The 144,179-nt window shown below is 40.0% G+C and overlaps 3 protein-coding genes and 1 non-coding gene across 7 annotated transcripts in view; 2 read left to right on the top strand and 2 right to left on the bottom strand.

Moving 5' to 3' along the window:
- INTS14 (integrator complex subunit 14) overlaps positions 1-22,610 on the top strand; it is a 34,467-nt gene extending 11,857 nt beyond the window's left edge. Inside the window, exons 5-12 of the mRNA XM_047767104.1 lie at positions 272-390; positions 817-959; positions 3,949-4,041; positions 6,551-6,695; positions 8,236-8,369; positions 17,556-17,674; positions 19,779-19,844; positions 21,743-22,610. Coding sequence (XP_047623060.1) covers positions 272-390; positions 817-959; positions 3,949-4,041; positions 6,551-6,695; positions 8,236-8,369; positions 17,556-17,674; positions 19,779-19,844; positions 21,743-21,994 — 1,071 coding nt within the window. The 3' untranslated portion in view covers positions 21,995-22,610. The remainder of the gene's footprint in view (positions 1-271; positions 391-816; positions 960-3,948; positions 4,042-6,550; positions 6,696-8,235; positions 8,370-17,555; positions 17,675-19,778; positions 19,845-21,742) is intronic.
- A 1,890-nt stretch (positions 22,611-24,500) lies between these two features.
- HACD3 (3-hydroxyacyl-CoA dehydratase 3) lies at positions 24,501-64,467 on the bottom strand. The gene is made up of 11 exons (XM_047767103.1): positions 64,212-64,467; positions 48,559-48,601; positions 46,205-46,278; positions 44,997-45,161; positions 43,543-43,594; positions 41,140-41,250; positions 34,408-34,535; positions 32,889-33,001; positions 30,376-30,482; positions 28,877-29,008; positions 24,501-25,318 (listed from the first exon to the last, which is right to left on the bottom strand). Exons 1-11 carry the CDS (start codon positions 64,296-64,298, stop codon positions 25,242-25,244), a joined length of 1,089 nt encoding a protein of 362 aa, XP_047623059.1. The 5' UTR covers positions 64,299-64,467; the 3' UTR covers positions 24,501-25,241.
- Positions 55,488-55,613, bottom strand: LOC125121782 (U6atac minor spliceosomal RNA). Its single transcript, XR_007133644.1, has one exon. It is a non-coding gene; the product is annotated as a U6atac minor spliceosomal RNA (small nuclear RNA).
- A 7,517-nt stretch (positions 64,468-71,984) lies between the features above and the next one.
- DPP8 (dipeptidyl peptidase 8) lies at positions 71,985-140,375 on the top strand. Of its 4 annotated transcripts, XM_047767100.1 has the most exons (21): positions 71,985-72,193; positions 73,888-74,024; positions 76,826-77,095; positions 85,764-85,876; positions 95,211-95,384; positions 96,601-96,769; positions 103,895-104,005; positions 105,805-105,933; positions 107,860-107,921; positions 110,773-110,873; positions 111,552-111,729; positions 113,123-113,282; positions 116,763-116,842; positions 119,954-120,106; positions 120,577-120,712; positions 122,152-122,297; positions 130,236-130,382; positions 131,597-131,749; positions 133,497-133,639; positions 134,485-134,596; positions 138,277-140,375. In XM_047767100.1, the coding sequence occupies exons 2-21, from the start codon at positions 73,988-73,990 to the stop codon at positions 138,397-138,399; spliced, it is 2,697 nt and encodes an 898-aa protein (XP_047623056.1). In that variant the 5' UTR covers positions 71,985-72,193; positions 73,888-73,987; the 3' UTR covers positions 138,400-140,375. The 4 variants fall into 4 exon arrangements, 3 of the variants coding, with proteins under 3 accessions (XP_047623056.1, XP_047623057.1, XP_047623058.1); XM_047767101.1 differs by lacking the exon at positions 95,211-95,384 and having other exon boundaries at positions 71,985-74,024; XR_007133150.1 differs by lacking the exons at positions 131,597-131,749; positions 133,497-133,639; positions 134,485-134,596; positions 138,277-140,375 and adding an exon at positions 126,409-126,642 and having other exon boundaries at positions 71,985-74,024; positions 130,236-130,303.
- The last annotated feature ends 3,804 nt before the right edge of the window (positions 140,376-144,179 follow it).

Below are 144,179 nucleotides of genomic sequence, written 5' to 3'. Positions count from 1 at the left end.
AATTCCATTGGTTTCAGCTGAGACTGGTTCCTAATTATATTTGAAAAGGCTTTAGGTCTCAAATGCTCTCCGAATCTACAGAATGTTGCCCCATCTCAACAAACATAGCTGGAGTTGTTATCCATTCTACTTCCCACAAAGATTCTTCAGATGCTGATGAGTCAAAATGTTCTTTTTGGTGTTAGATATTCTCCTCACTTAGGAATTCTTATGTCCGTTACACCAGAAATGTTAACCCCACTTTAAAAGGGTTGTCTGTTTTGCCTTGTAGCTTCAAAGCACTGACTCCTTGGATTGCCTTGAACGTCTTATAGATTTAAACAATGGTGAAGGACAGATTTTTACTATTGATGGTCCCCTCTGCTTGAAAAATGTACAGTCTATGTTTGGGTGAGTATATACTTTGAACTTTGTTGGCCTTCTTACAGTCCAGCATTATAATTTGATATCAAATTGTATCTGTTTTACTATTTCTAATTATGTCATTTCATCTCCAAGTTGTACATTTTTCAGATAAAATGGTAGTAGTGATTTTTAAAATTCATTTCCTTTTAAATTAAGCATGACTATGTCTATAATGTCTATAAACATTGACTTCCTTATGGTAACTCAGCAATTTCAAAGATTACCTTGCTTCCGGGCTTTTTAGCTTGCTCACCAAAAAATAGCAGATTTTTTTTCTACTTCGCAAATGGTCAGATCATAGTTTTGTAATCATCTTGAAGGGAAAACAAACTTAGCATCTTTAAAAAATTACATGAAAAAAATATATGTATCATATTACTTTTTCTATAACAAATAATCATCATATTCTAGAAAACTGATAGATCTGGCATATACACCTTTCCATGCTGTTCTCAAGTGTGGCCACCTAACTGCTGATGTGCAAGTCTTCCCCAGGCCAGAATCTTTTGTTGTAGATGAGGAAATCGATCCTATCCCTAAAGTCATTAACACAGGTAACTTTTTTTTTTTTTTTAACTTCCACCGTAGTTTTCTATTGTACTTCCTTTTTTCTAACTTCTGACTTTTACTCTTCTCTCTCCAGGAAGATTAAAAAAGAAATGTCAGTGGATGGGACTGACTTTGGATGGGAGGATGCCTTGCCTGAGGGGTGACAGATTAGTGGTCTTTCGGGGTGAGGTCATGAGTTAATCTCCAATCCTGGATGATTATAACCACAGATGACTAGAGTCGGAAATCAGGAGCATATTCACCTGCACTGAAATCCTTGAGGCAGTTCCTTATAGAGATAGTAAGGCAAATTAGCATCATAATCAAGGTCATATGTGGAAAGCTAGCTTCTAGACGTGGCTGTGAGTCATGTGTGATTCTGGACAAGCCTCATCCTTTAGTTGTTACTGGCTAGAGGAGTGGAATCTCTAGGTGAATGGTGGTCTCTCAGGTCTCAGCTCTGATAGACTGTACGCTTCTAATCATGCTGCTTGTATTATGACTAAAAGCAAGTAATGTGCCATGGCTTTTACCTGGCTCATGTTGCTAGTGCTATGCTTAGGTTAGATTGGCAAAGCCAAGAATCAGAAGTAATAAAGGGTAGCAGAGAGGAGAGTTGTCTCATGTTGGTGAGTGGAGTGGACTTCTTAAGTGGTGGGGACAAGTTGAGTCATCTCAGTTTCAGTCACCATTGTCCACCCTCTTAGTGCCTAGCGTAGTATCTGATGCTTAGTAGATGTTCATTAAGTAATTGTTCAGTCAACAAATGATTAAAATTCAGTGCAACCAGAAATTCATTTCATTCTTGGGTGCATACATTTTTAAGGAGTTTTCGAGTGAAGGGGTGTGCACGGGCTTTTTATTTTCTGTGTCTTTAGCTCTTGGCTGTCTGGAGGTAGGGCATCCATCTCTTTTATTGTGACTAGAAGCAGTGTATTAAGCTGTTCCAAACGTTTTGTCTTCAAACCAGTTACATTCTACTTCTCTCTCATCCTTTTTTTTTTTTTTTTTTTGATGAGTAAACTGTGAATACATCTTTTCTTCCTAAACAAAATTTTAATGCAAGATTTTCATTATAGCTTATATTTAAACCTTTTAAAATGTAGGCCTTTTTCTACTGAAGTGAAAAATATCTAACTGCTCATGCTGTTTGATTTGTAACTCAACTAAAGAAGGTAATGACAACAAAGCTCCAGAGAAGTAGGTTTCCCTATGGGTTAGAAGTGCAGTGTACTCACCATGATGCTGATTTTTTAAAATTGTTTTGAGAGTACGAATGTGTTTATGCCTAGAAGAAAGACTAAAAAGCAATTCAGTAAATTTTTTTTTTTTTTGCAGGGGGGGGTTCTTTTTAGGGGCCCGCTGGTGGCATACAAAAGTTCCCTGGCTAGAGGTCAAATCTGAGATACAGCTGCCAGCCACGGCCACAGCCACAGCAACCAGGACCCAAGCGGTGTCTGCGAACTACACCACAGCTCATGGCAGTGCCAGATCCTTAACCCACTGAACGAGGCTAGGGATCGAACCTCCTTCCTTATGGATGCTAGTCAGATGCATTTGCTCTGAGCCACGACAGGAACTCCAATTCAGTAAAATATTAGTAAATGTTTCCATTCATTATGAATAATAAGTGACTTTATTTTTCTTCTTTACAATTGTTAAGTTTTTATACTTATAATAATCAGAAAAAAAACTTTTAGAGAGTACTTTAGGATACAACTTTTTTCTTATTTTAGATTTTCAACAAATACTTTGATCTTTAACAGCTTCTATAAAGCAAAGAAACCATTGTCATATGTAGACTGCTACCTTGGTTTTGTAGAGAATGTAATTCTGTCTCAAGGAAATGTGTTTAATGCTATAGCCATGCCTTCCAAGGATAGCTGCTTGCAGTTGTTGTGGAAGTATTTGACTCTGATGCCCCCTGGTGACCTGAGCATCCCTGACTATACAAGGAGACTTGACTACGAAGCTTTTGCCTTGTTTGGGGACCTAGCCTCATAAAAATAGTCCAGAACTAATTTGTCCTATAACTTAAATCCATTAAATAAAAGACAATTATCTTTACTTTCCTAGTTACTTAAAATGCAAAGTATTAGAGTCATTTAGAGAAACTTTTTTTTTTTTGTCTTTTTGCCATTTCTTGGGCCATTCCCATGGCATATGGAGGTTCCCAGGCTAGGGGTCCAATTGGAGCTGTAGTCTCCGGCCTACGCCATAGCCACAGCAACGCTAGATTGGAGTGGCGTCTATGACCTACACCACAGCTCACGGCAACGCCGGATCCTTAACCCACTGAGCAAGGCCAGGGATCGAACCCACAACCTTATGGTTCCTAGTCAGATTCGTTAACCACCGAGCCACGACAGGAACTCCAGAGAGACTTTTTTTTTTAGTGGCCACACCTGTGGCATGTGGCAGTTACCAGGCCAGGGACCAAATCCCAGCCACAGTTCCTGCAGCAACTGTGGATCCTTTAATCCACTGTGCTGGGCCAAGGATTGAGCCTACAGCTCTGCAGCAACCCGAGCTGCTGCAGTTGGATTCTTTTTTTTTTTTTTTTTGTCTTTTTGCTATTTCTTGGGCCGCTCCCGTGTCATATGGAGGTTCCCAGGCTAGGGGTCCAATTGGAGCTGTAGTCTCCGGCCTACGCCAGAGCCACAGCAACGCAGAATCCGAGCCGCGTCTGCAACCTACACCACAGCTCACGGCAACGCCAGATCGTTAACCCACTGAGCAAGGGCAGGGACCGAACCCGCAACCTCATGGTTCCTAGTTGGATTCGTTAACCACTGCGCCACGACGGGAACTCCCTGCAGTTGGATTCTTAACCCACTGTGCCACAGTGGGCACTCCAGAGAAGCTTTAAATAACCTTCCTGGTTATCATATTTGAATTCTGCACCTAAACATTGTGTTTATGAAATCTAGTATATAGAAAATAATGTACTTTTCCACAGCACAAATTAATTCTATGTTGATGCCTTCTTTTCAGATTTGGAAATAGTGGGATTTATTGATATAGCTGATATTTCAAGTCCCCCAGTTCTGTCCAGACATCTTGTCCTACCTATAGCACTTAACAAAGGTGAGTCCTGTTCCTATGCCAGTCTTACATATGAAGCCTCTTATCATCTAAAGTTGTTCTTAAGTGTTAGGTAGTAGAAGAGCCCACTTTGCATAATTTAGGGGAAAGAGTAGGTACAGGATTAGATTGGATTTTTTAAAAATGGAATGTTGCCTAATATATTAAAAAACTAATTCTGCTGCTTTATGACTATGGAGAGCATTTTCACACATATTTATTACATGCTGCTTTGTTAATTTACAGTGGAAGTCTTCTTTAGAAATGAGAATGCTTATTCCCTCACCCTGGGCTCTGCCCTTCCCTGTAGGAGCATGCAGGGAGACCACAGTAGTTCTCATAAGGTTGCCTGATAATTGTGAAATACAGCTTCATAGGGAGAAACCACACCTATTCTTTGCCAGTGCCCAGCACATAGTAGATACTCAGTAAACAGTGTTGAATGGATGAATCCAGGCCTTTGTGAGGCCTCATTACTACAGAATATACTTCTCCAAGAGCTATAGTTTTAGCTCCTAAATTCAGTATCTCTCTGGAGAGTCTCTAATACTTTTAAACATCTCTTTGTTCTATGCCGAATATCCACTTCATATCCACCACCTTTCTCCAAGTGTATATAGTCAATCAGATTTCCACTCACTGAGTTATGAACACATTTCATTTACACACAGTTATCTCAGTTGGAGTGTTGGGTATTACATAATCTTCTATTATACATTTGTAGAATCTTTGATATGTTCCCACAGATGTCTTATTGTGATCATTGGGTTTATACTTTATCTCTCTTGATATCGATATTGAAAACAACTTGGTTTCCCTTATTTCTAAGGCCCCGAGGGAATTATGCTCACCTATATAAATTGCTAAGAAAGAAAGTGGGCAAAATGAAGAGTTTGGGTAGGAGAACAGTGGGAAGGAAAGTATGGGAAGGCAGAATGGAGCCATGTTATAAGAGCTATTAAATGTCAGACTAAAATGGGCAAATTCTTCCTCTTGAAGAACAAAGTCTTTGAATGAGATTGAACACACAGATAATTCTTGAAGGAAGTTAATTGGAGGAAGATATCATTCATCTATCCGCAGAGTGTATGAGAACCTGGAGTTGGGGAATTGAGTTAAGAAGCTCATGGAATAGTGACTGTTCTTTGGAGTATCCCATCCATTACTGCCTATTGCTGTCAGTTGAGATCACTCTGACATCTCTCTCTCTCTATTTCCGTTTAGATGATGCCTGAAACCCCCAGAGAGCATCTAGCTTATGTCCTAGTAGAAACTAAGGAAAGCTGAGTTTTCTGTGTAGAAGCTTCACTGAAATATAATTCACATACCATACACTTCACCCATTTAAAGTGTACAATTCAGTAATTTTTAGTGTGTTTACAGAGTTATGTAACCATCACTACAATATTATTTATTTTATTTTATTTATGTATTTATTTATTGCTTTTTTTAGGGCCACACCCGTGGCATATGGAGGTTCCCAGGACAGGGGTCTAATTGGAGCTGTAGCTGCCAGCCTACCCGACAGCCACAGCAATGCAGGATCCAAGCCACATCTGCGACCTACACCACAGCTCACGGCAACACCGGATTCTTAACTCACTGATCGAGGATCGAACCTGAAACCTCATGGATCCTAGTCAGGTTTATTGACCACTAAGCCGAGACTGAAACGCCTATATTTTATTTTATTTTATTTTATTTTATTTATTTTTTGCTTTTTAGGACTGCACCTGTGGCATCTGGAAGTTCCCAGGCTAGAGGTTAAATCGGAGCTGCAGCTGCCAGCCTACACCACAGCCACAGCAGCATGGAATCCCAGCTGTGGCTGCAACCTACACCACAGCTCACAGCAATGCCAGATCCCCAGCCCAACTGAGTGAGGCCAAGGACCAAACCCACATCCTCATGGATATTAGATTCTTTTTTTTGCTGCTCCACAACAGGAACTCCAAACCACAATTTTAGAATCAGAATTTTAGAACTTTTACTACCTCTAAAGAAATCCTTGGAGTTTCTGCCATGGTGCAGTGGGTTAAGAATCCAACTGCAGCAGCTGCAGAAGAGCAGGTTCAATTCCTAACCCAGCTCAGTGGGTTAAAGGATCCAATATTGCTGCAGCTGTGGCTCAGATTCACTCCCTGGTCCAGGAACTTCCATGTGATATGGGTGCAGCCATTTGAAAAAAAAAAAAAAGAGAAAGAAAAAGAGATCCTTTAGCTATCAACCGCTCACCCTTCATCTTTCTCAGCCCCAGATAACTGCTAACGTCCTTTCTGTCACTATAGATTTGCCTATGCTGGATATTTCATATAAATGGAATTCATATAACATGTGAAAACTGATTTTTATGTGGACGTAGGAAAACTGGATTATGAGTTTTTCTTACTTGTTGTAATATTCCTTTATAACTCTATATACTTCCAAGGCTAGAAACAGCCAAGAGTATAATTGGGGTTGAGGTTGTTTTGTAGCTAATCTCGGTCTGACCAGTTTTCTCTTCTTTTCACAGAAGGTGATGAGGTGGGTACTGGTATAACCGATGACAACGAAGATGAAAATTCAGCCAATCAGATTGCAGGCAAAATACCCAACTTTTGTGTCCTGCTCCATGGCAGCCTAAAGGTGGAAGGAATGGTGGCAATAGTTCAGTTAGGGTAAGAAAGATTTTTACCTTTGGTTGAGTGGAAGGGAGAATCCATTTACAAAATGAATTACTTCTCAGACTTCTGAAATAGAAAGGGCCTCTTCACTTTTTTTCTCTCCCTGCCATAGCATTCCCCCCATTACCTTCTAAACTACTCTTAAAATCATCCCCTAGAATAACTACAGAGTGAGCCTTTTGATTATATTGCCTTCATATTACACCTTTTCTCAGTTTTCCTCTTTTTTATCCTATCCAGGAAATCTGGGTTCAGTTAAAGCAATGCTACCAACTTCCTATAGGATCTTATGCAGTATTCACAGGCTCCTCAACTATAAAACAAGGAAGTAGAACTAAATGAAAAAAGATGCTGATATCCTTGAACATTTTACTCTGTGCCAGGTACTCCTCTAGGCACGTTACAAATATTAACTCATTTAATACCTCGTAACAACACTAAACAGGGGGTATCAATATTATCCCCATTCTTTAGATGAGGAAACCGAGGCTTTACGAGCAAGTCAAGTCTTGCTCAGGATCACACAGCGAGTGAATGAAAGAGTCAGGATTCTTATCCATACATCCCGACTCTCATAACACTCATAGCCACTTTGCTGTATTCCATCCCTATGAGGAAAGCCCTTCTAGCTGTCACTTTGACTGTAGTCTTGAAATTTACAAAACTATCTGCTTCCCTTTCTGTAATACCTGTTGTTAGAGAAGAAGAGGTGACCGATCATCTCTGACCATTACCTGGGATTGACTGGTAGAGAAGATGAAGTCAAGTTAGGAGTACTCAGAGTAAGCATGGCTCCATTTCTGCCTGAGTTAAAATTAGCTGATTCAGGGAGTTCTCTGACGGCCTAGCAGGTTAAGCCTCCTGTGTTTTCACTGCTGTGCCTCTGGTCACTGCTGTGTGGCACAGTTTCAATTCCTGGTCCAGAAATTTTCACATGCTGCAGGTATGACAAAAGAGAGAGAACCTGAGATAAACGTTGCAACTCTCATTGAGAAAAAAAAAAAAAAGGCTGATCCAAAAAGAAGAATGCCATTCTTATTAGATATCAGTTTGCTGTATTTCTTGGTACTCAAGCTACTTGTACTAGCTCTGAACATGAGACTCACCTGGAGCCCTTTGAGAAGCGAGAGCAGAGCTGGGTGATGGCTTTTTGCCCTTTGTTAGAAGGACTTCTCTATGTGGTACTGCTGTGAATGATTTACAGGTGGCCGAAAAGACTGATAGATCAAAGCCCTTGCTCCTCACCATCCCTGCAACTACTTGCTGCCCTTGTGATTTTTATTTCTCTTTAAGACTGCTCTTGATTTCTATATTTACATAACTGAATAATAACATATGTCCCCAAGGACTGGTAATATTAAGGGGCAGCAGTATGCATTTTCAGGTTTAGAATTTGGCTTTAGTTAGTGAAAGTAATGCACCTAATTTCAAAGCTGAAAACCATGTGTCTCCGGAGAAAACACAGGCTAGAGTTATTTAATTTGACAGTCCCGGGCTTGATGTTCTTCTGATCTTCCATCTTCTCTCCATCCAGTCCTGAATGGCATGGAATGCTCTACTCCCAAGCTGACAGCAAGAAGAAATCAAACCTCATGATGTCTCTCTTTGAGCCTGGCCCAGAACCTCTCCCTTGGCTAGGGAAAATGGCACAGTTGGGTCCCATTTCAGGTATAACCCAGATCAGATTTTATTTATCCTGACTTTGTTTTCTATCTGCTGTTCTGAATGGCTCTATCTGTACAGTCAGAGAGTTGCATAATTTCCCTTAGGAGTGTCCTGTAGTTTCTGATGCTGGATATATGGACATATATGTGAAGAACCCCAAGAGAGTTTGATGTTTGGACTTTTAACTTTACAGCTCGGGGAAACCAACATTTAGGTTGCTTTCAGTAAATATAAATGCTCTAACTGCTCAGAGTGTAAAGATATTCTCTATAAGCTCTTTTTTTCTTTAGTGTATTATGTTCAACCCAAGTACCCCTAGTCATTCCTAGAGAATTTAATCCCCTTCCTTCTTGAAACTGTTTTCCCTTAGTTTGCCTAACATTGCACTCTCCTGGTTCTGTCTTTTTCCTTGGCAACTTTTTTTTGTTGTCATCTTATCTTTTCTTCCTTTTGCTTCATGATTCCCAGGGTGTTGTTCTTTCCCTTCTTCTCTTGGGTTATTATTCTGTCTTGGTTAGCCCATCAGCTCTTAGAGCTTCAGACTCTCAAAGATCTCTAATTTTGGTCCTGCTTGATCTCTCCTTGAAACTTGTTAATTTTTTTTTGCTTTTTAGGGTCACACCTGTGGCATCTGGAAGTTCCCAGGCTAAGGTTCCAATTGGAACTGTAGCTGCCAGCCTACGCCACAGCCACAGCAATGCTAGATCCAATCCACGTCTGAGACCTACACCACGGTTCATGGCAACACCAGATCCTTAAGCCCACTGAGCAAGGCCAGGGATCGAACCTGCAACCTCATGGTTACTAGTCGGATTCATTTCCTGAGCCACTAGGGGACCTCCAAAACTTGTATATCTTTTTTTTTGTCTTTTGTCTTTTTTTGTTGTTGTTGTTGTTGTTGCTATTTCTTGGGCCGCTCCCGCGGCATATGGAGGTTCCCAGGCTAGGGGTTGAATCGGAGCTGTAGCCACCGGCCTACGCCAGAGCCACAGCAACGCAGAATCCGAGCCGCGTCTGCGACCTACACCACAGCTCACGGCAACGCCAGATCGTTAACCCACTGAGCAAGGGCAGGGACCGAACCCGCAACCTCATGGTTCCTAGTCGGATTCGTTAACCACTGCGCCACGACGGGAACTCCCAAAATTTGTATCTTATTTGCAGTTCCCGGTTGAACCTTTCCACCTGGATATTCTGTCTCAGTCTCAAGCTCAACATGTTGATATACAAACTGTTGTCTCTCACCCCTTCTCCCATAAACTGTTCCTTCTTTTGACTTTCCTACTCCTTCTGATTAGGGCCTTTATACTGCTAGGTATTCAGGCTCCATATGTAGTGTCATCCTTGATTCATTTGGGCCCATCTCCATTTTAGGAACTTCTACCAAGCAGCCTATTCTGGGAACTAAACAAGTTAGCAGGAGTTACTCAAAGGCCAGTGGAGAGTGAAATAATAAACACAGACTGGGACACGATCAGAGTTGACCTCAAGGAGAGGGGACAATCAGCTCTGCCTAGAGGACTCAGGAAAACCTCAACAGAGGAGAAACCCCCCCCCCCCAGCTGAGTTTTGAAGAAAAAGAGGGATTTTCTGAGCCAGTGAAGGAAAAAAGGGGCATCTTGCACAAATGGAGCACCATAGAAAAGAGAGGCTCTGGAGCACATGTGAGGGTGGGGATAGAGAGGCCAGATGGTGGGTTAGAGATTGGCAGTGACTAGAGCAGGGCAGGCCCTGCTCTAAATGTGAAGAGCTGAGGCTTTATTCTCCAGATACTGGGAAGCCACTGAAGGGAAGTAATATGACCAGATCCTTCTGGCTGTAATGAGATCAGTGAAGATACCAGTTAGGTGACTTTGTATGCTAGGTACTGGTACCCCCTAGAGTTGTGCAGTATGGCTGAAATCCAAGTGAAAGGTAATACATTTTGCATTTAAAAAGAGAACTCTGGAGTGTGGATTTGAAAGGGTGAGGGCATCCTGTAGTTAGAAATCTACTGTAACAGTCCTAGAGATGTGAAGATGAGAGGCAGGACAGGGGCAGGGGCTGGGGAATCCATGCAAAATATATTTAGGAGGTAGAATCAACACTATTTAGATATGAGAATAAAGGAAAAGAAAAGTTGAGCATGATCCTAGGTCTTCTGACCTGGCCTGCAGGGTGAAAAATGGTACTATTAATTGACACAGAGCAGAGGAGGAAGAGTAAATTTGGTAGGAACCTCTTTCTGCTTGTTTTTTGGCCTCGTTCAAAGCATGTGGAAGTTCCTGGGCCAGAGATGGAACCCTTGCCACAGCTGTAACCAGAGCCGCGGCAGTGACAAAGCCAGATCCTCAACCCACTAAGACACAGAGAATCCTGGAAAGAACATCTTTTGTACATGTTAAGTTTATGCCTGTGAGATTTAGATAGAGGTGCCTGTAAATAATTCCTATAAAAATTTGGAGTTCAAGTGAGAGAGCAGGGTTGAAAATATAATTTTTAGTTATAAGCATATCACTGATAGTTAAAATGGTGAGAATGAGGGGGATTGCTTGGGGCAGTAATTCACATATATGAGCTTTTATGTACAAAAGTAAACCTGGGGAATGTGTTTAAAAATTCTGTTTCCTGGGCTGCACCTATGGAGATTTTGATGTAGTAGGTGTGGATTCAAACCCAGGAACTTGGAGTTTTAATATTACCCAAGTGATTACAATCCAAGTAATCAATAACCATGCGTTAAAAAGTCCTTTGGAGTTCCCTACTGTAGCTCAGTGGGTTAAAATTTGATTGCAGTGGCTCAGGTCTATGTGGTGATGTGGGTTTGATCCCTGACCCAGCACAGCAGGTTAAAGGGTCCAGCATTGCCACAGCTGTGGTTCGGATTCAGTCCCTGGCCCAGGAACTTCCACCACATGCCTCAGGTGCAGCCATGAAATTAAAAAAAAGAAGAGGAAGAAGCCTACCCTCAGGAAAGTACAGACCAACTACTGGGGGCAGTACAAACGGTACTAGTGAAGGAAAATGAGAAGGAAGATGCAGATAAAAGAGGAAGATTAGGAGAAAAGGATGTCACAGACACCAAGACAATAAAGTGATTCAAGAAGGAGGTTCTATGTCTCATGAGCACATATGTCTTATACACATGTACCTGCATTATTAGTTAAGGTCTGAAGGATGCTTTTGCCATTGAAGCCTAGAGAAGATTTTGATGGAATATAGGCCCTAGAAACTAGGCTAAGAGTCAGCAAACGTTCAATACAGGGCCAGATAGGAAATATTTTAGATTTTACAGGCCATTATAGTTTTTGTCCACTAAGCTGTGCCATTGTACCACAATACCTAAACCATTTAAAAGATATATAAAAACTATTCTTAACTCAAAAACAGGGAGTCAGCCATAGTTTGGCCACTCTTGAGATAGGATCCAGGGCCTGGGGTCTTAAAGCTCACACAGAATCAAGAGAGACAAGACAACTAAAATCCCTGAGTAAAGCTTGGAATGTGGAAGGTCTACCACCTCTGAGAGGATGACAAGAAACATTCTACCCATTATTTCTTACTTTTCTGCATATAAGAAACATAGAAGTCTCCAAGAGAAATTGAAGCCCAAATCCCACACAATGGAGATCAACACTACTCATTCCCAAACCAAACTAAAAACTGGTTCTGAAGCAATGAGACCCATAGTGCATCTTCCAGAAGCTAATGTAATGGCTCTGTAGGAATACCTCTATAAGCCAGGGCAAAAAGACTTTTTTGAAAAAAAACAAATTACCCACTGGAGATGAGTTTGTGATTTGAAAAAAAGTTTTAGGAGTTTCTTGGTGGCCTAGCCATTGAGGACTCAGCATTGTTACTACTGTGGCTCAGATTCAATCCCTGGCCTGGGAACTTCCCATGCCACAGTTGCAGCCAAAAAAAAAAAAAAAAAGTTTTAAAATCATATGAGGATTTTATCTCCTTTGAAGGAAGACCACCAATAGGACAATTTAGCACCTTGGAGACTTAATCTGAAAGAGACTGTAGAATGAGTATTTTAAATGATTGAAGAGTTTTAGGAAGGAATAGAAAGCAAGAGGAAAGAAGAGGAGACAATGAATCAAGAATCATTTGATCTGGAGTTCCCGTTGTAGCTCAGTGGTTAACGAATCTGACTAGGAACCATGAGGTTGCAGGTTCGATCCCTGGCCTTGCTCAGTGGGTTAAGGATCCGGCGTTGCCGTGAGCTGGGGTGTAGGTTGCAGATGCGGCTCAAATCCCGCTTTGCTGTGGCTCTGGTGTAGGCTGGTGGCTACAGCTGGATTCGACCTCTAGCCTGGGAACCTCCATATGACGTGGGAGTGGCCCAAGAAATGGCAAAAAGACAAAAAAAAAAAAGAATCTTTTGATCTTGACAGGAGATTCTTAGTGGGTTTTTAAGAGTAGCTTCAGGAGTTCCCATTGTAGCTCAGCAGATTATGAACCCTGCTGGTATTCACGAGGATGCAGATTCGATCCCTGGCCTCAAGTTGGTTAAGGATCTGGCTTTGTTGTGAGCCGTGGTATAGACTGGCAGCTGCAGCTCTGATTAGACCCCTAGCCTGAGAATTTCCATGTGGCCCTAAAAAGCAAAGAAAAAAAAAGTAGCTTCAGCAGATGATTAGTCAGGAGACAGGTTGAGGAATGACTTAGAGATGAGGAAATGAAATTGACAAATTTGACCATAAGAGGGAGGAAATAGGACAGTAATTGGAGGAGAACCTGGGGCAGAGGAAGTGTTCGTGTGTGTGTGTGTGTGTGTGTGTGTGTGTGTGTGTGTGTGTGTGTGTAGAGAGAGAACGATTCCTCACCTTTACTCGCGCTCTCTGTAGCATATCTGCATTCATTCTGCCTTTTCATTCTTTCTCACAGCTCTTGCCTTCTGGCTTATGTTACCTTTCACTTAGATCAGAGATCAGCTAATTATGGCCTGCAGGCCAAACTAGCCCACTGCTTGTTTTGTAAATATAGTTTTATTGTAGAGTTTTATTACAGAGTCACATTTACTCATTTGTATATGACCTGTGGCTGCTTTCCTGCTTCAAAGGCAGAGTTGAGTAGTAGAGACCAAATAACCCACAAAGTCAAAAATATTTACTCTCTGACTCTTTATCAAAAAAAACCTTGCCGACCCCTTATCTAGACTATTGTCACCACAGCTGCCTGTCCATAATCTAAGGTAGTAAATAGCATTCACATTCCTTTCTGATCTGGCTTTTTTTTTTTTTCTAGCTGTGCCTGTGGCATGAAGTTCCCAGGGTCCTTAACCTATAGGCTACCAGGGAACTCCAATGTATTCTTAATTCAGATGGAACTCCTATTTACTCTGCCCTGTATTAAGTTGTTTTTTCCTCTAATTATTCTTTTCAATGAAGATAGTAACATTTATTGAACATAACTTAGTGCCAGGCACTGTGCTAGACAAAATGAAATGTATCATGTCATTTAATTCTCACAACAATCCTTTGAGATTGGGATTGTAATTATGGTAACAAGTAATAAGCGATGATAAAACCTATCTTAGAGATTTGTGGAGAGAATTTATTGAAGAAGTGTGTATTGAGTCCCTGACACACAGTAAGCACATTTTAATGGCAGATCCTCCTATTTTTATTATGTTTTTTAATCAAAAGTGTACAAAATAGTACTGCTGTTTATACTTATCCCTCCTACTCCTAATTCTGTCCTAAAGACAACCATTTTCAATTTTTTTCTTTTAATATTTACTTACATTTCTAAATAATATAAGTATATAGCTATTTCTTGACTTTTTTCTCTTTTTTTTTCTTTCGTCTTTTTGCCTTTTAGGGCTGCACCCGCGGCATATGGAGGTTCCCAGGCTAGGGGTCAAATCGGAGCTGTAGCCACTGGCCTACACCACAGCCACAGCAACTCTAGATCTGAGCTGTGTCTGGGACCTACACTGCAGCTCACGGCAACACCGGATCCTTAACCCACTAAGCAAGGCCAGGGATCGAACCCGTGTCCTCATGGATGCTAGTCGGGTTTGCTAACCACTGAGTCATGACAGAACTCCTGACTTTTTTCTTTTTAAATGTCATTTTTTGATTTTTTAAGAGCAGGTGTTTAACTCTCTACCACCATCATCCCTATCTACCCACCCAAGAAGCACATTCTTCCCTTCCTTAATCCTTACAGTGTGGTTATGGTGTTCTTTTTGGTTAAATCAGTAGTCTGTCCTTGTAAGGTGAAGTCAGTGTTTTTTGCTACTAGTCCATGTCATGTACCAAGTTACATTTCCTTTGTTTTGCAACTCTTTGTCCCCTACCCCAGACATTACTTAAAAAAAAATAGATCTTTCTTTTTTCTAGCAAGCAAGATAAATGTATTCTAACTTCAATTAAAAGGAAAGCTCCAGGAAAGACACTGAGTTTCCCCAGTCCCCTGAGAATCCAGGAAAGAGCTGAGCAGCAGGGCTGTGGGGGAGCCAAGAGCAGAGAGTGCAGCCTTCACTCACGGCCTTCCTCCTACTTTCTTTACTTTTCCTCTTTCTCGTTTTTCTTTGCTGTTTTCAGTTAACCTATTACTAATTCCTAAGTAAAATACACTATTTTTTGTCAGTTTCTTTTTTTCTTGTAGTCATCTCCCCTTCCTCTGGTTTCATGAATGGGCTGGTGGTTCTCTAGGCCTGTTGCATGGTTGTCATCTCAAGTCTTCCCTTCACATCTCTCATGTGGGTCTCCTGTTTCATGAATTCTCCTGAGAAGAGGGTGCATGGGAAGTAAACACTGGAAATCTTGCATATTTGGAAATGTATGCATTCATCCCTTATACTCAATTGACAGTGTGGTTGGATTTGAGTTCTGGGTTGGGAATCATTTTTCCCTAGAGTTTTGAAGCATCACTCTGTTGTCTCTTCTGGTTTCCAGCGTTGTCACTGAGAGTCTAGGGCATGCTGACTCTGGTCAGGGCTTTGACCCTGGTTTCTGTTTCTTGGGCTCTCCTTGCTGTTCTTCTGGTGTCCGTAGTGTTCTAGATTTTTAGAATCATGAACCTAGTTTTTGGTCTCTTCATTCATTGTGCTAGGAACTCAGTGGGCCCTTCCGTTTGGCAACGCATGTTCTTCAGTCTTGGAAATGTGAATACGTTTTCCTACCCTATCTCTCTGTTTTCTTCCTTTCTACAGCATGTATTTATGATTTGTATGTGTGTGATTTTCTTAGCTTCTCCAGCCTATTTTTCCTTTTCCTTCTTGTTCTACCTTCTTTAACTTATCTTGAACTTTATCTTGCAGGGTTTTTTTTTTTTTAATTTCTGCTATCATATTTCTTATTTCTAAGAATCTCCTGTTGTTTTTTCCATAAATGTCTGTTAAGCCAGTAACCACTTATAGTTTTCAAACAATTAAAGACAGTACAAGATAGGCTATGATTAGATGTTGAGGTGTTCGGTACTGACACTGAATGCTGTAGGATAAAAGGGTCTAGAGAAAACACTGTCTCCCAGAAAAACCTGGAGCAGCCCCAAGGAGAAGGAAGAGTAGGCTCTGCACCTGGGACCTAATAAGTAAGTTTGGGTAGGTGAGGAATGGCAGTTGAAGTAGTGGGAAATGTATTGGCTCAGGCCCAGGTGAATCACTGTGAAATCTGAGCCTCAGTTTTTTCATCTTTAATGAGACTGATAACCCTCTAGGTTGCTGTAAGGAGCAAAGTTATATATATATGAAGTATTTTGCACATAGTTGGAATTTATTAAATATTCTTTATTCTACAGGTCCCTTGAAACCATAAAAATATCTTCTCTGGCCACACTTTTCAACACACTGCTTGCTACATAGTGAGGTCTTATTATAGATAATAAGTGACAGAAGGAAGGAATAAATGAGGAAAGGAAAACATTCCAGATAAGGGGATAACAGAAGCCACGGCAAGGAGATTAGAAATAAGCGTGTTGCATGGGAAACAACTTTTGGGATCTTGGGCTGACTGAAATGATTTATGTTTTGACAAGTATTCATGGAAATATGTCTGGAAAGCTGAGCCAGTACTTTTTGGAAGGAATGGGAGGAGAGAGGACTAGCACTGAGATAGTATGGGGCCAGTATAGACATCTAAATTAATGACTAGATGGGGGTTAGAGAGCTTCTGGCTCAGTAGAGAAACTGGGCTAATTCCAATTTTCAACATGAACTTTAGGGCAAAGAATTTACGATCCCCAGATTTGTTGAGAAAATGCTTCCTGCTCTGTCTCTCCTAGAAGATGGTAATAATAAGAACAAAATGTAAGTTTGTGGCAAAGTTTCATCGACCCAGGAAGCAGGTAGAAAAAACAGAAACCCTTATTTATCCCCGTGCCTGTAAAATCAACATGGCTTTAAATCTTTGGAAGCAATAAACTAAGAAGCTGTAAGATAGGGTATATTTCACCAAAAAAAAAGTATTTCTTCCCTTGCTCTTTGGCCATATATTTATTATTTATTTATTTATTTGTCATTTTTGGCCGCCTCACAGCATATGGAGCTCCCAGGCCAGGGATCAGATCAGAGCCACAGTCATGACCTAGCTACAACTGTGGCAATGCCAGATCCCTAGCCCACTGTGCCAGGCCAAGGATCAAACCTGCCTCCTGATGGCTCCCAAGACACCATCAATCACTTTGCCCCATAGCAGGAACTCCAGCCTCATATAATTTTACTTTAAAATTTTCTCAGTGCCTAGACATATGCTGTCTAATCCAGTAGCCGCGTGTCATGTGAGGCTATTTTAATTTAATAAAATTCAGTTCCTCTGTCATACTACCCACAATACATCAAGGGTTCAGTGGCCACATGGGCTGTGGCTATTACTCCTCATTGCAGAAAGTTCTGTTGGAGAGTGCTGGATTAGACTATATAGAATTACAGTATAAATGTATATTATACATGTATTTTTAAATATATACTTTAGTAATATTGTATGTATTAGTTTTATCCTCTCTGACCTTAATCTATAAAGCAGATAAGTGAAGCTTGTTTCTTTAAAAACATTAAGCTGTTTTTCACTTGCATGGGCCTCAGTTGATTGGTCTCCTACTTCAGTATTCCACCTGACTGAAGTTAATGGATTTTCTTAATTAGGGAAGTAACACGATATAGGAGATTGAATGATTCAGAGAGCCTCTAGCCTAATTGGAAATGTAATTGATTGTGTCTTGCCAGATGTTATTTCAAGAATGTATTTTTCTTTTAAGATGCTAAAGAAAACCCTTATGGTGAGGACGATAATAAGAGCCCATTCCCCCTACAGCCCAAAAACAAACGCAGTTATGCCCAGAATGTGACTGTCTGGATCAAACCCAGTGGCCTGCAGGTAACATTACCATTCCCGTTGCTTTCCACTGGGGACAGGAGGAGGGAGTCTGGCAGGCAGGCGGACGTTTGATTTGATTTTCCTTTCCTTTGATACTTAGTAATTCACTTACTTCTAATGTTTGTCATTATTTCCAAAAAGAATTTGAGGTGGCCTACAGTAAAACACGTACATAGTAGAATCATTTTTTACAAAATTTAGTGCAATATAAAAACCTAGAGGAAGAGGAGAGACAATTGTTCCAGGAACCCATGGCAAAAACAACAATTGTATTTGAGCAGTTTGGCCCTGAGCTTCCTGCTCTCAAGTTTAAAAAAGAAGCACACTGGTTATAGTACTTGTCTGATAAAAGGAAGCATGTCAATCAATTCTTCTAGAGAGTCACATCTTCCTGGCATTCTTTTTTTTGTTGTTTTTTTCTTGTTTTTTAGGGGCTGCAGCCTTGGCTTATGGAGGTTCCCAGGCTAGGGGTCCAATTGGAGCTGTAGCTGCTGGCCTACACCACAGCCACAGCAATGCGGGATTCGAGCCATGTCTGCGACCCACACCACAGCTTGCGGCAACACCAGATCTGTTGGCATTCAATTTTAATGTAAAAGTTTTTACATGGTGAGGCATTGAATAACATAATGGGTTTTATGATTATTAACAATTTTGAGAAGGATGTAAAAATCATCCTGTGGTTATTTCTCCCATCCACACAATAGAACATTGCCCTGTAATACCACAACAACGCTTTCATGAGAAGCTAAGATTATCCTGTTGTCAAAGTATGCTGCTTTCCACCAAGGCACTTAGTGACGTTTCTTCTTCTATTGACTAAGTCACTTGTACCTATTTTTGAAAAGCACTTTTTGAGCCTTTTTTCTCATTTGAGTGCCATTTTTTTCCCTTTGTTCCTACAATGAGTTCAACCAAAGCCAAATGAGAAGAGGCAATCAGGCCACCTGACAATAGAAGTAGCTTCTGTTGATGGCATAGTCTCTTCTAGCTCCCTTTCCAGGGAGACTAGATACATTCTGCATGACTAAGGGGCCTCCTCTCTTTGTCAGAAAATCAAGTTCTCCCTCTTTCCTGCCATCCCTGACCCCAGCATTTCCCTATCAGACAGAGAGCTGAATTTTTTCTAAAATTTTTTTTTAGGTTTTGTTTTGGTCTGGGTGTATTGTTTTATTGTGGTGAGGTGCACATAAAATTTATCATTTCAACCATTGTAATGTAAACAATTCAGTGGCATTTAGTACAAGCACAGTGTTATATGACTGTTACCACTATCTAATTCCAGAACATTTTCATCAGTCCACATCCTGTGCCCACTATAAAGTCACTACATTCATTCATGTCTTCCCCCACTCATCTGCCCTCTATCTCTAAGGATATGCTTGCTCTGGCTATTTCATGTAAATGTCATCATATGTAGCCTTTTGCATTTGGCTTCCTTCCCTTAGCCTGATGTTTTCAAGTTCATTCATATCATAGCCTATATCAGTACTTCATTCATTTTCATGGCCGAATAATCATCTATTATATAAATAAGCCACATTTGGTTTACCCATTCATTCAGTTGATGAACATTTGGATTATTTCCACCTTTTGGCTAGTGTGAATAATGCTATGAACATTTGTTAATTTTTTTTTCTTTTGTTATGCTATTGTCATGATGAGAGTTTTGTTAGGTCTCTGATCCATTTTGAGTCAATTTTTTTGTATATAATATAGAGTAAGGGTCCAGCTTCATTCTTTTGCATGTGAATGTTCTTTTGTCTCAGCACCATGTGTTAGAGAGACTATTCTTTACCCCATTGAATGGTCTTGGCACCCCTGTCAGAAAGCAGCTTGCCATAGATGTAAGTGTTTACTGGCAGTGTTTTTGTGAACCAAGTCCATTTCTGTCACTGAGGGACTTATCATCAATTATTTTCAAGGAGGGAGATGCTTTGCTAATGTAGAACAAAACATTAGTAACATTAACTCAGGAGGGATCCTCATCTTCACACAGTAACTCTGCTCATTTTCATTCCTTTAAACATTTAAAGCTATCTTTTTGTGTTCTTCCCCTTTTCCCCACAGAATGCTAACGTTGAATTCTTTTTAACTTTGATAGACAGACGTACAGAAGATTTTAAGAAATGCAAGGAAACTACCTGAAAAAACGCAAACTTTCTATAAGGTAAGACTATGAGAATTACAGTATAAGAGGATGGCTCCTGGGATGTATGCCAGAAATAAGAGGTTCACAGTGGTGTGGGTCATAGAGTGAATATGGACAGGGATTAGAGGTGTATGGTTTGTGCCTCAGTTTTTTTCATCAGTAAAGTCAGTAGTAGTGATAGGTCCATTGTTGTCCTAAAACTAAGAGTTTTAAGTGTCTAAACAGTCTGCTTCTGTGCCAGTCTTGTCTGTGTTGGTGCTGTTGCAAATGGCTGAGGAAGGAGCTGAAAGGACCTGTGGGGTCATAGCCCTTGACCCTCCTCACTGCTTCCATATGAGTATCCAATCTAACTCCAGGCAACAGTCCATGTGACTTCCAGGGATGATGCTTGCTCAGAACATTTCCACTGGGCCAGAGAAGCTGCTTCCAGGAACGACTTCTAAAATTGCACATTTATGATTGTAAAAGGATGACAGTTCATCCAGGGTCATTACCTAGCTAATCCAGCACCATTGGAATAAAATTAAAGGGGGTAGGTGGAGTTGAGGGGCATTTAAGCTCACTCCTTGCTTCTCCCCTGCTGGTGTTGGGCCGAAATTAAATTAAGTGGCAGTGTGAGGTATGCTGTGTTGTCAATTGTGTCCTAGCTTGCTAATCTTAAAATATAGTACACACAGCCAGCCCCAGGCTAGCATCTTTTCCGGAGAACATACATGCTTTGTCTGGGTGCTATCTCATTACCTTTATGTCTTCCAACCTAATTATGTAGTGATTCGGTGAAATCAAGAAGGAACAACCTTAATCGGAGTTCAACCAGAGAGCTGCTCAGCCCGCCATGCACCCGCTCACTGAATCCCATAATTCACATAGGTCCTTGATGACCACCCCTTGGCTGTAGTCCCTGTCTCCCTGCACAGCCCTCTGTTCAGGGTAACTTACTTTGGCCTTCTTCTGAACTTTTCACTTGAAAACAGGTAATAGTAGAAAAGTGGTCAAAGAGTCCATTTCTCCTTTCTGGTTTTATATAACCTACATATCAGAGCAGGAAAGGGCCTCTACCCCACAGCTGCCAGGCCCTGCAGTGGGCAAGGAAGAGGTTATCCTCATTTTCTAAATGAGACCACTGACCCCCAGATAGGCATACAACTTGCCCAGATCACACTGCTAAGTGATTGATGAGGCACTTCATATTTCTGCTTCCATTTACTGCTCGACCTTTCTTTTTGTGGCAGTCTTGGCAGTCAGACTTCCTGACTTCTCCAGAGCCTTCTCCAAACATGTTCATTGTCCTTCAGTCTAAGCCTCCAGCCAGAGAGGCACCAGAGGGTTAACAGCCCTGTGAGGCTTGGGGCAAGCCTTTTCTGTACTTGAGTAACAGAAGAAAGTAACTTAGAGTTCTGAGTACATGAAATGATAGAGGCAAAGTGCTTCCATGTTTGGCATAAGTGCTCATGAACTGTGGTGAAGATGACCTGAGTTTCAGTCACTGTCTTCCTTAACTTCTGATCACCTGTAGAGGAACCACTTTCCAGGCATAGCACCACACTTTTTTTTTTTTTTTTTGGACTTTGTCTTTTTAGGGCCGCACCCTTAGCACATGGAAGTTCCCAGGCTAGGGGTCTAATCGGAGCTGTAGCTGTCAGCCTACACCACAGCTCAGGGCAACACTGGATCCTTAGCCTACTGAGCGAGGACAGGGATCGAACCTGCATCCTCGTGGATGCTGGTCAGGTTCATTAACCTCTGAGCCACAACGGGAACTCCCACCACACTCTCTTGTTATTGGCATCTGTGTACAAGCATTTGTTCTCATATAAAAATGCTTAAGTTTGAGGATTAAGGAGAACTTACATTAAGCTGAGCACTTAGTGAGGAAAATGCATTGCAGGAACATTAGGGATTTTATTTTGTTTCAGGAGCTAAATCGTTTACGAAAGGCTGCTCTGGCCTTTGGTTTCCTGGACTTGCTCAAAGGGGTGGCTGACATGCTGGAAAGGGAGTGCACACTGCTGCCCGACACAGCCCATCCTGATGCTGCGTTCCAGCTGACCCATGCCGCCCAGCAGCTCAAGCTAGCCAGTACTGGCACCTCTGAGTATGCCGGGTATGACCACAACATTACACCTTTGCAGACAGACTTCTCTGGGAGCAGCACTGAAAGAATGTGAAGCTGACTTTGGGAGCCTTCCTTCTTTTTTTCAAGTGAAAATGATTTAAGGTAAAAACTTTTCTCGTCTGTTCACCTGTTGAAGTAGCTACTCAGAGACCTTCCTGAGGCTGCTTCAGAAGCACCACTTGTGGGTTGGACTCTGCTAGTCTGAGTGGGGCTCTGCAAAGGTGGGCAGTTGCTTGGGCTTTGACTTCAGCTTTTTGGAGCTCAGAGTCTTTAAGCCCGAAAGACAACTGTTGCTCCCACAGTGGCCACATCTCCTGAGATGCTTGAAGAACTGACCAGCACAGAACCGTCCCCACCTTCCTCAGGAAACCTAAAACCTGGGTTCTCTGCTGCCAAAAGACCTCTTCACTCCTCTCCTCTCCCAACCATGGGACATTTTCAAGCTTCTCTGCTTGGAATGAACAGCCCAGACTGTCTGGGACTTGCTAAACACAAGCCCAAAATCACAGAGTTTCAGAATTTCCTTAGAACTTGGACAAAAACTCAGTGGTAATCCTTAGTTGCTTTTGGTGTACTTGAGATACAAATTTTTAAACAGCAATCTTAAATGTATAAAATGATTCTCGTATCTTCAAATTTTTAATGATAATAAAATGTTTGATTTTTTATAAAATTATTATTCTGGGAAACTAATGGGTCTGTCCTAAATATAATTTCAACTTCCTAAGTGGCATAGATTCATGAGTCTTGAAGGTTCCTTGGATTCCACATTGACTTGATTCTGACACTGGCTAGGCTTCATTGCCTAGGCCAGGTTCCATCAAGGTGGATTCTGACAGATCAGTATAGTCAGTTATGGTTCCAATTCATCAGCTAGCTTCATGACCTTGGGCAAGTCATCTAACTTCTCCAAGCTTTATTTACATACTCCATGCTTTCAAATTGCTCTGTAAACCTCCTAAGGTATTATTAACCCCTCAGGTGTCAACCCAAGCAACCATGTCTTACTAAAGATGCTGAATTGCTATATAAGCCTATCTCAGATACTGCAGGTTTTCTTCCAGACCACTACAGTAAAAGTGACTATTGCAGTAAAGCAAGTCACACGAATTTCTTGGTTTCCCATTAAAAGTTATGTTTACACTATATTGTAGTCTGTTAAGTGTGCAGTAGCTTTATGTCTAAAATAAAATGTAGATACCTTAAAGTTTATTGCTAAAAAATGCTAATCATCATCTGACAACACAGGATCGCCGCAGATCTTCAATTTGTAAAAAATGAAAATATCTGTGAAGTGCATTAAAGTGAAGTAAAGTGAGGTATGCCTATATAATATTTTGTCTAAACAAAGGAATTTAACACAATTTGAAAACCATTAGACTAAATAGTCTTTAAGCACAAGTTAGCAGGATTTTGATTGTAAATATTTAATAGAAATACAGTCTTTTGCTTTCTCAGCAATAACAGGGTTTATAACAATCACTAAGAATACAAGATTCTGCTATAAAGATAGAGCATAATCTGCTATAAAGCTTATCTGCCCAGTTACACATAGAAAGTCAGTTGAAAGAACACCAGAAATTAATACAAACAATTGACAGAAGTTGCAGACATGCAAAACATCCTTCAGTGTGATGAACTTGTAAAAAAATCAGCCAGCTATGCTAATTAGATGCTTTGAGGTCCAACCAAGTTTCCATCTTGGGCTCAGAGAAACAGCGTAACTCAGTAGTACCCTTTCCCCCAGAAACAATGGGAATGGCAGAACAGCAGGAGCTGTCATGCCTTAAATTCTTATACGCAGACATTACTTCTAACACTTATTTTACCTGGTTTACTTGGAATGTATTAGGGGAAACCAATGTCTCCGACAATGGCCAAATCATAATGTCTAGATTTTTTTTCCATTTCCTTTGTTGGTGGATTTCCTGCCAGGCCTTGTTAAAGGCCTAGCTGGTGGTTCTCCAGCTGAAGTTCTTACTGTTTTCACCATCCTACTGCAGATAGGTGAAACAGCAGCAGAATAAAAGCAGGTGTTTCTGAGGCCTATTCAAAAAATAGATAATCCCACCAACTCACCCTGACAGGTACATAAGTAAATGGACTCAGTCTGTGCAGGGGAAGTACTGATGTTTTTGTTTGTGTACAGCCTAAGACAGCTTTGTAGGTATACTTAGTCTGGCCTACTCAGATGTTTCCAGTTTGTCACAGGCTGCATTGCCAGTGTGACCCTTCTGATCCCTATAGCGCCATTTGGGTTTGGAATGCTTATATAATCTCATTGTTTTCTAACTAATGATTTATCTTTCTTTAGTGTTGAAAATAGTTCTAAAGTTCCTGTTGTGGTGCAGTGGAAACAACCTGACTAGTATCCATGAGGACGAGAGTATGCTCCCTGGCCTCACTCAGTGGGTTATGGATCCAGTGTTGCCATGAGCTGTAGTATAGATCACAGACACGGCTTGGATCTGGCATTGCTATGGCTGTGGTGTAGCAGCAGGCTGTAGCTCCTATTAGACCCCTAGCCTGGGAACTTCCATATGCTGAGGGTGTGGCTCTAAGAAGTGGGGGGGGGGGGATATATATACAGAGAGAGAGAGTTCTGATTTAGTTAGGAATGAAGTAAGTGGTCATGGTGTTCCAAGGTTGTGATTTGGTTTCTCTCACGTCACTGCGTGCCTCTGCACTGCCCGCGCAGGTTAGATGTTGTTAGAGAGGCCAAAAGATTCAAAGGTAACATGTGACCTAGCCCCACTCAGACTCAGAAGTGTTTTATCAATGAGTCAAACTTGATTTTCAAAAAAATCAATCCCAACCCACTTAACAAGTAGTCTCCTGGGTACAGAATATATTAAGTCCTGCCTGAGTCACTTTCATAGTCTCCTATACAGCAACATAGTCTTGCTTTTTTTTTTCCACAAGCAACAGCTGAAAAGAACAAATCCCAGCTGAGAATGGCCAGTAGCTGGTAGGGACAGGGCACTGAAGAAATAGCTCTGGCCTGTAAAACAGACTGACTGGACGTGAAGTGAGTGGGAGTAGGGCCGAGTCTTTTGTGTCACTAACAGAATACACAAGAATGAACCTGTCATCAGGTGTCAGGAATCCATGTCATGCGAGTACTACACTAATACAGTAAATTCAGGAATGTTACTGGGGGAAAAGGAAAACAGCCTCACTGAGAATTTAATCATTAAAAAAAACAAAAACAAAAAACTTTTACATCAGTACAAGAAGGTAAAACTGTAAGAATTAAAGATTAGGCTCAAACTGGCAAGAAGTCATCTAAATCTTTCTTTTTAGTGGATCTTTTTCTTTTTTTGTCCAAAGCGCCGCCTGCGCTGTTTATAAAGATGACGGAAATTTACGTATAACCCTGAAAAAGAAAAGCCAATTAGAAATGAGAATCTTTGTCTCTGTTTCAAAGCAGCAGCTCTTGGGACAGGGATAATCTCTAGTTGTCTACTTCCAACATCCCACAATCCTGTCCTTATTTCACTTGCTCAAGAAGTACAACGCAGACAAATTATTAGCAGTGCACTAGAAACAACTGAATTTTTCCCCAGTGGGTCTTAACAATTTAATTTTCTCCCATGTTTTATTATGAAAAATTTCACATATACAAAAGATTAAATTATTATACAGTGGGTACTACCTAGATTTTAACTTTTTATTATATTTAAACTTTGTCACATACCCATTCCCATCTCATTTTTTATGTATTTCAATGTTAAGTTGCAAACATTGGTAAGCTTCATCCCTAAAAATCTAATTAGAGTTTAATATTCTTTTTTTTTCTTTCTTTTAAGGTAAGGTTTACATAAAATGAAATAACACAAATCTGAAATACAGTGATAACCCAATATTTAATTCAAGGCTATGCAGTAATATGTATTAAGCAATAGCCTAAAAGGTATGAGACACTTTTCTAGAAAGCACAATTAAGTGAACTAGAAAAAAATTTCAGTCCTATGTGATCACTGAGTAGTTCTGTGGCTTAGCCTCACCTCACTTTTCTCATTATACAACAGGGTTAAAGACACTTATTTTATCAAAAAAAAAGATTTTTTTAAGTTTAAAAAGCTTATTTACAGGAGTTCCCGTTGTGGCTCAGTGGAAACGAATCTGACTAGCATCCATGAGGACACAGGTTCGATCTCTGGCCTCACTCAGTGGGTTGGGTATCCGGCGTTGCCATGAGCTGTGGTGTAGGTCACAGACTCGGCTTAGATCTGGCATTGCTTTGGCTGTGGCACAGGCCAGCAGCTACAGCTGAGATTGGACCTCTAGCTAGAGAACCTCCATATTCCAAGGGTGTGGCCCTAAAATAAAAGACAAAAAAAAAAAAAAAGCTTATTTACAGACACTGTGAGAGAACATATGTTTAGAAAAGCAAACACTTTGATCTACATACAAATGTAACTGGTTGTTATATTGCTTGTAAATTATGCAAATTTAGTATTTCATTCTGAAGAATAAGAACAACTACATATCCATTTTAGGCAAACTAAATATGAGTATAGAACCTTGTAAATTAGAACATGCAATAGTATAAACAACACAAAAACCATTAGAGTTAGTGCACATTAAAATACGTCTACCCTTCATGCTTTTTTAGTAAAATATTTTAAGGGTCTTTCCAATACTTATTCCTCTTTAACACTATCCATAGGCTCACCTCATGGAGCCCAATAACAGTAATACTAGATGTAGCCAGTAAAAGAGGTAAAGTGCTCTTTTAGTGAGTGCACCTTCCAAATTGAAGCTTACATCCTTCAAGTACCAAACATTTTAACATCTTTGGTTAGAAATCTTTCTGCAATGGATTATACCCTTTCTGAAATGGAAAAGAAATGGAATAATATTGAACCTTCAGCAGGTGACCTACCCTCATAATATGTATTTTTTAACTGTGCTTTTTTGCCATGTGCTGATTCCCTGAAGGGCTTCTAAAGGGTGTAGGTCTCTTCTCCCCTACTTCTAAATTCTAAATGATCAAGATCACTGTGCTTTCCAACTTCTTGGGTTTACTTTTTGTGGTCTGTCACTGTCTGGGGTAGCAAGCCTCCAAGCTAGTCCCCAATGATCCCTACCTCCTGGGATTTCACACCCTTGTGTAGTCCCCTCCCACACTGTACAAGTTTGGTCTGTGTAACAAACAGAATACAACCAAAATGACATACTGTTGCTTCTGAGATAGTTATAAAAAGAAGTGTGGACACAATAGAAGAGCTAATTATTGCTACAATGGGAATCATACTACAATTTATAAATCTATCAAATCAACATATTATATACCCTAAAGTTACACAACATTATATGTCAAATGTACTTCTATAATGAAAATCACTTAAGGCAAACAAAGGCAGTATGGCCTTTGTTTCTCTTGGATCACCTACTTCAGGGACTAGCCATGTCATACGCATCCAAATGGAGAAATACTATGGCAAGAAAGTGAGGCCTCCTGTCTACAGCTTCATGAGTGAGCTTGGAGCAGATCCTCCAGCCCCAGTCAAGTCTGCAGAACTGACAGCTTGACTGAAACCTCATGAGGGTCCCTAAGCCAGGGCCACCCAGCTAGCCTGGAAACCAGACAGCCACATTTCAAGACTTTTGTGAAATACCACAGGGAGAAATACATATATTAAAATGTGTTAGAACTTTACATAAAATAAACAGTCCTCATAGTTAGGAAGGCTTTTAAAACTCTCATATTGCAATTGACTTAGGATTACTTCTTTTTATCTTCTTTTAGTTCTTTCTCAGTTTTTATGAGTTAAGGCAAGAATTTGTGATTATATAAAAGTAATAAATAAGGTTTTACATGAGGAGTGGGAGGGGCTTCCTTATTGTTAGGTAGAAGGCTTTCTCTTAGCTGCTCAGAGGTCTTTATTGCCTTCTTCCTTGCTACCAGCTGTATTACTACCTCTATAATAATTCCTCTGGATAAGGAATCTGCTACTGAAATTATTAAAAGTAAAATGAGGGAGTTCCCATCATGGCGCAGTGGTTAACGAATCTGACTAGGAACCATGAGGTTGCGGGTTCGATCCCTGGCCTTGCTCAGTGGGTTAAGGATCCGGTGTTGCCATGAGCTGTGGTGTAGGTCGCAGACTCGGCTCGGATCCCACGTTGCTGTGGTTCTGGCGTAGGCTGGCAGCTACAGCTCCAATTAGACCCCTAGCCTGGGAACCTCCCATATGCCGCCGGATCGGCCCAAGAAATGGAAAAAGACAAACAAACAAAAAGTAAAATGAGTTGTTTTTTTTTTTTAGGCTGTACCTGAGGCATGCAGAAGTCTCCCAGCCAGGGATCAAACCCATCCCACAGCAGTTGACAACGCTGGATCCTTAACCACTAGGCCAACAGGGATCTCCTTTTTATTCAATTTTAAAAGAGCTTCTTACATTATCTTAAGCATGAAATATCTTACGGTGTATTCCCAATGACCAAGAACATTTTAAGACGATAAGTCAACTACTGGAGATGCAGGAAGAAATACTTCCACATGTAGCATATTCTCCTAATGGGTCTGTTTTGCAAAGTAATTGTTCTCTAACTTATTGCTAGTCTTTTGAAAATAAGAATTCTGATAAGGACTTTTAAAACTCTGAATCATTGAAGAGTTCCCATCATGGCTCAGTAGTTAAGGAACCCAATTAGCATCCATGAGGACACGGGTTCGACCCCTGGCCTCAGCAGGTTAAGGATCTGGCTTGCCGTGACCTGTGGTGTATGTTACAGACACGGCTTGGATCCTGTGTTGCTGTGGCTGTGGTGTAGGCTGGCAGCTACAGCTCTGATTTGAACCCTAGCCTGGGAACCTCCATATGCCATGGGTGCAGCCCTAAAAAGACAAAAGAAAAAAAACGTGAATCATTGAACTCTACCATCCAAGAAGTAACAGGAAAATGTCTACAGAGCCATTACTTACCTAAAAATAATATTATAAGGTAAATCTGAAGAAAAAAGGAAAATCTAACTTTGATTTTCACTGGATATGGCAATGTGAAGCTGAATCTCCCTGTTTCATTAAATATTGGAATGGACTGGATCACTGCGACAGCTGAAAGCAGAAACAAGAACTTTTTAGAAGCAAATGAAAATACAGTCACACCTACTGATAGGCCCTTCGTATCTCTCAAATTTTCATTTCTGGGTTTGTTGAAAATGCTTCTTCCTCCCTTTACAAAGGGCTCATGCCCTCTTTTTTCTCCCCCTGGTTTTCCTAAGAAATAAACCTCTAAGATGACAACAAAGATAAATGAGGAAAAGTCATTTGATAGCACTGAGCTTCAGTTTCTTTTTTTTCTTTTTTTTTTGTCTTTTTAGGGCTGCACCTAAAAAGGGTCCCAGGCCAGGGGTCGAATCAGAGCTGTAGCTGGCCTACACCATAGCCACAGCAACGCCAGATCTGAGCCATGTCTGCGACAACACTTCAGCTCATGGCAACGCTGGATCCTTAACCCACTGAGCAAGGCCAGGGATCAAACCTGTGTCCTCATGGATGCTAGTCAGATTCCTTTCCGCTGAGCCACAAAGGGAACTCATGAGCTTCAGTTTCTTATTCCATAAAATGGGGAGAAAAATCCCTATCTGACTCACTGACTAGGTATTTGTCATAATAAAATGAAGTCATATGACCTTGCTTTGGAAAGTTTAAAGTACCAGATAAGTAGGAAGCATGCAAAACATGACCTCTTAGGAGTTCCCGTCGTGGCGCAGTGGTTAACAAATCCGACTAGGAACCATGAGGTTGTGGGTTCGGTCCCTGCCCTTGCTCAGTGGGTTAACGATCCGGCGTTGCCATTAGCTGTGGTGTAGGTTGCAGACGCAGCTCAGATCCCACGTTGCTGTGGCTCTGGCGTAGGCCGGCGGCTACAGCTCCAATTCAACCCCTAGCCTGGGAACTTCCATATGCCGCAGGAGCGGCCCAAGAAATAGCAACAAGAACAACAACAACAAAATGACCGCTTAGCTTCTCAACCTTAACAAAATGAGCTGCTTCCTTGGAACAGTCTGAATACCAGGAGTATTGTGGAATGAAGCCACTAGAAAGAAGTTCTTGGAAAGTCCAACACCCATATATCAAACTAAAGCTGGCAGAGGGAGGAAGAAATGTCTGGCCTATTGGCTTAGCTATCCCTTGGAGCTAAGATATAAAATTTAGAATTCCTGGAGTTCCTGTTGTGGCTCAGTGGAAGCCTACTAATATCCATGAGGATGTGGGTTAGATCCCTGGCACCACTCAGTGGGTTAAGGATCCGGCATTGCCATGAGTTGTGGTGTGGGTCGCAGATGAGGCTTGCATCCCACATGGCTGTGGCTCTGGCCCGCTGCTGTAGCTCCAATTCGACCCCTAGCCTGGGAACTTCCATATGCCACAGGTGCAGCCCTAAAAAGACAAAAAAAATCTAGAGTTCCTGAAAGTACCTTCTGTCAAACATCCCAGAGGATATAAGGGAATCCACACAGTATAACGAAGCCACGTGAGCACCTTCCAATCCATGTCAATGCAGGTAAGCATGTAGAAGGGGTACCTATGGAAAATAAGGAAATCACATGTTAAAAGCCACTGAATGCAACCCTAGAACATCATTCAAGAAGAATAATTTCACATTTAGCCACACATGGCTTCTTCAGAATTATAAACTCCCATTATACTCCTCCAATCATCAAAAGATATGAATTCTTGATAATGGCAGACTAAAGCTGAGATCTCAAAGGAACCATCTTTGAAAAAGTTCAGTAGGGGAGTTCTCTGATGGCCTAGCGGGTTGAGGCTCCTGCGTTCTCACTGCTGTGGCCCTGGTTGCTGCTGTGCGGTGTAGGTTCAATCCCTGGTCCAGGAATTCCCACATACTGCCTGTGTGGCAAAAAAGAAAAAAAATACAAAAAACCCAAGAGAGAACCTGAAATAAACGTTGCAACTCTTATTAAAAAAAAAAAAAAAAAAAAAGGAGTTCCCATCGTGGCGCAGTGGTTAACAAATCCGACTAGGAACCATGAGGTTTTGGGTTCAGTCCCTACCCTTGCTCGGTGGGTTAAGGATCCAGCGTTGCCATGAGCTGTGGTGTAGGATGTAGACGCGGCTCGGATCCCAAGTTGCTGTGGCTCTGGCGTAGGCCGATGGCTACAGCTCCGAATTGACCCCTAGCCTGGGAACTCCATATGCTGAGAGAGCAGCCCAATAAATGGCAAAAAAAAAAAAAGGAAAGAAAAAGTTCAGTAGATGGAACAGATGCTCAGAAGCTTTTTGACTTTATTCCTAGTTCTGATCTATGTTCCAAGTAGGTAAAGACGACAGATGCTTTGACAGTTTATCTCTGCGTAAACAAACATTACCAAAATTAAAGTATACAAACGACCTCTAATCTATAATCAAGCATCCTCTATTTAAAAAGAGGTAACATAAAAAATCAGTTTCTTCTGGAAACAGTGAAAGTGAATATTAAGTACCTATAATCTCTTTCACCTTTGTGTTAAGTAGACTAAAGGGTACGCTGGGTGCCATGGGATACAGACATAATCTAGGGCTGCAAATGCCTGTTCTCCCTTTTCAACTGTCAACCTTACCAAAATACCACCAAACCTAGAGCTGAGGAGTCAGTTTACAAAACTAATGCTCTATGTGACTGGGGAAAAAAAGTATGGAATATGTACGGTCTGGTAGAGAAGAAGATACCTCCTTTAACCGGATTTTTTTTTTTTTTTTTTTTGCTTCTTAAGGCTGCACTTGCAGCATATGGAAGTTCCCAGGCTACAGCCACAGCAACATGGGATCCGAGCCATGTCTGCAACCTACACCACAGCTCACAGCAATGCCAGATCCCCAAACCCACCGAGCAAAGGCAGGGATCAAACCCGCATCCTCATGGATCCTAGTCGGGTTCGTTAACTGCTTAGCCACAAAGGGAACTCCAAGCAGATCTTTAAGTGATATTTCTTCTATTGACAACTGAGAATGGAAGAATCAGAGAAGAGGTCAATTCAAACTTCAGTCGCCTTGCAGTAAAAGATTAATTTCTATCATTCCTTTTTTTTTTTTTTTTTTTAATGGTCACATCCACAACAAATGGAAGTTCCTGGGCCAGGGATTAAATCCAAGTGGCAACTGCAACATACACCACAGCTGTGACAACGCCAGATCCTTTAACCCACTGTGCTGGGTTGGGGATCAAACCCCCTACTCTGAAGTGACCCAAGCCACTGCAGTCGGATTCTTAACCCACTGCACCACAGTGGGAACTCTCCTATCATTCCTTTTTTATTATTATTTATTTATTTTTTGGTCTTTTTGCTATTTCTTAGGCCGCTCCCGAGGCATATGGAGATTCCCAGGCTAGGGGTTGATTCGGAGCTGTAGCCACCAGCCTACGCCACAGCCACAGCAATGCGGGATCCGAGCCGCGTCTGCAACCTATATCACAGCTCATGGCAACGCCGGATCCTTAACCCACTGAGCAAGGGCAGGGACCGAACCCGCAACCTCATGGTTCCTAGTTGGATTCGTTAACCACTGTGCCACGATGGGAACTCTGTTGTTGTTTTGTTTTTTTTTAATCATTCCTTCTTGAAGGCTGGTCTTCACTAGTTCCATCCAACCTGGGATTCTCCTTCAACCCCTTCAAGAATTTTTCCATGTGAATGAGTCCTCTCTTTCCAAGATAAGCTCCTGAAGGATAAGAAGGGCCTTTCATTTCTCTGGATTTCTCCCTCTGCTCCTCAGTGCTCAGGCTGGTATTATGATCCATTGACCACTTTAAAAAAAAAAAAAAAACTCTGCTTCCCCTTTGCAGAGCACATAGCTGCAGGTAGAACTCTCAACACAGGGAACCTTAATCTCAAATCAAATGAGACTCTGAGTAAGATATCAATTCTCTCAAGAAAAGAGCTGCTCCAGAGTGGGAGAAGCACTCAAACAGCATCCTGGCATTTCTACCCACCTGAAAATTTCAATTGTGCTCCATATATAAAACACAAAGAAAACCACAGCTTTGTTTTGCATTTCTTCCATGGTGCCAAAGATGATAAACAAAATGAAGTTTCTTCCAAGAAGCTATTCAAAGGACCCAAAGGAGAGAAACAAGTTCAAAAATATATTTTTAAAAAACCAACAGATAAATGAGTTATCTGAAACCTAACCCACTGAATCCAAGGTAAATAGAAAAAGACTGAGAACAACTTAGAACAAATTAAAGTGCCCAAGCCAGTCTTTCTGGACAGACGTGTAATACACACACACACATTCATACACAGTTTAAAGAATACTGCCAAGTGAACATCTGCATACAAATAACTCAAGCTGAGAAACAACATGACCAGTGTGGCACCCCCTCACCCCATAGGTATCTACTATCTTGTGTAAAATATTCTACTGCTTATCTTTATAGGTTTAGTGCTTATGTATATATTCCTCAACAACACTGTTTCGTTTTGCCTGTTTTTAAACTTTCTGAAATCTGCTCTACGTATTATACTCTGACTTGCTTCTTGCTCAACTCCCAAGATTCATCCATGTTGATTCACACAGCACTGCCCAACTCTAGAAGGCTTCATTTGCATTGTATTCCTACACGAATGGCACTCCCTGGAGCCATGTGATGTGATGACACCAAAACTGTCCCTTTTATCTTGCCCTAGAAATTCTACCCTGATGTTTTTTTGATATACCAAAAAAAACCATTATTCCCTATCAGTGGATCATTCACTATACCCTTTAATTTTTAAACTAAACAAAAACAGAAAACATAGAAATACCAAGTCTATTATAATAACAATCTTAACCACGCAATTGATACTATCAAAATGCCAGCGCTAGTAGCCAGAAAAGGGCTGAACTATAAAAACAGGATCCCGAAGAGACTAACCAACAGTCAGCTGGTTTCCCCTCAGTCTGGGTGAATGGTATTTAATAATGTGTAATTGCATAGCTAGAAAACAAGGCAAGGAGGCTGACAGGCTTTGACACCCCATTCCTAATAGCAATCTTCCAAATATTAGGAAACAATGTAGATATACTTGGGCGGCGGGGCAGGGGGGAGGGGGACGAACTCCCTACAGGAGGCAAAAGAGCCACCTTCATTCATGGAAGCAAGTCCAAAGTGAAAAGGGTTCCTAAGTATCACATCACCTTCATCAGCCCAAGGTGGGAGGAGGCCATGCACATCCCTATCTAAGAAGACTGACGGTAGAGTTTTCCACTCCTGCCTGAAAATCCTGATTTTAAAGCTCTTTTTATAATGTTGTGATTTCATGAAGACATTATAAACAATGAAACAGACCTGAAATGGCAAAACTCTGCTTTAGAAAATATCCCTGTTTCAAGTTTTCCCTCCTAATCAGAAAATTTCCTATGCAAATACATATTTTTACTAATTGAGATGTCTCAGCAAAATGTGGATACCTACTAAATAAATATTGAAATCTTTCATTTCCCCACCCTCGAACTCAACTGTTCAATACCTGGATAAGAGAAGGTATCACTGGTGACTTAGTGACTCCAATTGTTGCATTGATAGTTTCCACAACTGACAGCATCTGGCAGAAATACATCATGTCAGCCACGGTGTGGAACGTGTCATAGAAGGATTCTACAGGGCAAATACACATTGAGGGTAAATCAATTGGCAAACTCCAAGAGAATGATTTTGCAAACTAGATAACTCTGTACACAAAATAAATTTTAGGAAAAGTATAATAAACAACCAGACAGATTCAAGTTCACTAACCAACTAAGCTGGAGGGGCACAAGCTTCTGTGGACCTGAATAATAAATTCTACTGGTTACCAGACAATTCACACATAAACTCTGTATGCCCTTCTCAATTTTAAAAGGCAAGGAAAAAAAGTATACCTAGACTCCACTCAGTTACTATATGCTGAAAAATCTATCAAGCACAATAATTCTTTTCAGATCCATTATCTCATTTAATTTAAAGCTAAAACTGTGTCACGTATACTGAATACAATCTAGCCTTTTAAAAATCTCAAAAATTGGAGTTCCCACTATGGTGCAGTGGGTTAAGAATCTGACTACAGTGGCTCGGGTCGCTGTGGAGGCAGCAGTTCAATACCCAGCCCAGCACAGAGAGTTAAAAGGATTCAGCACTGCTACAACTGTGGCATAGGTCACAACTGTGGCTCAGATTCAATCCTTGGCCTGGGAACTTCTATATTTTGTGAGTGTGACAAAAAGTAAAATAAAATAATAAAATAATCTCAAAGATTATACAATCATAAATAAATTCAAAAGTGTAAAAGTACTGAATAAAATTTTCGGAAAACTTAATTGAATCTACATATTTAATCCTATTCTTATTCTGCAAACCTATCCTAACTAAAAAATCTAAAATGAGGGAATTCCCATTATGGCTCAGTGGTAATGAGCCTGCCTAGTACCCATGAGGATGGGGGTTCAATCCCTGGCCTCACTCAGTGGGTTAAGGATCTGGCATTGCCGTGAGCTGTGGTATAGGTCAGAGACCAGCTCAGATCAGCAGCTACAGCTCTGCTTCAACCCCCAGCCTAGGAATTTCCATATGCCAACAGTATAGCCTTAAAAAGCAACCAAAAAAATCTTTAGCAACAAAGTCTGTTCTGTGAAATACTACATATTTCTAAGTGCATTAAAGTAGAAACAGCCTAAACCTAAGAGTATGGAAAGTTTAAGTAAACTATAGTGTATCTACTACATGGAATATTATATAACAATTTAAACAGTTACTGCTTATATGAAGTCAACAAATGTGCATCGATTTGGAGTGGTCCATAATTTAGTATGTTTTACTTTTCATACTGATCTTCATTTGACATCCTGCATTCCTACATTCTTCTCTGCAGTGTTTCTCAATCAGGGCACCACTAACATTCTGGGCAAGACAATTCTTCATCCCATACATTGAAGAAGATTTTAGATTCTTATCTCCTGGCCTATGAAATACAATTAGTGCCTCTGAGAAGTGGCAGAGTTGGGCAAGTTACCAATAAAAATGACACTGCAGGTCGCTCAAAAGAGTACAGTTTAAATATCAAATGAATAAAAGAGGCCCTTGTGAAGACTGAAGATACCTTCTGCTATTTTTGCAAAGATGATCCACTTTAAAATCTTGCTACAAAGTTAAATGTGAAATGAAGAATGGTACACATACGTGCTACTATATAATTTTGCCAGAAAAATTCCACCAATAAGTAAGTTCAAAACTTGACTAATCCCTTTCTTTGAAGAATTAATGCAAAATTACAAGTTACATTTTTCTATATGTAAGATAAAAAATTTATTCATAATTTTAAATGTCCCTTTGTCAAGACAAAACCCCAATCAAATATTTTTGTCACCATTTACAGTGAAATTCTGGTATCCTTTTAAAGGGGATTCACTTTTTAATTCCTTGAACAAATTACCTTTGAAAAATGAGGTTCTCCGCTATACTGAACTAGAGAACTGTGACTTAAGATTTAGCATTGGAGGAGTTCCCGTCGTGGCTCAGTGGTTAACGAATCCGACTAGGAACCATGAGGTTTCGGGATTGATCCCTGGCCTCGCTTAGTGGGTTGGTGTAGGTTGCAGACGCGGCTTGGATCCCTCGTTGCTGTGGCTCTGGTGTAGGCCGGCGACTACAGCTCCAATTAGACCCCTAGCCTGGGAACATCCATATGCCGCGGGAGCGGCCCTAGAAAAGAAAAAAAAAAAAAAAAAGATTTAGCATTGGATAAATAAAAATTAAATCACATTGCTTTGCTTCTGTTTTATGGAAAATTCATCCTTGTTTCAATTCAGGAATAGAAATCTGATTTCTAAACTGATAGTTATAAAGAACATTAATAATATTAACATGCTTATAATACTGTTTTTAAAAGATGCAAAACTGTACACACAGTATAATTATAATTTTTAACTGCAGGAGGAAAAAGACTAAAAGGAAATATATGGAAATATTAACAGTGATGGACAATAGCTTACCTCCCCTTCCATCCCCCCTACACCTCTTCCCTACTAGTTTTATCCCATCTTTCAAACTTTTTAAAATCAGTCCATTTACTTTTATGATTTGAAAAAACTTTTTCAAAGTACTAAAAGGCACTCATATATTAATGGATATGGACTTAAATAGTGGTAGTATAAAACAGTATACTCTTTCTAGCAGCATACATCAATCCTTAAAAACAGTCTTTAATCTCATAATTTCATTTTAGGAACTGCTCCCAAGGAAGTTATTTGGGTTAGGAAGATATACAACAAGGTGCCATGAATTTGTTGCTCTGATAGATGGGAGTATGGTAGAGTTGTTTTGTTTTACTTAAGTTTTTCAGTAATTAACACATTTTTATAACTAGAAAAAATTTTTTATTTATTTAATAAAAAAGTAACACTTAACAGAGACAAACAAGAGTTGCTAAATAAGCCCAACGGTTTGCTATTTCCTTAGCATAAGAAGTTTAGCATATACATGTTTACATGAAAAAAACAGGTGTGTGGAATTTGCCATTAATCAACACCCTTTATTCAAAATGAGTTGCAAAGGCCCAGCTATGTCCCTGGGTACCAACCAGGCCCAAGGTCCTTACTAGAGCTTTGAGGACTGATAAAGGAAGAATTAAACCAGCAGCTCCATTCCACTAGGTAGTTGGGAAGGGGCTCAGAACCAAAACAGAAATTACAAATCCAGGCAGCTTAAACATATGACCCAAATAACTTAGAAGCTTTTGGACTGGATCACCTAACTGCCAGCAGGCTTACAGAGGAACTTATAGAATCAACCCAACTATATTAGGTTAAGTAAATTATTTATGTATTTGAATGTCCCTATTCATTCCATGGGACTTGTGATAAATCCATACTACTAAGAACTACAGGTCTGAGACCTGTCTGAGACTTCCTCTGTTTCTTTAAGTACCTCATCTGTAGATGTCTAGTTACACAAGATTATAAGATAATAGGCATTTGAGAATTCTTTTTTTTTTTTTTTTTGGCTGTCCAAGATATGGAAGACCAGGGCCAGGGATCAGATCTGAGCTGCAGTTGCCACCTAACCTGCAGCTGCAGCAATGCCAGATCCTTAACCCACTGTGCCGGGCATGGAACATGCTTCCCAGAGCTCCCAAGACACCACCAATACCATTGTGCCACAGCAAGAACTCCAAGAAGTTTTTCACTAGTCTACTACTGTGCCTTGTAGAATTCCAAGGTGTTAATTAAGCAGGCTGGAAAAACAATAGGCCCTTCTTTCAAATGATTCTGGAGCTAACTACAATTCACCTCACAAACCTCAGATGGCAAAATTTAGGATTGAAGAATAAAACAGTCTACAGGATTTCTTCCTTTTTAAATAGAGTTTATATTTTCCATTGTGCTTCTACTTTTTCTAATATTTCTCATATTTACTTTACAAAATAAAGAAAAAAATTATGTGGAGTTCCTGTCATGGCGCAATGGTTAATGAATCTGACTAGGAACCATGAGGTTGAGGGTTCGATCCCTGGCCTTGCTCAGTGGGTTAAGGATCCAGCGTTGCCGTGAGCTGTGGTGTAGGTCGCAGACGCGGCTTGGATCCCGCATTGCTGTGGCTGGCGTCAACAGCTCTGATTAGACTCCTAGCCTGGGAACCTCCATATGCCGAGGGAGCAGCCCTAGAAAAGGCAAAAAGACAAAAAAAAAAGAAAAAAAAATTATGTATCGTCCATTCAAACTATTTGAAAGCAGTGTCTTTTTTTCCAATCATTTCACATTTATTTGTTCAGTTCTTTTCTTTTTATATTAGTTTAAGAAAACTGGAAGAACAAATTTATGTTTCCTTTTTAGTCTATCATAAGTATTTTTCCATATTTTTACAAACTCTTTAAATACTCACATTTGCTTCACAACATTCTACTGAGTGAACAATCTAGAGCAATCCTTCACTGATGTACATTTAGGTAGTGTCTAATTTGTCACTAATATAAATAATGCCATTATATATATTTTTTTAAAAAGCTTTTCTTGTAGTTTCAATTCTTTCTTTCTTTTTTGCCTTTTTTTTTTTTTTTTTTTTTTGGCCACATCTGTGGCATGCATAAGTTTCCATGCTAAGGATCAAACCTACACAACAGCAGTAACTCATGTCACAGTGACAATGTCAAATCCTTAACCCACTAGGCCACCAGGAAAATCCTCAATTATTTCTTTAGAACAGATTTCTGGAAGTGAAATAACCAAGATCAAGGATATAAACAGTTAAGGTTCTTGATGGACTCTGCAAGATGATTTTCTAAAAGAGTTCCTGTACGTAGATAGCCTCCCAATAGCCACGTCGCATTTATTTTAGCATATCTTGTCTTAAATTAGGTGTCTTTTATAACTTTGCAAAATTCATAAATACTTATTTTTCATTTCTATCATCATTACTGAGTTAAAAATTTAGCTGTATGTTGAATTAGTTTTATTTCCTCTTATGAACTGCCGATACATGTCTTTTATTTATCTATCAGGTGGAGTTTCCACATTTTAATCTGTACAAGTTCTTTATATGTAAAAAAACCAACCCTTGCAGATATTTGTTGCAATTTTCCACCAACCCTCCATCCCCACTTCGCTCAATTCAGTATGCTCTTAATCTTTAATGCTGTTTTGGCTGGATGTTTTCAGGTATGTAGGAATTTATGCATTTTATGTAGTCATATATATTGACCTTTTTCTTTAAGATTTCTTCTATTACTTTTAAGTTTAGAAAGCCCTATCCCTTCACTTGTGATTTTTATAAATATTTACTTACATTTTCTATTGACTCAACTTTTTAAAATATATGACTCTTAAATCCTTTGGGGGGATTTATTTTTGTATACATTTGGAGGAGAAGAGTCAAACGGATTCTCTGCCTCCCAAAATTAACCAATTTTCTCTGGAAACATTACTTTTTTATTTTATTTTTTATTTTTTGCCTTTTCTTAGGGATGTACCTATGGCACATGGAATTTTCCAGGCTAGGGGTCAAATCGGAGCTGCAGCTGCCAACCTAGACCATAGCCACAGCAACACAGGATCCAAACCACATCCGTGACCTACATCACAGCTCAAGAAAATACCAGATCCTTAACCCAGTGAGCAAGACCAGGGATTGAGGCCACATCCTCGTGGATACCAATTGGGTTCGTTACCACTGAGCCACAACAGGAACTCCCTTTGGAAACATTATTAGATTTCCCATCCAATCAAAAAATTATTAGACTATTATTTCCCTTTCCATTCATTCACGATTCCTTTTTATTATATACAAATATGTATGTGTGTGGAGTTCCCATTGTGGCGCAGGGGAAATGAATCCAACTAGGAACCATGAGGTTGCAGACATAGCTGGGATCCTGCATTGCTGTGGCCATGGCGTAGGTCAGCAGCTGTAGCTCCAATTAGACCCCTAGCCTGAGAACCTCCATGTGCCATGGAAGCAGCCCTAAAAAGCAAAAACTAACTAACTATGTATGTGGGTGTGTGTGTGGGTGTGGGTGTGTGTGTGTGTGTGTGTGTGTGTGTGTGTGTGTGTGTAATATAAGGGCTATTTCTGAGCCACCTAATCTGCTCTATTATTATTTTAATTATCATTCTTCCATATTAGAAAAAGCCCTATCCTATTACTTTCTTCCTTCAAATTTTATTATCTATTTATTGTTCACAATAAAATTTCAGAATACTTAAGATCACATTCTCAAACATGTTCTGTTGCCATTTACTTTGGCCAGAATTCTGTTAAACATATACATTAATTTAGCAAGAGCTAATATCTTTATGATGGTCTTTTCATTCAGTTTTAGAAGAGTCTATTTAGTCTATCTAGGCTCCAAAGGGGTGAGATTCCTTTAGGACTTGTATTAACTTTGACACTGGGAGTATCACATCAATTTATTTAGTTATAAATGAACTATCAAGCAGTGAGTAAGAAAGGGATGCTAGTCCAAGATGTGCCCCTGGCTAGATGTGTAGATGTGGACCATTTCTTTGACCATGTCCAAGCCTGTTTACTCACCTTGGAAGAATGGACAGAATATCCAGCCTGCCATTTTCACAAGGCCATGGAAAGTAAGAGATGTGAAAGTACAATGAAAGACACGAAGTGCTACGTAAATACGGGGGGTTATCATTAACACCCAAGGCAGAGAGTGTTATATTTAGTGAATGGTGAGCCAAACTACTGAAAAAAGAAAACCAGCCTTGAAATTTGCACTTGCCTTTTCCCAAGATAAACAACCGCACAGTCATGTTGACAAATATCCAGGAGAATCCCAAGAACTGCACTAGATTATACATGAACAAGTATCCTTTCTTCAAGCTTGTAAGAGCTGAAAAGCAAAGCAAGGCAGTAAGCTGTTAAAAGCAGTAGTCCCAGCAGGAGAGGGCTGTGTAAGGCATACTTGGATGACTGCATCCCTTCTTCCTACTTGGGTGCCCTAAGCTCCCCCACAAATACCTGGCCCAGGTCTGCACCAGCCAGGGCTCTTGGTCCCATAGAGAAACAGAGAAGGAAAAATCATGAAGGACATTGTAGTCCAAGGTATATTTTCAGTGGTCTTTCTCCTCACAGCCTTGAAGGGTAAGTACAGAAATATAATAAATCCATGAAGGAAAAAGAAAAATTACTCCTGGCAAAGAATGACTGACTGGCCTAGGAGACATTAAAAGGAAGTAAAGCTGTACTCAGCTCTTGTTCATGTCATCTTAATATAATCTATAGTTTCCTCCTCTCTAGAGTGTTTTTTTAGGTTATGCTGGGCAAACTAGCTCAAAGAGAGAACAGTAATTAAAAAATTCTAATAGTTGGTCATATATCCAACCAAGGATTAACTGAACACCTACAATGTGAAAAATAATATGAGAAGCACTAATGAGATTCGAAGATGGTTAAGACACGATGCTGCCCTCGGAGTTCCCGTCGTGGCGCAGTGGTTAACGAATCCAACTAAGAACCATGAGGTTGCGGGTTCGGTCCCTGCCCTTGCTCAGTGGGTTAACGATCCAGCATTGCCGTGAGCTGTGGTGTAGGTTGCAGACACGGCTCAGATCCAGCGTTGCTGTGGCTCTGGTGTAGGCCGGTGGCTGCAGCTCCGATTCAACCCCTAGCCTGGGAACCTCCATATGCCGCAGGAGCGGCCCAAGAAATAGCAAAAAAAGCAAAACAAACAAACAAACAAAAAAAAAAAACAACTTTGCAGTTCTTCACAAAACAAACAAAAAAAAAAAGAAAAAAGAGAAAGAAAGCAAAAAGAAAGAAGTAAGGAAGGAAAGGAAGAATAATAAAAGAAAATGGTGGAGGGGAAGGAGCAACACAAGTAAAATAGAACATATGAACTAACCAAGAAATTAAAAGGCTAAAAAAAAAAGCAGCTTTAGGAGTTCCCGTCATGGCTGAGTGGTAACAAACTTGACTAGGATAGATGAGGACATGGGTTCAATCCCTGGTCTCACTCAATGGGTTAAGGATCCAGCGTTGCCATGAGCTATGGTGTAGGTTGCAGACATGGCTCAGAGCCTGTGTTGCTATGAATGTGGTGTAACCCAGCAGCTGTAGCTCCAATTTGACCCCTAGCCTGGGAACTTCCATATGCCGCACCTGCGGCCCTAAAAAGACAAAAGAAAAAAACCCCACTGCTCTAGAAGTTCCCACTGTGGCACAGCAGGTTAAAGAATCTGACTACAGTGGCTCAGGTCAAAGGAGAGGCACAGGTTTGATCCCCAACCTGGCTCAGTAGGTTAAAGGATTCAGCGTTGCCATAGCAGGTCAATCCCTGGCCCGGGAACTTCCACATGCCTCGGGTGCAGCCATTTAAAGAAAAAAGAAAAGAACGCTGCTCTAAAACTTTCCCCTTCCCTACTTACAGCATGACAAATAAGTAAATAAATGCCACTAAAACTTGAAAAAGTTTGATTTAGGACATATGGGGAATGCTTATTTTATTCTGCTTTTCAGCACTAGTTTTGTATAGACGTGATGGTCCTCCTACTAGAAGAGAAGTTCTCTAGGCACAGGTGCTATGATGGATTCACTGGCTCCACATCTCAAGGGCCTAGGTACAACACTCTCCATACAGATGAATTTAAGACAGCTGCTGAATTTAACCTATGAAACCCAGAAGGTAATACACTTATAGAGCTTCTGGCTTGGCCAGATAAAAACAGAACTGGACTTTTTAAAGATTAATGAACAGCAGGACTATACAGAATACTATCCATCTTTAAGGTTGACAACCACAGCCCTTAGGATCTCAGTTGGGACAAAAACACCAGGCTGGAAGAAGTATAGCTGTGGACTCATGCAGTAATTTCCACATCTGTGTAGGACCTGATGCCACCTATCACCCTATCTAGCACCCACCTATTAGTCCAGTCCAGGAGACCGAGGTTCTTCCACTGTGATACATAAACCTACTCAGAAGATGTTAGGCCTCCAACAGAAGGGAAACATTAAAAATAAGGCTGATTCTGATGTGGGTGTACACAGCTTAAGTGCTGGACATTAAGGATCTCTCATAAATTCACCTACACAAGATAAGCACTCCTGCCAGATCACATTCATCCACATCCCCATCTCTATCACAAGTTAACTGGCAACGACTATAGCAGCAGGGGCAACTTACTTTCAGGGGAGCCTTGGCTTTCAAGTCTTAGTTTATTTAGGCGTTCTTCTTCCTAGAATTTGGACAAAAGTTTTCCAAGAACATAAGTTAGAATTCCTAGATGCCTGCTGAAGTCCATATTCTGGATAAGTGATCTGATTCCCTCAAAGCCACCTCCTCCTCCAATTGTGTTCATGCTTCACCGGGGAAAATGTCCTAGCTCGTGGTGCCAAAAAGCCTGATTCTTCATTACCAGGCAGCATTGGCATGCCAGAATGCCCATCCAATGCTCACAGAATTAAACCAATCAACTAGCTTCCAAACTACAAATAGGGCAGTCTTAAAAATCTTACAGCTAGAAAACACATCCAAAAACTGTGTCATGGTTGTAGAAACAAAACAGAAAATCAAGGCAGGAAATAGATTGCTATTTTATTATTTAAGATTTCTAGAGTATAATTGCCCGGAAGTTAAAATCATGCCTCCAACATCAGTGTGAACTTATATCAGGTTCATATAGATACAGATGGATATATGTGGAAATATTTACAGACACACACATATGCATAGGGTAGTATCCACACATACATTTCTGTCAGCTGAGAGGGCTTAGAAGCAGTGACACCCAGTAGCAATGAGCATACCTAGCACCCTTGGTTTCCACTACCATTCTCCAATAAAAAGAACAGAGCAGAGAATATAGGAGATAAACCTGGAGCAGCTTAAAGTGTTGGATATCAAGGATGTGTTTTTAAAAAAAGCCCCATGATGATGGAGCTGCAGCAAAGGAATATGTGAACCAACAGCAAGAGCTGCCAATGGCCAAAGCTGAAACAAAATTTGAGCAAAAAAATAAATAACATAGTATTGGATTATAACACAAACTATAAAACAAATATTCATGAGTCTATAGTGATATAAATAAATGATTGAGTAAATAACTGAGAGAGAATAGAAAAATCTCCCATGCAGAGGAATTCCAAGTAAAGTATACAGTCCACCCTAAGGATGGGAAGTAGAACTCCTAAATCCTTAAGCGTGAACAATGAATAGTGACTTCCTTCCAAAGAGTAAAGAAAGGATAAGAGTAACATTACAGTGGAGAAACCTGCCAAAAACAACCTCAGCCAGATGATCATGATTAATATCAACAGTGAGAAGTCACGTTGCCTGTACATATATCCTTGACATGACATGATAAGAATGGCATTTTACCTCTGTGGGCTACATCCCAAAACCCATTACCTGAGTCTAATCATGAGTCTAATCATGAGAAAAAAGCCAAACAATTCCCAAGTGCAGGAAAGTCCACAAAATGCATGACCAGTAAGTACTTCTATAAAACCATATCCCCAGGTCTTTCAGTGAATTTACAACTCTGTCCTTATTTTATCAGATCCTAATGGATATCTGAGGTGGCCCCAACAACTTTGGTTCCTCATGACTTCTGTCTAGATCCTAAGGTCCTTACTGACCTTGGCTCTGAGCTCCATTTCTGCATCAGACTCGTCCAGCCAACGATCAAAGTCAGGGGCCAAAAACAGTGGGCGCTTCTCCTGCTTGGTGAGTCTATCCCACCACTGACTCACCTTCTTCTGCACTGTAATGTTTACCTGCCTCTGGGTCAGTTTGTAAACCGGCTAGGAGAGAAAGTGAAAATGTGAGAATGCCCTCTCCCATCCCCCACTCCCTCCCCTGAAACTGTACAAACCAGTGTGGCTATAGAGAAAAGCTGCAGAGTATGCTAACTTCCCTTCCTCTTCTGTTTCTAAAAGTCCTGAGGCAAAGAAAACATCTACACCAAGGGCTGATGTAAGAATAGCTGTGCCTTTCTCTGGTTCCCCCAGTGAACGACACGGGGAAAACAGGATAAGAAAGGCAGATAGTTGCTGGTTATCCTAGCAGCAACCAGCATGAACGTCCCGTCAGATCCACATCCCCCAGATCTACAGCATTCGAGGCACTATATCCAACCATCTTCTTGAGTGCACATTACCTTCCAAATTTTCCTCCCATGAAGATGACTCAATTCAAACAGTCAATGGTTTCTGGCATTATTTTTTTTTTAATTTTTAATGTTTTTTTTTATTTTTCAGCTGCCTGAGGCATACGAAAGTTCCCAGACTAAGGATCAAATCTGAAGCCACAGCTGCGACCTACACCACAGCTGCAGCAACATCAGATCCTTAACCTACCGTGCCAGAATCACGCCGGCACCATATCATTAACCCGCTGCACCACAGTGGGAACTCCTCTGGCATTGTTTTTAAAAGGCCTGCATCAAGGCCAGAACTGTATGGGATCAGTTTCAACTTTTTCACAAGGAGTCTTTCACTACAGAGTCTCTTCAACTAAACTCAGATTTTTGGAGGCTGCTCCGGGGCTTTATTCCTCTATCTGGCCTCTCCCTTTGCCTCCAAAGCCAGCCCAAGATAGGCTCTTTACCCCTTACACCACTGCTGACTATTAAGAATCTCAGAGCCAGAAAGGGCCCAGATTTATCCCAGGTTCTCCAGCTTTCCTTTTTCTCTGCAGCTAAAATCTGGACTCTATTCCAAACAAAAGAGGTATATTCTAGCTTGGTTTATCTTCTTCTTTCCCACAGTCCTTGCTCCTCATTTCACAAAACTACTAGTATTTGTTTCTTAGAATGGAAAGGAAAGTGAGGAAGAAAAGAACATACCTCTGGCTTCACAAGGTCTAAGAACTCCAGGTGAAATTCATAAACATTGTCTCCTTTGGCACCATGCCCCTGAGCTATAAAGAAAGAAATGTGGGTTATTGGAACCTGAGCAGAGCAAGGCCATCCAAATGTAAGCTTGGTGGCCGGTCATTCAGGCATATGCAAATATTAATGGTCCTGCCAAAATGGGGCCGGGGGTCGGGGGGGGGCTTGTGAGCAGAGCTCCTCAAGAGCTAGATAAGCTAAAGCCTGGACAAAAGTTTATCTTCTTATGTCTTGCTAGTGATCAGTTCCAGAGAATTTAATCTTCGAATGTGGCCTCAATGATGCCAGCAAATAATAGGCAGGAGAAAGAGTATGGAAAGACAAAGGTAACACAAAGATATAAATTTAACTTTCACATTTACTTTGGCTCTGAATCCACAGCAGAGAAAAATCAAGTGGGTATATTATCTTGACTGCAGTTAAGAAAAGTCACAGGGCACATGGAAATGTTGGACTGTTTCAAAACAAGCTCTGAATTCAACACCTTCCACCCAGGGATAAAAGGTAGAGTAGCTGACTCTTCCTTTAACACATCCCAAATGGAACAAAAGAGAGAAATAAAATGTTCTCAGTTCATTCCTAAGAGAGAGGACCAATGGAACAAGGAGTAAAGTCCTCAGGACGACCATTAAGCCATCCCTGTGCCTTGATATGACTCCTTTCCCCAAAGCAAGCAGATGCCATGCCTAGGAGCCAGTGACTGTGGGGCATCCCTGCCCTCTAACTCTGTCACTTGATTCCCTTGTGGGATTATCTTTCCTTATCTGGTGCCTGATACATGTTGCAGGTGGCTATTGTTCTCTAAGACCATAAATTCCTTAAGGCAGGACAGTCCATACACTCCACGTGGCAAGATACACTTTTATCATTTTAACTTCCTTTCAAATGTTTAGCTCTCCCCCAAATCTGGGCTACTGTCACCACTGCTCTCGCCTTGAAAAGCAGATACAAAAGCCAGACTCTGCTTTCATGAAAGTATACTAAGGTCTCATGTAAAGGAGAAACACTCCAGTCTCTCCTAACTCCAGTCACTTATTTATGACATTCCAAGGAAACAGAACAGAGAGAGAGCAGGGAGAATCCCACCCCACTGGATAACAAGGAACCCAGGCCTACCCTCTCAGGCACAGCAGAAAGTGTGCTGATGAACTCAGGAGGAAGGCGATGGAGGCAGATTCACAGAAGCAAAGATGCTCAGAGTTGGAAAGGCTTTAGCTATCACCTAGAGTGCAGTATTTACTAAACTGATCTGTGAAAGTACATCAGGGCGCTACAAAGTCTCATTAAGAAAATTTCCATTTTTTGCTTTGGTTATAATATTTTCAAAAAGAAGCTTACAGTGGGAGTTCCCTTTGTGGCTCAGCAGTTAACAAACCTGTCTAGCATCCATGAGGACTCAGGTTCAATCCATGACCTCGCTCAGTGGGTTAAGGATCCAGCGTTGCTGTGAGCCATGGTGTATGTCGAAGACATGGCTCAGATTCCACATTGCTGTGGCTGTGGCATAGGCTGGCAGCTACAGCTCTGATTCAACCCCTAGCCTGGGAACTTCCATATGGCACAGGTGTGGCCCTAAAAAGACAAAAAAAAAAGAAAGCATACTGTAGGTCATCTAGACGGCTACCTTATGATCAAGTACTACCACACAAGTTCAGTGGCTGTGTTTCCAACTATATTCACAGCTGCCCGGAGCCAAATGGCCACTTAGAGTGACCATATTTAATCCTAAACATGTTTCTCAGTCTAGGGTCTATGGCCCTGGAAGATCCTGCAGACATATGTTCACAGGTCCATGGATACTCAAGTTTGAGAAACATTATAACCCAATATCCTCATTTTATTGGCCTAGAGAAATCAATAAGTTGTCTGAGGTATTTACAGAATTAGAGCTAGAAGATAAATCTCGTGGAGTTCTCACTGTGGCACAGGAGGTTAAGGATCCGGCATTGCCGCTGTTGTGGTGTTGGTCGCAGCTGAGGTTCTGAATTGATCCCTAGCCTGAGAATGTCCATATACTGGTGGTGTAGCCAAAAAAATAAATAAATAAAAGAAGAAGAAGAAAAATCTGATTTCTAGCCCAGGATACTTTTTCACTATATCTACTGTCTCTCTGGAGGAAAGTAGGATGTTAAACAAATTAATAACTTTTCTAATCATATATCTCAAAACAATCTAGTTTACTCCCAAGAGTATCAGAGAGGCGAGCATCAATAGAGAGTGAATAAAATAAATAGATAAAAATAAAAAGCAAATACTGCCATGCCTCTTTAACTGTTTAGAGGGTTGGGAACATTTTCCCAGATACAGACCTTTGAAATGCAGCACATTTTCAGTGATGCTGATGGCAGGATTCTGTGGAAAGAAACCAAGGATGCGAGAAGGGCATTTATTGAGGAGAAAAATGAAATAAAAACCAGGCGCTTACTTCCCTCCATCTTTCCCCCCTGGGGGCTCGACCTCCTACCCTGTGCCTCCCCCAGAGAAAATATTTGGTCATTTATTCACATCTCTGTGTGGGGTTTCTCCACGTCTGTCTGTACACATCTGAGATTGCAAGCTCCTACAAGAAGGACTCTAAACAGCTCTGCTGAGTAGAATGATCAGATTATTCTGATCATGGTTAGGTGGTACATGGTGGCATGTGAAGTGCCATGAGGGAATATACAGATCTCTAAGACTCAATCCCTGCGCTGTGGAAGCAGAGAATCTAGTGGAACAGATGACTCATTTCCTGTGAGAAGATACAAAATAGTGTCAAGTAACATATACTCAAAACCAAAAGAGCAGTAAAAAGCAATTAAGCATTACAGAGTTAAGAGAGTGAACACAAGAGTTCCCATCATGGCTCGGTGGAAATGAATCTGACTAGCATCCATGAGGACACAGGTTCAATCCCTGGCCTTGCTCAGTGGGCTAAGGATCTGGCATTGCCATGAGCTGTGGTATATGTCACAGACAAGGCTCAGATCCCGAGCTGCTGTGCCTGTGGCTGGCAGAACAGCTCTGAGTCAACAACACTTAGCCTGGGAACTGCCATATGCTGCAGGTGCAGCCCTAAAAAGACAAAAAAAAAACAAAAAGAGGGAGTGAGCACAAAGGAAATAGAATGGTTGTGGAAAGACTCACCAGGAGTAAGACCCATACTACAACATGAAAAACAAATTAATTCCTATAGGTTAAGGGAAGGGCTGCAGATTGTAGGTGTTTAGATGAAAATGAAACACGCAGTGGCTTAGCCTCAGGCACCACACACTCTCTCAACCACTATCCAAACCAAGACTAGAAGAAATCAAAATCCTCTAAATTGTTCATTTATTCTCAGAACTTGCTACAATGCCTTTTAGCAGCATAAAGTGAAACAACTCTTTTGGATGAGAAAACAGTTCACCTCCTAACTCCGAGCTCAAAGTTAGTAATCAAGAAGCAGCATGTTTCCAATGCCGTAACTAGTTCATTAATTTTTCTCCTATAAGCTTGGCTCTGTATTCCATCATGAATCAAAGGAAACCAACAAAACAGAGGTAAGGTGGAGAGGGGGTCTATACAAACAGGCAGTGGGACCCCAGACTCTAGTCATAGCCAAGAACGTTAGGGAAGGGGGAGAAGAGGAACTGGGTTACAGGAGCATAGGAGCCAAGCTTTACTTTTAGAACCTCCCTGGTGAAGGTACAGACTTCAGGCTGAGAAGCTCACTCAGAGGGGTTAACAATCTAGATGATCCTCTCTGTGCCATGAAGAGGGAGTTAGGGAACCTCATCAAAAAAGGGTGCACTTTCAGAGGCATGTTTGTGCCGTAAGTTTTGGTGAGAATGTGATCATGAAAGCCAGCGTTCTGGTGGCCTTGGTGGTACATTTGCTATCTCAGTCCCTTCTTGCCCAACTCTTTATTCCCCATACCCTAATTCGCTTGGAAGTGAAAAAGGAGGTTTTGGGGTCCATTTTACCCGCCTCAGACAAAGATGTAGGCAACCAAGGTTTAAGCATCTGCCACAGCACAAGCCCAGGACTTCACAAAGCATTTCTCTGAGCCAGATTTCAGATACTAACTCCTAGCCAGCAGTGCCCTGGGGATATCAGGTTCAGCTTTCTCCAAAGCGGGTAGTAGTTAAGGAACACATTTCAGTTAAAAAATAAATAAATAAAAATTAAAAAAGGAGTTTTCATTGTGGCTCAGCAGGTTAAGAACCCAACATAGTGTCTGTGAGGATGTAGGTTCGACCCTTGGCCTCATTCAGTGGGTTAAGGATCTGGCATTGCTCCACTGCAAGCTGTGATGTAGGCCGTCAGCTATAGCTCTGATTTGACCCCTAGCCTGGGAACTTCCATACGCCACGTGTGCGGCCACTAAAAGAAAAATTAAAATTAAAATTAAAAAAAAAAAAACAAAACCCTACAACCCCTACAAGAACCTTATGCCAGAAACAAACTCTAAACTGGGAAGGAAGAGACTCTGAGGCAATTAAAAAATAAATATCTATGTTTATAAGTGAGACTGGCCTCTAATTTCCCTTTCTTATAAATGCATCATAAAATAAACTGGAGAGTGGACTCTCTCCCTTCTCCGGAAATATAAGTATATGCTTTGGGTGTGGCCGTGAAAAGACAAGAAATACCAAGAGATCCCTTGTACTCTCTGCCCATCTTCCCTCCACCATAACATTTTACAAAACTATAGTATATCACAATCAGGATATTGACATTGATACAATCCACCTATCTTGTTTGCTTTTTCCTAGTTTGACTTGTATTTATTTGTGTGTGCCTGTGTAAATTCTACACAATTTTATTACATGTGTAGGTTCGTCTATTCATCATCACAATCAAGATACTGAACAGTTCTAGATCAGATATGGTGCCCTTTTATGACCATACCCGCCTCTTGCCCATCCCCCCCCCAGCCCCCACCCTGGTCTTCTTTATTTCTTTTTTACTGTCATTATAGACTTAAGGATTCCCTCTTTAATCCACTCTGATAAAATCCAATACTATTCTTATTCTTCTTGATGTTCAAATTGTAACAAATTTGGCCAGTAGAAACCCCTTCAAACCAGCTCCTCTATTATTCTGACATGATTTTATCAGCCTTTGAGGATGTTGTACTTCCTCTGGCACAGACTTGGAATAACTGGCTGTATCTTCAAGGGTCCTCATAGTTCCTCTGTTGGGGAATGGTCATTTAGAAGCCATGATCTGGGCACACTAAGGTATATCAATGATGATCTTTAGGGTCTAGCTAGGACTACCATGTTGTCAGAGTTCTCTGATGGCCCAGTGACTCAAGGATCTGGTGTTGTCCATGCTTTGGTTTGGGTAGATGCTGTGGGTTTGATCCCTGGCTCAGGAACTTCTGCATACTGCAGGTACGGCCAAAAAAAAAAAAAAAAATCATGTTGTCATACTGAAATTTCCAATTCAGAATTATTATAGGGCTTCTCTTTATTTTCTGTTATTTGATATCTGTATCTCTTTTCTTATGGTGAATATCTTGGTTCCTAATAACATTAACACATTTACTTATTTGATTGTAAAAGTTTCAGAATTACATCAATATTTTTACTAAAAATAAACCTATAAGTAAAATGTAAACTTTATTTGCAGTTCTTTTTGTCTTTAGAGCATACCCACTAAAGAACCAGAGTACTGGAATTCCATGGTGGCGCAGCAGCTAAGGACTCGGCATTGTCACTGCTGTAGCTCAGGTCTGATCCTTGGCCTAGGATCTTCTATGTGCTCCAGTCATGGCCAAAACAAAAACATACAAAAAACAACAACACAAACCAGAGTACTACATTCAAATGTTACTTGTATTAACTTACTTATCTGTATAGTTATCAACTTGATATACACAGTTAGGTCCTTTTGATTCTGTTTGTGTTTAATTTCAAGATCTGCCATTTTATCCTTTCTTAGTAAGTTTTATTTCTGAATGATGAAAAAATTTACATCATTCAAAAGTCAATCTTTACAGACAGAAGTCCTATTCCCAAGCCCATCCCCTTCTAGCACATTCCCACTCACCACCCATAGGTAACTACTTCATTGGCATCCGGTTTATCTTTTTTTTTTTTTGCTTTTTTTTAGGGCTGCACCTGGGGCATATGGAAGCTTCCAGGCTAGGGCTCGAACTGCGCCGCAGCTGCCAGCCTACATCATAGCCATAGCAACACAAATCTGAGCTGCACCTGTGACATACACCCCAGCTTGCAGCAACGCCAAATCCTTAACCCACTGAGCAAGGCCATCCTCATGGATACTAGTCGGGTTCTTAACCCCAGGAGCCACATGGTAACTCCTGGTTTATCTTTCTTCTGTATGTGTGTGTGTGTTTAGAAAAATAAGTAATCATATTCAGATACTCTTATTTCCCCTTCTTTCTATACAAAAGGGAGCATGCAATACACATTCTTAGGCACCTTGCTTTTTTTCACCTAAATCGATCTTTATCAGTTCATCAGGACCTCACTCATTCTTTTTACAGCTGTGAGATACTCAATAGGTTGTAAGTGACAGCATATATGCTCTTTAATCCACTCTTTGGATCCAAATTCTACTTATACTCAAAAACACAGCTCAACGCTCACATCCCTTAGAAAAAAAGCCTTTCTTGTCCACAGTGATCTTCCTGTCATGAACTCCAAGACCACTGATACCTTTGCTTATCCCTTCCCTCCACAAGGAAAAACTTCTTTAAAAGCTTTAAAAGTTTTTAAAAAATCACCTGTTCTCACACCATAAATTTACTCTAAAATCTATTCTGATCTAGCTTCCATCCTCGCCACTCCACTGAAATTATTATCAAATCACTGAGAGCCTCCTCGGCAAATTCAGTGGTCACATAACCTCATTTTATTCAACCTCTAAGCAGCGCTGGACACAGCTGACCCCCCCCCCAATGAAATATCTCCTGCCTTCTAGGACACCACAGGATACTGTGTTTGATTTTATGCCTCACAGACTACTCCTTCTCAATCTTCCTTTGCTGGTGCTTTCTGCTCTGCTCAACTTCTAAATGTCTGTCTCAGCCCGCAATCCTGGGTTGTTGCTTATCTCTATCAGTTTTTACTATCTCTCAGTTTTCTGACATAAATTGACATCTTAAGGGCCAAATTGAACCACCCACAGTATTTTCCATGGCCTGCAGAGAATTTTTGTTTTATTATTAATGTTTAATTTTAACTCACCACCAAGGAATTCTGCAGTAGCTATTCCCTCTCCCTGTAATATTCAGTCCTCATAATTTTGCATGGCTTCTTTTTTTTTTTTTTTGTCTTTTTGCTATTTCTTTGGGCCGCTCCCACAGCATGTGGAGGTTCCCAGGCTAGGGGTCAAATTGGAGCTGTAGCCACCAGCCTACACCAGAGCCACAGCAATGCGGGATCCGAGCTGTGTCTGCAACCTACACCACAGCTCATGGCAACGCCAGATCATTAACCCACTGAGCAAGGGCAGGGGCTGAACCCACAACTTCATGGTTCCCAGTCGGATTCGTTAACCACTGTGCCAGGCGGGAACTCCAAGCATGACTTCTTAACTTTTAGGTCTTTGCTCAAGAGTCACCTCCTCAAAGACCTTCCATGACTACTCAATATGAAACTTTTCATGATTCCTCTCATTTTCTTGGTTTAATTTTCTTCATAACATTCATTGTTACTGGAAACTGATGAATATATGTCCTTCTATTGTCAATCTTCCTCCACCACTATCTCCTCCACTCAGTAATAAGCTTCAGGAGAACAGTGACTTTGTCTGCCTTGCTCATACCCAGAATTCTGGAGTCTGGAAAACTGCCAAGAACACAGTAAGAATTTATATATTTGTTGACGGAGTTCCCACCGTGGCGCAGCAGAAATGAATCCAACTAGGAACCATGAGGTTGCGGGTTCCATCCCTGGCCTCACTCAGTCAGTTAAGGACCCGACACTGCTGTGACCTGTGGTGTAGGTCACAGACATGGCTCGGATCCTGCATTGCTGTGGCTGTGGCGTACGCCAGCAGCAACAGCTCCAATTAGACCCCTAGCCTGGGAACCTCCACATGCCATGGGTGCGGCCCTAAAAGGACAAAAGACAAATATATATACATATAAATATATATAGAATAAATATAAAACTGTAAGGTTTTTTCATTTTTTAAAAAATCTGAATTTCCACTTTTCCAAAAATTAGAACTAGAGGCCAACCTCAGATCTGCATTCTTTTGTTTTTAATTTTATTGGAGTATAGTTGGCTTGCAATGTTGTATTAGTTTCAGATGTACAGCAAAGTGAATCAGTTACACATACATGCATTCTTTTTTTTTCATGTGGGTTATTGCACACTATTGAGTAGATTTCCCTGTGCTATACTGCAGGTCCTCATTAATTATCTATTTTATATACAGTAGTGTGTGTCTATTATTCCCATCCTCCTAATTTATCCCTCCCCTCCACGTTTTCCCCTATAGTAACCGTAAATTTGATTTCAAAATCTGTGAATTTGTTTCTGTTTTATGAATAAGTTCAAAAACGATGGTTAGGAATTCCTGCTATGGCACAGAATCCAACTGCAGGAGTTCCTGCTGTGGCTCAGCAGTAATGAACCCCATCAGTATCCATGAGGAACACACGTTCAATCCCTGGCCTTGCTCAGGAGGTTTAAGATTCAGCGTTGCTATGAGCTTTGGCATAGATCACAGACGTGGCTTAGATCTGGTGTACGCCAGCAGCTACAGCCCGGATTTGACTCCTAGCCTGGGAACTTCTACATACCAAACCTGTGGCCCAAAAAAAACCAAAAAAAAAAAAAGAAAAAAAAAGAATCCGACTGCAGTGGTTTACATTGCTGCAGAGGTGTGGGTTCAGTCCCGCAATGGGTTAAAGGATCCAGTGTTGCCGCAAATGTGGCACAGGTCACAGCTGTGGCTCAGATTCAATCTCTAGCCTAGGAACTTACATATGCCACAGGTGTGGCCATTTTAAAAAAAAAATGGGAGTTCCCATCATGGCTCAGTGGTTAACAAATCCAACTAGGAACCACGAGGTTGCGGGTTCGATCCTCGCTCAGTGGGTTAAGGACCTGGCGTTGCCGTGAACTGTGGTGTAGGTCACAGACATAGCTCAGATCCCGAGCTGCTGTGGCTCTGGTGGAGGCCAGTGGCTACAGCACCGATTAGACCCCTAGCCTGGGAATCTCCACATGCCGTGGGTGCAGCCCTAGAAAAGACAAGAAAAAAAAAATTTTTTAATTTAAAAAATAAATTTTAAAAAAAATGGTTAGATGCCATGAAGTAGGTGGCAATGCCTTAACAGTATGTGTGTCATCAGGCTTGAGGGCCTCTTCCATCCTTGTCAAGGAGAGGGCTAACCTGCTCTCCTTTCTTACAATGCTCATATCTGCATTCTTGAATGACAATAGCTATCCCCTTAAGATGAACCCTATCCTCTCCAATTAGCCACTTTCCTCATCCAGGTCAATTCAGTAACATTTATTAAGGAAGTTTGCACTGTGCCTCAGTGAAAGCAAATCTGACTAGTATCCATGAGGACATAGATTTGATTCCTGGCTTTGCTCAGTGGGTTAAGGATCCAGTGTTGCCTTGAGCTGTGGTGTAGGTCGCAGACATGGCTCTGATCTTATGTTGCTGTGGCTGTGATGCAGGCCAACAGCTACAGCTCCAATTCAACCCCTAGCGTGGGAGCCTCCATATGCCTCGGGTGCAGCCCTAAAAAGACCAAAAAAAAAAAATTAATGAACATTCACTAGATGCTAATTATCTTTCAAAGTGTTTCACATTACTAGCTCACACATACACAAAGCCAACCTTATAAAATAAGCACTATTAATACAACAGTTTTACAGATGAGGAAATCGGAGGCATACAGAGCATATACAACTTGCTTGAGATTTACAATCAGCAAGTGACAAAAACCAAGATTCAAACCAAAGCAAACAACTCTTGGGCTCCTAACCAAGACACCATATTTTAGGAGCTTGATTTGGTCATCTCTAATTCTTCTTCTCTTCCTGATGATCCCATCTGGCCTCAGGGTTTAAATATTGCAACTTACTGACAACCCCAAAATTTGCTATATTTCATTAATTCTAAAATGCACATTTTTTCACATTCAATAGCTCTAAAATCAGCATATTTACTACAATTGACAGCAGCACCTTACACTTGCTTTGACAAAGTAACAACCATGGCATGGCAGTCACTGCCTGAGCATGTATGAGCTTGGCTGTTCTTCAATGACATGACTACACAGCTGCAACTCAATTATTTCAGGCAACAAACCATTTAAAGGTCATGTAAGGAAGTAGTATGAGTCCTGGTTCATGTCTGGAAACATTCTGTTGACATCTTCTAGTACAATAAGAATGTGCCAGCATCAAAACTTATAAATAGGTGTTGATGGCTTGAAAAAAAAAATTGCCAGAGATAGTAGTAGAGCACTCTTTCAGAAAGGCTGCATTACTAGTGCTTTTAATAGCACAGAATATGACACTTTATGGATAAAACATGGACAGTGACATCTCTGATTAGAAAAGTGATTCAGAAGAGTGGATTCTGAGATATGAAAATGGTTTAGGAATACTTTCACCAATTTTTTTGCTTATATTTTCATATTTATGTGTACAGAAGCAATTACATAGATAAAATGATAATTTTCGGGGGCTTTTGCGGGGCTTTTTTTGTCTTTTTGTCTTTTTAGGGCCGCACCCGAGGCACATGGAGGTTCCCAGGCTAGGGGTTTAATGGGAGCTGTTCCTGCTAGCCTACACCACAGCCACAGCAACAACAGATCCGAGCCACATCTGTGACCTCCACCACAGCTCACGGCAATGCTGGATACTCAACCGAGAGAGCGAGGCCAGGGATCAAATCTGCAACCTCATGGTTCCTGGTCGGATTCATTTCCATTGCATCCACGATGGGAACTCTAATTTTTGTATTTTTTAAACTGTTTTGAGAAGGAAATAAGCAGCCCTTGACATCTGAAACTGATCTGACATTCACAGGCAGATCTCAAAATTATTACAAGTTGGTCCAAAGCTCACAAGACCATTTTGTTCTCCTGTTGAACACAAATAATATCAAACAACATAAACCAACCTCAGGTTACTGAGATCATGATAAAATGACACAAAATAAGGTCACCTCATAATTTTTTCTAGGCATGGGTCACCATGCCATCCACAAAATACCCAATCATAGAAGTGTTCCCACTCCTGACAGCATCCAATCTAAATCAAGCCCCCACTTCATTAGACCCTCTCCCAGTCACCAAACCCCCAATCCTTTAATCAGTTCTTTCTAACACTCTCTTACTGAGACACCCCCACAGTTCCCCATATGTGTTCTCCCTAAAACAATCATTAAACTCAACTTGTTAAAACAAGGTGCTTCTAGAGGTCTCTGGCTGGAATGAACTGACAGCTTAAACAAATATAAAAGAGCTCTTTCAAAAACAACAAACATTTGAAGTCATAAAATTGTATGAATGTATGTACCATAGTTTAATCAGCAGCATTTTTTTCATGGTGCATAAAATAATGACATCTCAAAAATCACTGAAGTTGGAGTTCCCGTCGTGGCGCAGTGGTTAACAAATCCGACCAAGAACCATGAGGTTGCGGGTTCGGTCCCTGCCCTTGCTCAGTGGGTTAACGATCCGGCATTGCCGTGAGCTGTGGTGTAGGTTGCAGACGCGGCTCGGATCCCGCGTTGCTGTGGCTCTGGCATAGGCTGGTGGCTACAGCTCCGATTCAACCCCTAGCCTGGGAACCTCCATATGCCGCGGGAGCAGCCCAAGAAATAGCAACAACAACAACAACAACAAAGACAAAAGACAAAAAAAAAAAATCACTGAAGTCTAAGATTTCATGAAATTCTCTATTTTCAATCCAGACTACTGCCCTGAATTCTGCATTTGTGCAGTTATGTGACTATCTCACATTTCTACAGGGAGATTGTCTCACACCAACATGTCCAAAAGGAACTCTCAATTTTGTCCTTTAAACCTCTTCTCTAGTCTTAAATATTCCAGTAAACTGCATCATAATCAAGTCTTTTTTTTTTTCCTTTAGCCGCACCTATGGCATGATCATAATCTACTCTGTGCTTAAGCCAAAATTCTAGGACTAGTTGTTGATTCTTTCCTTCTCCCTCTCCCCTCAACAGCCCCAATATATGCAATCCATCAAGGCCTGAAGGTTCTCTCCAAATATATCTCAAATTTGTCCATGGCTCTCCACCACCACTGTCACCCCTAGACAGAGTCACCTCATCTCTCACCCACACTTCTATAATAACTTCCCTAAATGGTTTTCCAGATTTCACTTTTGCCCCTCTATAATCCACAGAGCAGTCAGAATAATCGTTTAAAACACAAATTCTATAATGTCACTCTTCTGCTTAAAACTCTAATAGTTTCCCAATGCTCTTACAATAAAATCCAAACTCCTTACCATGGCAACAAGGCCCTACATGACCTACATCTTGCAAACTCCTCCAACCTCATCTCCTTCTAACTTATTCCTCACTAACTACACTCCAAACATACTAACATCCCTTCTGTTCCCTGGAACTTCCCCAAGTCCTTGCTTGCCCTTAAGTCTATGCACTAGAAGAATGTTCTTCCCCCAGGTCTCTTCTTAATTCATTTTATCCTTCCAGTTTCACCTAGCTCAAATATCACCTCCCCGATGAAGCCTTTCCCAACCACCCTACTTAAAATATTTCTACCAATTACTCTTACCTCCATCATAGTACTTATCTTGGTAAAAATTTTATTTATTATCTATTGTCTATCTCCCTCAACCTGAAAGTAGTATCTTTATATGCATTGTTCACCACTGAAACCACCCCCACCCCCAATACCTAGCACTGTGCCTGGTCAGACCATTGCAACCACTCAACAGCAACCAAATTATTTAATCAATTCACTGCCTAATGAGTGGTTCTGTACTGTGGATATGAACAGCTTAGATTAGACTTAATCTTTACCACAAAATATTTCAAGCAATCAGCCACACGCAGAAAAACATAGCAAACACCATTTTGTCTATTATCCACTAACATTTTGCGTTACTTCTTCAGTGGTTTTTTTTTTTTTTTTAAGAAATTGATATGGGTATAGTTATATAATTACTCAATCCCATTGCCCTTTCTTCCTCAAACATCCCAGCCTTGCAGGTAACCACTATGTTAGAATTGAAGTTTGTCATTCCCATTATTAATTAAATAATTTGGTATTAATTCTTTATTCATGTACAACACGGGTATTCATTACAATATACTGTATTATTTTACATGTTACATAAATGGTTTCAAATACAATATGAATACATATAATTCTTCAACTTGCGTTTTACTTGACATATTTCTAAACTTTATCCATAGGTGGTTCTGCTTCATTTATTTTAGCTGTTGTACAGTGTGTCATTGTATAAATATACCACAATTTATCCACTCTTCTGTTGATAAGTACTGAGGTTGTTTTCAATATTTTTGCTGTAATGTAATGCTGTCTCCTTGTGCATATGTGGAAGAGCTCAGTGATACTACACTACAAATATCTGCCTCAAGCTCCTCTTAAATCTGTCAATTTTTTTTTCTTTAAGGCTTATGTTTTTGTGTCTTAACACATTCTTTTCTCTTCCAGTATTGTATAAATAACCTCCTAGGGAGTTCCCATCATGGCTCAGTGGTTAACGAATCTGACTAGGAACCATGAGGTTTCGGGTTCAACACCTGGCCTTGCTCAGTGCGTGAAGGATGTGGCGTTGCTTAGAGCTGTGATGTAGGTCACAGATGAGGCTCAGATCCTCCATTGCTGTGGCTCTGGTGTAGGTTGGTGGCTACAGCTCTGATTAGACCCCTAGCCTGGGAACCTCCATGTGCCATGGGTGCAGCCCTAGAAAAGGCAAAAAGACCAAAAAAAAAAAAAAAAAGCCTCTTATATTTTCTTTTTTCAATATATTTTCTTCCAGTAGTTTTTCTTTACGCATTTAGGTCATTAACCCACCTGAAACTGACTTTTGTCTATGGCATAGGGGAAGATCTTATTTTATCTTTTCACCATTTGAATTACTAATTGTCTCAATACAATCTCCTGAATGGTTCATCCTTTCCCCTATTAATTTGTAAAGCCATCACTACTGTTTAAGTAAGTCTTCATACGTAGATAAGTCTACAGACAGACTCTGTTCTGTTCTATTGCTCTTCGTGTTTCTCTCTCTCATCTAAGGTTTAATGTCAAAATAATAACCCCTTATTCTTGAATAGTATGGGAGAATTCACAAGGCACTTTCAAACCCATTATCCAATACAAACCTCAAAACAATCCTATGAATTAGGTGTCATTATCCACATTTATTTGGAAGAAAAGATTGAGGCTCATAAAGGTCAAGTGAATAATCCATGGACACCAGATAGTAAGTGGAAAAGCAAGGACCCAATCTTATGCCTTCAGTTACCACTCTTTCCACCAGACTCTCTATTAGATAAGGTCAAGAATAGTTATCTTTTTCAAACAGCAACCAAACAGAGGTAGGCACACTATCCTCACATAACTGAAACAAACAAAAACCTTGATAAATGAACAAACGCTTTAACAACTATGGTTTCAGCACAAATGAATCCTTCATGCTTAGCCTGAAAGTAACCCTGCCCTAGCCCCACTGGACTCTGGCTGGCCTCTTTGCTAGTGCTCACCTCAAACGCAGATAAAGCTGCTGTTAAAGTCTTTATTTGTCTATTTTGGGTCATCATTGTGGCTTGCAGAATTTACCAGGCTAGGGATCAAACCGGAGCCACAGCAGTGACAATGCCAGGTCCCCCACCCACTGAGCCATGAGGGAACTCCCTGAAGTCTTTATAGTGTACCATTCCTCCTCACATCAGTGGTGGTTTCTTATCAGTCACGAGTTCTGCAGCCCCAAAGACAGAGTAGAGACGGGGAAACCTGATGGTTCTCTGTGTCTTAGGAAGGGAAGGGAACAGGACTTAGGCTCCCAAATTGGAATTCAACACTAAAACTCACTTAAGCATAAGTTATGGAAAGCAGGGGGCGATAGAGAGCTGTCCAACAACTCAGCACCTAGCCTATGTGAGACAAAAGCAGGTACTCCACTTTTGTCTCCACCAACGGTCCTCACTGAACAAATAAATGAATTGCTTCACCACGAGCCAGAATCACCATTTCATGGGCCCTACACAGAGCAATTGAGATTTTTTGTTTTTAAAGAGCAGCCTCTGATGTCCCAAACCCAGCCTGGCACTCACAGCTAGAACATGTTATTCTGCTATTGGACATAATCGATCTGACAGAATACCTTGATAAAATCAAAGTCCATTTCATAATTTTATGTAAGCACAAACAAAAACACGGCCACAATGCCACCTACAAAATACCAGACACCCTTCATCTCTTGGCCAAAACAAGTGACTGCAACTTCTCCACCAACTATAGTTTTATTCTTGTGCTAGTCTCCCTTCTCTATATATAAGATTTATTCAGATACTCAACCACAGAATTGCCCTTATTTTTTAACAGCATCTAATCTAGAGCAACTTCTTGCCTCCTTAGTCTGTCCCCCAATCGTCAGAGTCCAAATCCTACAATCAGTTTCAACATTCCTAATGAGCAAACCCATGGGGTATACTTTCCCTTGCTTGTATGAGTAATAAACATAACTTGTTTAACTAGAGGTGTGTTCTTGACATGCTCTGGCTATAGGGCACCGACATGTGCAACAAGTCAGACAATGTGAAAGTCTATGCCTTCTTCTTTCTGGAAAGTTTTCCCAGTCTCCCAACTAGAATACTTCATCTTATTTCTGGAAGTCACCTCTTACTAAGGAAAGACAGGTAACAAATCCCTTTAACATCAGGGACCTGGTTCAATATTCAACTTCAGTTCTACAAATAAACACACTCATGCACAAAACTTTTTGCTTGTATATGATAACACGCTTCCTCCTAGATAGAATGCCCGAAAGCTGTCTGACTCATATTGGAAAATCTGTAGTATTCCACACATGGTAGAGAATTTCTTTTATGAATGGTATTAACATGTTGCTTTAAGCTGAAATAGATGCCTCATAATTAGAGATGGGAAATCTCAGAAAAACCAAAAACTCAATTGGTGGAAAAAGATTTAATTTTTCCCCAAAAAATAAAAGAATTTCTCTCTCCAAAAGAAAATTTCATTCTTTCCCTCCACCTTTACATTTCTTTACCTACAATAAATTCCAAACACATACCTTCATGACTTAAGACCTACCAAATATGATTAACACATGTGTTCGTGTTTCTTAACTGAATGATTTATTTAGATCTTTCAGGAAAAATATAAGTATGATGCATTCTTTCATTTTTCCAATTTACATTTTTTTCCACCAACACCACCCCACTTCCCCTAAAAACAGCTCTTTTATTTGTAGCTTCAGAAGCATTCCAGAATATTACACCTGTATTACTAGAGAGGGCTTGGGTTTATTTAATTGGTAAATAGTGCTTAATATTTAATGCTTAACTGAATACTTAAAAGAGACTGCCATAACACATGTTCTGTACTTTTCTTATTGATTGAAGAATCCTCTCTAGAAGGAGACTCTGATCTCTGTCTACAAAGATTTTGTTTGTTTTTTCCTTTTTTATCAAAACTCCCTGGAGCAGAGTAGAGGGAGACAACACAGAATGTTTATTCATCCTCTGATGCAAAAGTATAATTCAGCCTGATTTAACACATTAAATGACACACTGTGCAATGTCACAGCCTATTTTAAAGGCATTCTGGCCAGTGTTTTTCTTTTTCTTTCTTTTTTTTGGGGGGGGGGGGGTTAGGACTGTATGTTCGGGATTCAAGCCACATCTGCGACCTATACCACAGCTCATGGCAACGCCAGATCCTTAACCCACTGAGCGAGGCCAGGGATTGAACCTGCATCTTCATGGATCCTAGTCGGGTTCGTTAACCACCGAGCCTGGAGGGGAACTCCTGTCTTTATCTTTCAATGAGAAAACAGGTTTATAATCCAGAAGCAAAAATTTAAATTCAACATATTCAAGACCACACTCAAAGAGCACCTACAGCTGGCAAGACAATACGACACATGGGCTGACAGATCCAAACATAAACCTCTACCTCAGAGGCAGAGAGAGTTAAGTGAAGGAGGCTACAGAGTGCCATAGATGTCAAGGAGAGTAGGAAGTAAGGATGACTGCAGAAAGAACATTCCCGATGGAAAATTCCAGTTCCCCTAAGACGAGAATCCTGCATAGTGTGGACAAAGACATGGGAGTACTCAGGTCCTGAAATCACCGTGTAGTAGGCCTCAGTCTGTTCATATGCGGGCCAATGAGATCAAACATAAATGCCCCAACAAGATAATTTTGAAGTTCTCTATGCAACTCAGCAAACCTGAGCTCACAGCCCTGAGAACGGGGCGGTGGGCGTGAGGTATCTTCTCTGAAGTCTTCTGGGCTTCAAAATTAACAAGAATGACACCCACCACTGAATGGCTGGGAGGTGGGTGTGGCCCCTCTGATGAAGCTGAGGGGACTTAACTGGACCTCTCAGGTCAGCAGAGACGTCCAGCCAAGGCCCAGCAAGCCAGTGTCACACGGCACCCCCAACCCGACGAGCTCTTCGCGAACCCCGACGGCCAGGCCTCCAGGTCCAGGCTCAGGTTCCATCAGGCCGCAGACTGCGAACAAGGAGGCGGCCCGGGGCAGCCTCCGCGGCCCACGCGGGCCTCACACAGCACCCGAGGCACCCGCAGCCTTCAGGGAGTCGCACCCACAGTCTGCCTAGATGAGGGCCAGCCTTTGCTCGGGCCTGGACGCCGAGAGCGCATCGCGTCGTGGATCGCATAGGCGCACAGCTGGCTCTCTGGCACGCACCCGGACAATGGGGACCAGTATCCCAGCTGGTCCCGGGAGCTACGACCCCGCGAACGTCCCGCCGCCCGGCCTTTACCTGCACGTCACTCAGCTCCACGCGCAGATACAGCTCTCGGTGCCGCTGAGCCCAGTAGACGTGAGGCGTGAGCACCTGATTCTCCATGACCACACTGCCCAGGGTGCGGGGAGACTCAGCTTGCTGAGCCTCTTTCCCTCAAGTAGCGCGCGGCTGGAGCCGGCCGAACGCAGGCCGCAAACCCCAGGGCTCCTGAGGGCCTGCTGCCTCCAGATGACCCACGCTCTCGGGCCGCGCCTGCGCAGTGGCGAGCGCGGGGCGGAGGGAGCGGGGGCAGCTGCGCGGGCTCCAGGCCTTGGCTCGAGCCTGGTGGGGGCGGGGCGGAAGGGGGCGGGCCCAAGAACCCGTGAAGCTCCCGTTTGCTGAGGCGGCCTCCGGAGTTGGAATTGGCTAGTGCGTCGCGGTTCCGTCTCTTCTGGAGGAGGCTTAAAAATAAGCATAAGAGGGGATTCCCACTGTGGCACAGCGGAGTGAATCCGACTAGTGTGCATGAGAGTGGGGATTCGATCCCCGGCCTTGCTCGGTGGGTTAAGAGTCCAGACTTTCCATGAGTTGTGCTGTAGGTTGTAGGCATGACTCGGATCCCATGTTGCTGTGGCTGTGGTGTAGGCCGGCGGCCGTAGCTCGGATTGGACCCCTAGTCTGGGAACTTCCACATGCCGCAAGTGCGGCCCTAAAAACCGAAAAAAAAAAAAAAACATAAAAAAATAAACTCTGGTAACACATTAATTCAGCATTTACCTACTCTGTGCCTGAAGCTAAAATCCCGAGCTTCAGGAGTAAGACACAGTACCTGAGGTCTCTTAAGAGATACTAGTAATTGCAGACATAATAAGGATGATGATGGTTATAGGGGAATTGGTGTGGGAGAGGGTGGACGAGTGTTCTCTGAGGGGAGAGTAAGTGTAAGGGCCAGAGATTTCCATAGGGCTTTTCCATAGAACATTATGCAATGATGGAAATATCCTTTTCTGTGCTGTCCATTATGGTAGCCACTAGCCACATGAGGCTTTTGAGTGCTTGAAATGTGGCTACACAGGTTGAGAACTGAATTTTTAATTTCATTTACATCTAATTAATTTAAATAGTCACAAATTAGTGGCTGTCCTATGGGACAGGAGACTTGTCTCTTAAAATAAGAAACACTAATTTTTGTCTGATTTAAACTATCTCATCCATATCCACATCCATGCCAAGTCTGCTGCAGTGAAGAATTTAAGAGGAAGCAACATTTCTTTGAAAATCAGAAATCTGGGGCAAAAATTAAAGTTTCAGTTCTGTTAGCCCCTATTTATTTAGTGAAATGCTGAGCACAGGGAACCAGGGATGAAATGATGCCAGCTCTCAGAAAACATTTAGCTCAGAGGTCAGGTTGTATAAGATATAGAGTGTTTTTTGTTTTTTTGTTTCTGCTTTTCTTTCTAGGGCCACATCTGCAGCCTATGGAAGTTCCCAGTCTAGCAATCTAATTGGAGTTGCAGCTGCTGGCCTACACCACAGCCACAGCCACAGCCACAGCAACATGGGATCCCAGCCATGTCTGCAACCTACACCACAGCTCATGGCCATGCCAGATCCTTAACTCACTGAGCAAGGCCAGGGATCAAACCTACATTCTAATGGATATTAGTCAGGTTACCACTGAGCCACAACAGGAACTTCTCCTAGAGTGGTTTAATGTGGGGAATGTGCTGAGCTTACAAAGAGGTGGGAAGGTAGGAACTGTGAGTTGTAGAAAAAATGGGCAGACATTTGAAAGCAATCCTTGAGAGGCAGTGAAATGCAAGGAGGAATTTGATAGAGAAAGGAGCAGCATTAGGGCAGTGGAAGCACAAGGCAGGAGTCCAAAGATAAAGAGATATGGAAGGTTCTTTATCCCAGGCATTAATGGCATGGAGGAGAGAGGTTGCCCTGGGTCTGGAAAGACAGGGAGTGAATTAGGAGAGTCTTTGTTTACGTCATTGAAGTGTTTGTACTATATCCCACAGACATGTGAGAGTCAAGGAAGTTTGTTACAAGAGGTTAGCAAAATCAAATATGTGCTGGGCAAAACAACCTGTCAGTGAGGAGAAATTGGTAGTTAGGCAGACTATTTGGAGATGATGCAATCTGCCTGGTATGAGAATGAAAGCAATAACTTTGATAACCTTGAATTTTAAAAATAGAATTTTTTGGGAGTTCCCGTCGTGGCGCAGTGGTTAACGAATCCGACTAGGAACCATGAGGTTGCGGCTTCGGTCCCTGCCCTTGCTCAGTGGGTTAAGGATCCGGCGTTGCCATGAGCTGTGGTATAGGTTGCAGACGCGGCTCGGATCCTGCGTTGCTGTGGCTCTGGCGTAGGCCGGTGGCTACAGCTCCGATTCAACCCCTAGCCTGGGAACCTCCATATGCCGCGGGAGCGGCCCAAGAAATAGCAACAACAACAACAAAAAGACAAAAAAAAATAGAATTTTTTGGAAATGATAAAAGTGTTTTTATTACATTGCTTTTACTACAATCAAATGCAATAGGGGGCACTTGAAAAAAAAAACTGAGGTATAACTTATGTATAGGAAACAGGCAAATTTTAAGTGTTCAGCATAAGTTGAATTTTTGCATACATTTATACATGTATAATTAATTATCCAAATCAAGGTTTGGAACATTTCTAGCATCCTACAGTTTGTCAATATGCTTTTACTGCCCATTCCCTACACCCTGATAATTATTATCCTGACTTCTATCACCACAGGGTAGTTTTTGTCTATTCCTTTTGTTTGTTTGTTTGTTTGTTTCACCTATAGCAGGTGGAATTTCCTGGGCCAGGGATCAAACCCACACCACAGCGTGACTCAAGCCTCTGCAGTGAAAACACTAGATCCTTAACCCACTGAGCCAAAAGCGAACTCCTGTCTATTCTTGAATTTCTTATAAATAGACTCTACAGTATGTACATTTAGTGTTCGGTTTCTTTCATTCAACATAATGTATTTGAGATTTATCTGTGTTACATAAATTAGCAGTTCATTCTTTTTTGGGTTTTGTTTTGTGGTATAGTATTTCACTATATAAATATAAATTATCCATTTTTCTGATGATGGACAATGCATTGTTTTCGGTTTCTAGCTATGAACATTTCTGTACTTGTCTTCTGGTTATGTGTGCTTAATTCTTGTGGGTAAATACCTGGAAGTGGAATTGCTAAGTCATAGAATATGTGTGTTGAACTTTTGTGGATACTGCTAAGCAATTTTCACAAAGCCTTCTGATCAGTTCGCACTCCCACAAGCAATGTTTGAAAGTTCTAGTTGCTCTATTTCCTTGGTATCTTCAGTCTTTTTTTTTTTTTTTTAATCTTTTTATGGCCACACCCAGGCTAGGAGTCTAATCGGAGCTGCAGATGCCAGCCTACACCAGAGCAACAGCAACAATGGATCTGAGCCCTATCCGTGAACTATGCCACAGCTTGTGGCAACACCAGCTCTTTAACCCACTGAGCAAGGCCAGGGATCAAACCCACAACCTCACCACCACTATATCAGGTTCTTAACCCACTGAGCCACAATGGGGACTCCCAGTCTTTTTAATTTTAGTCATTCTGATGGTATGTAATAAAGAAAATAATTTTAATCCAGCATATGTGAACCTTGAGGTTTATCAACTGACCTCTATCCAAGGTGAACTGAATCCAAGGCAAGCAAGGAGACAGAATCTTGATATTTTGCTTCAGATGCTTCCTAAAAGAAATGTCCAGTGTTGCCATGAGCTGTGGTGCAGGTTGCAGATGCGGTTGGAATCCTGCATTGCTGTGGCTGTGGTGTGAGCTAGCAGCTGTAGCTCCGATTGGACCCCTAGCCTGGGAACCTCCATATGCTTTGGGTATAGCCCTAAAAACCAAAAAAAAAAAACAAAAAAAAAGAGGGTGTGGAGATGACTCCTTCCTTGGGTATGAGGAGTAGTCTTTCCACTGTATTCAATTTGACCTGCCTGATTCTTGGCTTTCTGGGCTGCCTACATGGTTGCCAGATGCAGATAGTTGGTATTTTACCCTCTGGACAAAAATAGTGGAGTAATAACACATTTATGTATAGGGATTTGTTTATGTATCATGAACTATATAATTGGAAAGTATATGCAAGAAACCAATAACAGGAGTTCCCGTTCAGTGGTTAACGAATCCGACTAGGAACCATGAGGTTGAGATTTCGATCTCTGGCCTTGCTCAGTGGGTTAAGGATCCCAAGTTGACATGAGCTGTGGTGTAGGTTGCAGACGCGGCTCGGATCCCACCTTGCTGTGGCTCTGGCGTAGGCTGGCGGCTACAGCTCCGATTCGACCCCTAGCCTGGGAACCTCCATATGCCGCGGGAGTGGCCCAAGAAATAGCTAAAAAGACAAAAAAAAAAAAAAGAAAGAAAGAAACCAATAACATCACTTTCTTGTGGGGAAGGAAATTGGGTGACTGGAAAACCAGCACAGGAGAATATCTTTTTACTGTATACCCTTTTATACTTAAAAAATTTTGAATCACATGACAGTATTGAAAAATGCAAAAAAAGTTTAAGGATCTGGCATTGTCACTGTAGAAGCTGGAGTGGCTGCTGTGGCATAGGTTCAATTCCTGGCCTGGGAACATCCACGTTCCCAGGCCAGCACAGCACCATCCTGCCCCGAACAAACAAACAAAAAACTTACACGTGACAAAGAAAATTAGCTGGAAAGGCCCTTTTTTGTTATGGCAGCTTGGTTTGTACTATGCCCCCCCAAAGGTATAAAACATTGGAGGAACTGGAAAAACAAACTCTAGCCTATCATACCCTGTAATCAACTGTTATTAGTGTGTATTGTATGCTTATGATCGGTTTCCTCAACTAGATTAAAAATCTCCCTGAAACACACACTGCCTCCCTTTCGTATCCTGTAGCATCTAGTACAATGTGTTTCAGAAAGTAGATGCTTAAAATATATTGATGATAATGCCCAGTGATAGAAAAGTTTTAGTGAAATTGGCACAATCATGGTGAATGTAGCTAAAGGTAATATGAATTCATAGAATCATTTTGGAAAGCCATTTTGCAATATGTAACAAGAAAAATGGAGATGTTTATGCTAATTGGCCCTTTAAGTTTTCTTTTGGGATTTTATCCTAAGGAAATAATTTCAAGGAACATATATGCTGATGTTCCTGATGTTACATGGTGAAATTTTGGAAAATACTCAAGAATGACTAAATGGGGTTCCCGTTGTGGCTCAGCGGGTTAAGAATTCAACTAGTATTTGGAGTTCCCATCATGGCTCAGTGGCTGAGGAATCCGACTGGGAACCATGAGGTTGCGGGTTCGGTCCCTGGCCTTGCTCAGTGGGTTGAGGATCAGGCGTTGCTGTGAGCTGTGGTGTGGTCTGCAGATGTGGCTTGGATCCCGCATTGCTGTGGCTCTGGCGTAGGTCAGTGGCTACAGCTCCGAGTGGACCCCTGGCCTGGGAACCTCCATATGCCACAGGTGTGGCCCTAGAAAAGGCAAAAAGACAAAAAAAAAAAAAGGAATTCAACTAGTATCCATGAGGATGCAGGTTCGATCTCTGGCCTCGCAGCCCACGGTTCCCCAGAAAGGGTTCTCACTTGGCCTTACCACCCTAACTTTCACATTTCTCTGTCTGCTGTCCATTATGTCAGAATATGACTATTTCATGATGCTTTCTCATTTATTTCAGTCTATGGCAAGGATAGATCTGTATTAGCCCTGCCATGCTATTTATTGAGACCTCACATGCTAGACAACTTGTCTTTTCCTGGGGAGTTCCTAGTTAGGCTTTGCCAAACACACACGTTTAATTGATTACAAAGAACTACTTTAGCTTATATACAACAAAGGGAAGAATGCAACAAGTTGCCGGCTGCCTGTTGGTGTCCTTGTCCCACAAATGAAAAAGGTCACTACTGAAACAAAAGTTGTATAATACCCAGCTATTGAGGAGCCAGTTATAGGCTGAAGCTAAGGGGTTTTTTATATATTCTCAGCTCTATTCTGAGGGGGATCAGGGATGAGGCAGAAAGCCCACAGCTCATCAGAACTTGAGGGGAGATGAGAAGCTGTCCCAAGACAGCCTCCCAGGGGAGATTGCCCAACGGTCTTCATAAGCCTCTGGTCCTCTCCAGTTCTAGAAAGATCATAAATTCTTCTGCTAAGACTCAGATAAGCTTCAATTCCAGCCTTTGCCTGGGCGGCCTATGCAGACTCACGTAAGGTGACCAGGGTACATGGCGGAGATGTTCCCCTACAGCTTTCTCAGGGTTAGAGGCTTTTTAACACTGCCTGAGAAAGAGAAAATAAGATTTAAAACCATGGAATCTGAATTCAAATCTAGTTCAATCCATAATTAGCCGTGGGACTTCAGCAAGTCCTTTACCTTGCTCGGGCTTGTTTTTTTTAAAATTATATAATTTTTGTTTGTTTGCTTTTGAGGAGGTCTTTTTCTTCTTATCAGAATCTAAACTACACAAAGACAAGGATTTTCCAACTTTATTCACTGTTGTAGCCCTGGTGCTTGGAACAGTGACAAGCACATGGCAGAGATTCAGTAAACATTTGAGTGAATGAAATGAAATGAAAGATGTTTCATTGTAGTTTGTTAGCATGTGGTGGATTTGAAGCCTTAAAACCTATTTTTGGGGTGTTTGTTTTGCAGAAAATTCAGGAGTCCCAGTAAAAAAAAAAATGACTGTGCATTTCTTTTAGGGGAACTCAAGTAAAAAAGAGTCTGAGCAGAATTTCCTGATGGTGGGTTTAGGATCTGGTGTTGTCATTACTGGGTCTTGAGTCACTGCTGTGGTGAGGGTTTGATCCCCGGCAGGGGAACTTCTGCATGCTCGGGTGAGGCCAAAAAGAAAAAAGAAAAAGAAAAAAAGCCTGAGCAAAGATTCATTTAACAAGTGAATAATTACATACTGAAGAATGGAACATGGCACCCTAATGGATCTTTTATTAGTGATGTTATAATAAACCCTAAAGACATACAACTCTAACAAATGGTTCCTAACAATAGAAAATAGGGAAGGCCCAGCTTGTCCACTGTTTTCTTCTACACCTACCACTTTCCCAGTCATCTCCCCAGGTTTCCTTTTTCTTTTTCTCTCAGCCAATGTATGGCGTGGAATAGAAAATAAATTGTGGGTCAAGGGATCTGCCTCTAGTTCTGATAATATCAAGTCACTCACTTCCCTGCCCTGAGCCCCAGTTTCTTCACCTTTATGTCTTTGTGTGACACACATGGTTTTCCTTAATTGCAACTAAGTGACATTATTATATTTTTTTACAGATAAACTATGGCTCAAAGAGATTGACCCACCTGCAGAAGGACATTAGTTAGTACTAGAACCAAGCTTTCTCACTCCAAGTTCAGGTTTCTTTCCACCATAACAGTGAGACAGTCAGAACATCCCTAAGGCCTTGGCTTCTTCCCTCTCCATGTCATGGGGCTGGGATTTTTGTCTGGCTTGCTTCCCATTCTAATCTCAGCGTCTATAACTGCCTGGCACATAGAAGGTACTTAATATATATTTGTTGAATGAAAAAAAAAAAAGATGAGTAGAGACGCGCCACAATTCGTCCTGCGACTTCCAGCAAATCGAGGCCTCTTTTTCGATTTCCTCTGTCCCCAACCCCGGCCCAGTCTCCTCGCGTCTCTTTCGCTCCTCCAGCCACCAGACGGCACTGTCGTAAAGGACCCCCTCCCACCTAGCAGAGAGCGGTGCCCTTCTTGGCCTCGTTGCGCCTTCCCTGGTCGGAGGGCGGCTCACAAGAAACCGGAAGTGCTGCAGCCGCCGCTGCAGCCGCTACCGCCGCCGCCCTTAAGTGCCGTGTTCACCGCTTGGGTTGCCGCCGGCGCCGTCGCCAAGGAAGCCGCTTCAGCCCGGTTGGGAGTGGAGGCGGCGCGGCATGAAGCGGCGCAGGCCCGCTCCGTAGCGCGCGTCGGGACGGTCCGGGCGGGGCCGGGGGGGGGAAGGTGCAGTATCCGCCCCCTCTCCTTCTCCTTAGCCCGGGAGGCCTGCGTCCCAGCCCACTCGGGCCTCTCCGCCTCACCAAGGAGCGGCCTGGCGCGTCCCCCCGGTTAGCCCTCTCTGCGGCTTACCCGGCGCGCCGCCAAGCTCGGGCCACAGCCGGTGGCGGGGCCCTACTTGCCGGAAGAGGAAGCCGAGGCTCTCAGATTCCGAGTCAGCCAACGTCCACCGAGCGTCCCTTGAGCGCTGGCTGCTGGCCTCCGGACTTCCATGTCCGTTATCTTAATTGAGTCTAGCCGGGGTTGGGAGCCGGGTATTGTCCGGTCTTACAGATGAGAAATGGAATCCCACAGAGGCCAAAGGGTTTGCCTAAAGTCCGACTGTGGCAGATCGGATTCGAACTGAGATTTTCTCTTTTCCCAGCTGATATTCTTTCTGCCGCCCCACTCTAGGTCGAGTCCTTCCTTGTTCACTGGCCCCTTCTCATTCTGTTTTACCCTCCTGGGGCAGGATAGGTACTTTCCTTTCCTTTTTCAAACCTCTCCCCTCACACACTTTTCCTCTAAGACTAGGCATCTCCCTCACACCCCCTTCTCAACATTCTCTGTTACACTTTTCCTCTTCATTCTCATTTTAGCTTTCAACATCTTTGTCCACTTTGTGATAATGAACCTTTCAGCTCGCTGTGGATCCTGACAAATGAAATAGCTAGGCTTCAATGAGGGGTGGGATATGTTAAGTGTTCAAAATGGCCCCGGGATTAAAAATTAAGGCGTGACACTTGAATGGGTTCAAATTTAAGACTCTTGAAGATATTTTCTAACCTGACATGCTCTTCTCTGAATGAGAGGCTTAGCGCGTGGGAAGATGCCTTGACACCTTAGTCCGTTGGTGCTGTGTTAAGCACAACTTTTTTTCCCTCCATTTAGCGCCGGACTTTTCTCATCACATTTCCCTCCATCACCTGTTTGGGCTAGGAACGCCCAGAATTAAAACTGATAACAAAGTTACAGGTGTAATCACAGATCCTGTTTTTTTTTTCCCCCTTTTTCTAAACCAGAATTTCAACAAACTTAACACTTGCATTACCAGGGAAGTTCCCTAATTCAGTTATTTTCAGATACACGTGAAAAAGGAAGACGCAAAAATGGAATGCACTGAAGAGATAATACTTTATCTTGTGAAAAGCATATTATTTCCAAGTTAATTTTTTTTTACAAAAATGGCCAGTTCTATAATTCTTATTGGTTATTCTACTGAGTCTATCTCCAACCAGTGAAATATATATTCTGCAAAATAAAACAGTGGGCACATAGAAATAAATTTTATTATTAATCATTAGTAATTTTTGAGAATTTGCAATAGCCACTGAGTAACCTCACATATGTATGCCTTTTATTCTTTTTAAATTTCTTCCATAATTTTCCTCTTAATATATGGATGTCAGGATATACACTACTAATGCATATTCTTTTGAGTAAATTGGTGTATATATTTCTGAAATGAAGTAACTTTATAATTTTATAATTAAAATGCAGATACAGAGTAATTCAGGCATTTATATTATACCAAAAAGAATGTTTCTGCATTAATTTTAAGCACTATTTGAGACTTTAGGTTTAAATCTTTTGGGCCATATGTGATCCATTTTAATAATGATCAACAGCCTTTTATCTTATTTCATTATCCTGGTGAGCAGGATTGGATGGTGAGAAAAAGAAAGACTCCTCTGAGAAGAGAACAGGATGAGCAGAGGGATCTGTGCTTGAAGTTGAGTCACTTGAGAAAGATCTCTTTGAATGTGGAAGAGATCTGAGCAGATGAAAATACAATCAGGTAGGCACCAGGGAAGACCCTTAAATTAAGAGGTAGGTGGGGTAGTGATGTATATACACTGTGCTGAGAATGTGTACTGACCTCTTCTAATTTTTAAAATTAGAAAACGCGAGTCACATGTTTTGAGAATGCATTTGTATATAAATTGGTATGAAAATCTGGAAATTAACTCATTTAGTTACACATGTAAATTATTAAAATTATGCAATATCAGATCTATCCCAGGGAAATGTAGGATGTACATTTGTCAGAAAATACAGAGGAATAGTGTCATTTGAGCTGTAAAATGTGTGTGAGGTGGGGGGAGAGAAACAGTCCAGGGACCTAGTGCAATTTAGGAATACTAGATGGTTTTGCTTAAGTGCAAGGTGTCAAGTTAATGATGACTCAAGAAGCTGAGCAGTAAGCTTTGGGAAGTCTGTGCTGAGCTTTCCTGTTCTATCCCCATCTCTGTTGTTTCCAGCAGTTGTTTGGGGGTGAAGTTCCGAACTTAACACAAGGGGAGTTGAGAAAAATGAGCCCAGTTTGTATATCTTCTTTCACCTGTCCCTCACTCTATTAGGAATGGGACTAGAACCACTAATATATGTCATAGAAAGCAGACTTTTACCAGCTTTTAGATGGGCAAACCACCACTACTGTCATATACTGCTACTTAATATCAGTGTGCTGAATAGTAGTTGAGCTAAATGACTTTTTCTTTGTTGAGCTCTTTGCAGTTTAATCATTGGAGGTAAATGCGCTACAGATTGTGTACTTGTAGAACTCTCCAATGGGTTTTCTGGCTGCTTTTGCTATTGTTACATTGAAAATGGTAATATAGGTCACTTATGCTTGAAAAAAGACACAATATCCTGGCCACAGTTGTGTTTATTTCACATGCCATACAGCACACCTGATAAGACTAATTCAAACCCCATGTGCCTTTTTTTTTTTTGTCTTTTTGCCATTTCTTGGGCTGCTCCCGCGGCATATGGAAGTTCCCAGGCTAGGGGTCTAATCAGAGCTGTAGTTGCCAGCCTACGCCAGAACCACAGCAAAGCGGGATCCGAGCCACGTCTGCAACCTACACCTCAGCTCATGTCAACTTGGGATCCTTAACCCACTGAGCAAGGCCAGAGATCGAAATCTCAACCTCATGGTTCCTAGTCGGATTCGTTAACCAGTGCACCACGATGGGAACTCCCCCATGTGTCTTTTTTAGGGCCACACCTGCAGCATATGGAGGTTCCCAGGCTAGGGGTCAAATTGGAGCTGTAGCTGCCGGCCTACGCCACAGCCACAGCAATGCAGGATCCGAGCCGTGTCTGCGACCTACATGTGGTTGGTAGTTTTTACCACAAACTCTTCTTAATCTGCAAAATTAAGCTTAAAAAAGTACATCGTATTAAATATACAACCATGTATTGATTTTTTCATAGAAATAGTTAATAATTATGTGAATTGGTTACACAAAGGCAGTCTAGTTTATCTCCCAAGTCCACATTTTTTTTTTGTCTTTTTGTTGTTATTGTTGCTATTTCTTGGGCCGCTCCCGCGGCATATAGAGGTTCCCAGGCTAGGGGTTGAATCGGAGCTGTAGCCACCGGCCTACGCCACAGCCACAGCAACTCGGGATCCGAGCCGCGTCTGCAACCTACACCACAGCTCACAGCAACGCCGGATCGTTAACCCACTGAGCAAGGGCAGGGACTGAACCCGCAACCTCATGGTTCCTAGTCGGATTCGTTCACCACTGCGCCACGACGGGAACTCCTAAATCCACATGTTTTTGACATTTATTAGTTCAAAAAGAGCAGGTTATCCCACAATTTTTGTTTATGTTGCTCCTTTTTAGTAGTGTTATGACTGATGCATGTCAGAATATTATACAATGACTTATGATAACACCTCTTGTTATTTTTTCTGATACTTTGCACCTGTTATATTTGAATATTGAAATAGAGAAAGGAAAAATAATCCTCTTCTGGAACATCATTAGTAGATGAAATGTTAACATTGTTTTGGGATTAAACTGGTAAATTGGGTTCAGACTTTTATCAAAATATTGATAGTGCAAACATTAAATGTTTTCTCCGTAAACTACTTCAACTAAAGCCACTTGGAGATCGTACCTTTTTTTTTTTTTTTTTCCCTCTCATTGTATCATGGAGTAAAACTTGTATTATTTGTAATAAGGGTCTAGGCAAGAGCAAAAGACAAGAAAAATGTACCAGTCAGGTCTTTTGTTGTTTGGGGTCCCACTGAAAAAGAAACAGTGTTTATGTTATCTTGGGTAAGTGCCCTAGGAAGGTTAGTACAAGTATATTGTTTGCAACAATTTTATTACTGTCCTAAAGGGCTGTGGTTATTTCTGTTAGCTGAAGAGGCCGCCTTTATCCAAAGTGTTGCCTTTTTTAAGTGCAAAAACACTTAGTTCCCTTAGCACATTTAGCTACACTCTTGACAGGCTCCTGGAAGGAGAATAGCAGCCAATTGGCATATGGCCTGTTTCCTTCTAGTGTGGGAAAGAAAAAGGAATTTTGGCAAGAGATACTTCAGGAGAGACTTTTATAAAAGTTCCCAAAGGGATTTGTAGTCTCTGTGAAATAGAGATGACCTCAATTAAAAAAAAAAAAATCTCATTTTTAAACTGAACATAGAGATGGGGGAGCTATTGCTTTTCTTTCTAGGTTTCATTGCAACTGTACTGAAGAGCATTTTTTTCCCTCTTTTTTGGGGGGGGGCATGTTGACTATCAGACATTCTGATTAATATAAGAGAAGGCAGACCTGTGAACTTCATGTGCCTTGCTTTCCTAGGAAAATGCACCATGGCAGCAGCGATGGAAACAGAACAGCTGGGTGTTGAGATCTTTGAAACTGCAGAGTGTGAGGAGAATATTGAATCACAGGATCGGCCTAAATTGGAGCCATTTTATGTTGAGCGATATTCTTGGAGTCAGCTTAAAAAGCTGCTTGCTGATACCAGAAAATATCATGGATACATGATGGCTAAGGCACCACATGATTTTATGTTTGTGAAGAGAAACGATCCAGATGGGCCTCATTCAGACAGGATCTATTACCTTGGTGAGTATGAAGTCACAGCTCCTGAAAGGAAATTCTTTCTTTCTTTTTTTTTTTTTTTTAATAGGGCCGCATTCATGGCATCTGGAGGTTCCCAGGCTAGGAGTGGAATTGGAGCTGTAGCTGCTGGCCTACACCACAGCCACAGCAACGCCAGATCTGAGCCGAGTCTGTGACCTACACCACAGCTCAGGGCAATGTCGGATACCCAACCCACTGAGCAAGGCCAGGAGTCGAACCTGCAACCTCATGGTTCCTAGTCGGATTCATTTCTGCTGAGCCACAACAGGAACTCCTCCCGAAATTCTTTCTTAACTCAGACTTAGAGGCTAGATGCAATTGGCACTCAGATTTTGGTGAATAAGTGAATCAGTAATAGTTCCATTAAGGGGAAAAAAAGTGATTTGAAGAACTTGAGTTTTGGTGCTGTTCTAATTTTGTTTTGTCCCATTAACTTTATTCTTTTTTTTGCAGGTCACAAATCATGAATCGATCATGATCTTACTTTCAGAGTCAAAGTTAAAGATGCTAGTATTACTTCTTCCTAAAGCTAGTTCAAAATGACTTTTCTTAGGAGTGGTCAGATTAGGAACACAAATAATAAAATCAATAGTTTGTTGCACATCTTAACAGAAGCTGCTTTCAGTTTTTTATTTTTATTATTATTATTATTATTATTATTATTTTTTGGCTTTTTGCTATTTCTTGGGCCGCTCCCGCAGCATATGGAGGTTCCCAGGCTAGGGGTCCAATCGGAGCTGTAGCCACCGGCCTACACCAGAGCCACAGCAACGCGGGATCCGAGCCGCGTCTGCAACCTACACCACAGCTCACGACAACGCCGGATCGTCAACCCACTGAGCAAGGGCAGGGACCGAACCCGCAACCTCATGGTTCCTAGTCGGATTCGTTAACCACTGCGCCACGACGGGAACTCCTGCTTTCAGTTTTTTAAACCAAGGCTAGTTTCAGTCTCCTCCTCCTCATTCACTCCAGATTTAAGGTCTATCTACATTAAATATATTATTTTTATTATTATTATTAGTATTAGTCTTTTTAGGGCCGCACCCATGACATATGGAGGTTCCCAGGCTAGGGGTCTAATCGGAGCTGTAGCCGCCGTTCTCTTCCACAGCCATAGTAGCAAGGGATCTGAGCTGCGTCTGCAACCTACACCACAGCTCACGGCAACGTCAGATCCTTAACCAACTGAGCAAGGCCAGGGATTGAACCTTCCTTCTCATGGATGCTAGTCAGATAAGTTTACGCTGAACCACGATGTGAGCTCCTACATTAAATATGTTATACCACTGATTGATTATTTTGTTTCTTTGTTTATAATCTTAAATGCTTTACTAAGATACTATGGTAAAAGGAATAAGTAATAAATCCTGAGCAACTAGCATGCCTAGACACAGATTAGTATTCAAAGAAACGAGTACTCTACCACATATATAGACACAAGGTTGTGGATAAAGAATCACAAGCCTTGGAATCAGAAGCCTGGGCTCTAGTATAAGCTTCAAGGCTAACTGATTTACCCTGTGGGTCTCAATTTCCTCATCTGTTAAAAAATGAGGATTAATATCTATCTTATAGGATTATCTTAAGTATTACACATTTTACATGAAAACATTTCTAAACTTAAATATTAATAAACACAATACTCTTCTTGTACAACCAAAGTTTTACTATGGTTAGTTTGAACAAGGAAACCTAGAAAGGGAAAGAAAAAAATTATTTGTAAATCCCATTCCTATCCTCCAAGCAACTGTCTGCATTACAGTGTTATTTTTAGGATTAGAAATAATAGTTGTGAAGTTCCCATCGTGGCGCAGCAGAAATGAACCTGACTAGGAACCATGAGGTTGTGTGTTCGATCCCTGGTCTCACTCAGTGAGTTAAGGATCTGGCATTGCCGTGAGCTGTGGTGTAGGTCACAGACGAGGCTCGGATCCCTCGTTGCTATGGTTGTGGTGTAGGCTGGCAGCTGTAGCTCCAATTCGACCCCTAGCCTGGGAACCTCCATATGCCGCAGGTATGACCCTGAAAAGACAAAAAAAAGAAGTAATAGTTGTAAATTATAGTTATATTGCCTGGCACTCAGAAACTGGTAAGTATTATTTGTATTATTATTAACTTAAGTCCTAAGGGCCAGAAGTTCCTGTTGTGGCTCAGCAGGTTAAGCACCTGAAACTGTCTACATGAGGATGCAGGTTCAATCCCTGGCCTCACTTGGTGGGTTAAGGATCCAGCGTTACTGCCATCTGTGACATAGGTTGCAGATTCGCCTTGGATCCAAAATTGCCTTGGCTGTGGTGTAGGCCTCTGCTGCAGTTCCAGTTTGACCCCCGGCCTAGGAACTTCCAGATGCTGCAAGTATAGCCATAAAAAGTGTGGGGGGGGGGGAAGAAAAGGAAAAGAAAACCCATCCATGATTACTAAATCAGCCAGTTTGGTTGGAAGAGAGGAAAAAATTGGGGGAGGAGAGGAAGCCTTATATTTATTATCATATTTTAAAATTACAACTCTAGTATAGTCCATAATTTTTTACTATAAGCAAATGTCTCACAAAACGATTATGAATTACCATTAAAACTGCATAAAGAAAGGGATTTCACTCCCAGTGCAGTAGTTGAAATGGAATTACAAGCCCATAAATTTTGGAGTGTCCTTCCCATAGTCATGCTAGTTTATTTTCCGGAGCCAGAGCCTTAAGGGAATGAATATTTTGTTGGTAGAGTGAGGGAGAAAAGGATGTGAGAGAGGTGGGAACACTGGAAGGTAGAAAAGGAATGGTGAAATAGCTAGAGACTGTGTGAGGGCACTGACTTCCTATCGTGCCTTTTTAATTAAGTTTTTAAAAATAGTTATCCTCCCCTCTTCCACAACTGTTTGAAATGTTGTTTGTTTGTCTTTTTAGGGCCACACCCGTGACATACGGAGTTTCCCAGGTTTGGGGTCCAATTGGGAGCTGTAGCCACTGGCCCATGCCAGAGCCACAGCAACTTAGGATCCAAGCCACGTCTGTGACCTACACCACGGCTCAGGGCAACGCCAGATCCTTAACCCACTGAGTGAGGCCAGGGATCGAACCTGAGTCCTCATGGATGCTAGTTGGGTTCACTAACCGCTGAGACACATGGGAACTCCGGTTTTGTTTTTTTTAGAGCCACACCTTCGGTATGTAGAAGTTCCCAAGCTAGGGGTCAAATCAGTGTTACAGCTGCCAGTCCAAGCCACAGCCATGGCAACAGCAGATCCAAGCCTTATCTCTGACCTACACAGCAGCTGGTGGCAACACTGGATCCTTAACTCACTGAGTGAGGCCAGGGATTCTATCCGCATCCTCATGGATGCTATGTTGGGTTCTCAACCCGCTAAGCCACAACAGGAACTTCCTTATTTTTTTTTGTTTTTGTTTTTGATATTTAGGGCCACACCTGCGGCGTATGGAGGTTCCCAGGCTAGGGGTCGAATCGGAGCTATAGCTGCCAGTTTACACCACAGCATAGCAACACCAGATCCAAGCCACACCTTCAACCTACACCACAGCTCATGGCAGTGCCAGATCCTTAACCCACTGAGTGAGGCCAGGGATCGAACACTCAACCTCATGGTTCCTAGTTGGATTCCTTTCCGCTGTGCCACAATGGGAACTCCCTTATTTTGTTTTTTAAAGAGATTCTCAGCATGAGTCCACATAAGAAATTAAATACTCTTTTTTTTTAAAAAGCAACTTCAGAGTATTCCTTTATATAATTGTGCCATATTTTACTAAACCATGCCTAATAATCGGCATTTAGGTTTTTCAAATTTGCTGTTATAAAAAAATGAAGCAGCAAGTATCACTGTATTGGATTATTTTGTACATGTGTGAATTTACTTATTAGACTAACTCCAAAGATACAATGTGTATATATTCTGAGTTTTTATTGATATTGCCAAATTGCTCCTCCGTTGAGGTTAGAGATTTTACCTTTTTTTTTTTTTTTGTCTTTTGTCTGTTTAGGGCTGCACCCTTGGCATATGGAGGTTCCCAGGCTAGGGGTCAAATCAGAGCTGTAGCTGGTGGCTTATACCACAGCCACAGCAACACCAGGTCCAGCCAGATACATTGTGAAATGACTGCCACAGTCTTGTTGACACCAGTCATCATACATATTTAATAAAAAATAAAATTTTTTTCTTGTGATGAGAACTTTTAAGATTTACTCTCTTAACAACTTTCAAATTTGCAATAATACAGTATTATCAATTATAAGGCATCATGTACATTGTATCCCATTTCATTATAGTTTTAAAGTTTTTAGAAAATTTTATTGGGGTATAATTGACTTACAGTGTTGTGTTAGTTTCAGGTATACAACAAAGGGAATCAGTTATACATGTATCCTTTTTTTAGATTCTTTTCTCATGCAGGTTATTATATGGTATTGAGTAGATTTCCCTGTGCTATAGAGTAGATCCTTGTTATTTATCTATTTTATTTTTTTGTCTTTTGTCTTTTTAGGGCCATACCCACGGCATATGGAGGTTCCTAGGCTAGGAGTCTATAATCAGAGCTGTTGCTGCCGGCCTACACCACAGTCACAGCAACACCAGATCCTACCTGCATCTGCGACCTACACCACAGCTCATGGCAATGCTGGATCCTTAACCCACTGAGCAAGGCAGGGATCGAACCCTCAACCTCATGGTTCCTAGTTGGATTTGTTTCTCCTGCACCACTACGGGAACTCCTATTTATCTATTTTATATATAGTAGTGTGTACATAGTAATCCCAAACTTCTAATTTACCCCTTCCTCCCAACATTTCCCCTTTGGTAACCATAAGTTTGAAGTCTTTGAGACTTTCTATTTTGGGAGTAAGTTCTTTTGTATCGTTTTTTATTAGATTCCGCATGTTAGTGATTTCATATATATTTGTTTTTTTCTGACTTAACTCAGTTTGATAATCTGTAGGTCCATCCATGTTGCTGCAACTGGCATTATCTCATTTTTTATAGCTGAGTAATATTCCATTGTTTTTATATACCATATCTTCTTTATCCATTCATCTATTAATGGACATTTAAGTTGCTTCCATGTCTTGGCTATCATAAATAGTGCTACAGTGAACATTGGTGTGCATCTATCTCTTTGAATTATGATTTCCTTCAGATGCATGCCTAGGAGTGGGATTGCTGGATCATATAGTAGTTCTATTTTTTGTTTCTCAAAGAACCTCTGTACTCTTCTTATAATGGTTGCACCAGTTTACATTTCCACCAGCAGTGTAGGAGGGTTCCCTTTTTTCCACCCCTCTCCAGCATTAATTGGTGGTGGCCATTCTGACTGGTGTGAGTTGATACCTCATTTTAGTTTTGATTTGTATTTCTCTAATAAATAATGATGTTGAGCATCTTTTCATGTGTTTTTTGGCCATCTGTCTTTGCAGAAATGTCTATTTAGATCTTCTGCCTATTTTTTAATTGGATTGTTTGTTTTTTGGCGATAAAGCTGCCTGAGATATTTGTATATTTTGGAGATTAATCACTTGTAAGTCACTTCCTTTGCAATGATTTTCTCCCATTCTGAGGGTTATCTTTTCATTTTGTAATGGTTTTCTTTGCCATGCAAAAGCTTTTAAGTTTAATTAGGACCCATTTTGTCTTTTTTTTTGGCCGCCCCATGATGAATGGCATTCCTGGGGAATCAGATCTGAGCCACAGTGGCAGCCTACACTGCTGCTGCAGCAATGTGGGTTCCTTTAACCCACTGTGCCCAACTGGGGATCAACCTGTGTCTTGGCTCTGCAAAGACACCACCGATCCCATCGCACTGCAGTGGGAACTCCAATATAGTTTTAATTCCTATTTCTCTTATGAGTGAGGTTGAGCATCCTTTCACATATTTATAAAACATTTGTCTTTCCTTTTCTGTGTCTGATCTGTTTGTAATTGTCTTTTTTTTTTTTTAATTGGGTTGTGTGTACCTTTATAGATGTAAAACTTTTTTTTTTTTTTTGGTACAATAAGGGAATTAACTCCTAGCATTTTTGCCTGAGGTTTAATTTGTCTTTTGCCTTTAGTGCCTTATGCCATATAGAAATTTGTGAATCTTTTTGGTAGTTAAATTTCTACTTTTATGTGGTGTTGTATCATATCTAGAAAAGATTTCTCCAAATTATATTTTGAAAAATCCTTATATACTTTGGATTTTATTTTATTCTATTGTTCTGTCTATTAAATCAAGTACCAATGCTATATTGCATTAATTATCATAGTTTTAGATGTTTTACTGTTTGATAGCACTAGTCACCCTTCATCACTCTTTTTCATGCTTTTCTTGACTGTTTTCTAATGATTTTTATTTTTTCCCTTAAAGCTGATTTACAGTGTTCTGTCAATTTTCTGTTGTACAGCACGATGACTCAGTCACACATACATATGTATGTTCTTTTTTCTCACATCATGCTCCATCTTAAGTGACTAGAGATGGTTCCCAGTGCTATACAGTGCTTATCCATTCCAGAGGCAATAGTTTACATCTATTAACCCCAGGTTCCCAATCCATCCCACTCCCTCCCACTCCCCCTTGGCAACCACAAGTCTGTTCTCCAAGTCCCTACATTTCTTTCTGTGGAAAGGTTCATATGTGCCCTATTTAAGATTCCAGCTAAAAGTGATATAATATGGTATTTGTCTTTCTCTCTGACTTACTTCACTTAGTAGGAGAGTCTCTAGTTCCATCCATGTTGCTGCAGATGGCATTATTTTGATCTTTTTTTGTGGCTGAGTAATATCCCATTGTGTATGTATACCACATCTTCTTAATCTATTCATCTGTTGATGGACATTTAGGTTGTTTCCATGTCTTGGCTATTGTGAATAGTGCTGCAGTGAACATGCGGGTACATGTGTCTTTTTCAAGGAAAGCTTTGTGTGGATATATGCCCAAGAGTCATATGGTAGTTCTATGTATAGTTTTCTAAGGTACCTTCGTACTGTTTTCCATAGTGGTTGTATTTTGACTATTTTTGTTTGCATGTTTTTCTGTAAGCACTTAAAATTAGCTTATAGGAGCTTCCCAGTGGCATAATGGATTAAGGACCTGGTGTTTTCGTTGCTGTGGCTCAGGCCTGGGAATTTTCACCTGCTGCAGATGCAGCTAAAAATAAATAAAATAAGCTTGTAAAGCTCCTTTCTCCCAATCTTAATTGTTTTGGAATTACATTATATTTATAGATGAAGTTAGGGGAAATTGACAGTCTTTAAGATGTTGAGCTATTCAAAAAGTGCCATTTCAGAGTTCCTGTCATGGCTCAGTGGCTAACGAATCTGTCTAGGAACCATGAGTTGTGGGTTCAATCCCTGGCCTTGCTCAGTGGGTTAAGGATCCGGTGTTGCCATGAGCTGTGGTGTGGGTTGCAGAGGCGGCTTGGATCCTGCGCTGCTGCGGCTGTGGTGAAGACCAGTGGCTACAGCTCCCATTAGACCCCTAACCTGGGAACCTTCATATGCTGAGGATGCGGCCCTAGAAGAGGCAAAAAGACCAAAAAAAAAAAAAAGTGCCATTTCATTTGCTTTGTCTTTTATATCCATCTGAATTTTAATTTTTTCCATATAAATCTGTTTGAAAAATTTTAATATACTTTGGCCAATGTATCAACAGGAAATAGCAACGGGAAAAGCCTGTTTTATGTTTATAGAGAACTGGTGTATGTGCATAAAATGCTTTGGAAATTTTGTTGTTGTTGTTGTTGTTGTTGCTATTTCTTGGGCCGCTCCCGCGGCATATGGAAGGGGTTGAATCAGAGCTGTAGCCACCAGCCTACGCCACAGCCACAGCAACGCGGGATCCGAGCCGTGTCTGCAACCTACACCACAGCTCGTGGCAACGCCGGATTGTTAACCCACTGAGCAAGGGCAGGGACCGAACCCGCAACCTCATGGTTCCTAGTCGGATTCGTTAACCACTGCGCCACGACGGGAACTCTGGAAATTTTTATTAATCATAATTGAAGCCAAGGAAGGCATTATGTAACATGGAGAAGCTTCAAGAGGGGCAACTGAAGTGATTGTAGGGAATGGCTCTCATCTGAGGATAGATGAGAACCAGCTTTTCCTATTTGTAGGTTGAATGTTTGTAGAAGGAAAGGGCTTATGGAGGATATGATCATATTTTGAAAGATTATGAATGGTATGGTAGGTGACTGTAGTCTCAGGAATTGTGTAACAGTAAATCTGGGATGCGTAATATAGATATTTCTAAATAAATACTTAAAATGATTTGTAAAAAGAAGAAGCTTAGTAATCTGATGTTGTCACAGAGCACCCCCATTTGGAATCTAGTGAGCCTATTGCCAACCTGTACAACACTAACAATTTTCAAAAGTAAAAAACTAAAAATGACACTTGTCCGTACATCATCTTAAACACTTCTTTGTTTTGAGAGGGACTAAAATTTAAATATCAAAATGGAACTTGAGTATTTTTTTGTGAAGCCTAGGTTTTATTGAAGAAAATTGCCATGACATATGGCATGTGCATTTCTTACTTGCTAATGTTTGTTATAGGTCCCATGGAGAGCAAAATTTTGTATTATATTGGTGGCATTATGTACTTACTACTATGCTGTAGATTGCCATTTCTAAAATGACAAAAAAATGATTGTTTTCTTTTATAGCTATGTCTGGTGAGAACAGAGAAAATACACTGTTTTATTCTGAAATTCCCAAAACTATCAACAGAGCAGCAGTCTTAATGCTCTCTTGGAAGCCTCTTTTGGATCTTTTTCAGGTAGGATTAAACATTGTTACTCTTTTGCTTTGGTGTATGTTTTTAGATGTTGTTGTTGTTTGTGTTTTTAGGGCCACACCTGCGGCAGATGGAAGTTCCCCGGCTAGGGGTCAAATTGGAGCTGTAGCTGCTGGCCAATGCCACAGCCTCAGCAATACCAGATCCTTAACCCACTGAGCAAGGCCAGTGATTGAACCCATGTCCTCAGGGATACTAGTTGGGTTTCTTACCACTGAGCCATGACAACTGCTGGATCTTCATAAACTTACTGTGTAAACCTATATCAAGTCTTTTGTTCCATTGACAGTTATTCTTATTTACAAATTGTCTTATTTTGGGTTGTTGGAAACCCCTTCAACTTGAAATGTTAAAATCCTTTTGACATGACCCTGGTAATACTTGATAGATCTCTTGTTTTCTGATGTGAAAATGTTTCATAATCATTTTTTACATTGCTTATCCCAATAGCTCTGGTTCCTTTAGGGGAAAGTGGTATTAAAGACTATGATCTGGGAGTTCCTGCTGTGGCACAGTGGGGTTGGCAGCATCTTGGGAGTGGTGGGAAACAGGTTTGGTCCCTGGCCTGGTAAGGATCTGCAGTTGCCACAGCTGCAGCTTAGGTTGCATCTGTGGCTGGGATCTGATCCCTGGCCCGGGAACTCCATATGCTGAGGGGCAGCCAAAAAAAATAAAAAGACCATGATCTGGAAACTGTGCCACAGCTTTCGGAAACACTGGATCCTTAACTCACTGAGTGAGGCCACATCATTATGGTCACTGTGTTGAGTTCGTAACCCGCTGAACCACAGTGGGAGCTTCTTAAGAGATATTTAAAACAAAAAGATTAGAATTAGTAAAACAATGAATTTGCTAGTTTTTTCCATCAGAGCCTAACACACACACACACACACACACACACACACACACACACACAAATGTAATTTAACATTAATTAAAAATGATACAGTGAATACAAAAAACTAAATGGATATTTAGCAGGATTCTAAAGTTGTCTTATTTTTAACTTGATATTATTTTAAGTTTGCAGGTGTACACCTTTATTTGCTAGTCATACATTCCAATAAACATGTCTTGGCTAATTTTAAACTATTTGTCCTTGACAGCACAAATCATATCTGTTTCCCTTATTTATCATCCCCTTACTTATCTTTTTATTGATCGTAAAAGAACACTTATTGAAGTTCCTGTTGTGGCACAGTGAAAACGAATCTGACTAGTATCTGTGAGGATGAGGGTTTGATTCCTGGCCTTGCTCAGTGGGTTGGAGATCTGGTGTTGCCCTGAGCCGTGGCGTAGGTCGAAGACGTGGCTGGGATCCATTGTTGCTGTGGCTATGGTCTGCAGCTCTGATTTGAGCCCTGGCCTGGGAACTTCCACAGGTGTGGCCCTAAAAAGCAAAAAAAAAAAAAAAAAAGAAAAGAAAAGAAAAGCAAAAAAAAAAAAAGAAAAAAACTGCTTAGTGAGGGAAAATGTGGATGTAAAAATTTTTTAATTTTTAAAATTTTTCATTTCTTTTTTTTAATTACTGAATGAATTTTATTACATTTATACTTGTACAATGATCTTCACAACCCACTTTTATAGCATTTGCATCCCAAACCCCAGGTGCATCCCCTCACCCCCCCAACCTGTCTCATTTGGAAACCATAAGATTTTCAAAGTCTGTGAGTCAGTATCTGTTCTACAAAGCAGTTCATTGTGTCCTTTTTTTAGATTCCACATGTTAGTGATAGCATATGATGTTGGTGTCTCACTGTCTGACAAACTTCACTTAGCATGATAATTTCTAGGCCCATCCATGTTGCTGTAAATGCTGTTATTTCTTTCCTTTTAATGGTAATGTTCCATTGTGTAAATGTACCACATCTTCTTTATCCACCCTCTGTCCATGGGCATTTACACTGTTTCCATGTCTTGGCTATTGTATATAGTGAACATTGGAGTACATTGTATCTTTTCAAGTCATGGTTTTCTCTGGATAGATGCCCAGGAGTGGGATTGTTGGATCAGATGGTAGTTCTATTTTTAGTTTTCTGAGGAATTTCCTTAGTGTTTTCCACAGTGGTTGCACCAATTTACATTTCCACTGACAGTGTACTAGGGTTCCCTTTTCTCCACACCCTCTCTAGCATTTATTTTTTGTAGACTTTTTGATGATGGCCATTCTGGCCGGTGTAAGGTGGTACTTCATAGTGGTTTTGATTTGCATTTCTCTAATAATTAGTGATGTTGAACATCCTTTCATGTGTTTTTTTGGCCATCTTTATGTCTTCTTTGGAGAATTGTCTGTTTAGATCTTCTGCCCATTTTTTGATGGGGTTGTTTATTTTTTTGGTATTGAGCTGCAGGAGGTGTTTATAAATTTTAGAGATTAATCCCTTGTCAGTTGCTTCATTTGCAAATATTTTCTCCCATTCTGTGGGTCGTCTTTTTTTTCCTTTAGGGTTTCCTTTGCTGTGCAGAAACTTTTAAGTTTAATTAAGTCCCATTTGTTTATTTTTGTTTTTATTGTCATTAGGAGGTGAATCTGAGAAGATGTTGCTGTCATTTATGTCGGAGCAGAGTGTGTGGCCTATGTTTTCCTCTCAGAGTTTAATAGTATCCGGTCTTTAGTATATTTAGGTCTTTAATCCATTTTGAGTTTATTTTTGTGTATGGTGTTAGGAAGTATTCTAATTTCATTCTTTTACATGTGGCTGTCCAGTTTTCCCAGCACCACTTATTGAAGGGACTGTCTTTTCTCCATTGTATATTCTTGCCTCCTTTGTCATAGATTAGTTGACTGTATGTACGTGTGTGGGTTTAATTCTGGGCTTTCTCTCCTGTTCCACTATTCTATATTTCTCTCTTTGTGCCAGTACCATGCAGTTTTGATCACTGTAGCTTTGTTGTATAGTCTGAAGTCAGGGAGCCTGATTCCTCCAGCTCCATTTTTCTTTCTCAGGATGGCTTTGGCTATTCTGGGTCTTTTGTGCTTCCAAACAACCTTTAAGATATTTTGTTCTAGGAGTTCCCTTTGTGGCGCAGTGGTTGACGAATCCGACTAGGAACCATGAGGTTGTGGGTTGGATCCCTGGCCTTGCTCAGTGGGTTGAGGATCCGGCGTTGCCGTGAGCTGTGGTGTAGGTTGCAGATGCGGCTTGGATCCCACGTTGCTGTGGTTCAGGTGTAGGCTGGCGGCTGCAGCTCTGGTTAGGCCCCTAGCCTGGGAACCTCCATATGCTGTGGGAGTGGCCCTAGAAAAAGGCAAAAAGACCAAAAAAAGAAAAAAAAAGATATTTTGGATATTTCGTTCTAGTTCTGTGAAAAATGTCTTTGGTACTTTGATAGGGATTGCATTGAATCTGTAGATTGCCTTGGGTAGTATAGTCATTTTTTATATATATATAATTTTAATTTTTTTTATTATACTTGGTTTACAATTTTCTTATGTACAGTATGGTGACCCAGTTACACTTACATGGATAGATTCTTTTTTCTCATATTATCATGCTCCATCATAAGTGACTAGATATAGTTCCCAGTGCTACACAGCAGGATGTCATTGCTTTTCCATTCCAAAGGCAATAGTCTCCATCTATTAACCGCAAGTTCCCATTCCATCCTGCTCCCTCCCTCTCCCCGTTGGCAACCACGAATCTATTCTCCAAGTCCATGATTTTCTTTTAGTATAGTCATTTTGATAATATTGACTCTTCCAGTCCAAGCGTGTGGTATGTCTTTCCATCTGTTTGTGTCATTTTTGATTTCTTTCATCAGTGTCTTGCAGTTTTTAGAGTACAGCTCTTTTGTCTCTTTAGGTAGGTTTATTCTGAAGTATTTTATTCTTTTTGATGTAATGGTAAATGGGATTGCTTCCCTAATATCTCTTTCTGGTCTTTTGTTGTTAGTATATAGAAATGCAGTTGATTTCTATGTATAAATTTTGTATCCTGACACTTTGCCAAATTCATGGATGAGCTCTAACAGTTTTCTGGTAGAGTCTTTAGGATTCTCTAGGTATAGTATCATGTCATCTGCAAATAGTGATAGTTTTATTCTTCCTTTCCAATTTGGATTTCTTTATTTCTTTTTCTTCTCTAATTGCTGTGACTGGGACTTCCAAAACTATGTAGAATAAATAGTAAGTAGTGGCGAGTACAGACATCCTTGTTTTGTTCCTCATCTCAGTGGGAATTCATTCAGCTTTTCACCATTGAGAATGATGCTATCTCTGGGTTTGCCATATAAGGCATTTATTATTTTGGGTAGGTTCTCTCTAGGCCCATTTTTGGAGGGTTTTTATCAGAAATGGGTGTTGGATTTTGTCAAAGGCTTTTTCTGCATCTATTGAGAGGATCGTATGGTTTTTATTTTCCAGTTTGTTAATGTGTATCATACTGATTGACTTGTAGATATTGAATCCTTGCATCCCTGGGATAAATTCCACTTGATCATGATGTACAATCCTTTTAATGTAATGTTGGATTCAGTTTCCTAGCATTTTGTTAGGATTTTTGCATCTATGTTCATCAGTGAAATTGGCCTGTAATTTTCTTTTTTTGTGGTATCTTTGGTTTTGGTATCAGGGTGATGGTGGCCTCATAGAATGAATTTGGAAGTGTTCCTTCGTCTGCAATTTTTTGAAATAGTTTCAGAAGCAAAGTTGTTAGCTCTTCCCTGAATTTTTGATAGAATTTGCTTGTGAAGCCATCTGGTCCTGGACTTTTGTCTGTTGGAAGTTTTTAAATCACAGTTTCAATTTCAGTCCTTGTGATTGGTCCATTCATGCTTTCTGTTTCATCTGGTTTAGTCTTGAAAGATTGTACCTTTCTAAGAATTTGTCCATTTCTTTTAGGTTTTGTTTTATGGGCATGTAGTTGCATGTAGTAGTCTCTTATGATCCTTTGTATTTCTGTGGTGTCTGTTGTAACTTCTTTTTCATTTCTAATTTTATTGATTTGAGCCCTCTCTCTTTTTATTCTTCATAAGTCTGGCTAAGGGTTTATAAATTTTGTTGATCTTTTCGAAGAACCAGCTTTTAGTTTCATTGATCTTTTCTCTGGTTTTCTTCATTTCTATTTCATTGATTTCTGCTCTGATCTTTATGATTTCTTTCCTTCTGCTAACTTTAGGCCTTGTCTATTCTCTCTCTAGCTGCTTTAGACGTAAAGTTAGGTTATTTATTTGAGCTTTTTCTTGTTTTGTGAGGTAAGCTTATATTGCTATAAACTTCCCTCTTAGAACGGCTTTTGCTGCATCCCATAGGTTTTGGAGTGTTGTATCTTTTGTTGTTATTTGCTTCTAGGTTTTTTCTTTTTTCTTTCTTTCTTTCTTTTTTTTTTTTTTTGCCTTTTCTAGGGCCTCACCTGCGGCACCTGGAGGTTCCCAGGCTAGGGGTCTAATCGGAGCTGCAGCCACTGGCCTACACCACCACCACAGCAATGTGGGATCCGAGCCACATCTGCAACCTACACCACAGCTCATGGCAACACCGTATCCTTAACCTACTGAGCAAGGCCAGGGATCGAACCCGCAACCTCATGGTTCCTAGTCAGATTCATTAACAACTGAGCCATGATGGGAACTCCTGTGTCTAGGTATTTTTTAATTTCCTCTTTGATTTCTTCAGTGATCCATTGGTTGTTTGGTAGCATGTTGTTTAGTCTCCACGTGTTTGCGTTTTTTGTAGTTTTTTTCTTGTTGATTTCCAGTCATATAGCATTGTGGTTGGAAAAGATGCTTGATATGATTTCAATTTTCATAAAGTTACTGAAGCTTGATTTGTGGCCCAGAATGTGATCAACCCTGGAGAATGTTCTGTGTGCACTTGAGGAGAATGTGTATTTTGCTGCTTTTGGATGGAATGTCCTATAAATACCTATTAAGCCCATCTGCTCCAATGCTTCATTTAGGGGCTGTGTTTCCTTGTTTATTTTCTGTCTGGATGATCTGTCTATTGCTGTAAGTGGGGTGTTAAAGTCCCCCACTATGATTGTGTTATTGTCAGTGTCCTTTTAAGGTTGTTAGCAGTTGCCTTATATATTGTGGTGAACCTATGTTGGGTGCATAGATATTTAAAATTGTTATATTGTTTTCTTGGATTGATCCTTTGATCATTATGTAATGTCCTTCTTTGTCTCTTAAAATATTCTTTATTTTAGGGTCTATTTTGTCTGATATGAGTATGGCTACTCCAGCTTTCTCTTGATTCCCATTTGCATGGAATATTTTCTTCTATCGTCTCACTTTCAATTTGTATGTGTCCATAGAAGTGAAGTGGGTCACTTGAAGACAGCATATATATGGGTCTTGTTTTTGTATCCATTCAGCCAGTCTGTGTATTTTTTTTTTTTTTTTGGTCTTTTTAGCTATTTCTTGGGCCACTTCCGCGGCATATGGAGGTTCCCAGGCTAGGGGTCGAATCGGAGCGGTAGCCACTGGCCTATGCCAGAGCCACAGCAACGCAGGATCCGAGCTGCATCTGCAACCTACACCACAGCTCACGGCAACACTGGATGGTTAACCCACTGAGCAAGGGCAGGGACCGAACCCGCAACCTCATTGTTCCTAGTTGGATTCGTTAACCACTGCGCCACGATGGGAACTCCCAGTCTGTGTATTTTGGTTGGGTCGTTTAGTCCATTTACATTTAAGGTAATTATTGATATGTATGTTCTTATTGCCATTTTATTAACTGTTTTGAATTTGTTTTTGTTGCTCTTTTCCTCTTCTCTTCTTCCCTTGTTTTCTCCTCTTTTTGTTTGATGACTATATTTAGTGTTGTATTTGAGTTGATTTTTCTTATTTGTGTGTGTTTCTATTACAGATTTTTGGCTTGCAGTTACCCTGAAATTTTGATATAGGAGTCTATATTTATATACAAGGTTATTTTAAGTTGTTGGTCTCTTAATTGTAGGTGCATCTCCAGTGTCCTGCATTTGGACCCTTCTTACGATTTCTGATTTTGGTAGCATATTTATGTGTGAATGATTTCCTACCTTTACTGTATATATGCCTTTACTGGTGATCCTTGTCATTTGTAGTATTTTTGTCTCTAGTTGTGGCCTTTTCTGCCTAGAGAAGTTCCTTTAGTATTTGTTGTAAAGATGGTCTAGTGTTTCTGAGTTCTCTTAGCTTTTGCTTTTGCTTTCCTTCAAATCTGAATGAAAGCCTTGCTGTGTAAAGTAATTATGGTTGGAGGTTTTTTTCCTTTCATCATGTTAAGTATATCATGCCACTCCCTTCTGGACTGCAGAGTTTCTGCTGAAAAATCTGCTGATAACCTTATCAGGGTTCCCTTGTATGTTATTTGTTTCTTTTCCCTAGCTGCTTTCAGTATTTTCTCTTTGTCTTTAATTTTGGTCAGTTTGATTAATATGCATGTTTGGGTGTTCCTCCTTGGGTTTATTTTATATGGTACTTGTTGTGCTCCCAGGATTTGAGTGAATGGTTCCTTTCCCATGTTAGGGAAATTTTCGACTATTATCTCTTTGAATGTTTTTTCTGTCCCTTTCTCTCTCTTTTCTCCTTCTGGCACCCCTATAATGCAGCTGTTGGTGCGTTTAACATTGTGTCAGAATTCTCTGAGACTGTCTTCATTTTTTTTCAATATTTTTTCTCTTTTCTGTTCTGCATCAGTGATTTCTGCTAGTCTGTCCTCAACCTCGCTCAGTCGTTCTTCTGCCTCCTGTGTTCTGCTGTTGGTTGCTTCTAATGAATTTCAGTTATTGTATTTTGTATCTCTGCTTGCTTAAGTTTTAAATCTTGTATTTCTTTGCTCAGTGTTTGCTGTAAATTATCAATCTTTGCCTCCAGTCTATTTCCAATGTCTTGTATCATTTTAACTATCATCAGTCTAAAGTCTTTTTCCTGAAGGCTGATAATCTCCAGATCACTTAGCTCTTTTTCTGGGGATTTTTTCTTGCTCCCTTATCTGAGTTATAGTTCTCTGCCTTTTCATTTTTATAGGTTTTTGGTGTGGTCTCCTTTTTGCAGACAATAGAATTGTAGCCTCTCTTACTTCTGATGTCTTCACCCCTTGTGCAGATGTAAAATTTTAAAACTATTACATATTAGATTTTTTTTTTGTCTTTTTGCCGTTTCTAGGGCTGCTCCCATGGCATGTGGAGGTTCCCAGGCTAGGGGTCTAATTGGAGCTGCAGCCACTGGCCTACACCACCGCCACAGCAACATGGGATCCAAGCTGCATCTGCAAGCTACACCACAGCTCATGGCAACGCCAGATCCTTAACCCACTGAACAAGGCCAGGGATCGAACCCGCAACCTCATGGTTCCTAGTCGGATTCATTAACCACTGAGCCCCGACAGGAACCCCTAGATTTGTTTTCTTTATATTTCTTTAAAAAAAAAAATTATTTTCTATTTTGGCCACCCCATGGCATATAGTGTTCCTGGGCCAGGGATCAGTTCCAAGCCGTAATCAAGACCTGAGCCACAGCTGCAGCAACGCCAGATCTTAAATCTGCATTCCAGCCCTCCCAGGACACTGCCAAGCCCATTGCACCACAGCAGCAATTCCTAAATTTATGTTTGTATCAAATAATACTTTTAGCTTGGGAAAACCCCCCCTCATCATCAGTCATTAATTACAGATATTCTTTGAGGGAGATTTTAACAGATGCTTTAGATAGGAAAACAAAATGAGACATTCTACTTTGAAGATTGGTTTTAAAATCTGTTTCTAGTCAGAAATACTTTAAAAAGAAAAAAGAAACACAAAACTCTAGCCAAATGAGTAAAAGAGATAGTAACTCTTATATAAATTTCAAAGAAGAGATCACTATACACCACAATGGATCAAGAAACTCTTCTGCTTGATATTTGAGAACTTTACTCCATGCCAATCATTGTGCTAAATGATTTACATGTTTTTATCTAAGTTAATCTTCTCAGAGCTGATTTATTACTGTTTTGAAAGGAAGAAAATTACTTTTGAAGAAATTAAGCTACTTGCCCAGAGTTGTTTTGAGGGTCAAAGCCTAGATTCAAACTTCACTTCAAAATCTATTCTTAATTGCATGCAGAACTGTTGAATTACATTTAAGTTGTAGAAGATCTTGAACGCCAAGCTAAGGTAGTGAGACTTAATTCTTGCACTCAAATGTATGCAGTAATCATCTAAGAACTCTTTATCGAGAGATTTTTTTAGCAGACTTCCTGAAATTGATGTGATTAAAGTTGCTGGCAAATTTTGGAGTCACTCAAAATGTAAACTCAATAATATTGGCAATACTTGAATTTCAGTGCTAAAAGCAAAAAGTCAGCTTTCAGAAGACTAGAAAGGAGACTTCTCTTTTCCTTCTGCATTAGGCAACACTGGATTATGGAATGTATTCTCGAGAAGAAGAACTGTTAAGAGAAAGAAAACGCATTGGAACAGTTGGAATTGCTTCTTATGATTATCACCAAGGAAGTGGAACATTTCTGTTTCAAGCTGGTAGTGGAATTTATCATGTAAAAGATGGAGGGCCACAAGGATTTACTGTGAGTTGGTGTTACTGTTTGTTAAATCTTCTCGGGGGGGAGTTCCTGCTGCGGTGCAGTGGGTTAATGATCTGGCTTGTCTCTGTGGAGGTGCCAATTTGATACCCAGCCTGGTGCAGTGGGTTAAGGATCTGACATTGCTGCTGCTATAGGTCACAGCTCTGGCCCGGATTCAATCCCTGGCCAGGGAACTTACATATGCCGAGGGTGCAGCCGAGAAAGAACAAATCATTCTGTTTTGGGGTCCTAAAGATATTTGCATTCAAATTGGAAAGATAATTATTTACCCACCAGTTGTTTAATACTAATTTAGTAGTAAAGAAAATAAGAAATAGAGTTAATTTTTGCAGTGACCTTAATATACAATTTTTAGAATGCTAAAAACACTTGCTGTTTGGGAAGAGATAGTAAAGGGTATCAGTGCCCAGTTTTTGAGTAAGTGCTGAGAGGGATTTTGGAAGATAATAGTATCACAAGGCAGTCCATTTGTGGTTCCCCTAAAAGTTTAATTCATCTAAATAAATGGTTTTAAATGTTTTATTTTATTCCACAGTTTTTTATGTGATATTAGAACTGTTCTGATAGAATTGTGATGATTCTAGCTTTCGTTCCTTTTTTTGAGCCAACTATTTTATACTGGTGAGATTAGTTAGAAATATTTAATAAGTTAAATAGTCAAATTGTTTAATAAAGTTATATAACAGTAATTATTAAGCAGATTTGGGCAACAAAATTTATGAAGTGCTCTTGGAGTTTCTGTTGTGGCTCAGTGGTTAATGAACCCAACTAGGATCCACAAGGGCTTGGTTCCATCCCTAGCCTTGCTCAGTGGGTTAAGGATCTGGCGTTGCTGTGAGCTGTGGTGTAGGTCACAGATACAGCTCGGATCCCTTGTTGCTGCAGCTACAGCTCTGATTCGACTGATAGCCTGGGAACCTCCATATGTCTCAGGTTCAGCCCTAAAAAGGACAACAACAAAAATTTATGAAGTGCTCTTATATTGTCTTTATTTCCTCTCCTAGTACTCTTAGCTTATTAATTCTTAGGGGTAAAAAGTGTCCTTCCACAGGTTAAGGCACATGAAAGTATTTTTCTGGGGAGCAATTATCGTAGTCAATATTATAGTTGGAATTATTATTCATTTTAAGAAGGGTGCTGGCAAACTAATATATATGTCAGCCTGATTCTTGCCCCTAAATGTTGTTTACTTTTCTAGCAACAACCCTTACGGCCCAATTTAGTGGAGACTAGTTGTCCCAACATTCGGATGGATCCAAAATTATGCCCGGCTGATCCAGACTGGATTGCTTTTATACATAGCAATGATATTTGGATATCCAACATTGTAACAAGAGAAGAAAGGAGACTCACCTATGTGCACAATGGTAATTCAAATTCTTCAAATCTGCTTTCCTGAAAAGTATTTTTAAAATGTAATTTGCTTTTACTTACATTTTGAAAGTGAAGCATTTGGATGATCTTTATTTTTTAAATTTAAATCTTCAAAAATTTTTAAAAAGACAGAAGAACAGAGGTATGTACCACCTATGTGCTGCCTTTTTTTTGTTTTCTTTCTTTTTGTTTCATTCCTTCTTTCCTTCTTTTCTCTCTTTCTCTTTGTTTCTTTCTCTTCCTCTCTTTCTTTCTCTCTTTCTCTCTCTCTTCCTTCCTCCCTCCCTCCTTTCCTTCTTCCCTTCCTTCCTTCGCTCCCTCCTTCCCCTGAGACATGTGGAAGTTCCCAGGCCAGGGACTGAACCCACACCACAGCAGTGACAACACTGGATCCTTAACCTGCTGTGCCACAAAGGAACTCCAGTGCTGCCTTATTGAAATGATTAAGACAGTACAACAATAGCATCTCTGACATGATTGTTCTTTTAGCCTAATAAAATGGCCAGAATTTCCCCCAAAACTGTTCTTAGTGCCATACCCGTGGCATATGGAAGTTCCCAGGCTAAGGGTCAAATTGGAGCTATAGCTGCTGGCCAACACCACAGCCACAGCAATGCCAGATCCCAGCCATATCTGTGACCTGTACCACAGCTCATGGCAACAACAGATCCTTAACCCACTGAGTGAACCCAGGGATCGAACCCCCATCCTCATGGATACTAGTCGGGTTTGTTACTGCCAAGCCATGATGGGAACTCCCTAAAATAAAATTTTAATTAAAAAAATTAATCTTGTTTTTAGGAAAATAAAATGAAAAAGCTAATAATATACACTATAAGAACGACTTAAAAATTTATTTCCCCTTTTTGAAGGTCTTACTTTGTTATTTTGTCATAATAGGAAAAATAAAACTTTGTAGAACTGTGTGTATTGTGCAAATATTTAATTTTTGTTGAAGTGACTGTAATAATGCTAAGCACTACTGAAAGCACAGAAAAGATGTAGATGTTTTCCTCTAAAGCTCTCATACAAACGAAGAATGGAAAATAGTGTATTGCTTTTGTGTGCGTGTGTGTATGTGAAACAGACCTTAAAATTAAGTTCCATAATGAAGGATCGTCACTCTAAAAATTTTTTTCCATAATCTAATGTTCACAAAACTATTTTATTGGGCATCTTCCTTAATAAATTATTTTAGAGTGTGATAGTATATTGACAGCAAACATTTTTTCATCCTTAGGATAATCAGTGTTATAGAAGAAGCCTCTTCCTGAACAATATACATTGATAGAAAGAGCACTGAATTAAGAGTCAAGAAATCTGTTCTATTTAGTCAATCAGTAAAGCTATATTAAGTTCCTATGTGCCAGGGAATGTGGCAGGACCTAAGCATATAAAATTGAGTAAGACATAGTCTTGGCCTTTTTTTTTTTTTTTTTGTCTTTTTGCTATTTCTTGGGCCACTCCCGTGGCATATGGAGGGTCCCAGGCTAGGGGTCGAATCGGAGCTGCAGCTACCGGCCTATGCCAGAGCCACAGCAAAGTGGGATCCGAGCCTCGTCTGCAACCTACACCACAGCTCACGGCAACACCGGATCGTTAACCCACTGAGCAAGGGCAGGGGCTGAACCTGCAACCTCATGGTTCCTAGTTGGATTCGTTAACCACTGCGCCATGACAGGAACTCCAGTCTTGGCCTTTAAGGAAACCATATGACCAAATGATAATACAGAATAAGAAGCAAACTTTGCATAGGGTGTTATGAGAGTACCAGAAAGGGATAGTGAACAGAAAGGGCCTCCCTGAAGAGATGACACTTAAACTAATCTTAAATAGTGACCGTACATTAGCCAGTACACTCCAGGCAAGGGGAATGCATGAGAAAGGTCTTGATGCAGAAGGTACTGTGGTGTGTATGAGAAGTTAGAAGCAGTCTGATGGTCCTAAAGCCTAAGGTTTAGTCAAGATTGTAGGGAAAGTTAAGGCCAGCAGGTAAGAGCCAGGAGAAGGGTAGACTATATCTTCCCTAAATTGCCATGACCTTTGTCATGATGTGGGGTTTCATTAAAAAGTTTTTAGCACTTGAATGGTGTGGTCAGAGTTACATTGTAGATAAGTTGTTCTGGATATTTTGTGAAAGTTATGTTTGAGAAGTACAGATCTAGAGACAGAAACAACAAAGCTTGACTGTTGCAGTTATCTAGGTTTTAGAGCCTAAAACTAGAGTGTAGAATAGAGAAAAGGGAAGGGATGGAGCAGGGAAATTTTTAAGTAAAAAATACATGTTTTGGTATTTAATGAGTCTCCATCTGGAGTCAGGGAATCAGAACAGCTATCCCTGGCAATAGAGAGTTTAAGTTGAAAGTTAGTAAATCTGGGTTGGAAATCCTAGTCATTTGTTAATGCTTTCAATAAGCATTAAATACTATGTACTAGTTATTGTACTTGAGGCTGGGACTGCAAACCTTTGACAGTAAATGTTAGAAATAAGGCATCTTTTTAGTCTGTGTATTTTTTTCTTCTGTAGAATTGTTTTCCTCATGCGATGCAGAATTTAAAGTAGAAACCACTGAAACTCTACAGGATGCTATAATAGTGTTTTTTTAATTTTCTGTGCATGTAGGTATGTGGTATATTTATTTTTTTATATTTATATTTATTTTCTGGCTTAGTTATAGTAGTTAAAAATATAGTCTAGAACTTGAGTATCTGGATTTAAGTCCCAGATCTACCATTTTTTAGCTCTGTTACTTCAAGTCATTTATTTTCAATCTTTTTTCTCTTCTGTTCTGCATCCGTAATTTCCACTAATCTGTCCTCCACCTCGCTTATTCGTTCTTCTGCCTCCTGTATTCTGCTGTTAGCTGCTTCTAGTGAATTTTTTATTTCAGTTATTGTATTTTGCATCTCTTCTTGTTGAAGTTTTATATCTTGTATCTCTTTGCTCAGTGTTTCCTATAAGTTATCCATCTTTGCCTCCAGTTTATTTCCAATGTCTTGCATCATCTTCAGCATCAACAGTCTTTTTCCTGGAGGCTAAGAATCTCCTCCTAGCTTAGCTGTTTTTCTGGAGTTTTTCCTTTCTCCCTCATCTGAGTTATAGTTCTCTGTCTTTTCACTTTTATAGGTTTTTGATGTGGTGACCTTCTTACAGATACTAGAGTTGCAGCCTCTCTTACTTCTGGTGTCTGCCCCCCTTGTGGCTGAAGTTGGTATGGGGGCTTGCTGTAGGCTTCCTTATGGGAGGGGCTGATGGCTGCCCCCTGGTAGGTGGAGCCAATTCTAATCCCTCTGGTGGGTGGGGCTTAGTCTCTGGATGGGATTAGAGGCTGCTGTGTACCTGAGGGGTCTTTAGGTAGCCTGTTTACTGAGGGGTGGGGCTGTGATCCCACCTGGGTTGTTGTTTGTCCTGGGGCTTCCCAGCAGCTGACTGATGGGTGGGGCCAGATTTTCCCAAAACGGCCACCGGCCACCTCGGCCACCTCCGGAGAAAGGCAGCTGCTGAATATTCCCGAGAGCTTTGCTTTCAATGTCCTTCCCTCACTACAAGCCACATTCACCCCTGTTTTCCCAGGATGTCCTCCAAGAACTGTGGTCAGGTTTGACCCAGATTCCCATGGAGACTTTGCTTTGCCCTGGGACCCAGTGCACGTGAAAGTCTGTGTGCGCCTTTTAAGAATGGGGTCTCCCTTTCCCCCAGTCCCATGGAGCTCCTGCGCACAAGCCCCACTGGCCTTCAATGCCAGATGCTCCGGGGCTCTTTCTCCCCGTGCCAGATCCCCACACGTGAGAGTTTGATGTGGGGCTGAGAACTCACTCCTGTAGGTGAGTCTCTTTCTGTGAACCAGTTAGTTTCCAGTCTGTGGAGCTTCCCACCCCAGAGGTATGGGGTTGTTTACATCTCGAAATCGCCCCTCCTACTTCTTGATGTGGCCTCCTCTTTTTCTTCTGGAGTAGGTTATCTTTTTTTAAGGTTTCCGAAGATTGCTCAGCCTTTAGTTGTGAATTTTGTTGTTTTTAGGAAAGAAGTTGAGCTCCAGTCCTTCTATTCCACCATCTTAATCTCGTCCCCATACTTCAAGTCATTTAATATATCTCTTTGTTTCCATATCTGTAGAAAGGATAATTAATAGTATGTCATCATAGGGTTGTTATTGCAATTTTAATATTTGTGAGTTTTTTCCAGACAGGGTCTGAAACATAGTAAGTGCTGTTTAAGTGTTTATTTAGACAGAAGGGTGCAAAGAGAGTAAGCATATCATTCTTATTTCTCTTAGTCACAATAGGTTTCCAAATAGAAGTCCTGTTTTGGATGGGTTTAGTCAGTTAACATGTGCATTTGTTTATTCTCTGCCTAGTGTGATAGGGGAATTTAAAAGTAACATGATACCAACATCATCTTTTGAAAGACCTACCATAATGAGAGAACAAAATGATACCATTTATTCATTTAATAAATCTTAATAATTGAGGTCTGTAATAAGTGATAGGGAGGTACAAATGAGTGATGCCTATTCTCACATCTAAAGGAGAACAAAATATAGAATAATATGGAAGGTAAAACTTTGAGGTAGTTGAAAGAGCCAAGAAAACTAAACACTGGTTTTAGCTATATCGTAAAGTCCCAAATTCCAGAAACTCTGAAAACTGAGTTTTGTTTTCATTAGGTTGGTGCTGAAACTCATTTGGTGGCAAAACCTGACCTAAACTGACCTGAGGATATTTGTAATCTTCATCCTACTTAAGAGATTAAGTTTGCCTGTTCCTAAATTTGCTGTAAGAATATTGGGGTATTTGATTACCCTCCTGAAATGCAACAAAATTGTGTTATATAAATATATAAATTCCCCAAATTCTGAGTTCTATACACTTCTGGACTCAAAATTTTTGGATAAGGGGTTATTGGTTCATATTGCACATTTGTTTCAGACAATATGTAGGAAATACAGATTAGAAAAAAATATATTGAAACTTACCTATAAAATTAAATCATTGTGAGATATTACTACACACCCAAAACAACACCAAATGTTGGAGAGGAATTTTCATACATTGCTAATAAGAGTATAGAATAATACAGATACTTTGGAAAACTGGCAGTTTCTTATAAATTTAAATATACGCTTATCACACTACCAGCCATTTCAGTCTAAGTCCTTTTTTTTTTTTTTTTTTTTTTCTTTTTCTTCTCAGGGCTGTACCCTCAGCATATGGAAGTTCCCAGGCTAGGGGTTGAATCAGAGCTTCAGCTGCCAGCCTTCACCACAGCCACAGCAACACCACATCTGAGCTGTGTCTGCTACCTACACCACAGCTCATGGCAACACCAGGTCCTTAACCCACTGAGCGAGGCCAGAGATTGAACCCACCACCTCATGGTTCCTAGTCAGATTCGTTTCCACTGTGCCACAAAGGGAACTCCAGTCCTAGGTCTTTATTCAAGAGAAGTGGAAACATAGGTTCACACAGACTCTTATAAGAATGATCATGGCACTTTTATTCATTGTAGCCAAAAACTAAAAGCTGCGCATATGTCCATTAACAGATGAATGGATATAAGAACTGTGGTATACAATGGAGTATCACTCAGCAACAACATAAAGTATACACTGTACGATTTCACTTAGATGAAATTCTAGAAAATAAAAAACTAACCTATGGTGATAGAAATCAGATCAATGGTTGCTTCTGGGGCAGGAATGGGAGGTGACTGGGAAGAAGCATGAGAAAACACTCTAGGGTGTTGGAAATATTCTGTCTTGATAGGGTGTGATTGTGCAAGTATATGCAGTTTTATCAAAATAAATGATATACTTAAGATTTTGTAAATCATAAAGCATTGAAAAAAAAAGCTTGTCCATAGTCTTACTATGTAGACAGAACCGAATTTTGATTTGTATTCCAACACTTTAAAAAAATGTATTGGTTTTTTTTTTTTTTGTCTTTTTGCTATTTCTTGGGCCACTCCCGCGGCATATGGAGGTTCCCAGGCTAGGGGTCCAATCGGAGCTGTAGCCACCAGCTTACACCAGAGCTACAGCAACTCGGGATCCGAGCCGCATCTGTGACCTACACCACAGCTCACGGCAACACCGGATCGTCAACCCACTGAGCAAGGGCAGGGACTGAACCCGCAACCTCATGGTTCCTAGTCGGATTCGTTAACCACTGTGCCATGACGGGAACTCCAAAAAATGTATTGTTATAACATTTATTTATTAATTTATTTAGCTTTTTAGGGCTGCACCCGAGGCATGGAGGTTCCCAGGCTAGGGGTTGAACCAGAGCTACAGCTGCTGGCCTACAACACAGCCACAGCAGTGTGAGATCCGAGCTGCATCTGCAACCTACACCACAGCTCATGACAATGCTGGATCCTTAACCCACTGAGTGAGGCCAGGGATCGAACCTGCAACCTCATAGTTCCTAGTCGGCTTTGTTTCTGCTTAGCCACAATGGGAACTCCTGTATAACATTTTTATAAATGAAGTCACAGTGTATGTCATTCAGTAATATGCTTTTTAAAATTCAAGGATGTTGTAACATTTCCCCATGTCATGAAATTTTATATGATTGTGGCCTTTGTGGTTTTTTGGTTTTCTTTTGCAAGAGTTCTCTTTAAATCCTTTATTGGAAACCTAAATATAAAATAGATAAAGCCAATTTGCTTTGGTTGAATGGGAGGAGGAATGGTGAATTACATGGTCTATAAAACCCCCTTCTAGGTCTAAAGACGTACTTCTCTATGTAGCAGAGTTGTTTTTCCCGTGGTCCTAGCTAAATGGGAAAATAATAACTAACATATGGAGCACATACTGTGGTTCAGGCTTTGTTCTAAATCCTTTATGTGAAATAACTCATTTAGTCTTCATAACACCATACAAGGTAGATTCTTCTTTCCATTTACAAATGGGACACTGCAGTAGAATGTGGTCGGGTAATTTGCCCAGGGTCAGTCATTTAGTAATTCAAAACCTAGATTTGAATTCAGTCCATTTAGCTCCAGAGTTTACCACTATAACGTAGCTGCTTTTCAAAATAAATGGAATCATTCTGCTTTGTACCTATGAAAAGATAGAGAACTTCCTGTGATAATTTTACCTTTTATGTTTGTTTAGAGCTAGCCAGCATGGAAGAGGATCCCAGATCAGCTGGAGTTGCTACCTTTGTTCTTCAAGAAGAATTTGATAGATATTCTGGCTATTGGTGGTGTCCGGAAGCTGAAACAAGTAAGAAGATTCAAAATAATATATTATAGATCAATTAAAGTATTATGAGATTCAACTACCAATTAATTAAGTGCATAGATTCTTAATTCTGAATAATAGATTCAAAATGATGAAGATTAGCTCCTACCAGTAGTTATTTAGAATGTTCAGGCTATATCCTACCATAATGACTTCTCATAAAAACAACTGAACTGTGGTTGAGTACCCCAGGTCCTTCAACTCTCCTTGCCAATTTTTCATCTAGAAGCTGATCTTCATTATACTGGTGGCAACATAGGTGGCAGGATAAAAAATACTACCTCTTAATGGGAGTTGCTATAAAAATGTAGGATTGGTTAGAGAGAGTGCATGAACAGATGGCCAAATTAGTGTATGAATGGATCAGGAAAAAAGGACACAGATTCCTCATTTTTCTTGGTGCATTCACAAATATTTTACTGGATGAGAAACAACTAAAGCAAAAGCTTTCAAACCTTTTGACTATGATCCAGTTAGAAATTGGCTTTACAGTCTAATTTAATATATTGTATGTATACTCTATACATAAAACTAAAAAACAAATTTCATGAAGCAATATTTATTCTTATACGTAATGTACTCTGATATTATATATTTTTTCTTTTTGTTGTATTTTTATTGTTTTTTCATTTTTTATTTTTTATTTGTCTTTTTAGAGCCACACACATGACATATGGAAATTCCCAGGCTACGGGTCAAATTGGAGCTGTAGTTACCAGCCTATGCCACAGCTACAGCAATGCGGGATTGAGCTGCATCTGTGACCTACACCACAGCTCATGGCATTGCCAGATCCTTAACCCACTGAGCAAGGCCAGGGATCGAACCCACATCTTCATGGATAGTCAGATTGTTACCGCTGAGCCATGACAGGAACTCCTGTTTGTTGTATTTTTTTAAATGCTGGTTATGACCCATTGAAAGGTTTCATTACCCATTAATGGATTGCAGCTAGCATTCTGAACACGTCTGTAAGGGACCATGAAAAACATTTATTTTAAAGCCATTTCTTAGATTTGAACATTTTATTTTAAGATGTAAAAGTGTTTCACCATATCTGTATTGTTAGAACAAGATTGTGACATGAGAAATCATGCTAAGTGACGTTAGACAGTGAGCGACTGCCATCATATGCTTTATCATTTATATGTGGACTCTAGAAAAAGGGTACAAATGAAATTTATTTTCAGAACAGAAACAGACTCACAGACTTCAAAAAACATGGTTACCAAAGGGACAGGTTGTGGGGGAGATATGGACTGGGGGGTTTGGGATGAAAATGTTCTAAAATTAGGTTGTGATAATGGTTGTACAACTGTAAATGTAGTAAAATTCATTGAATTAAAAAAAAGATTGTGACATGAATTAGAGAAACCATTAAAAAAAAACTGGACTCCATTTAAGTAGGATTTATTTTATAGAAAATATTTTAAGTGTAGTAATTCCTTTTTCCAAAGAAATATATTTTAAGGTATGCAAGGACTAACATTCTTCACAAGTGTGTTTCCCTTGTTTTAAATATGTGTGTGTAATAGAGAGATAATTGTATGTGTACATATCTATACGATTATCTTCAGTTGTTTATCTGCTAAAAGGAGTAACATTTAAACAGTAAAAGTGGCTTAGCAGTAACTCACCTTGCTCCTGCAAAGATTAGTGGCAGCATATTTTATACATAAACTGTTTTTCACTATGGGAAATATAACACTAGAGGGAATAGTCAATTATGATTACCTCTGGCATGATTCTTCCAAATTTTCAATATTTAATTTCCTTTCAAGCTCCCAGTGGCAGTAAAATTCTTAGAATTCTGTATGAAGAAAATGATGAATCCGAGGTGGAAATTATTCATGTTACATCCCCTTTGTTGGAAACAAGGAGGGCAGATTCATTCCGTTATCCTAAAACAGGTACTATGTTCCATTGGCATTTACATTCACTCTTTCCTACTTTTCTTTTCATTTTATGGCCACACCTGCAGCATGCGGAAGTTCCTGGGCTAAGGATCAAACCAGAGTTGCAGCTGCTGGCCTATACCACGGCCATAGCAACTCCAGATCCAAGCTACATCTGTGACCTGTGTCATAGCTTGTTGCAATGACAGATCCTTAATCTACTGATTAAGACCATGGATTGAACCTGCATCCTCACAGAGACCATGTCAGGTTCTTAACCCACTGAGCCACAATGGAAACTCCCATTCCTACTTTTCAAATAAGATTCTTTCTGCAGTCATCCAAAGATATGGTCAACATTAGTCCTTTACAGACTTAATAATTATAGGCTGATCCTTTTTAATTATTTCAAAGATGGGGAAATGCACAAAACTGATTATTTCAAGAAATGAATAAAAAAGTGTCTTTGCCGGAGTTCCCGCTGTGGCGCAACGGTTTCAGCAGCATCTTGGAAGCGCTAGGATGCAGGTTCGATCCCTAGCCCTGCACAGTAGGCCAAGGATCAAGCAGGGTAGCCAAAATAGAAAAGAAAAAAAAAAAAGGTGTCTTTGCTAGGAAATAAAGATGTTGTATGGCATATTTATTTATTTGTAATTCATTCATCAAATAGTTGAGAAACTTTTGAGTGCCAGGAACTTATATGTGCTGGGAACACATCAGTTCAAAAGCATACTGTATGGGAAAAGAATCTGAAAGAGAATGGGTGTGTGTACATGTATAACTTTTTGCACGGCAGAAATTATCACAACCTTGTAAATCGATTATACTTCAATAAAACTTTAAAAATGGGGAAAAACTAATTTTGTTTTCAAAATATGTGATTTAGTTGCTAATATAAATAAAAAATTATATTAAAAATCTATTACAACACATCAAGTATGTACTATTTTAGAATTTTAATCCAAGTGGTCAGAAAAAGTGCAAAATAATAGATATTTATTGCTAGGAAATAAATAGGGATTATGTTTTTCTGGTTTTTTCTTTTCCTTTTTTGGCTGTGGCACATGGAAGTTCCTGGGCCAGGGATTGAATCCAAGCCATCTCTGACCTACACCACAGCTGTAGCAACACCAGGTCATTAATCCACTCTGCCACAGTGGGAATTCCATGTTCTTAATAAATTAGTAATTTTCTCCATATTGTTGTTTACAGCATTTCAATTGTGAAATAATACAGAATTTGCCTATTTTATTTCATGCTAACTCTTTTTTTTTTTCTTTTCCCTGCGGCATTTGAAGTTCCCCCAGGCCAGGGATCCAATCTGAGCCACAGCTGCAACCTAAGCTGCAAGTGCAGCAACGTTTTAATCCACTGTGCTGCGCCAGATGTTAAACCTGTGTCCCAGTACTCACAAGATGCTGTTGATTCCATTGCGCCGTAGCAGGAACTCCTATTTCATGCTAACTGTTGATGTTTTTCAGCTTCTTTTTTTATACCCATTTTTAAAATTATGAATTTGAAATGAAGTTTTGAGATTCTTTTGTTTATTTTTTAATTTTTTGCTTTTTAGGGCCTCACCTACAGCATATGGAAGTTCCAGGCTAGGGGTCAAATTGGAGCAGCAGCTGCTGGCCTACACCACAGCCGCAGCAATGCGGGATCCGAGCCATGTCTGCAGCCTACTTCACAGCTCACAGCAACACCAGATCCTTAACTCACTGAGCGAGGCCAGGGATCTAACCCGCATCCTCGTGGATACTAGTCGGGTTTGTAACCCACTGAGCTACAATGAGAACTTCAAGTTTTGGGATTCTTATGCAATGAATCCCTGACTATATGCAATATCACTGGTTTAACTAAAGTATAAAAAGGATTATCTGGCAAAATTAGTTGAAATAATTTTGGATGTGCATTACTATTCATTTATATCTCTTTCTAAAGGTACAGCAAATCCAAAAGTCACTTTTAAGATGTCAGAAATACTGATTGATGCTGAAGGAAGGGTAAGTATAAAATGTTGAGTTAACTTTTGTGTCATTTGACTAGGCAGTCAGTAGAAATCTTAGATATACTTTTTATTTTTTGGACTCATTGATCTTGCTGAGACATCTGTGGATCATGATTTCAGGTTCATCTAATTTTCTACTCCAGAAACTTTCTGCTAGTTCCCAAGATAAGAATATTGGGATGTGTGTATTTATTCATTTTTTATGTTCACATCTATGGCATATGGAAGTTCCTGGGCTCGGGGTCAAATCGGAGCTGTAGTTACAGGCCTGCTCCACAGCCACAGAAACACTGGATCCAAGCTGCAGCTGTGACCTACACTGTAGCTTGTGGCAACACCAGATCCTTAACCCACTCAGCGAGGCCAGAGATCAAACCTCATGGACACTATGTCAGCATCTTAACCTGCTAAGACACCATGAAAACTCTGGGATATGCTTATTTATCACTCCTTTCCAGTAGTTTTTCCTCTTTGCCTTTGTTAATACTCCAAATCAATATTTCTTAAATAGCAGTTATTGACTGATGAATTACCTTCTGTGTTGAATAAATGTCTATGGTAGATTAAATATCCATTTCTTATACGTGCTGCTTTCTCTTTGGACAGGCAGATGCCTATAAGTTGAATGCACACAAATTAATTAAAAAGCAGTCTTCTCTGCTAGACTTTTTTTTTTTTTTTAGGGCTGCATCCTTACCATATGGAAGTTCTCAGGCTAGGGGTCTAATCAGAGCCAGAGCTGCCGGCTTCTACCATAGCCATAGCAATGTGGGATCTGAGCTGCATCTGTGACCTACACCACAGCTCACTGCCAACACCAGATCCTTAACCCATTGATCAAGGCCAGGGATCGAACCCGTGTCCTCATGGCTACTAGTCGGATTCATTTCAGTTGAGCCACTACGGGAACTCCCTAGACTTTTTTTTTTAACAGCTTTATTGAGATATAATTCACATACAATATAGTTTCTTCATTTAAAGTTGACATGGCTTTTAGTATATTCACATAATAGTGCACCTATCACCACAATCAATTTTAAAACATTTTCATCACCCCTGAAAGAAACTCACATCCCTTAGTCATCACCCCGAGATGTCTCCATGCCCTGTGTCCCTGGGCTACCACTAATCTACTTTCTATCTATGGATTTGTTTATTCTGGACAGTTCATATAAGTATAATATAGTATCTAGTCTGGGTTCTTTCATTTAGCATTATATTTTCAAGTACTAGTCATATATATATTTTTTAAACTATTCCTTTTTTTTTTTTTGTCTTTTTGCTATTTCTTGGGCCACTCCCGCGGCATATGGAGGTTCCCAGGCTATGGGTCTAATCGGAGCTGCAGCCGCCAGCCTACGCCAGAGCCACAGCGAGCCGCGTCTGCAACCTACACCACAGCTCAAGGCAATGCCGGATCGTTAACCCACTGAGCAAGGGCAGGGACCGAACCCGCAACCTCATGGTTCCTAGTCGGATTCGTTAACCACTGCGCTACGACGGGAACTCCACAAGTACTAGTCATATTGCACCATATAATAGCTTCACTACTTCACTACTTTTTATCACCTAAAAATATTCCTTTGTATGGATATACCACATTTTATTTATCCACGCATCAGCTGTGGACATTTGGATTATTCTCTTTTGGCTGTTAAGAATAATGTTATTGGAGTATCCTGACAACCTAGCAGTTAAGGATCCAATGTTATCACTACTGTGGTGCACATTTGATTCCTGTCCAGGGAACTTTTGCATGCCACAGTGCAGAAAAAAAAAAAAAAAGGTAATGCTACCAGTAATGTGGGTATACAATTTTTTTATGGGCATATGTTTTTATTTCTCTTGGTTAGATACTTAGAAGTGGAATTGTTTTTTGGATCCTGTGATAACTCTATGTTAAACCTATTGAGGAACTGGCAAACTATTTTCCAAAGTGGCTACACTATTTTGTATTTCCATCAGCAGTGTATGTAAGGTTTCCAACTTCTCTACATCTTCATCAACTCTGTTATTATTTGTCTTATAGCCATCTTAGTGGGTTTGAAGTTGTATCTTATTGTGGTTTTGACTTACATTTTTCTGATGGCTAATGATGTTGAGCATCTTTTCATGTGCTTATTGGCCATTTGTGTATCTTCTTTGGAGAACTGTCTATTCAGATCCTTTGTATATTTAAAAATAATTTTTTTTAATTGTGTTAGCTAGACTATTAAAAAAGTTTACTTACCCAGTACCATTTTAGTAATATATTACACAAATAGTGTTTTAGGCTAAAATATAAGGAACTAAGGACTATTATTTTTCTTAAATACTAGAGTCTGAAGTGATAAAACCTGATTTTACCAGTTATTATCAAGAATTCCGGAGTTCACTTCATGGCTCAGCAGTTAACAAACCTGACTAGGATCTATGAGGATGCGGGCTTGATCTCTGGCCTCGCTCTGTGGGTTAAGGATCTGGCACTGGCTTGAGCTGTGGTGTAGATCGCAGATGCAGCTTGGGTCTGGCGTTGCTGTGGCTGTGGCCCCTAGCTTGGGAACCTCCATATGCCGTGGGAGCAGCCCTAAAGAGGAAAAAAAAAAAAAAAGAATTATGTTAGTGTAAACTCATGGGAAAAGACTTTTAGACCATGCTAATTCTGGTAGTTAGAACTTTTTAGGCATAAAGAGCACCAGTGTAGGTCACCCACAAGTTACCACCAAGTTACTGCTGATTTTGCTGTATGCTGTGCACCTAAGACTGAAAAAGTATTACGCTGTTAAATATAGCAACATAAGTAGACCAGTAAGCTAGTTATTTATCTCAATCTTCTATAACTAGATTCCTTTTTTCTTTTTTAATAGATTATAGATGTCATAGATAAGGAACTAATTCAGCCTTTTGAGATTCTGTTTGAAGGAGTTGAATATATTGCCAGAGCTGGATGGACTCCAGAGGGAAAATAGTGCGTATGTTAAATTGTCACTTCTTTGCAAATAATTTAGCATCTAGAACTGTCTATGCTATTAGGTTTTCCTTTCTGTTGGAGCTGCCTTCACATGTAAATTTGTAGGGTAGTATTTCTGCACAGTAAATTTTTTCTGAATTAAGTTGATTTATAGATTTGTAACCCTATAAGCATAGCTGCATAGCATTTTAATTCTCTTACTTAGCTAGTCATGGTTTCACAGTGTTATTTGCAGTTACATTGTTTGACTTTCAGGCTCACATGTCAGTGTGAATTTTTTGTATTGTGTACCTTAAGCAGAAGTATGTGTAGAGCCTTATATGAAGATGATAGCATATAGTAGCTGTGTCTAATGTGGACAACAGGAGTTTCATGAGGCTGGCATTTGTGGATATTAAAGGGAGAAAACAGTTTCAAAGACCATCTGTGATTTTGGATATTTAAAGAAAACTGCTTTTAAAAACTCTACTCAAGCTTAATTTAAAAAAAATAAGTATAGAATAAGCTACTACTTTTAATTAGCCATTTGTAAGTGATGATTTAGCATATATTAAACCAATTCTCTCATTATGATAACAGAAATAATTGATGTGTGCTAGGAGACAGAGTAGTGGAATGTTCATTTTCTGAGAGTATGCTTTATTTTTGGTGCTTTTCTTTTATTTATTTAACTAGTGCTTGGGCCATCCTACTAGATCGCTCCCAAACTCGCCTACAGATAGTGTTGATCTCACCTGAATTATTTATCCCAGTAGAAGATGATGCCATGGAAAGACAGAGACTCATCGAGTCAGTGCCTGACTCTGTGACACCACTGATTATCTATGAAGAAACAACAGACATCTGGATAAATGTATGCATGATTTCTTGTACTTGGTTTAAATATTTCCTTAGAATGCTAAAGCAAATGAAGCTCCACAGCAAACTTTCAAAATGAATTTTTTAAGGAGTTCCTGTTGTGGCTCAGTGGTTAACGAATCTGAGAACCATGAGGTTGTGGGTTCAATCCCTGGCCTTGCTCAGTGGGTTAAGGATCCGGCGTTGCCGTGAGCTGGGGTGTAGGTCACAGACGTGGCTCAGATCTGGTGTTGCTGTGGCTCTGGCGTAGGCCGGCGGCTACAGCTCCGATTAGACCCATAGCCTGGGAACCTCCATATGCGGCAGGGGCAGCCTTAGAAAAGCCAAAAAAAAAAAAAAAAAGAATTTTTTAAGTTCAGAGTAACCACGAGTGTTATTTGCTTAGTTTGAATATTTCAAATTTGAATGATGGTTCTAGAATGGAGAATGGTTTGTAGATAGAAGGTAGATGCCATTGAAATGACATCTGCCTGGTTGCAGAATTGCCCTTGTTCCTGGATACATCACATATTGAAAATACAATCTCATTATTGCCTCTGAGAGGACCACAAAAGCAAAGACTTTCTCTTTTAAGTTGACAGACTCTACCAAAATATACCAGTTTTGCACTGAGTTTTTCATTTTTCAGCTTAAAGGAAAAAACTTAAACAAAATAAATAAAGCCAGGTCACTCCCCGGCTGAATATAGGCTTCATATGATTCACCTGAACATGTGTTTTCTCTTCAAATGCTAGAGTATTTCTCTCAGGAAAAGAAAAGTTAAAAACATTTTCCTCATCATTTCTGTAATAAGATTTATATCATTAAACAAACCTCGGGAGTTCCTATTTTGGCTCAGCAGTAACAAACCGGACTAGTATCCATGAGGACACAGGTTCAATCCTGGCCCCGTTCATTGGGTTAAGGATCCGGCATTGCCCTGAGCTGTGGTATAGGTTGTAGATGCAGCTTGGATCTGGTGTGGCTGTGGCTGTGGCCAGCAGCTGCAGCTCCAATTCAACCCCTAGCCTAGGAGCTTCATATGCCATAGGTGTGGCCCTAAAAAGACAAAAAAAAAAAAAAAAAACCCAACACACACAAACTTCATACCATGTTTCAAAGAATTGCAGAGATGGTGAGTAAGAAGTGGCTTTTGGTCATGTTTTCCTTTTTTCTCCACCTGGAAGCATTTACTTCTCAGTAGATGACGTCTTTGACTAAAGTAAGATAAATTTGAAAGGTCCAAGCAAAATCTATAGTTGTCCATATACCATAACCCTAGCCTGACAGTTATTTATATTTCAGAGTATCTTTATCAAGTAATTAATTCTTCTTTCTTTGGTTTAATTAAATGGTTTATGTAGTATTTTCATTAATGTGTGTAGTAAATTAAGCTATTCATTTTACAGATCCATGACATCTTTCATGTTTTTCCCCAAAGTCATGAAGATGAAATTGAATTTATTTTTGCCTCTGAATGCAAAACAGGTTTCCGTCATTTATATAAAATCACATCCATTTTAAAGGAGAGCAAATATAAACGATCCAGTGGTGGGCTGCCAGCCCCAAGTAAGAAATCCTTTTGTATTTAAAAAGGGGAAAATGTTGGGAGCAGAAAGTAGGAGGGGTAGGGTAATGTAATGTCTTTTTTGTGTACTTTGTAAGCATGGGACAAAGTTCTTGATGGATACATAGTAAACTATTAATAGTGGGTAATCTCTGGATATTGGGATTATTTTTACTTGCTGTTTTTACCTTGACTATACTTTTTAATTTGTTTAACATGAACTCATAATTTTTAGATTAAAAAAGCTATTTTTAAAATATTATATAGTTATTAGATACTTGTACATGCTAGATGTTTTTTATACTGTCTACGTCTACACTGAATTTAATATATAGTTATTGCTCTTCAGATTGATACAATTATTTTGTCCAAAGTGAAATTAAATACTGTGTTGGCTAAAGTTAATTTCTTTAAAAAAAAAAAAAAGTGATGGTTTTCCTATGGGAAACGTAATATAGAATGTGTAAGCCTAGAAAAAGTGAAATGGCGCAAGAATATTCCTGTGTTTTTAAAAAATTGAGTCACAGTTTTCTACTTTAATAATACAGAGTTTGTTTTGGAATAGTAAGCATTTTATGGTATTATGTTATATGCTTTACTGCCATTTGTAACTTAGACTCAAGAGAACTATTTTTTTTTTAATTGTGGTAAAATATACGTAACAAAATTTACAATTTTAACCCTTTTAAGTGTGCAGTTTCATGGCACTAAGTATATATTGTTCTACAACCATCACCACCATCCACCTCCAGAACTTTTTTCATTTTCCAAAACTGAAACTATCCAGTAAATAATACCCAGTATAGTGGAAAATAAATTATAATTCCTCATTCCTTCCTCCCCTTAATCCCTGGCAACCACTTTTTTGTCTCAATGAATTTGACTATTCTAGCTACCTCATTTAAATGGAATCTTACAGTATTTGTCCTTTTTTGACTGGCTTATTCATTTAGCACAGTATCCTCAAGGTTCATCCAGGTTGTAGCATGTGACAGAATGTCCTTTCTTTTTAAAGTTGAATAATATTCCATTGTTTGTATAAACACATATTGTTTATCCATTCATCTGTCCACGAACAGTTGAGTTGCTTCTACATTTTGGCTCTTGTGAATAATGCTGCTATGAACATGGGTGTCCAGATATCTATTTAAGACCTTGCTTTCAATTCTTTGGGTTATATACCTAGAAGTGAAATTGCTGGGTATGGTAATTCCTTTTTAATTTTTTGAGGAACTGCTATACTCTTTTCCATAGCAGCTGCATCTTAATACATTCCCATTAGCAGTGCACAAAGAGTCCCATTTCTCCATATCCTTGCTCTCATATGTTATTTTCTGGGTGTTGGATTTGGTTTGGTTTGGTGAGAGCTATACTAGTGGGTGTGAAATAGCATGTCGTTGTGCTTTTTTGTTGTTGTCGTTGTTGCTATTTCTTAGGCCACTCCCGCGGCATATGGAGGTTCCCAGGCTAGGGGTCCAATCGGAGCTGTAGCCACCGGCCTACGCCAGAGCCACAGCAACGCGGGATCCGAGCCGCGTCTGCAACCTACACCACAGCTCACGGCAACGCCGGATCGTTAACCCACTGAGCAAGGGCAGGGACCAAACCCGCAACCTCATGGTTCCTAGTCAGATTCGTTAACCACTGCGCCACAATGGGAACTCCCGTTGTGCTTTTGATTTGCATTTTCCTAGTGATTAGTAACATTATCATGTGCGTACTAGCCACTTGTGTATCTTCTTTGGAGAAATGTCCATTTGACTTCTTTGCCAACCTTTTAATTGGGTTATTTTTTCATCATGGCCTTTTGAATATCATTCATTAAGAAACAATGAGGGAGTTCCTGTCGTGGCGCAGTGGTTAACGAATCCGACTAGGAACCATGAGGTTGCGGGTTCGAGCCCTGCCCTTGCTCAGTGGGTTAACAATCTGTTGTTGCCGTAAGCTGTGGTGTAGATTGCAGACGTGGCTCGGATCCCGAGTTGCTGTGGCTCTGGCATAGGCCAGTGGCTACAGCTCCGATTCGACCCCTAGCCTGGGAACCTCCATATGCCGCGGGTGACAAAAAAAAAAGAAAGAAAGAAACAATGAGCTATGTCTTAGGACTTGCAAAGTAAATACTGCCCATAACTTTGCTCCTTCTGTTAACCTATTTATTTTAATTCAGACAAGATCTTGTATGTCCAGGATGGAATTTTTTCCCTAAGAGCCTTATTTTAATTTGACCCTTGTTATAAAATTGCCCTTACTACTTCCTCTGTTGTTCAGAAATTAAATCCACTTATGGAATTCTAGAAAATTTAGTGATAAAGACTGGACAAAGAGCTATGAATAGTAGTTAGTTAGCTAAAACAACATGCTTGGGACAGTGATAAAGAGATGTTAAATTAAAATTGTATACTCCAATTGAATAATAAAAGAGCAATCACTTCAGCTAATATTCATCTCAGAACGCCTAGCCTCTGTTCCCTCTTAATGTCTGTATCTGGGCCCCTGAGTTTGTCTATCTCTTCTTTTCATTTCCCTCATCTTTACCTAGTTTTACTTTCTCCAGATCTTCCTCCTTTTCCTTGATGTCCATTTTATTTTCCTTATCCCTCCTCTTTTCTTCCTTTAGTGGCTATGATATAAAACAATTAGCATTTGTTATATGTTAAATAATATTTATTTTCTGGTGATAAAGTGTAAAGTACTAAGTTAATTTTTGTATCTAAGAAAAAGAAATCTTTTTTTTTTTTTTTTTAATTAACTTGAGTAGGACCCTGGTTAAAGTCCTGTATCATCTCACCATCTCAGCTGTCACTCCCCACAGGCAGAGCTAGCAGAAGCTAAGCATAAAGAATGCTTTCCATTTTTTTTAACCTCCTCCTCCTTAGGCCACTGAGAGAGCCTCATCTACCAAGACAGAATCTTTTTTAAAGATAAATGGGACATGTTGGTATTTACTATGGTAATACTCAATTTGTTTTTGGCAAATGAAAAACAGTTAATTATATTAAAATTTTCCTTGTATGGCTTTTTAAGTAGTTTGTTGCATTTCTAGGAGAAATGCCTTATCAACCCATTAATTTTTTTGTTTAACCAAAGTTTAGGAATGCAAGTGCTTTTGAGTTCTTTTGTGCTTTGCCATAAGTAGCTATTTTGCTATTTTCACTTTATTTATATGGATTATTCCATTATTATAATGGAAACTCATAACTTAGAATTTTTAAAACTGTAGACTTTATATTAAGGTAAAATTCATATAATGTTAAATTGACCATTTTAAAGTGAACATTAAAAATGAGCAGTGGCATTTACTACATTCACAGTGTTGTGCAACTACCACCTCTGGTTCCAAAATATTTTATTACTCCAGATATACCATGAATTTTTCAGTTTATCTTTTTTGGGTGAAAAAAGTGTTTAGAATACTATTTATTTATTTATTTTTACTTATAGTCTGATGTAAGGTGCTGGATTTTAACTATATTTATCTTTAGGTGATTTCAAGTGTCCTGTCAAAGAGGAAATAGCAATTACCAGTGGTGAATGGGAAGTTCTTGGCCGTCACGGATCTAATGTATGTTCTTTTATTCTACTGGTATGTTTAGTCAACATTAGCTATGTGTATGCAGTACTAAAATCAGTAGTGAAACTTTATATGACCCCAGTATTTTGAAAATACTAAATTAGGGCCTGAAAGAACTCAGGAAAAGGAGAATCTTAATTTAAACTATAAATCTCACCCATTTTATAACCCTGGTATTAGATATGTTTTGGTTATTAAAGTTTCATCAGTTTTAGATACATTGTTGCTACTTAGTAAGGAAAGAGCTGGTCCATACTTTTCAAGCCTAGCAAAAGCGAGTTAGAATATAGTTTGAAAATTATTTCTAAATCTCTTATAGACTACTTGTGTCATTTCTACATTAGAAATTTCATTTACAATTTCTGATAGTGATGTTCTTTCAGTCAGCTATCTTACCTCACGATTTAAAGTTTCATTTACCCCCTACAAAATATGACGGACATTTATATAGCGCATAGATTGGTAAGGAAAAAGAGGGAACTCCATCCTCTGTTTCACTCTTGGCATATGGCTTTCTGTAGCAATTCAATGAATTCTAATTTTTTTTCTTTTGCCTTTTATAGTACCTTGTGTTTGTTTCAACTTTCAGTTAGGTGGTCAGTTTCATGAGATCTCTAAGAACTCCATCCTTTATATGTGTGATACATACAGTTAAGTTGGTGTATGCTACCAGGATTTAGTGAAGGCCTGTGATTTCCTCAAATTGATTCAGAGATTTATTGAAGGATTATGTATACTGGCTACTGTAGAAGTCACTCATAGTCCCCAAGGTGATTAAGGAGAAAGAAGGAAGATCCAGGTCCCAGGTTTGTTTTTCTTGGTAAAAAACTTTAGAATATAATAGGTGGCCTTTAAGGTCTCATTTCCACTGAGAGTGTCACATGGCCTTCTGGTTACATGTTCAATACATTTTTTTCTGTTTAGGGACTTTGCATGTTATTATCACCTGAGAAAAATCTTACGGTGGAATTCTAAGTTCTGAAAAAAAATATTTACACTAATGTAAACTTAATGCTTGATAATACTGAAGGAACCCTCCCCAAATTGTATTTATGCAGATCTGAACCTTGTTTGGGCAACCTAAATGTCCTTCTACTACTTGCTATAATGTGCTTCAATTTTCTTCTTTGTTTATATCATGCTTAGTTTTGTGATGAGTCTGTGTCTTTCTTTCTTACTCTTCTATTTCCCCTCTACCCTTGCTTTATTTATTTATTTATTTTAAAAGTTTTTTTCTGCTTTCGCTGGTAACCTTGTTCATGCCCAAAAGTTTCCAATGACAGTAATTGAATAGAGCTTTGAGGCTTTTAAGCCCATGTGCTCCTTAGGGTTCTCAGAATGTGGTCCCTGGACAAGCAGTAAAGCATCAGCATGACCTGGGAACTTACAACTGTAGATCCCTGGGCCCACCTCAGACCTCCTGAATTGAAAACTATCATTGTGGGACCCAGCAATCTGTTTCACAAGCCCCTTAGGTCATTCTGATACCAAGGGATTCTGAAACCCTCAGGTGTTACATTTAAAGTTGTTATTTGAAGCAAAGAGAAGGGGAGTGAGGAATTAACCAGTTATTCTTTTTTTTTTTTGTCTTTTTGCCTTTTCTAGGGCCACACCCGCAGCATATGGAGGTTCCCAGGCTAGGAGTCTAATCGGAGCTGTAGCTGCCAACCTACACCAGAACCACAGCAACTCAGGATCCGAGCTGTGTCTGCAACCTACACCACAGCTCATGGCAATGCTGGATCCTTAACCCACTGAACAAGGCCAGGGATCAAACCCACAACCTCATGGTTCCTAGTCAGATTCGTTAACCACTGAGCCATGATGGGAACTCCTATTTATTCAATTTTGAAATGCCTGACTGACTTCTAGATGCTAGGTCAAGAGCAGAGCCTGTCCTGACCTTTTGCACAGATTAATACATACCTGTGATTCATGAATGCTTGATCTGCCATTTCTTATCCTTTGTATCCTTTCTGTCTTTGTCATATGGGCCTTCTTAATGTCATATAGTTATTTGTATATCCATGAATATTAAAAAATGTTTATAGTGATGAAGTAGAAGATTCCTGGAGAAAATGTGGCATTTAAACATACTTGCTTTTAGAAATGAGGAGTTCCCGTCGTGGCGCAGTGGTTAACGAATCCGACTGGGAACCATGAGGTTGCGGGTTCGGTCCCTGCCCTTGCTCAGTGGGTTGAAGATCCGGCGTTGCCGTGAGCTGTGGTGTAGGTTGCAGGCGCGGCTTGGATCCCGTGTTGCTGTGGCTCTGGTGTGGGCTGGCAGCTACAGCTCCGATTGGACCCCTAGCCTGGGAACCTCCATGTGCCGCAGGAGCGGCCCAAAGAAATAGCAAAAAGACAAATAAAAATAAATAAATAAATAAATAGAAATGTACCTTTATTTTCTTTGTTTTGTAAGGAAAAAAAATCTGAATTTTATTAAACATTTTGTGAGTAGGCTGCTAAAAGGTTTTGATAAAGGAACAATAAAAGCCATTTATTTAGAATCTTACTGTAATTTGGCAAGAATATTAAGTGAATTCAGTATTGTGACTTCTTTATAAGATCTTTCATACCTATTTATAAACTATACCAATATTGAAAGTGATTGAGTGATTGTGTGCAATTACTCCTTAACCCAAGAGAAAAATATTTTTGCAAATTTGTGCAAAACACCAAAGAAGTACACCTAAGATAATGCTGCACTAACAGAAATAGACAGGATACCTAAATTAGACTTTTTAATGTATGCAGGAATGGTTGACTTGAGCTTGAATATAGGTATTTTTTCTCTATAAAGTGTTGTCATTTCAGTGAAATAATTCTTATATTTTAAGAAAAGCACACATTCTAACCATATAGGAAACTACCAATAGCATGCAACTTAGGCGTCTTTTTTTCCTTCTGGACAAGATCTATTCTTAGCTATAAGACATGAACAAAACCAACTCAGGTTTAGTAACATCGATGACAAATTTTTAAAAAGAGGCACAAGGCAAAGGATGACTCAAATGATTCTGGATAAAATTTGATGTTGTTTGATGAATTACTGGCCTTGCAGAGGTCATACTAGCATTGGTTTTTTTGTTCTTTTGACAGATCCAGGTTGATGAAGTCAGAAAGCTGGTATACTTTGAAGGCACCAAAGATTCTCCTTTAGAACATCACTTATATGTGGTCAGTTATGTAAACCCTGGAGAGGTGACAAGGCTGACCGACCGTGGCTATTCCCACTCTTGCTGCATCAGCCGGGTATTAAGTCCTTGTTTGAAAACGGTTTCGTCATATTAAAAACCCTCTGCTTGGAGTTCCCGCTATGGCACAGTGGGTTAATGATTCAGCTTGTCTCTAAGGAGGTGCTGGTTCAGTCCCCTGCCCTGGGTAGTGGGTTAAGGATCTGGCATTGCTGCAGCTGTGGCACAGGTCACAGTTCTGGCTTGGATTCGATCCCTAGCCCAGGGACTTCTGTATGTTGTGTGCAAGGCATCTAAAAAAGAAAGGAAGGAAGGAAGAAAAACCCTCCACTCATGTGATACTCCTTTTAAATAACATGAAAATTAAAGTTGGCATGCAAAAACTTAGCTTTAACTTCAGCATTTTTTAATGTATGTAAGTGGTCAGATTCTGATTACACTCCTGCTATGGTATCTGTGCAGGTGTAGCAACATACAACCTTTTTCACTTTTCTGTGGGGAAAAAGTAATTGTTTTTCTTTTCTCTAGCATTGTGACTTCTTTATAAGTAAGTATAGTAATCAGAAGAATCCACACTGTGTGTCCCTTTACAAGCTATCAAGTGCTGAAGATGATCCAACTTGCAAAACAAAGGAATTTTGGGCCACCATTTTGGATTCAGCAGGTACTCATTTCCCTGAATCTTAAGTAGAACTGGTACTATGTCCACATTTCCTAGACAGAGTCTTCCCATCTCTCACCACTGCTTATCCCTGAACTTCTGGGTTCCTGCTTGATAACCACCCCTCCTAGTCTGTCAACTATCAAATAAGACTGGTTAGTTACCTCCTACTCCAGGCAGGAACAAGTCTGGAAAACTTTTTTGAAAATAAGATTAGAATAGTCAAGGTGTCAGGAAGTGATTTATTCACATGTTTGGATGATTTCCCAGATAAACAAATGAACTTGAAGGTAATATATACTGAACTAGTAAGATTTTTGAGTAAGGAAGCTGCAGCTTTAAGGAATACTCAGCTGGTAGCTTTCTTAAATTTCTAAAGTACCTGCAATAGCCGTCTTAATGATAGAACACTCATTCTGTATGGGAGTGAAGGGTACTGTGAATTACCTTTTTTTTTTTTTTTTGTCTTTTTGCCATTTCTTGGGCCGCTCCCGCGGCATATGGAGGTTCCCAGGCTAGGGGTCTAATCGGAGCTGTAGCTGCCAGCCTACGCCAGAGCCACGGCAACGCGGGATCCAAGCCGCATCTGTGGCCTACACCACAGCTCACGGCAACGCCGGATCGTTAACCCACTGAGCAAGGGCAGGGCTCGAACCCGCAACTTCATGGTTCCTAGTCGGATTCGTTAACCACTGTGCCATGACAGGAACTCCTGAATTACCTATTTTTAAAATGCTTGGTTTCTTAAACATACAAATGGACTAGTTTTATATATCTTTTAATTCATTTTTATCCCCAAATCCTTTTTCCTGTTAAGTATTTTCCACGATAAATGTCTCCTAAGGGATTAAGAAATTACTGCAAAATCACAAGGTATTCTAATGTCTCCAATCAGAATTTATAATATGGTGATGATCTCTACTTAGATTGTAACATTATCCAATATACACAGACTTCTGATAGGTCTGTATTGCTTTGGAAAACCAAATGCTAATCATGACTTTCTTTTTTTCTGGATTCTGATTAGGGTTATTCTCTAATGATCAGAAACAATTGTTTATTGAGCACCTGCTGTGAGCAAGTCAAATTGACTAAGTTAATATGCACTTTCAGTTTCTAATCAGGTATATGGCTTAACCATCAATAAGTTACAGAAACCAGGCACAAAGTATTTGCGTTGTTCTGCATATAACTACCTCTTGGGCTCCAAGGATTATTCATAATACTGTGTATCTGTTTCTGAAATAGATAATTCGCTATGTTCATTAGATTTTCTTTGTAAAAGATATCCATTTGGGCTTAATTTCTTGCTTATCGCCTGAAAAGGGGATGGCCCATTATTTGGGCATAGGGTAGTGAGTTTATGGTATATTTTCCTTGCTCTCAGATTGTTGAGCTCCCTTAAGAATTCCTTTTACAGTCTCTGTGTTACCTCCTCGTAGGTCCTCTTCCTGACTACACCCCTCCAGAAATTTTCTCTTTTGAAAGCACTACTGGCTTTACTTTGTATGGGATGCTGTACAAACCTCATGATCTACAACCTGGAAAGAAATACCCTACTGTGCTATTTATATATGGTGGTCCTCAGGTGGGCATATTTATATACATACATATACATGTGTGAGTGTATAACTTTTCATTTTCTTTTTCTTTTAGGTGATTTGTTTGTTAAATGTCTGGGCAATTGTTTAAGATTTGAACATTGCTGGGTGTATGCTGTTATTGACTCTGACTTAATGCTCTAATTATCCAATTTAGGAATTCAGGAAGCTGGATTTTGTTAGATGGCTAATTTGAAAATCAATGTCAATTTCTTAATTTACAACGAGGTCTGTAACTGTCATGGGAAATGTAATATTCACATCAGTAGGGAAATGTGTTGTCTTCTAAGTAGGGAAATTGTTTGGGAAATGAAATTAAATAATTAAATGTCTTTTTAAATAAAGAATCTTAACGGATATTTTTGAAAGCTTTGGTGGCCTAATGAATTCCCCCTCTTCATTCTAAGGCCATATCTCTGAAGCAGGCTATAATACTTTTATCAGCTACTTAAGGCAGCTGTACTACTATTCAGCACTGCAAGAAGTTTACACCTTGATTTTCTTTTCTTCTGGATTAGATATTAGGACATGAGTATTAAGTAAATTGACTATCAGATTGAAGTATTTTGGGTAGGTGAATTGGCTAATTGGTAATTTTTTTGAAAGTTTAATCTTGGTTATCTATCTCACATTGAGCCCCTGAAGAAATTAGAATATAATTATGCTGTTTCTAGTACAACTCTCTTGTATTCAGTAAATATCCTTTATAGTTACACTCAGTTATTCAGATCTGGAAAAGTATCTAGATGTCAAATTATCCCAAAAAAATCAAAGTAAAACATATAAGCCATAAGATCTCAGCAATGATGGTCATATATCAAGTTAAATCACTGCCATTTTTAGTGTGTTTTACAAACAAAACATGATTCACATTTATATTATAGTCATCTACACATAAAACATAGAAGAGTAAATTAGACTTCTGTTAAAAACTTGGAGCTAAATCTTTATGAACTTAAAAAGCATAATATGAAGAAATCAAAGAGAGAAATTACACTCTCAGAAGCTTTCTTGCTTTTTTTTTGTATTATTTTGATATTAAGACCAAGTAAGAAGGATGTTTCTCCTTCCCAATGAAGAAGTGATATATGAGATGTGGAAACACACTATAAAAACTAGCTGGTTATTTAGATTTTAAGACTAAAGGACTCCTTATATTAGTAATTAAGTTTAAAAAGTCAAAGCCATATGAAAATATTATCAATAACACTAATCATTAGGGAAATACAAATCTAAATCACAGTAAGGGAGTTCCCATCGTGGCTCAGTGGTTAACGAATCCGACTAGGAACCATGAGGTTGCAGGTTCGATCCCCGGCCTTGCTCAGTGGGTTAAGGATCTGGCGTTGCCGTGAGCTGTGGTATAGGTTGCAGATGCGGCTTGGATCCCAAGTTGCTGTGGCTCAGGTGTAGGCCAGTAGCTACAGCTCTGATTCAACTGCTAGCCTGGGAACTTCCATATGCCTCGGGAGCAGCCCTAGAAAAGGCAAAAAGACCAAAAAAATAGATAAATAAATAAATAAATCACAGTAAGATACCACTTCATACCCTTTAGGATAGCTATTATTAAAATAAAATAAAATAAAATAAACTAACAACTGTTATTAGAGTGTAGAAAAATTACAACTCTGATACATTGCTGATGGGAATGTAAAATTGTACAGCCACTCTGGAAAACAATATGACAGTACATGACAAATTTAAATGTACAGTTGATCTGGAGTTCCCGTCGTCGTGGCACAGTGGTTAACGAACCTGACTATGAACCATGGGGTTGCCGGTTCGATTCCTGGCCTTGCTCAGTGGGTTAAGGATCCGGCCTACAGCTCTGATTCAACCCAACCCCTAGCCTGGGAATCTCCATATGCCGTGGGAGCAGCCCTAGAAAAGACAAAAAAAAAAAAAAAAAGAAGAAGAAGAAGAAAAAATAAATGTAGAGTTGATCTGATCCAGTAATTCCATTTCAGGATGTACATCCAAAAGAATTGAAAGCTGAAACTTGAATAGATACTTGTATACCAATGTTGATTGAACATTATTCACAATAGCCAAAAGTGGAAGCAACCCCATTGTCCATTGACTGGTGAATGGGTAAACGCAATGTGGTATATAAGGGAATATAATGCAGCATTTAAAGAAAAAAGGAGGAGTTTCCATTGTGGCGCAGCAGAAACAAATCTGACTAGTAACCATGAGGTTGCAGCTTCGATTGCTGGCCTCACTCAGTGGGTTAAGGATCCAGCATTGCCTTGAGCTGTGGTGTAGGTCGCAGACACAGCTGGGATCCTCCCTTGCTGTGGCTGTGGCAGTGGCTGTGGCTGTGGCTGGCAGCTGTAGCTCGGTTTCGACTCCTAGCCTAGGAACCTCCATATGCTGCGGGTGTGGCCCTAAAAAAGCAAAAAAGGAGGAAATTCTGACACATGCTACAATATGGATGAACCTTGAGACATTATGCTAAGTGAAATAAGCCAGACTCAGAAGGATATTGTATTATTCATGAAGTTCCCATCGTGGCGCAGCAGAAACAAATCTGACTAGGAACCATGAGGTTGCAGCTTCAATCCCTGGCCTTGTTCAGTGGGTTAAGGATCCAGCATTGCTGTGAGCTGTAGTGTAGGTCGCAGATGTGGCTTGCATCTGGTGTGGCTGTGGCTGTGGCATAAGCCGGCAGCTGTAGCTCCAATTAGACCCCTAGCTTGGAAACCTCCATATGCCTTGAGAGCAACCCTAAAAAATAAATAAAATTTTTTAAAAGGCAAAAAAAAAGAAGGGTATTGTATTATTCCACTTGTATGAGGTACCCAGAAGACACAAGTTCACAGAGACAGAAAGTAGGATAGAGGTTGTCAGGCACTGGAGGAGAGATAGGGAGTTATTTTCAGTAGATTAGAAATTTCTATTGGGGATGATTAAGAAGCTCTGGAAATGTATAGTGGTTGCACAATAGTGTGAATGTACTTAATACTACTAAATTATGCATTTAAAATGGTTAAATTGTATGTTTTACCATAATAGAAAAGGTCCTTGCTAGTGCAGTTAAAACTGTTTGTTTGGAGGATTTTATGAATATGACTGCATTTTTTTTGCTCTGTAGAAAGATTTCTTTCTCAGATTATTCTTTGGAAGCATTCAAATTTGGTGAGGCCACAAGAGAATCTGGTATTCAGTTTGCAGGGAGATTTCACCATAAGACTTAATGCGATAGAATGCTTCTGGCACTTGAACCCCCTGGGAGATCATTCATCCTCCTGTTTGATGACCATTTGGGTTAGTTATGAGGAGGTGCTTTAATATAAGACCAGATCATTCAAATAGCACACAATAACCTTGTGAAATTTGATTAAACTGTATAAATGCTTCAGGCCATGTTTGTTCTTAGTGTATATTCAGGTCAAAGTGGAAATCTTTTGAATAGCAACAGTGTCATAATTTATAACATTAAGTGAATTTCTTAGTCACTAGATTTAGTGATGTCTGTAGTTGGACAAAAGTGAAATCCAAGTTGAAATTCCCACTGTGGCAAGTGGGATCAGCAGACTCTCTGAGTGCTGGAACAGAGGTTCAATCCCCAGCCTGGCCCAGTGGGTTTAAGGATCCAGTGTTGCCAGGTAGAAGCTGTGGCTCAGATGTGGCCTAGGAACTGCATATGTTGCAGAATGACTAAAAAAAAAGAAAAAAGGAAAAAAAAAATACAAAAAAAGATTACCTATTTTTTTTTACAGTGCAAAATCTGAGGAAATCAACAAGTATTTTTCCCATTAAAGTCAATAAGTCTTAGTTCTTTAAACTTTTCATTGATAACAGTTGTATATTTTTAAATGTTTATTTATGGAGTTCCTGTCGTAGCTCAGCAGTTAATGAATCTGACTGGCATCCATGAGAATGCAGTTTCAATCCCTGGCCTCACTCAGCGGATTAAGGATCTGGCGTTGCCATGAGCTGTGATATAGGTCAAAGACTCAGCTCAGATCCTGAGTTGCTGTGGCTGTGGTGTAGGCCAGCAGCTACAGCTCCAATTCAACTCCTAGCCTGAGAATCTCCATATGCAAAAAAAAAAGTTTATTTAACAAATATTTAATGATGCTTCCTCTGTGCCAGACACTTCTGCAAATATAAGTACACAAGAGCGGGTTAAGTCAGCAGAACACGGATTTTGAAGAACTGACACGGAAGAAGACTTTTGAATTCTTAATGCAAAAGAACATTTTGTTTAAGCACCTTCTAAAAAGAGGCAGGTCTCCGGGCTGCAAAGGCAGAAAAACTGACTCTGGGGGAAAAATGTTCCTAAAAGACAATCGAGGCCATCTTCTGTGATTGACAGCCGGCAAAAAAGTGAGTTAGTTGGAGTTCCCTGGTGGCTCAGTAGGGTAAGGATCCAGCATTGTCACTGCTGTGGCACAGGTCCGATCCCTGGCCTGGGAACTTAGGCATGCCACAGGTGCAGCCAAGAAAAAAAAGAAGTAGTGAGCTGGTTTTCTTACATGTTCATATTTGTGTTCTTCTAATCCTTGTACTTCTTTTTTATGCTCCCTCTCTTTAAAAATAAGAAGCTTTGGCTTTAAAAACAAGAACCTGAACCTGTGGCTCAGCAGGTTATGAATCCTACTAGTATCCATGAGGATGCAAGCTCGATCCCTGGCCTTGCTCAGTGGGTTGAGGATCTGGCATTGCTGCAAGCTGTGGTATAGGTCACAGATGTCGCTTGGGTATAGCATTGCTGTGGCCGTGCTCCGATTCAGCCCCTAGCCTGGGAACTTCCATATGACGCAGGTGCAGCCCCCCTCCAAAAAACTAACAAGCACCTTTGCCCACCAAACCCCTCCTCCCAAGGTAGAAAAGAAAAACATCATTCTCCTGTTTCTATTTTTCTTTCATTCATTTGGCAAATAATTATTGAGTTCCTATTATGTACCAGGTACTATTCTAGGCGGTGAGGATACCACAGTGAACAAGTCAGACTAATGTCCTACTCTCAAGGACTTTAGTGAGGAAAATAATAAGAAACATATAAATTATACACATTGTATACACTTTATATAATGGAAGTGTTATGAATAACTGTTAGGAAAGAGGATGGCAAAGTGATTAAAATGGGAGTTCTGATTGAAAGGTCAAGAAAGCTCTCTGAGGGTACAGAAGATTAGAAGAAATGAGCCTTGTTAACGATCTAGAGGAAGAGCATTCCAGACAGAGAGGATAGTAAATGTCAAGGTCCTGGGGTTAGAACCAACTTGTTATAGTTGATAATAAAGTTAGAATACAGTGCTAAAGGTGGGAAATGGTATGAGATGAGGTCGGAGAAATAGCCAAGGACTAGGCAACAGAGGGTCACAAAGGTAGTGGTGAGGAGTTTAGATCTTATTTTGATCTAAACCCCTACCATTAGAAAGGAGCTAAGCTATAAAGTCATACCTGTTTTACATTTTTAAAACATCGTTCTGTTACTATGAGGACAGGCTATATGGAGGACAAGAATAGAAACAAAGACCAGTTTGGCAGTTGTTACAGTGGTACTAAACATCCAAAAGTTCAAAAAGACAAGATTTTTATACCTCCCATCTAGCCCTTATTGAATGAAAATAGCATTGATTCTTATTTTAACTCGTCTGACCTGATTTTTCCATTGGTTTGAGCCGGAGAACACCTTCTCATTTTTGCCAAAATATTTTTTTTTTGGTTTATTATCTTAGTGTCCCCCAAACCTTTAACTTCTATAACTTTCTGCCTATTAATTAAAGTCTTCTTTTCTCGAAATAGTTTCCTTTTTTTTTTTGTCTTTTTGCCTTTTCTAGGGCTGCTCCCTCGGCACATGGAGGTTCCCAGGCTAGGGGTCCAATCGGAGCTGTAGCCACCGGCCTACACCACGGCCACAGCAACGTGGAATCCAAGCCGCGTCTGTGACCTACACCACAGCTCACGGCAATGCCGGATCGTTAACCCACTGAACAAGGCCAGGGATCGAACCTGCAACCTCATGGTTCCTAGTCGGATTTGTTAACCACTGTGCCACGACGGGAACTCCGACAAAATAGTTTATTTCTGATGAAGCATCAAAATGCATTTAATTTCTCAGTCTTTTCAAAGTTTCGTTTCTAGGGCATAAAGTTATTTAAGAATTATCTTACCTTTTGCACTGATCTGTGTAACGAAAAAAGGAAGCTAACTGGTCATGGTGTTTCATTAAAATACTTAAGTTTTCAGTTTACTAGTTAGAGACAGTCCCAAGAAAAGGCAAGTAGGGAAGAAAAATGATATTATTCTGTCATTTGAATAATACAATTCTTCCTTGGGATAGGAATAATCATTCTAGTAACTTTTTCTATAGGGTAGGTTAAATCTCTTGTGTATAATTAATACCTTGGTTATAGTTTTTAAAGCCTGTAGTTGCTCAGTAATTGCTCTGAACCTTGAGTGTAAAGAAAGAAAAGAAGTAACGTGAACATGATAAGATTTATGTTAACTTAAAAATATTATCAGGGATGGAGAAGTGGAGAATTGCTAATCAACAGGCATAAAAAATTATTATTATGATTTGCTTTTTGTGGCATAGAGGCATATTGAAGTTCCCAGGCTAAGGGTCGAATTGGAGCTGCAGCCTATGCCGCAGCCACTTGGGATCCAAGCTGCATCTGTGACCTATACCATAGCTCATGGCAATACCGGATTCTTAACCCATTGAGTGAGGCCAGGGTTCAAACCCACATTCTCATGGATACTAGTCGGATTTGTTACTACTGAGCCACAACAGGACCTCCAAATAATTGTTTTATACTTTTTTTTTTTTTTTTTGGCTATGCCTATGGCATGCAGAAGTTCTTGGGCCAGGGGTTGAAACCATGCTACAGCAGTGACACAAGCCACAGCAGTGACAATGCCAAATCCTTAACCTGCTGAGCCACCAAGGAACTCCAGAAAAAAATTTTTTATTTTCTTTTTTTTGGCTGCCCTGCCACATCTTGTGGATTTCCCAGGCCGGGGATCAGATCTGATCTGAGCTGCAGTTGTGACCTACGCCATAGTGGCAGCAATGTCAGATCCTTAACCCACCATGCTGAGCCAGGGATCAAACCTGCATGCCAGCACACCAGAGATGCTGTTTATCTCATTGTGCCACAGCAGCAAATCTCAAAAAATTCTTAATCGTGCAAAATAAGTAAGTTTTAGAGATCTGCTATACAATATTGCCCTGTGATTAACAATACTGTGTTGTACACTTAAAATCTTAAGAGGGTGGAAGTTCCCGTCGTGCCTCAGCAGTAATGAACTGACTAGGATCCATGAGGAGGCGGGTCCAATCCCTGGCCTTGCTCAGTGGGTTAAGGATCCAGTGTTGCCATGAGCTGTGGAGTAGGTCTAAGATGCAGCTTGGATCTTGCATGGCTATGGCTACGGTGTAGGCTGCGGCTGTAGCTCTGATTTGACCCTTAGCCTGGTAATTTCCATATGCTGCAGATGCAGCCCTAGAAAGCAAAAAAAAAAAAAAAAATTTAAGAGGGTCAATCTCATGTTAAGTGTTCTTGCCACAAGAAAATATAACTTCAGGAGTTCCCGTCTTGGCCCAGCAGAAACGAATCTGACTAGGAACCATGAGGCTGTGGGTTCGATCCCTGGCCTCGCGCAGTGGGTTGGAGATCTGGCATTGCCGTGAGCTGTGGTGTAGATTGAAGATATGGCTTGGATCTGGCGTTGCTGTGACTCTGGCGTACGCCGGCGGCAGTGGCTCCGATAGGACCCCTAGCCCGGGAACCTCCATGTGCCATGGGTGTGGCCCTAAAGGGGCCAGAAAAAAAAAAAAAGAAAATATAACTTCATTTTATAGGCAAAATAATATTTTAAGCTTTCTATTTTTTGCAGCATCTTGCCTTTTTTATGCTTTTGTATGCCACCATATAATAAATTTCACTGAAGTTGTATTTCTTCCTCAGGTGCAGTTGGTGAATAATCGATTTAAAGGAATCAAGTATTTCCGATTGAATACCCTAGCCTCTCTGGGTTATGTGGTGGTAGTGATAGACAACAGGGGATCCTGTCACCGAGGGCTTAAATTTGAAGGCGCCTTTAAATATAAAATGGTGTGTGAACATACAAACATTTTTCTCTTAAAGACATTTACATTTTTGGGTGCATTATTTGGTGTGAAATCCCAGAGAAAGAGTTGGGGGAAGGGGCTATGGTTGAGTGCTTGTGTGCATGTATGGTCATGTGTTAGGGTTTGTGGGGTGGGTGGGGGAGGGAAGATGCAATTTGATATTCACTACCTCTATGTAACTTTGGGGAGCTGAGATAGAACCACTTTTACATAGAAACCCTTCTTCTATTTTATATGTCCAGTTTAGCCTGAAGGCAGCACGTTTAGTTTTCAGCACATTTAGTTTCCTATACACTATTAGAGGAATAATTGAGATTTGTTCTGTCCTCTGTGAAGAGAGAAACCAACTGGTTAGTGCCTTCCTTGTGACAAGCCTCTTTCTCTCTACAGGAAGCTTTAAATGCTACCTTTTAGAGATGCCCCATGTCCTTTCTGCTGCTTTGGGAAATGATGAGAATCCGATGTTCCTTTTGCACAGTAAGGCAGTTACTGTGTTTGCCAGTGTATTGGACATGATGAGTAAGACATGGGGATATTCTCCCACAGCCAGTTCTTTGACCTTATGTTGTATTCTCATGTAAGTTTTTTGTTTTTATTTTTGTTTTTGGCTCAGTGAATTGAGATTGTGTGCACTGGCAGGCCTAGTAATACAGACAGGGTGGTGGTGATCAGAACTAGGTCTTAAAGAGGATTTTTAAGAAATTGTATGTTCAGTTCCTAGAGGGAGATGTTGGGGAAATAGGAGGTTAAGGCCTCACGAGTGATTCCGTCTGCTTTATTGCATTGAGTTTTAAAAAGGAGAAGTAAAATTATTCAACCACTTAAGGGGGCTGATCTTTTATCTTTGGGTATAGGAAGGCTTGTTACAAGGAAGATGCTGACCTCTTAGCAGACAACAGAACAAATGGAAATGGGAAATACCCATTTGGCAAGGGGTATTTGGGTCACAGTAGGAAAGAACTTTATGACTAAGGGGTAACTTAAACTCTAGGACAGGCTAGCAATAGAGGCTATAGGCTCCTGTCTTTAAATAGAGTCAAAAACCTTTTTTTTGAGCAACAGAATCTAAATTGATAATTAGTTCTTATCTTAAAAAACTACAGGTATTTCTAGTATAAACAACTACAGCTTTAAAAACACTCTTATAATGAGATTTTTATTCATCAGAATCAGTGACATGTTTTCCCTTTTTGACAGGGTCAAATAGAAATTGACGATCAGGTGGAAGGACTCCAATATCTAGCCTCTCAATATGATTTCATTGACTTAGATCGTGTGGGCATCCATGGCTGGTCCTATGGAGGATACCTCTCTCTGATGGCATTAATGCAGAGGTCAGATATCTTCAGGGTATGTGACTTCCTATTGTACTCCCTTTTTGTAGTAAGCATAGAATTTTCTCTAAATTGAGATATGAGAAAATGCCAATTATCTAAAGGTTTACAGAGTTGACAGTATTATAAGAAGTTAAGATTTGTATGTTTAATAGCTTATAAAATAATAGATATAGCTTATCAACTTGTGATATCTATGTGAAATATATGTTTACATGTCTTTACGTATTTCTGTTTAAAACACTCGTCAACTTGATCAGTTATTGGCTCTTTATAGACATATGCCAAAGATTATGCTAGATAGTCACGATCATTAAAACACATACATACATTTTGGATTTTACTTATTTAACTATTGGACTACAGTCTCTAATGGCAGGAACCTGTCTGCCCCATGCTGTATCCTTAGCAGCCAAGCACAATGCTTGGCACATAGTAGGCCCTAAGTAAATCTGTACTGAATGAATAAACTATTACAGAGTTCCCATTGTGGCTCAGTGGGTCACAAACCTGACTAGTATCTATGAGGATTTGGGTTCAATCCTTGACCTTGCTCAGTGGGTTGGGAATGCAGTGTTGCTGTGGCTGTGGTGTAGGCTGGCAGCTGTGGCTCTGATTCACCCCCTAGCCTGGGAACTTCCATATGCCACAGATGTAGCCCTAAAAAGAAAATAAACTATTAAATATATAAACAATTATTATAGTTCTATAAACAACTTCTTAGAAAAATATGCTAAAGATTATATTTTCTTAGAAGAAAATATAAAAAGATGCTAACAAGGAGTTCCCAATGTGGCTCAGTAATGAACCCAACTAGTATCTGTGAAGACGAGGGTTTGATCCTGGCCTTGTTCAGTTGGTTAAGGATCAGGCATTGCCATGAGCTGTGGTGTAGGCTGCAGACGCATCTCTGATCCCTGCATTGCTGTGGCTGTGGTGTAGGCTGGCAGTTACATCTTTGATTCAACCCCTAACCTGGGAACTTCCATATGCCGTGGGTGCAGCCCTAAAAAGACAAAAAAAGAGAGAGAGAGATGCTAACAGTTGTTAAGGAAATGGGAATTATGGGTAGCATTTTTCTTTTTTAATATTTCAATAACATGATTTTATTTTATGGTGAAGAATTTTTATTTTTAAGAATAAAAATGATGGGCTTTTGTTCTTACATATATATTCAGATAATCTTTATTTATAATAACCACAAAATGAACTCTGAAAACTTCCATAATTTTCCCATGTTTGCAACTGTCAAGAAAGCAATTAAAATGTTTGAATATAAAACTGTTTGGGGAGCCTTAAAATGAGGCAAATATTTAGTGCTTAAATATATTTCATTCATTGTTTTAAATTCTGTACTACCAATAGAAGCTTAAAAGAAAAAAAGCTGCTTTTCCTATATAAAGCTGATACTTGTCCCATATTTTTTTCCCCAGGAGCAGAAATGAGTTTACACTGAGGCATTCATATGTTCTAACTGCTTCCCTTTTTAACAGAGACCACTGTTTATGTTTCAACTAGCCTAAGTTAAGGATTTGGTGTGTGGCACAGCTGTGGAACATGAAGCTGAATGACTGACTCATGAAGTATCAAATTCTTGATCTTGGCACTCTGCTTTGGTTTTCTGAGTTGCCTGAGATCATGTATGCCCCAGTTGTAGGGCTAAAGCCTAAGGATAATTTTAGCCTGTAAATTTGCTGTTACAACTCTCAGTGCTAGCCATTCTTTTCTGAACCACACTTGACTGTCCCTGTTATCTTATGTAGGTTGCTATTGCTGGGGCCCCAGTCACTCTGTGGATCTTCTATGATACAGGCTATACGGAGCGTTATATGGGTCACCCTGACCAGAATGAACAGGGCTATTACTTAGGATCTGTGGCCATGCAAGCAGAGAAGTTCCCCTCTGAGTAAGTTCATGCTTTAAAATGAAGATGATAAATTTTGAATTGTCTTTTTAAAAATTGTCTTCAATAGTAATGAAAACTACAAATACAACAAAATCAAGACCAATAGTTTATAGAATAAACTAAAAGGCGTGGCTGGAGTTGCTGTCATGGCTCAGTGGAAACCTGACTAGTATCCATGAGGACACACGTTCATTCCCTGGCCTTGTTCAGTGGGTTAAGGATCCGGCGTTGCCCTAAGCTGTGGTGTAGGTCGAAGATGCGGCTCGGATCTGGCATGGCTGTGGCTGTGGTGAAGGCCAGTGGCTACAGCTCCAATTCGACCCCTAGCCTGGGAACCTTCATATGCTGCGGGTGTGGCCTTAAAAAGACAAATAAATAAATAAACAAAAGGCATGGCTATTTCTCAAAGGTAGATTATAGGCTAGTTCATAAAATATGGGTTGTTTTTTTTTTACAAGTTGTATTTGAAGGAATTATATAAGTGCTGAAAGAAGCTTAAGTACACATGTGTTTCAATGTGGAAAAAAATTATATTTCTGCTTACATATGTATTATAAATAATGTATATGATTTTTCTTTTTTCTAGGGACATGGTATAATTATTGATGTATTCTAGTATTTTAATAGTAAATTGAACACATGATTTAATTTTTTAAAATCTTCCATTACATGTAGCATCTGGTTAATATATAACTAATATAATATTGAAATATTGAATCTTTAATCTAACATTACAGTATAAGGAAGTTAACATAGTTAATTGTGATCAGTTTTAAGGAATTAAGTAGTTTTCCCAAATACTTTTTTTTTTTTTGCCTAATCTTCTGATATTTCTATTTCTGCAGACCAAATCGTTTACTACTCTTACATGGGTTCTTAGATGAGAATGTCCATTTTGCACACACCAGTATATTACTGAGTTTTTTAGTGAGGGCTGGAAAGCCTTATGATTTACAGGTGAGTTCTTTTACATTTTCTTTTTTTTTTTTTTTGGCTTTTTGCTATTTCTTGGGCCGCTCCCGAGGCATATGGAGGTTCCCAGGCTAGGGGTCCAATCGGAGCTGTATCCTTTGGCCTACACCAGAGCCACAGCAACGCTGGATCCGAGCCGCGTCTGCAACCTACACCACAGCTCACGGCAACACCGGATCGTTAACCCACTGAGCAAGGGCAGGGACCGAACCCGCAACCTCATGGTTCCTAGTCGGATTCGTTAACCACTGCACCACGACAGGAACTCCTCTTTTACATTTTCTGATTAAAACATTTGTGATTAGTGATTGATTATTTTGAAGTATAATAAACTATGAAGTAAGGTTGAATTTTCAGCTGTGACCACCCTCTGCTAAGCTAAGAGAGCTAAAAGAATAGATATAGTTAGCAGTGTCTCGAGCTGGATAAAAATTAAGATTCTCTTGAAGTCAGGCTGAAAATTGACCTGTTGGATTACATGATTGTGTATCTCTGTCTGCTTTCAGTTTGTAATAGTGGACAAAATGACAGGAGTCCATTCATTATTCTCCTTTGCTTTTCTTCTTCCCCTTGGAAGAGGGAGGGAATGCTACTTGATTTCACTGTTGTAAAGGATTTTCAGAACTTGATTACGTGGTCCTTTAATTATCTTTTATTTTATATTGACATTGGAGCAGACACCAGGAAGTTACCTCCATTGCTCCATTACTCAAAAAAAAAAAAAAAAAATCTTTTAAAAGAAGCTGTTCTTCTTTTCTACTCCTTACACAGATTGGGTGTTCATAAGAAATGAAAAAGACTGCTTTTCCCTTTTTTATGTTTCAGTTGACATGTATGTGGTAAACTATGAGATATTTGTCTGTAGCAATAGTTTTCAAACGTTTTGGTCTCAGGACCCCTTTATATACCAAAAAGTTGTTCTTTTTTTTTTTTTTTTTGACTTTTTGCCTTTTCTAGGGCCGCTCCCACGGCATATGGAGATTCCCAAGCTAGGGGTCGAATTGGAGCTGTAGCTGTCAGCCTGCACCAGGGCCACAGCAACATGGGATCCTAGCCTCGTCTGTGACCTACACCACAGCTCACGGCAATGCTGGATCGTTAACCCACTGAGCAAGGCCAGGGATTGAACCTGCAACGTCATGGTTCCTAGTCAGATTCATTAACCACTGAGTCACAATGGGAACTCCAAAAAGCTTTTTTTTATGTGAGATATATCAATCAGTATTTCTCATATAAGATATTAAGACTAAGAAAATGTCTTAGTATTTATTTAAAATTAACAATGATAAACTATTACATGTTAACATAATTTTTTATGCAGGGAAAAAATTTTAAGAAAATGTCTTAATATTTATTTAAAATTAACAATGATAAACTATTACATGTTAACATAATTTTTTATGCAGGGAAAAAATTTTCAAAACAAAACTTACTGAGAAAGTTATTTTAAAATTCTTTTACATTTTAATAAATCCCTTTAATGTCTAGCTTAATAAGAAAGACTTGAATTTTCATATCTACTTCACATACAATCTTTTGTAAAATGTTGTTTTGTCTAAAGTAAATGAAGAAATTTCAGCCTCACAAAATATGTAATTTAAGAAATGGAAAAAAAATTTTAAAATAAAAAATAATAAAACCAAACACAACAAAACAAAAAAAATGGAATTCCCGTCATGGCTCTGGTTAATGAACCCAACTAGCATCCACAAGGATGGGGGTTTGATCCCTGGCCTCGCTCAGTGGGTTAAGGATCCAGTGTTGCCCTGAGCTGTGGTGTAGGGCGAAGATGAGGCTCAGATCCTGCATTGCTGTGGCTGTGGTTCAGGCCAGCAGCTGTGGCTCCACTTTGACCCCTAGCCTGGGAATCTCCATATGCTGCCGGTGCAGCCCTAAAAGACAAAAACAAACAAAATAGAAATGGGAGTAATCTTTTAGTTTTTTCAGATAATTGTGGCTTTTTTCTTTGTTATTACTACACCAAAACGGGACAAATAATAGTTTCTTAAAGGTTAGTTTTATTGTAGAATCTGAAGCCATATATATAAGTTTTTCATACTCTATTACAGTTTGTTGGATCTTGTACTTCAAATGAATTTTTTACCCATGCATTGGTCTTCTGGAAAATATTGGTTCATTGTATTATGCCAGTCTTCTAAATGTTGATTAATCTCATTATACAATATTTTAAAAATCACATATATTGATATCACCACTGATGTCAACAAAAAGTCTCTAAGTATTGGGAAACTCATGAGCTAGTAGTGATAGATGCAAGTTTTCCACAATTCTAATTTTCATTTAAAAGCTCAAAATTTGGAGTTCCCGGCGTAGTACAGTGGGAACGAATCTAACTAGGAACCATGAGGTTGTGGGTTTGATCCCTGGCCTCGCTCAGTGGGTTAACGACGATCTGGCGTTGCCATAAGCTGTGGTGTAGGTCATAGACGTGGCTTGGATCCTGAGTTGCTGTGTCTGTAGCTTAGGCTGGTGGCTACAGCTCTGATTTGACCCCTAGCCTAGGAACCCCCATATGCTGCAGGTGTGGCCCTAAAAAGCAAAAATAAATAAATAAAATAAAATAAAAATTCAAAATTTATTATTGGCAATAAATGCTGTCAATGTTATACTTGAAGTGACCAGCTCACATCAATTTGAGAAATCGTTTGCCAGATACCTAAGTCTGAATCACCATGTTGTCATTCTTTTCAAGTGAAAAATGAAGTCCCATTTAGAAACTCAATTGTACAAGTACTTTTCCTTGAGACATCCTGTAGTAGAGGTGCTTTATTTATTCTTCCCATTTCATCACCACAGAATATTAAAAATACCTCTACTTGGGGTTGCAGTTTAATAAAATTCTAATTTTACTGCTACTTAAGTAAAATTGGCATTTTTCCTTGTTTACTGCAAATGTATGTCACTGCTTTGATTCATGCTAAGGCACTAGCACTTTTACCTACCATTGCCTTTCATAATCAGTGCAAATGCCAACACAATGAATAAAGGCAAATAACATCTTGGGATACACAAGGTCAAATAACATCAAGGTCAAATTACTTTGACCTTGTGTATCCCTTGAAAGGGTTTCTGAGGACCCCAGAAGCCTTCACATAATGTGTACTTATCTGTACACATTAAAAGTACACATTCACGTTAACTTGGAGAACCACTGATCTACAAATAAATCTTTTTGTAAGTCTAGTGGTACCTAGGGAATCATGAAAAGAAGAGTTCCCGTCGTGGCGCAGCAGAAATGAATCCGACTAGGAACCATGAGGTTGTGGATTGGATCCCTGGCCTCTATCAGTGGGTTAAGGATCCAGGCATTGCTGTGAGCTATGGTGCAGGTTGAAGATGGGGTTCTCAGATCTGGATCTGGGCGTTGCTGTGGCTCTGGCGTAGGCCAGTAGCAACAGCTCGGATTAGACCCCGAGTCTGAGAACCTCCACATGCCTTGGGTGTGGCCCTAAAAAGACAAAAGAAAAATAAAATAAAATAAAAAAATAAAAACAAGAGAAGGGCCTTTAGATAGGATGTATGCTTATAATATCTTGGAGAAGCTCTGCTCTGTTATTCATCTTGTAGAAAATCTCCTGAAAGCTTAGGAAGGAGATGTATTATTCAATTCTTACTTTGTGTATTTTGGTTTTGTTGTTGTTAAGATCTATCCTCAGGAGAGACACAGCATAAGAGTTCCTGAATCTGGAGAACATTATGAACTGCATCTTTTGCACTACCTTCAAGAGAACCTTGGATCACGTATTGCTGCTCTGAAAGTGATATAATTCTGACCTGTGTAGAACTCTGGTATACACTGGCTGTTTAACCAAATGAGGAGGGTTAATCGGTAGAGAATGGATCATCACATTTTGGTACCTGCCACATAACATCTACTTCTGAAAATATTTTGGTGCCATGCAGGTGTTTACAGCTTGTGGACAGTAATCTAATACCTTAACCACACACACACAAAATTGAATGACACGTATTTCTAAGGCACCCAGCAATACCATGAGAATTACTGAAAGAAATAAGACATTAGCACCGTATATCCATACTACCTTATTTTCATTTTTAATAGCATTATGAACCTCATGGATTTAATTAGTGTATTTTTACAGTATACTTCTGAGTTTGTTAAAATATGATGATATTAGTGATTGGTTTGGTTCAATTCAAGAATCTCTGACTAGTTACAGATTTGATAGCACTTAAATGTAATTGAATAGCTTATATACTTCATTGCTTGGGGTGTATCCAGCATGTTTCAAACTAATCACTATTAAACCTATGGCTTAACCAGTCTTTAATGATTTTTCAAGGATAACTTAGTGGCCTCCTAAAGACACTTATTTTGTTTCATTCAAACTCTGACCAGTTTATAGCCAATTTAAACTGTATCTAGTATAAATAGTTCTCTTTGATGATATGACCGAGTGGGTTTTTTCCTTTCACATAAAGACAAGTAACTGTATATGTAGCATGAATTTAATTAGTCTTATAATATTGATAATTACAGGCAGAAAAATTTTAATCAAATGATTAGAGCTTAAATATTTGCAGGCAATTTCCCTTAAGAAATGAAAAAAAGTACACATTCACTTAGATTCTTCAGAAAATTTAGTGGTGCCAGTTTCTACTGGGTATTTCCTTATCAAAATGTTTCAGAGTTTTAGGGTGATGGAAGGGAATTTCAGTGGGTTTGGGGAGACTCTAGGGTGTGGAGAATGACAGGGAGAGGATAAGGCAAGGGTTTGCTTAAGAGCTAAGCAAAAGCATAATTTGTCTAAAAATACCCATGAAAAAGTTTGGGAATTGAAATTTAAACTCCTAGAATATTAGTTAAGGAAACCAAAATTAAGAAATCACGCTCTTGCCAACACAGTTACAGCCTAATATTATTCAGGGAAGGAGAAGATCCTTAGAGTTTTGTAATTCTGATTCTGATTTTTTTATTATTATTTTCTTTAACTTTGGAAACCTTACAAATTGAAACTGTCTTTAACCATTTTAAATTATTTGAGCATTATTTAGATATTGTGAGCTTGAAACAAAGAGGTTTCCAGACAACCTCTTTACCATAAACTGATCCCTGATAAACCATGGCTCTTTTTTTCAGTGTTCAGAGCTTATAAGCAGTTTTTTGAGTGGCCATTTTCCTGGTTTAGCCCTAGCACTTGACTGTTGAGGGAGCTCATAGTGCCGACTGGTGCCGATTGGGATCTGTCATCTTAGAATTTTAGGGTGCTAGATGGGTCACATTGGAGCCAGTGGCAGAGAAGGCACCTATGAGTTTGACCCTTTATATCATAAGCCTCAGTGTTTGGAAAGTTGTTATCAGTACTTTTAAAACAACGCTCCAAAACAAACAGAATCAAACAAAAAAACCTCCTGTTCTTTCTCACCACTACAGAGAGAGTAGATTTCTCCCCTAGAGAGCACAGCCTCCATTACTAAGGACAGTGACTGTGTATCAGAGGTGGACTTTACCATTGAGGGCCATATGGGAGCTGGACGAAGTCCAGAGATGGCAGAGTGACCCGGCGGTTCTGTCCGTGGAAGGTTTTTGGGTTTTGCTGTTTTTGTATTTACACTGTATAATAGGTACCATACCTATATTTTCCTTATTGTCTGTATATGTTTTGATTTTCTTGTTTATGATATTTTCCCATGCTGAGATTTGTTTATATATTTTTCAATGTTAAATTAAATTGATTTGGGTAACTTTTCTTCCCCAAGAAAGTGTTTTCCCCCATATGAAGATGGTTTTTGTTTGTGAATTAGTTGACCTCCAAGGATCTATCCTTATATATATGCAAAGTAGTAATGGCATACAGTGGCTTTTAGACAGCTGCTTATTTGAAACCTCTTATCCAGTACAGCTGTTTCTCCAAAATGGCATCTTCTCTTTTACCAAAACAAACCTTAAAGAACCTCATGGACGCTTGAATTCATAGGTGTTTTCCTCTGGCATCTTGCCTTCTACTTTCCTCCTATCACAAGGAATGCTTCTCTTATAATTCCCAGTCAGTTAAAGGCCATTCTCCTTCTATAGTGGGAAAAATACCTGACTGAATTCACTTGCAGAAAGTTGGTTTGACTGAATTTGATTTTTAAAATCAATGTGGAAAACATCATAGTCAATTCAGGCAATCAGTAGAAATCTCACTAAAGCTATTTGTACTTTGTGTACGGGTAACAACTTACAAGGCAAGAGTACATAAAAGTAGCAGCCTTTTTAGTGAGACCCCAAAAGCACATCAAAGGGGGTTTTTGCAGCTTGATAAATGGGTGCGCTTGAACAACTGTCATCAGGTATGGTGGCTTGTGCATTGCTGAGCGGTGGGACTCAAAATCTAAGATTCATTTGAAATGCTTATGAAAAGAAATGCAGTCTTGAACCTCACTCATAGAAACTTGGACTTGGTTGATTTAAATGGAGACCAGGAATCTGCCTTTCTCACAAGTTTTCTGGGTGACTCTAAAGCAAGTCATTTGAAGGCTACTTTGAGAAACTCTTCCATAGAGAATGAATTGGATTAAGAAAATAACAGGTGATTTTTTACACTGGACTGTTCTACAGGAGCCTCAAACAATAGTCAAGATAGCTACTCATCTGTGATAACAACTATTGGCCCCTTTTCACTCTGAAAGAAGCAGAAGATGTCATTAACTGTATATCCATCTTCTTTGTCTGGAGGTTAATTTTGGAATGAAGGTTTTTCCCTCTATGCCATTCCTGGCTAGTTTCCAAAGTCTCATACAAGAAGATGAAGTCACAATGCATGCATTCTTTTTCAAAAGAATGAGATGTAGATATTGATGCTTACTTTTTTACTAGTTTTAGTTCTTACAGAAGGTATATCCCACCTCTCTGTAACCTTGTTCTCTCTTTAGGTAGAAGGATTCCTGTAAGATCCCTCATTATTATAGAATCATAAAATTTTCAAGCTGTTATACCTTTGATATAATGTAATATTTTCACTTTTTAGAGGAGGAACCTACATAGAGAGAGAGGAGAAAATATTACCCATGACCACACAGCCAGTTAGTGTTCAGTTGGTACTAGACTAGACTCCATCCAGATATCCTGACTCATGGTAGTTAAATAATATGTAGAAAGGCAAATTTTTAAAGAAGTATTTATTAATATATTCCTATGAAACATTTTAAAAATAACATAAAATGGTTAATTTTTCCATTCTAAAGTAAATGCTAAGCATGCTTATTAATGAAGCAGTACTTCTAATTAGTATATGACATTCTGAAGTTAATTAAAATTGTTACATTAAATGTGTCTTCCTTGGTGTAGCAGGGGATTTGGGGATTGGGATATAGAGTAGAGTGCTTGCTTAAGCCTGGGAGCCCAAATTATAGCTATTTAAAGTAAGAAAAGAGACATGGCCATAGCTAAACTGAGCTATGTAAGGTGAGTGTTCATTCCCAGCAGACATAAAGGAATAAGGAAGCTTTCCTGACTTCCACCTCCCCAACCCCACCCAGCCTCACCTCTCCATCTTGCACCCTGAAATGTGGAGACACATCAGTGCAAGGTGCCGGCTCCTGCTTTTTTTATTTTGTCAAGAGGCAGTTTTAGGTAATCATTTGAGAGGTCCCTCACAGAGAGAAAAAAATAGAGTTTGTATGTTTGTTTTTAAATAACCCAAGTACAGATTTATGTTGTATTCAGCACAATTGGAGTTCAGGTCTTTAATTTTAGAACATAAAGTGCCTGCTGTTTTAAGCATTGACTTGTATAAAAAGAATTGCATGTCTCACTCCAGTAAGTTTATGGGTTTTCTCATTTTCAGCTACTTGGCTCTTAATCATGTAAAGTGAAACATTAGTTTTGTTGCATTTTATTACAGGTTCTTTGTTGCAATAAAAAATGCTGCTAAAATTAATTGATGTAAATACTCCTTTTTACCCCATTCCCTATTTGTAAAATTAATTGATGTAAATACTCCTTTTTACCCCATTCCCTATTTGCCTTGATTAGTGGCAACTATGAGTGATTAATACACATGAACAAGGTCATGTGCTTGCAGTGAAGAAGAGGGACTGCAAGGTGATTTCATGGGGTTTCTAGTATAAACACTAACCAAACCCAGAGGTAGGTGTGCAGAGAACTGTTTTGTACCTGTAAGTGGTTCCCAGAACCCACCGTTGGGTGGGTGGTACTTGGAGCCCATGATGAGCATATCTTCCCTGAGCAGCTGGGAGTTTCTCCGGAGTGCCTCTTGGAGCTGATAGTGGTTTCTGCATGCTTCCCAGGAAATTTCAAGGGAGTCCAGTATACTATTTTATTCAGAGATTTATCTGACAATACTTTGGTCTTTTGAAGCTGTACTAGAGGAAGGGTGGGGGAAAGAAGAAGCAGATGAACCCTTCTAAAATTAGTAAGTTTGGGAGTTCCTGTCGTGGTGCAGTGGTTAACGAATCCGACTAGGAACCATGAGGTTGCGGGTTCGGTCCCTGCCCTTGCTCAGTGGGTTAACGATCCGGCATTGCCGTGAGCTGTGGTGTAGGTTGCAGACGCGGCTCGGATCCCGCGTTGCTGTGGCTCTGGTGTAGGCCGGCAGCTACAGCTCCAATTGGACCCCTAGCCTGGGAACCTCCATATGCTGCGGGAGCGGCCCAAGAAATAGCAAAAAGACAAAAATAAATAAATGAAATTAGTAAGTTTAGGTTTGTCTGATAATCTCTCCAGAACAGACACTCAATCTGAATTCTATAACCCTCTGAAGTTGTATCCAAAATATTACATGTTTGAGTGGAGGTGCATTCTAGGCACAAGGGCTTTGGCATTATCAGGTTTTCAAAGGGATAATGATTTTTTAAAAAGAAAAACCACTGCTGTGTTATATATTAGGGTCTTAAATTTTCATTTGTATACAGAAATTTTTAGAAATAAAGATTATGCAGGGTACTGCTGTAGACCCATCCTTTTTAACTCATGACACATTAAAAAGATACTTATATGACTCAGGGATAAGCCGAGGTACACTGGATTAACCTGTTGAGTTTTCTAACAGCCAGAAAGGTCCAGCCAGACCCACCCAAACTCTAAAGAGATTAATACCTTAATATACATAAAATTCATTTACGGCACTCCAGATGGGAAACTTTTTTTTTTTTTGGTCCTTTTAGGGCTGCACAGCCGTGCCAGATCTGAGCCACGTCTGCACTCTACACCACAGCTCACAGCAACCTTAACCCAGTGAACGAGGCAAGGGATTGAACTGGAAACCTCATGGTTCCTAGTTGGATTCGTTTCCGCTGTGCCACAACAGGAACTCCCAGATGGGAAAATTTTATAGATTACTTTGGTCTCCTTCTTTCAGCCAGGTTTTTTTGTTTTGTTTTGTTTTTGTTTTTTTACCAGCCAGTTTTTTGTTGTTGTTTTTACCCACACCTGTAACATATGGAAGTTACTGGGCTAGGGATTGAATCTGAGCTGCAGCTGCCGCCTACATTCGCCACAGCTGCTCGGCCAAGATTTATTGCTCATCAGAAATCTGTTTTCAGCCTGGCCATAAGCATCCCACAAAGACTGCTGGGAGTG

This window comes from Phacochoerus africanus, chromosome 2 (assembly GCF_016906955.1).
Source record: "Phacochoerus africanus isolate WHEZ1 chromosome 2, ROS_Pafr_v1, whole genome shotgun sequence".
In the NCBI taxonomy this organism is placed as follows: domain Eukaryota; kingdom Metazoa; phylum Chordata; class Mammalia; order Artiodactyla; family Suidae; genus Phacochoerus; species Phacochoerus africanus.
The sequence above is the reverse complement of the archived record's forward strand: the minus strand, read 5'-3'. Positions and strand labels throughout refer to the sequence as shown.

What these genes read in the sequence shown, in the direction of transcription:
- HACD3 (XM_047767103.1), bottom strand. Translation starts at nt 64,298, where the DNA reads ATGGAGAATCAGGTGCTCACGCCTCACGTCTACTGGGCTCAGCGGCAC. An exon ending in AAATGGAGCTCAGAGCCAAG is followed by an intron (nt 43,595 to 44,996) that starts GTCAGTAAGGAC and finishes TCCAAATTCTAG; the next exon opens with GAAGAAGAACGCCTAAATAA. An exon ending in TCTGGGATGTTTGACAGAAG is followed by an intron (nt 29,009 to 30,375) that starts GTACTTTCAGGA and finishes TTCTGCTTTCAG; the next exon opens with CTGTCGCAGTGATCCAGTCC.
- DPP8 (XM_047767100.1), top strand. Translation starts at nt 73,988, where the DNA reads ATGTGGAAGAGATCTGAGCAGATGAAAATACAATCAG. An exon ending in TGGACTCCAGAGGGAAAATA is followed by an intron (nt 110,874 to 111,551) that starts GTGCGTATGTTA and finishes TTATTTAACTAG; the next exon opens with TGCTTGGGCCATCCTACTAG. An exon ending in TTATATATGGTGGTCCTCAG is followed by an intron (nt 122,298 to 130,235) that starts GTGGGCATATTT and finishes TTTCTTCCTCAG; the next exon opens with GTGCAGTTGGTGAATAATCG.